At 32.0% G+C, this 141,147-nt stretch overlaps 4 protein-coding genes and 1 long non-coding RNA gene across 8 annotated transcripts in view; 3 read left to right on the forward strand and 2 right to left on the reverse strand.

The window, feature by feature from the left end:
* LOC139493744 (prestin-like) overlaps positions 1-9,147 on the forward strand; it is a 19,922-nt gene extending 10,775 nt beyond the window's left edge. The window contains exons 10-18 of the mRNA XM_071282044.1: positions 891-986; positions 3,233-3,339; positions 3,859-3,928; positions 5,296-5,514; positions 6,158-6,373; positions 7,248-7,302; positions 7,969-8,087; positions 8,324-8,467; positions 8,734-9,147. Coding sequence (XP_071138145.1) covers positions 891-986; positions 3,233-3,339; positions 3,859-3,928; positions 5,296-5,514; positions 6,158-6,373; positions 7,248-7,302; positions 7,969-8,087; positions 8,324-8,467; positions 8,734-8,739 — 1,032 coding nt within the window. The 3' untranslated portion in view covers positions 8,740-9,147. The remainder of the gene's footprint in view (positions 1-890; positions 987-3,232; positions 3,340-3,858; positions 3,929-5,295; positions 5,515-6,157; positions 6,374-7,247; positions 7,303-7,968; positions 8,088-8,323; positions 8,468-8,733) is intronic.
* Positions 9,148-14,847: 5,700 nt separating this feature from the next.
* On the forward strand, positions 14,848-76,866 carry LOC139515451 (stabilin-2-like). Of its 4 annotated transcripts, none has more exons than XM_071305029.1 (40): positions 14,848-15,286; positions 20,046-20,143; positions 22,370-22,439; positions 24,131-24,226; positions 24,625-24,828; positions 29,977-30,182; positions 30,563-30,699; positions 32,300-32,360; positions 33,336-33,503; positions 34,249-34,395; positions 34,903-35,064; positions 36,506-36,568; positions 37,213-37,326; positions 39,116-39,166; positions 41,303-41,383; positions 42,883-43,038; positions 44,638-44,706; positions 46,704-46,787; positions 48,176-48,230; positions 48,279-48,310; positions 50,162-50,273; positions 52,623-52,812; positions 53,078-53,339; positions 54,140-54,235; positions 54,998-55,141; positions 55,506-55,648; positions 57,531-57,648; positions 57,999-58,097; positions 60,516-60,611; positions 61,170-61,340; positions 61,929-62,057; positions 67,854-67,982; positions 70,116-70,268; positions 70,806-70,848; positions 71,986-72,132; positions 72,717-72,895; positions 73,503-73,568; positions 74,033-74,059; positions 74,778-74,909; positions 76,333-76,866. In XM_071305029.1, the coding sequence occupies exons 1-40, from the start codon at positions 14,965-14,967 to the stop codon at positions 76,462-76,464; spliced, it is 4,944 nt and encodes a 1,647-aa protein (XP_071161130.1). In that variant the 5' UTR covers positions 14,848-14,964; the 3' UTR covers positions 76,465-76,866. The 4 variants fall into 4 exon arrangements, with proteins under 4 accessions (XP_071161130.1, XP_071161142.1, XP_071161123.1 ...); XM_071305041.1 differs by having other exon boundaries at positions 61,170-61,268; XM_071305022.1 differs by lacking the exon at positions 48,279-48,310 and having other exon boundaries at positions 48,176-48,262.
* Positions 76,867-79,271: 2,405 nt separating this feature from the next.
* Positions 79,272-103,495, reverse strand: LOC139515507 (complex I assembly factor ACAD9, mitochondrial-like). The gene is made up of 18 exons (XM_071305086.1): positions 103,192-103,495; positions 102,397-102,484; positions 101,012-101,113; positions 99,080-99,186; positions 98,295-98,395; positions 97,428-97,575; positions 97,002-97,104; positions 94,683-94,756; positions 93,766-93,841; positions 90,716-90,786; positions 89,999-90,118; positions 87,961-88,089; positions 87,462-87,541; positions 86,366-86,492; positions 84,072-84,149; positions 82,775-82,903; positions 80,342-80,414; positions 79,272-79,542 (listed from the first exon to the last, which is right to left on the reverse strand). The coding sequence occupies exons 1-18, from the start codon at positions 103,429-103,431 to the stop codon at positions 79,442-79,444; spliced, it is 1,947 nt and encodes a 648-aa protein (XP_071161187.1). The 5' UTR covers positions 103,432-103,495; the 3' UTR covers positions 79,272-79,441.
* Positions 103,496-103,666: 171 nt separating this feature from the next.
* Positions 103,667-115,767, forward strand: LOC139515522 (uncharacterized). Its single transcript, XM_071305101.1, has 4 exons — positions 103,667-103,760; positions 112,407-112,739; positions 114,066-114,400; positions 114,732-115,767. Exons 2-3 carry the CDS (start codon positions 112,430-112,432, stop codon positions 114,398-114,400), a joined length of 645 nt encoding a protein of 214 aa, XP_071161202.1. The 5' UTR covers positions 103,667-103,760; positions 112,407-112,429; the 3' UTR covers positions 114,732-115,767.
* An 18,614-nt stretch (positions 115,768-134,381) lies between these two features.
* Positions 134,382-139,318, reverse strand: LOC139493760 (uncharacterized). Its single transcript, XR_011657087.1, has 4 exons — positions 139,215-139,318; positions 138,743-138,818; positions 136,672-136,756; positions 134,382-134,449 (listed from the first exon to the last, which is right to left on the reverse strand). It is a non-coding gene; the product is annotated as an uncharacterized lncRNA (long non-coding RNA).
* Between the last annotated feature and the right edge of the window lie 1,829 nt (positions 139,319-141,147).

Raw genomic sequence — 141,147 nt, forward strand, 5'->3', positions numbered from 1 at the left:
ATTTTATGTAAACAAAAAGTTATGTTCCTAATCGTGGAAATGAAACAATATTCCTTAGGATATTTTCATTGGGTTTTCTCATGGGGATATCATGCTTGCATTTAGAACATTAAAACAGAACTTCTATATTGCGTCGTCTGGAATTAATTAGGATTAACCAATTGAATATTATCTTGTCAGAAAGATGGAATTTCGATTTTTAAGCCCCGTTAAAATGAATTTAACCTGATATGCTGATAGCTAATGGATGTTAAAATTACCTGCTAATTAATTGCAATACATATTCATCCTATACGATTATTTGACCACAAGGGAAAACGACTCATAGGTAACGGTTGACGCTCACGCTCTGGGACAGCAAACTCCTTCAACTGAAACAGTTACTATTAATATTGATACCGACTTCACGTCAATGTGAACCCTTAAATAAAGCATCTGATACGACACCAGTGGTTTATATTATGACAAACTGTAGCATCATTGATGACATTGTTATATCTTCCAGTCTAATAATTGTTAGTTAAATATTCATACAAGGTATTGAGTTTCAAATAGTCAAGGTTGGCATGTCATATATCATGATAAATAAAGCTGGAATATTAGAAATACCATGTCTATGACAGAGTTTGTTAAGATGCATTGAATAAGTGGTCAAGAAGCGAGGATTTAACGGAACAAGATAGTTCAGTTAGTGATACAACCTGAAACAATAAGTGCTTCGATGCAATTGTACATTTTAATTGACCGATGGATTATTACTTGATTACTGTTCAGTTTCCACTGAATTATTTAAATAACCATTTCATTATTTAAACATTATGATATATCTTGATGGCAGATATTTTACCGTTCAAAATATACCTTACTAAACGTGTTTCCCTTTTTTGCAGTGCATATTGGCTTGTGTGATTATAGTAACGCTAAAAGGGATATTCAAACAGTTTTACGATATGATTATACTATGGAGATTATGTAAAAGAGACTTCGTAAGTTAGCCTAAATACATTGGTGGTGGTGATTTGCCTGCTTGATGGTTATGGGAAATAATATTACATTTCAACCGAATTAACAAACATATTTTTTGCTCGACAACATTCACCTACTCACATTTTCCTGCAGTAATGGGTAATGTTTTGTAAACAGTATACCTAACACTTGCCAAAGTTATGTCTTACTGGTTACACGATGGATGACAATGAGGTAATTATCAATAGAAATGAAGAGGTGTAGGGGGTAATTGTACATGAATCATAAGTGATTGATATATTAATTGGTTTGTAACGCCATTTTCAGCACTATTGCACTATCTCGGTCAATTTTTATTGGTATAGAAAGCGGGAGAGAGCAATTGACTTGTTGTCTGAAAACTTAAGTCCTAAACAATCTGAGCAGTCAATTAAGACGCACCACCTGCCAGCTACCGGATTCGAACTCCGTATTTGTTATTTCTTAATACATCATTGGTGCAAAATTCGATTTGCTGTCCATTAGATTTTGATACCACCACTTAGTGACATAAAAAAATCCTAGTATTTGTGAACTTGCGGCAAACGAGCCAGTTACTTAGGAGTACTACTGGTAGTTTGAAAGGCGATTACTTATGCCACCAACTAAGTGTTGTGCGAGCTGTAATGTTTTAAATAAGTGCAAGATTGAAACGCCGTCTATCGATTAATCATTTTGCCAATGTGGCATTACTAAAACCATGTTCTTAAAACTGAATGAAACTCAACCTTTGTAAATTCTATAATCAGAATATTTAGCTCCTAAATATGTTGATCACGTTTTCCCAAGGAACATATTTCACACAATAGATGAAAGCGAATTACCTGGCTATCTGACTTTTATTGGTTATTTGTATGTACATTTTTACTCTAACTTGTATGTCGTCCCGTTTGTATGTCTTTCAAAACTGACCGATCTTGGTGGAGGAAAATAAAAACACTTGTTCAGACAAAATTAAACATTGATTCAACACTTAATCTGTATTATTTTGAAAATTATGCAGCACTCACATATTTCATTTTAAATAAAGTATTGTCATTGATTATTATGCATGTGGTATTTGAGTTTGTAGATGTATAACAGCACGTATATATTGTACTTTTAAATAAAATATTGTCATTGATTATGATCCAAGTAATATTTAAGTTTGTAGATTAATAGCAGCACGTATATATTGCACTTTTAAATAAAATATTGTCATTGCTTCACGTTTTATGTAAAAACCAATACCGTCACAAGTAAGGAATTACATTTAAGTAATTTACTCAAGAGAATGAGATTTATCAGTTTTTTCCAGTACATTAGTATTGGAAAATTAAAATTTTAATGAGTTAAGCAATAGTTTACTGGTTTCCATTAAAACAATCAATCCAGTTAACTGTCACCTGTCACAGTGGTCATGGAATCAGTGTTTAATGTTGTGTCAAGAGGGTATCTATAGGAAATAATGGGCTTGTTAACCATCCGTTGACTTTTGAAATGTTATTCTTGAGTAATGCAATAATGATGTTTTAAAAAAGTTAAATACCAAATTTCATACACAATAGAATTATCATTTATTAATACCGTTATAAGATATATTAGTATGGGAAATACTATCAAAGTCAGGGTTAATTTTTAACAAAGCCACTCTATGGCTATTCTACATCCCTTCCCGTTAGATAATAATCCAAGCGTACATGATAGAAATGCAAATGACAACGAAACAATCTTTACATCATTATCATGCATCAAATTGTCATTGTTTTGGAATCATCTATTAAACATGGATATGATCATGAATGGGAAAGAAATGTATGACGTAAACAGAATGTAAAAACAAGAAATTAAAACCGATATAAAATTGCAATTGTCGACATGTATTGGTAATCGATAAGACAGACAATTGCGAATTCTGTAATCCGTACTTTCATTTAATAATGTAAAATATGTCGTCGTCCTCGTTTATCATGATATTGTAGTGCATGTTTTGTTTTTAATATCATGGAGCCTTTTCGACACAGCGACACTTATATAAATATGTATGTATACAGCTGCGGGTGAGTGGGGAAAAGAAAGGGATGTCTTCTCAGTCTTTCTTTGTAAAGACTTGTTCAATCCACAATAATTTTTTTTATCACACACACATATTTAAATATCTTTGTCAAGTTCGAAGGCAATTATAACTGTTAAAACTTTACTGATTTGTAAATGATAGACCTAAAATGTAGTTGTTTCTTATTTTCAGACTGTTTGGTTTGTGACATTTCTTGCAACAGTTATCTTGGATGTGGGCCTTGGATTAATGGTTGGCATTGCATTTGCATTCTTTTTCGTTCTTAGAAATTCATTAAGGTTGGTATACTATTTAATAGAAATGTAAATCTAGTGTTTCAAACATATAATTAATAGCATTTAAGTGCAGTAGTATTGTCTAATCTGATTATAATACTTTCATGATAGAGTAATATTAAAAAATCTGCAATATGTACGTTAAACTTACTACCATGTATTTATAGACGATATCCTTATTGATGATACGGTTGGAAAAAGATTTAATAGATATATTTTGAAATTTACTATATACCAAAAAATAGGAAATATAATATCTACTCTATTCGTTTAAAAGTAACATTGGAATTATAAGACCTTTGTCTTTTTATCTGGATGGTTCATTATCATTGTGTTATCATTTGGGTGTGCATCTCTTCATATTAACTATTGACGTTGTTTTTTAAATGCATCAAAAATACCGTCATAATTAGGATGTTATTTTACGTGTACAATGGGTTTTTTTTGCGAAAAAATGCTAATTATCTATTACTTTTGATTAGAGTAAAGAACAATGCTTTAAATAGATGCTTTATTTTACAGACCACACATGTGTGTGTTAGGAAACGTTCCAGGGACATCGGTTTATAGAGATATTGCTACTAATAGAACGGTAATTATACTCCTATAATTTAAACATTGATTGACGTACCAATCATTTTGGGATACTCATTGTTATCAACATATTTCATCTGTGTTAATTTTCTAATGCTTTTCCGATTTTGACTGTGAATTTGAACGTTGAACTTTACAGTAATATATTCGTTTAACACGATATTTATTAATTACATTCTTTATAGAGATTCGGTATTGAACTAGCATACAATAATGACAGTTTTTTTTCACCTGTATCGTATCTGAAGAGAAATGCAAATGAGTTAAAAGAAAAATCATGATACTATTAGTTACATAGTGCGCTAGTGACCTAATGCGATATATATGGGGTCAGTAAATTCCATATGGGGTTTCGCTCTCGCCCCATATGGAATTTACTGACCCATTATATATCGTATTAGGTCACACGCACACTATGTAAAGAATTTATCTTACCGACTATCTAAAAATGTGATATTTAGACTAGTGGCCTATAAAAGTGATCAAGTTTCCCATTTCCATTCTCAATTTTATTCAATACTGTTAGTATTATTAACCAACTTCCATAGGTCTATTCAAAACCAAATGCCAACAATAACAACTTATTAGCTTTAAAAGTGTTGTATGGAATTAATTTCAATCGATCATTATCCATTTAATCGTCCGTTGAAACCTTTAAGATTTTTTTCTCATCGCCGTGGTGTTTGTATAAAGGGACACAACTTCACTTCTAACCTAATATGGAACCTTACTAACCTAATATGAAATATACGCGGTCCCCACGCGGTTACTCTTAACCAATCATATTCTTAGAAATATATAGGAGGTAAGATAAATTCAATGTCATTGTCATTCGACTACGTGTACAACTTGACCAATTAAATATATCGAGATTAACATACGACCTTCAGCTATAGATCGGACCTGTATAATAAGATTCTTGACATGAGATATTCATATTTATGCGACTGGGACATTATGATTATAAGATATCGATACAAGATGGGACAGACAGATGGCATATGCGGTAAGGTTGAGATGATTGTATGATATCAATCATATGAGATTCTTAATTGGAACAGTCATATATGCGATAAAAAATTTAATCAAAATATACTACATTTTTTTTGAATAAATGTTTCGTCATTTATTCAATTCAGTAATTTGACAGTTATTTTCTATTCGTTAGATGTGTTGAGCTTTTGATTTTGCCATTTCATCAAGGACTTTCCGTTTTGAATTTCCCTTTGAGTTCGGTAATATTGTTATTTTTTTTAACACAACAGAGCTTCCCTCGTCACCTCTTTGGGTTTAAAAATGCAGATTTCAATATATGTGTATACGTGATCATACTTGTTACAATGATTAGAACCATTCCTGTTTCAGGTAACAGAGGTTCCAGGTATTAAAATCTTTAGATTCGAATCAAACCTCTATTTTGCAAACGCCGATCAGTTCAGGGATAGATTATACGATAAGACGAAGATAAATCCAAGAAAATTAAAATCAAAGAAACAGAAGACCTTGTACAAAGCATTACTTCAGAGAAAAAGGGAATTGGAACTTGCGGAAATAGAAGCTAAAGCTGAAAAGAAAAGAACCAAGGTATGTTTTAAAGGAAATCGAAAAAGAAAAAGTTAAAAGAATGGGGGGGGGGGGGGGGGGGTATAAGCCTTGATTGCCTTGAACGTCTGTTCAAATTCTGGTGTTCAGTTGCCGAACTCCTAACGTTTGCCTAATTTGATAGATAAAAGGTATATGTTAAGCTTAAAGAAGTATCAATTTGCTTCATATTGCATTTTAAAGACAAAATTGTCCGTATGCAAAACTTAGTTATCAATCATGATAAAAGGTTTCAATGAATGGTTTAAAAAAAAAAATACTTTAAAAGTGAAAAAATAAAATAAAAAAGAGACCATTTATAGATAATTAAGCGAGAATAACTATAACTTTATTTTAACATTACTGTATTTCAACGTTAACATTCTTATTCTGCTCTAGTATCTGCACTGATATTGATTGTGCAAACACATAACGATGAAATGCTCCATATTTCAAAGTAAATGCAAATATTGGAATTTGTATATTTTTTTGTATTCCTCGAATTTAATATCAATTTAACGACAATATTTTCATGTTATTTGCATTTGAGAATATACATAAACTTGAGTAATCAAACATATTTCATCGAACTTAAATTAATATCTTAAAGGGACTTCTAATTAAGAAGACTGTTATTCTATTTCAGAAAGAACTTGAAAAGCAAAAAAGTTCGATTGAGGAAGAGGTGAATAAAGAAATCCCTGTAGAATGGACAGAAGAACATGACCAGTTGCTAGCCAAAGAGAAAAAAGAACTTAAAAGGATTTTCCTTAGAGCTTGGATACCACCAATACACACGCTTATCATAGATTGTTCTGTAGTTAGCTATTTAGATACAGTGGCCGTCAAAGTTTTAACACAGGTATAAATTTTATAGACTTTTATACTGATTATTCGTTTTTAATGATAAGGGTCTATATACGATGCATGTCATTACTAATGTTGATATTGTTTCTTGATTTGAAAAATATTGCATGTCTGTATCAAATAATGTAAACACATACTAGTATAAGTTGCACACACAGAAAACTTTTGTTTTGACATGTATATTTTACACATTGTAAATACTTCCACAAAACAAATACTTTATGCATAAACAAAACTCATCAAATATACCAAGCTTATATTTCGTACGCCAAATGCGCGTTTCGTCTACGAAAGACTCACTAGTGACACTCAAAGAATGAGAACAAAGCCAAATCTAGAACAATGACGAAGAGCATTGGCACCCTCAAATTTCAAAACGTTTTTCAAAATGCAACAAAGGTAATTGGTTTTGCCATGTGATTAGGGACTTTCCGATTGAATTTTCCTCGGAATTCAGTATTTTTGTGATTTTACTTTTTCTTTGGGTAGAACTCAATTAAGATTAAAAGTATTTGATTTTATTAATCTCTATTCAAGCATGAAGTTATGGTTGGAAATTTTGTCAAAGCATAAACATTTTTAAGCACATTTTTTGCCGTGCAGTATTGAATAAATCATCAAACAAAACATAGTCAAAAAGTGAAACCACAGTAGAGATGTAAAGACCAAAAGGTGTATAAAAGATAATAAAAACTCGGACCAACTATAGCTATGGTATCTAAATATAATGACTAATTTAGTAATTGTGTTTTATCTAAACTGTTTTCCTTTTTTTTTTTATCTATATAGTCTCAGAGATTAAACACAAAATTCAATGACGTAAAGTTTTATATTTTATATACATTGAAAACAAATCTTTCCATTTGCAGATATTTGCAGATTTTAAAGAAATTGGAATAAAAGTATTCCTTGCTGGATGTAGAGGTATTTACAAATAAAAAACCAACTAAATTGGGGTACATTAATAAGGCGTATGTATAAAACCAACACAGTTCCAATGTAAAGCAAGTGTTAAGCAAAACTTTAGCTATCTTATAAAGAATACCAGAAGAAGCAGCAATGAAGATCAATATTTGTAGAAATCTTGAAAGTATAAAATACGACTTACTCATTATCCATCAGTTGAAGAAATTAGATGAGTTAGATAGCACACTTCACAGCAAACTCACCAGAGTCCTCTTAAGCGTCGGGAATAAATATCCCTCATCAACCTAGCTATTATTAAGGAAAGAAAAAGAAACGGAAGATACCAAAGAAACATCAAAATTCTTTTTCCAAAGAGACAGAGACAAGTCTATGGCAAAAAAATGAAAAACGGCAAAAACAGAAAACGTACATCAAAAGACTACATAGAAAACTAAAGATTTCAAACAAACAAACCAAGAACATGTTTGATAAAAGAATTGATGACAATGAAAACCCCTTCAAACTGTCTTCTGACAATTATAATTTTGAATTGAATTATTGATTCATTCTTGAAGTTAAAAACTATTGAAAAGTTTTACTTTAAGACATCATAGATACATTTGATAGATCAATATTTAGACTTATTCCACCGGGTTAACTAAATTCGTATTTTTAATTTTGCAGAAGACGTAAGAGACTTGTTAAAGAGAACAGAATTTTACCGCTCAGTAGATTATAACCCTATTTATTACACAGTACATGAAGCCGTGATCATTGCAAACGAACTAAATACTATTAATTTGGTGAGTAGAATGATATCTTAAGTAGTATTTTATTACAGTAGAGAGTAAAAGTTTAAAAACTTTAAGTAACATATATTGAGTTGAAATAAAAAGTGTTTATAAGAAATAGATAATATACATAGCTGATACTTTCTGTTTTTAGTAAAATGGCAAATGTCTAAAGAAAATCAAGATTTTTTTCATACTAAATGACCATATCATATTTGTATTCAAATTTAAACTTGTTTAACCTATAGTTTCAGAGAGAACCAGGTCGTGTTGATATGCATTCTATAGAAACAGAAACAGACATAGATCAATCTTTAGCAACTACATCTGGCAATACATATTCATCTGCAAACGAACCACAAGGAGCAGAATCAAAAATTAAACAAATTCAGGTAAGATGTTTGTTTAATTTTTTTGCTGCTTTTGAAGGATGCTTTATCAAGTCATGAATATGACAGTTGTTGTCCATTCATTTGATGTGTTTTATTATTTGATTTTGCCATTTAGGTTATCATTTAGGTAAAATATATATATTTTAAAAAAAATACAAAACGCATGATCAAATACAAAGAAGTGTAATCAAGAACGCCATATGTGCATTTCGTTTATACAAGACTCCAATTAAACAGAAATTTTCATTTGATATTTCTATTTATAGGTATGAGATTGCTCAGCAACGACCATGATTGCAGCTGATATGTCTATGCAACAAGATAGTCCCTACAACGAAAAGTCTGTCTCATAGCAATATACATACTTTATAAGTTCATGTACTTTTACTTAAATTTGTGTGCAGTATAATCCAGTGTATATGGACAGTATATCAATTTCAGATAAGTGGTTGATTCAGTTATAATTTATATGAAATTGGTGTCTATTTAAAGCATAAACCTTTTATGCAAAAATATGTAGAAGTAGTGGGTACTTACGATGTAAATAAACTTTTAACTTACAAGATGTATTTAACAGATGCAATGTATATAGATTTTTTATCATTGTACACACAAATATATATTTTCCAATTGATATCAAATTATTTTACACGTCTTAAAATTAAATCAAATTATTTATATCTTATGTTTTTGATATAAGGGTGTGCCTAACTGTATTTTATTTGTTGAATTATTTTAGGAGGATGTTTTTGTCTTCTAGTATTTGAGTTTCATATAATGGGCAGAGATCCTTGTCACAAAGTTTTAATTTTCAATCGTAAATTATGTGCCCAGTCTTTGGTTTTCTATGTAGTTTAATGTGTACCATTAATTGTCAGTTTGTCTTTTTCATTTTTAGCCATGGCGTTGTCAGTTTATTTTCGATTTATTAGTTTGAATGTTCCTCTGGTATCTTTCGCCCCTCTTTTAGTAACTATAGTAGTTTATCGATGTTCAAACCTTATCAATTCATTAAAAAGAACGATACAAAGGAAGGTAAAAAAGAGCGAGACCGAGTGAGTAGACGGGGCATGTACCTTTGGCTTGAGAGTCTAGCACATTAAGTTAATAATTCACAATCAGCGCGAAAGATTTTATGTCGCTGTTGAAGGGAGACAAGGCAAATCTCTTTGGTTCAAAAACCGTACCTACTTTTTAGTTTGTATTTCAGTCGTTTTCCACATTACTCGGAACAATTGTGGTGACAGGAACACACCCCTTGTTAATGAAATCATTGTTTAAACATGCACCATTGTAACATATACACACAATGATGGACCAGAGGGAATGTTACTGTTGAAAAATAGTAATAGATAAGAAGTGTTTGTTAGCTAAAGGCAAATAAATGACGCTTTTGTGTGTAGTATTGAACATGAAATGCTGAGAATATGTTATTAGCAAAACTTTTGGGAATTTGTTGTCCTCCATGCTGTTCAACTTCGTACTATATTTGGCCGTTTTATCCATTTTGATTCGAGTGTCACAGACAAGTCTTTCGTAGACGAAACGCGAGTATGGCACAAATACAAAATTTCAATCCAGGTATTTTGATGAGTTTATTTGATAAGACCATAATTCAACAACACAAAAAGAACGAAGACATCTGAACGGCAAACACACGGTATTCGGAAATACTAGACAACATTTGCCGATCTTTAAATCTCAACGAATTTAGAAAAAGAGTTAAAAAATAAAATTAGACATATTCAAAGATCACAAAGACACACTATGATTTGAAAAAAGACAACTAACAGTATTCATAGATGTGAATTTATCTGCTCTGCAAAACGTAATAGAATTATTAGAATAAGTAAAGTTTTCTGTACTTTCCTGTTTTCTTTTGTTGCCTCGATCCCTCGACTGAATTAAGTCTAATAAGAGCATTGTTGGAAATTACTTCCATAATATTCAAGTGCCTCTCGCGTATATTTTTCACTTGTAGACAACGTCCCTACCGTAAATATTTTGTACATTAAATAGTTATCAAAGGAACCACGATCATAATAATTTTTGAAATACGCTAGACGCGCGTTTCGTCTACATAAGACTCATCAGTGACGCTCATATTAAAACAGTTAAAAAGCCAAACAAGTTCAAAGTTGAAGAGCATTGAAAAAATCAAAACTTCCCAAATGTTTTGCCAAATACGGCCAAAGTTATCTACTCCTGGGAAAAAAATCCTTAGTTTTTCTAAATGTTTTGTGAACAGAAAATTTACAAAAATTACCATATAATTGATATCTTGTCAACACCGAAGTGCTGATAATTGGGCTGGTGATACCCTCAAAACGAAACGTCCATCAGCAATGGCATCGACCCAGTGGTGTAAAATAGTTACCAGGCTTATAATTTAACACGCCAAACACGCGTTTCGTCTACATAAGACTCATCAGTGACGCTCATATCAAAACAGTTAAAAACCCAAACAAGTTCAAAGTTGTCACGTAAATCACAATAAAATGAAATTTAAACAAAATTACTTTAAACCGAAATGTGCATAGTTTTCAAGAATAAAAATGTAGGATCGGATCCTTAATTGTTCGATGGCTGTCCCATGATCCAAGTTTACTTCAAATTGGAGAAGCCGAAAAAGTTTTCTTGAATTGGCATTTCCAACAGAATGACTAACAGTACTTGTAATGCATGGGAGGTGCAATGCGAAGGCTTTCACCATTACTTTACTCTACATAACTCACCAAACTTTTTCGGAAGGAATAATTCATTTCTCATATCTTTATCATAAAGAAACGATTTGAAACACTCCACGATGACCAGAATGTCGCAACTTTAAAAATCAAATGCAACTCTGTAAAACAGAAGTCCTTCTAAAAATGATTATACTGTCGCTGCAAAATATATAGTGTCTGATCAATATAGATCAATCTTAGAAAATCAGTCTATATGTAACATGCACTTTTCACGAATACAGTTAGTGTAAGTGGTAGTTGTCTACCTTTGTTCAAGCTTGTGACAAAAAGCAGGACACATCATATTTCGGTAATTATATAAATTTGTACATCATTTTATGTGCAAAATAATAAATAAACTCATCAAAAATACAAAGGCCAAATAAGATACAAAGTTGAAGAGCAATGAGGACCAAAAATTCCTAAAATTTTGCCAAATACAGCCAAGGGAATCTATTCCTGAGATAAAAAGGCCTTAGTTTTTCGAAAATTTTAAGTTTTGTAAACAGTTAACTTATAATTATGACCATATCAATGATGATTCATGTCAAACACAGAAGTGCTGACTTCTGGGCTGGTGATACCCTCGGGAATAAATACTCCATCAGCAGTGGCATCGACCCAGTGGTTGTAAATAATAGTTATCAAATGTACCAGTCTTATGATTTAAAACGCCAGACGCGTGTTTCGTCTACATAAGACTCACCAGTGACGCCCAGATCAAAATAATTATAAATCCAAAGAAGTACAAAGTTTAAGAGCATTGAGGACCCAAAATTCCAAAATGTTATGCCAAATACGGCTATGGTAATATATGCCTGGGATAAGAAAATCCTTAGTTTTTCGAACAATTTAATGATTTTGTAGACAGGAAATTTATAAAAATGACCATACAATTGATATTCATGTCAACACCGAAGTGCTGACTACTGGGCTGGTGATACCCTCATCATAGATACCTGGATTGAAATTTAGTATTTGCACAAGACGCGCGTTTCGTCTACAAAAGACTCATCAGGTACGCTCCAAAAAAGTTTAAAAGGCTACATAAATTACGAAGTTGAAGAGCATTGAAGAGCATTGAAGACCAAACATTCCTGAAAAAAATGATGTAATTTACGAATGAGGAATCTTGTATAATCAAATGTCAGTTCTATCTCTTTGGAATTTTAACAAAAGATGAAGAACTGGATCTTCCTTCGATGTCAAAATAAAGGCAACAGTAGTATATGCTGTGCAATAGTCATAAATCGATTTTACTTTAACAAATTCGGGTCACAAATCAAAACAAAAGAAACAAATCAACTATAAGATGACAATAACGGAATTAGAGAAACACTGAATTGTAACAAACACAAACGCCAACAAACATAGAAACGGACTATTTGATAACAACTGCCATATATCCTTACTTGGTAAAGGACATTCTAAGACAAAATAGTTGGTTGAACCAGGTTTTATGTTTATCCAAACCTCCTGCTTATATTGCAATGTTTAAAATACCGCTAAAATGACATCATTACGGACTTCATAAACAGGGGTGTGTTACATGTTCAAAAGTTTTCTCCGACAGAAGTATGATGAACAAAATGTTTTTGTTGTATATAATCTTTAGATATTATATTAGTATTAGTCATATGATTGAGGCTTTAATAATATCGATGGTGTCCCATTACCAAATATGAGTTATTCACTGAGTGTGGTTTTCGATGTGCGGTGGTTGTTTCATTGCAGGAGGCACTTACTGATATGATGGAATTTTATGCGACAGTAATACATGCGGGAGGTTTAGCTAGTTATAAAACCAAGCTTAATTCACCCTCCTCTACATCAGAAAATGCCTATACAAAGTCAGGAATAAAGCAGTTGTGATACATTCGTTTGATGTTAGAGCTTTTAATTTTGCCATTTGAAAAGGGACTTTTCGTTTTAAATTTACCTTGGAGATCAGTATTTTTGTGATTTTTCTTTTAAATCAAATGTAAATACAATGGATAGATAATAATGTGCTTTAGTCGTATGAAAGGTAAAAGTGAACCGATATATTTTGAGACTTTATTATTCTCAGTGAAAAGTTAAATTTATTATTGTCAGAATATCCTCGAAAAACTGCTCGATACTTAGAACAGTCATTAACAAAACGCAGACAACATTTATATTTAAATAATTAACATGTATATTAAAATCCCGATGACAATTTGAATTAATACTATAGTATCTATTTGAAGTGACTAATAGGTCCATTGGGCCGCGTGTGATTTAATTGAAATATTTCAATATTGTACATATTTTGTTATACACAATGTCACTATACATATACTACACATATTTGTATTGCATTGTATTGTATTGTATTATCCTAACTGGGCATTTTTTTTTAGCTTTGCTTGGAGTATAAGAGATAGGGCAAGAATAGTATACATATGTCCGTGTCTAAATACAGAAAAAAAGCAATTAAGTAACATAAATAGGACATGACATCTGTCTTAGAGTAATGACATACAAGTACAAATATACACAAGGTTAAAACTTGAAATTGGCCAAGAACCACTGACAATTGCATAAGAGACTTAAAGAAAGTGAACAATATAGTGATCTAAATTATAGCACAAGACATTTTTTTCTATCCTGTCTGTTTGTTTTTCTCCCACATTGATGTCAAAATAATGTAATTCAACTGATACGACTGCCATACAAGGTAGAGGTTTAGCTAGCTATAAGACTAGGATTAATAAACCCTTTTGTACATAATGAAATGTATATACAAAGTACGGAATATGACAGTTGTTATCCATTTGTTTGATGTGTTTGAGCTTTTGATTTTGCCATTTGATTAGGCACTTTCCCTTTTGAATTTTCTTCGGAAACAAGGAAATTATCTTTGCTTTGGAGAACCAGATTTCTATGTTCATTTCTTCATTTTTGTCAATAAACTAGCTCGAATGAATCAGCCTTACTACAAAAATGTCAGAAGAGTTTAACATAAATCTCGTACACAAAAAAATTAGTAAAAAATCCAAATTATATGTACTGCATGTACATAAAATCTGACGGATAGCTCCTATATGTTCTGCTTACCACTGAGATTAGTTAATTTAGGGTTTTCTTTGTTTCTTTCGGGAAAACATACAACTCGATCAGACTCCGGATAGAGGAAGGATCTTCTAAGAAACAGTATTTGATCATTTAAAAGCGGTTAAAATGATACATATATTAATAATTATACAAAGTGGAAAATTAATTTTTCAAGTTCTGTCGATGTTCATTGAAATACGTGGGAATTCGACAGATGTGTAATTTTCATATTTCCTTTCTTACTTTAAGATGAGGTTATTCACTTAATAGTCACTTATGATTAAGGAACATATACTCAACAACATCCAAATAATCTTGTATTAGGGTATAGATGAAAATGAAAATACTTATAAATATCATATTATAATCTCTTAAACAAATAATTCGAAAAGAGAAAAAAAAAAAAAGAAAATATTGTAATCTTTAAGATATATCAATCTGTAATCAGTAATTTGATGAATTGTTAGTCATTAATGAATGGTGACGACTGAGAAGGGTGACACTCGATAGTACAAATACGGCTGCGGAAATCGGTCTCCTTAGATCTGCAAGTAAATAATCTCAGGTTCAAGTATGTTTAAATTTTAATGAGCTTAACTCGTCCTTATTCATCATTCGTTATTGTCTATATATGATGTGATAATATATAAGCTAAAACATATCTTTTTATTTTAAAGTTGTGGATCTAACTTAAAGATGGTTTTCTTTAAAAACGTAGCTTTGATTCTGGAATTTACTGTTTTGTGTTTATGTGTTCAAGATTGTTTTGGTAACAATTTTTGCAACGAAAATAAAACAATTATTATTGAAACAAATTGTCGAAAATGTTACAGGAATTACGCTACAAGGTGTCCAGACGGGGCTACTAAATTGACAAGAGGACGAGGAGATGCGACCTGCTATGTACCAGCATCGATCTGGGGTCACAAGCATCGAATCCGAGGGTGCTTGCATAAATGTGAGCAACCTATAGAAATAGAAAAGTGTTGCACTGGTTCCTGGGGTGCTGATTGTGACGGTGAGTAATACTGTAGAAATTATTTCCATGGTGATTATAAACTGTAAAATAGTGTCATGGTTAGTTTATCTATCATGATACTATAAAAACTTAAGTATTAACAATGTTACCAGGGGCGTAGCTAGGTATTCTCTCAACTGTAGGCACCAATCGGCAGGGGGTTCAGGCCGACATAAAACGGTTTTCAGCATTTTAGCTGCAAAATTTTATGTACAAAAATATTAAATTTACTGGTTATTTAAGTATGATAATTATAATATACATGATGAAAAGTTCGAAAAATTATGAATAATTCACTATAACATCTGACTGGTGAATTAGATAAAGCGCAGTACAATCGGAAATATGAAGAAAAAATATTTACAATATGCATTGCCTAGTGTGGATAAGCGTATCCCTTTAATTAAGCAGTACACCCTGTTTGGTATTTTCATACCTATACCGTTCTGATTGATATAGGAAGATGTGGTGTGAGTGCCAATGAGACAACTCTCCATCCAAATAACAATTTATAAAAGTAAACCATTATAGTTCAATGTACGGCCTTTAACACGGAGCTTTGGCTTCCACCGAACAACAAGCTATATTCACGATTGTGACGATCCTTCATTAAAAAAATGCGCACATAAACACTGATATTACTATATAATAAAACTATCCTTTTGGCTAGATAAAACCCAATAATCTCAAGTTTTGATTCTTAAACCTTCACCCTAGCCACACATACACACATAGTCGATGCCTAATGCAAAAGTTCTGTTATGTTCATACCTTCGTAACAAAATTCAAGAAATTCGTATTTCTTTATATCCTCTACTGTTAAATTCCTACCTGTTTAGGAATTTGAATAATTGTGGTCATTGAACGCAGATCTGAGAGTACACAAAAAATTACTGGAAGCTAGTTGATTGATTGATTTTTAAACATCCAGACTTGAGTGTCAAATATTTATGCATGTTATGCAAGTTCAGGACCAAAAAAATATTACAATAAATCCACAGGGAGCTAGGTCCTGTAATAGGTGTCGTCCAGGACGAAGGTCTAGAAATTTGAAAATGCCATGCATTGGAAAATGAGGGATTATTAGATAGGAGCAGAAATTTCGACTTTCAGTAGCCAACTACGAACTCCTCAAAGAGTGGCATTCTCTCTACAATCAGGCATCGGATTTAATGTCCCCATTCTGACCAGACGTGACTGCGTATTTGTACATCCTGCACAGCCAAACGGACGACCAACATTGGCAATACCGGTGAAGACAAAGCGGAAAACTAGTTGAACACTAACAACAACTTATTAAAAAACTCATGTTTCTAAGTTGAGGTTCATTCAAGTTTTTGTTGATAGAAGTGAAATGCTCTGAACCAAAGTTCTAGTTTATAGTTTCTATATAAGGTAAAATCATAAAAAAACATTCAATTCTATCCAATATTTCATCCCCAAGTACACATGACATTCCATTATCAAAGAGTTTTCACTGGCGTTCATCTACAGATAACGTTGTTTATTATTTTTTAATAAAAAAAAACATTGTGAAAAAAATATGTGTAGGCACGTGCCTTAAGCGCCTAACGGCAGCTACGCCCCTGGTTACAGAAACTTTAAAAGGGTATACCTTTATAGTTATTGTACTTTTATGAAGAACGCATATATCCATTTTAACAGACACTTTTATAATAAAGTGGGCCCCTCTCTTTCAAATTCCTTCAGATATAAGGATGAATAGAAATGATAGTTGCACTGTAGACATGTTGATAGTAAAACTGGCCCTATTAAAAAAAAATTGACATTGAAATGATAATGACGATAAGGATTATACTTCTTGGAAAACACGAAACAGTGATTGTTTTAAGAGGGGAAAGTCCTATCAACAAATACAATGTTGTAGATCAGTGAGACCGCTACTTGAAACCCGGCATATAGAAAAGTACTAGTGTCTGAAACTAGTGTACCGCAATAAAGGCAAGAAATTGTTAACAACCGCTTCTGTATAACCCTACGATATCAATGGCAGATCCAGAACTTTTCATAAGGGGAGGCCCACTGACTGACCTAAAAAGTAGGCGCTCCAGTCATGCTTTATTTTTGCTGGAGATATTTAAATCGTATGATAGTTTAATGTCAGAAATGGTGTGTGTCAAGGGGGCATTTTAACACTATGATTACTTATTTTTTATATAAATGACTTGAATAGCAGATAAGCAAAAGGCTTCAGCTTATGTTGGTTGTTATTCAATAGAAACACCCCATAATGAATTAGTTATGCTGATGATATGTGTATCCAAGGCTCCGTGTTGAAGGCCGTACATTGACCTATAATGGTTTTCTTTTATAAATTGTTATTTGGATGGAGAGTTGTCTCATTGGCACTCATACCACCTCTTCCTATATCTATATAAAGCCCATGCACTCAGTTGCTGGATTGAGAAGGATTCTATCTATTTCAATTTTGTGAAGAATTTGCGAGTGATAATGATATTTTATCTAATGAATTTTAAAACAAAGTATATGCAGATATATAATGTGCTCAAATTCAATGTATGTGGTAATTGTTAGACTTGCTGATGAATATATATAATTATATCTTGGACACATGGTAAACGTTTGACATGATTTGAATGATGATCAATGTGACATAAAAAGACTGCTGTAGCATATGCTCTACGGATGTTGAGATTCAACTTTTTAAGTCTTATTATATGAATGTCTATTGTGTATCTGTATGGTCCAAATGTAAGCTTGTCTCTTAAAAAAAAGGGGGGGTGGGTGTAAATTAAAATAATAAAATGCTTGTAATGTATGATCATGTATGATAATGCTTTTAGAATAATTGGATATCCACTTACTGATACATGTATCAATGTTCAGTTTGTTTAATCGATTGAAAATACCTGAAAATCTTTTTGTTATCACGATTCTCAGAAGTGATTTATTGCATTCATCAACACAAAACAGTGCTATTTAAGAGGGGCGAAAGATACCAGAGGGACAGTCAAACTCGGCATAAACACAGGCACTTGTCTCAGAAAAAGAATTCCTATATGCTTACTATATTAAGGTATATATGAAAAAAAATTCTGAGACAAGTGCCTGGGCTCAGAAACCGAAAATAAACTGACAACGCCATGGCTAAAAATAAAAAAGACAACTGACAATAAGCAACACGAACTAAGAGTAATATGGTACAATAAGTTATTCAGAAATTTTCCACGGGTGGGGTCTTCAGTATTTTTTGTTAAGGTGTGCCATTATTGCTTAAAAAAGTACACATTTTAATATAACATTCACTCAAATTCAGTATATTAAGTCATATAAATATACATAAATTTAGATTTTATAGTACGGAATTATAACCGTAATCGGCTTAGTATCTTAGAAAAGAAACATCCGGTCAGTATATGGCCTGATTTCAGTTTTCAGCTAACATCAATTTATAATGGTCTTTTTCTTCAAATATTGGAAAAAGACACACTTAACTATTAATTCTAAAATAACAGCTGCTTTGCTGTTGTTTAAAAAATGAAAATATCAATAAAAAAACGTTAAGTATAAATTGTGAAGTCAGTTCATACACTACAGCATGACAGCAAGAGAGCTCATCATCATGAGGGAGGTGAGTGTGTTTCCATACGAAGGTACTTGGGGGCAGGACAATTACCCCCCCCCCCCCCTTATTTTAAATCACTTATTTTTTTTTATTTTCCATTATTTTCAATACACCTTAGCGCTTTTTGTCTGCCATTACTGGATATCACAGGTTCCCGTAAAATTTTGACGTCATAAAACAAAATATCTGACGCCACAATAGAAAAGTGATTGTTGTTTGCGTTAAAAGTTCAAGCGACCGAGTCAGCCGGGATTAGCAATAAGGTGTATTATTTTTGTGTTTTACAGTACATGAACATGAATATACTAGAATTAACTTGTTATCAATTCAAAGTTTACTATCCACAGTGGTCACTGATTAATTAAACATTGGTTATTAACAGAACTTGAAACATATATTTTCCACTATTCCCCAATCAGTCAACAGGCCCCATTCCTGATCAAATTCCATTAAAAACATCATGCATGGTGCATTGTTTAAACAGTAAGTGTGAGGGTCATAGATATTTTCAACTGGATGAAAAAGTTGTATTTGCACTTACAATGAATGGAATAAATAGTGATAAGGTGTATTAGCACTAAACTTTAGAAAAGGTTGTTTTTCGGAACAATTCTAAAAGCCAGTATTGGTTTCCTCAACGTATTATGTCATGTACATACTCATACATAAGAGAATTTCTTTTAACCTTGTATATATCTCTCCCAAAGAGGAAACTGCCTTTACCAAGTGCAACTTAATTTTCTTATCAAGTGACCATTTATGCCTTCTCATATCTTAGATGTAAGAAGATGTGATATGAATGCCAATGAGACAACTCTCCATCTAAGTCACAATTTATAAAAGTAAACCATTATCTGATTATAGGTCAAAGTAGTGTCTTCAACACAGAGCCTTGGCTCACACCGATCAGCAAGCTATTAAGGGCCCCAAAAAGTATTAGTGTAAAACCATTCAAACAGGAAAACCAACTGTCTAATCTATATAAAAAACAAGAAATAAGAAACACTTAGGAACCACATCAACAAACTACAACTACAGATTTCTAACTTAGGACAGGTGCAAACAATTGCTGACTGCATAACATTTGAATTATGCTTTGATTATCAACTTTATAAAAGGTATATTTTGAATTTTAATCTTTATCATTTTCAGCTTGTCCTTCAATTTATAATGTCAGACTGAATAGACCTTGTAGTGGTCATGGAACATGTAATGATACTATTGATGGAAATGGACAGTGTTCCTGTCAGGTGAGTGTTTTGTGAAGTCAAAGTCATACAGGGAATTACCATAGCTTTAAATGGTGCATAAAAAAAAAAAAAAATAATTAGACCAAAGTAAGTTTTATAATCAAACACATGTGAATGATAGATGTTGAATATAGGATCATAAGACAGCAACTCAAAAGAATAATCAAGGGAGAAAAATCAAAAGCTTCATAATGGTTTAAATTCATTAATTTAGAAATGTTTTGGGGATTTAATTAACTTGCCAGTTTCAAACTACAAGTAAATAATTGTAAGGGATAACAGTTTTGGCTAGTCTGGGAAAATCCACCATTTTATCCTATACATTTTGGATCATATCATGCATATCAAGTAATTGTTATTGCTACAAGAACAATATGGGTTTTTTTTAAAGAAAATTAGTTTAGAAATACCAAATGTACACATCTTACCAGTAAATTTGCATCTCATTTTGAAATGCCATAACTATATAGCAATTTGGTAGTATTATCAATACATCATTTTAAGTTTTCTGATAAGTTTATTTCTGAGAGATCAGTCATATATAGAAGCATCCATACATCTCAGTTATGGTAGGTATATGAGGCTCCTATAGTAGAGTACTACTCCTCAATCATGTTTGTGTTCATGTTTAATTGGTCTGTTATTGTCTTTATGTGTTATTGAGCACACCCGAATAAAGAAAGATAACTCAATCTGATTTTTTTCCTAGCATTGAGTAACCCATTTACATATTCTAAAATGTGTCTCCATACTTCTTGCTTAAGAATATATATGTTTAGGTATTTATTTTGAGTTATGGGAAAAGTTAAAGAGGGTCTTAGTAGCAGTGTTGGGTAGGGTGCCTTGGTCATCTTTTTCTGTATTCTTCATTTTTGATACTATTTTTCACTGTTGCTTTATATCCTAAAATTGTGAATGTACTGAGCACAGCTGTTTTGTGCTGTATTGCCATCAAGCACAGCAGGGGTAGAAAGGTGAAACTGGTAAAATGTGGTAGACCATAGAAACAGTATGAAACAGATCTCCTTTCAAAACATACTGCATATAAAGTTCAGCTGTGCCAAGCAATGATAAAAAAACTTGTGTGACAAGCTGCTTGACAAGTTTTTCAGCCTTAAAAGTAGAAAGATAGAGTTCTATATGGGCTAAAGATGTTGTTCTTGTATAACCTGTGATTCAACGAATAAACACAAATGTTTGATTAACATCTTTTATTAAAATATTCCCTTTTCATATTGTCATATCGCGCGTTAAATGCCCTTTTTCAGGATTGGCACCCTGCCCTTTTGAAAACCTAGCTGGCACACTGTATTCATATAAAAAAGAAGATGTGGTATGATTGCCAATAAGACAACTCTCCACGAGATACCAAAATGATACAGAAGTTAACAACTATAGGACACTGTACGGCCTTCAACAATGAGCAAAGCCCATACTGCATAGTAAGCTATAAAAGGCTCTGAAATGACAATGTAAAACAATTCAAACAAGACTAACGGCTTAATTTATGTATAAAAAATGAAGGAAAAACAAATATGTAACACATAAACAAACGACAACCACTGAATTACAGGCTCCTGACCTGGGACAGGCACATACATAGAGAATGTGGCGGGGTTAAACATGTTAGTGGGATCCCAACCCTCCCCTTACCTGAAACAGTGGTATAACAGTACAACATAAGAACGAACTATAAAAATCAGTTTTTTTAAATAACTTTTGAATATTTAGAATTGTTCTTTTTTATATGATACAGATATGTGTGTTTTATATAATGAAGTATAATATATGGTAGGCCAGATAGGCACCACTGTTGATATATGTATTATGTTGCAACAGCATTCATGCATGTATTTCAGTTTCAAGTTGAAAATAATAGAATAAAAAGGTAGCACTACAGTCTATTTAAAAAAAGCAACTGGTCAAGATTTTGATGTATCTTTGTGATCTGGTGAGATATAAAGAAAAATGATGTACTAAAAGAAATAAGAACCAATGAGCTATTGCCTACACACTTTATTTCAAATAAGGAAACATTAAAAATTTGTGTTCACTGAAAGGCTCAGACATTTTTTTAAAACTTTTTAAAGGGCTTAATTTATCCAGTTCATTATATTGCAGCAAAAATAGCAAAAAATACTACATGGTGAAAATCGATACTTTTACACAGAACATATGATAAATAAATCCTATAATATATTTTTGACATGTTTTTTTTTTCTTCAGGAAAATTTTACAGGGTATGCATGTGAACAGTGCATTGATAAAAAGAAATATGGTATAAATTGTGACAGAGGTATGTATTTTTCCCAATTTTTTGCCTTTTATTATTTTTATTTTTTTTTATATCTGAAGCGATATTTTCAAAATCTTTTATTTTCATTTTCAGCATTTTACTGATAAACAAACTCTCTTTGTACAGTTAACACTGCATTGAATTTTTACACTGACATCAGCAATGGTTTTTTTCACATTTACAGCCAGTTTGGGTTTGAAAATTTTTGACATTATAAATTTATTAACCTTTATGGATTGTAATGAAACTTGAACCAAAGGAGCTTATATTTTTTGTATTCTGTATTTTACTGATAAATGAACTATATAATATTTAATGTTTTATAATTAACATTACACTTAACACTGACAACAGTATTCACAGGCGAGACACATGGTTCAGTGGCACCCATTACAAATTTTATTTAGATTGTGATATATATTTTGTGTGTATTCTATATAACATACCACTTAGAATTCAGGATTTAGAGCTTAATTGTCATATGGTCAAGACACATGCTAAACTATAGATGTCTGTTCTGAAACTGTTATTGCTATGTTGCTCTTTCATTCATATAGCATGTAATATTATTGAATATGATGAGCAAGAAAAAATTATTAATATATATGTTGGGCTCTGAACTGAGATGGTACTCCTAGCCACAATAGTCATGCTGAAGTGCATTGGTTAACAAGCTGAAGTATGATGACAACATTGTGACGGTGCGTTTTGTGGTTACACTGAAGTGAGATGGTGTAACTGTGTTGTTGACATTGATGGTTACGATGAAGTGCGATTGCGTGAAGAAATAATCACATTTAATGTGGCGGTTAGCGTGCTTGCCTCACATTGGGAAGGTCTATAAATATGTATTGATTTCTGGTCAGGTAATAGGAAAGACTTTAAAAACTTAAATTTTCTAATTCTCAGCCTAGCATGTAGCAGTGTAAAGCCAGATATATAGACTTGTTGGCTCAGATTAATTAAAACGGATTAAAGTGGGAGGATATATCTTGAAATGTATTGTTCAATGGGAATAAACAAATTTAACCTTGTCGTTCTATAGTATTTAGCAGAGTCAATCTCAAAAGAGAAAAAAAATACCAAATATATATGCTTGACTAATTATGTCAAGATATGTCAAGTGTTCCACCAAAAACTTTAAAATTAGCTGCTTTTACGCTGAGCAATGAGAAATTGGGAAGTACGCATGAGAACAAATCAGGTTATTTTGGCCTAACTTGTGATAGAAGATTAACACTGTAACCACAATAAAATAAGCTAGGTTAGAGTACTGGTTTTCTTACAAAGCAGTATTTATTTCAGGAATAAAACAAAGTTGTATCAACTTGATATAAAAAACAACATTGCTTATTATTGTTTTAATTATTTAGTTCACATAAAACCAAGTGAAGCCTACTGGAAGAGAAGTCAAAATTAAAAGTTATATATGAACTCTATTTCTTTCCTTTCCTTAGTTAGCATGAAACCTTCATTTACTTAATCGTTTCCTCCTGCCTATGAATTCTTTTTGTATATAAAGGAACAGTGTATTTGAAAACTTCGCAATATTCAAGCATCATGCCAAACCATTGCGCTTCAGAGAGTTGGACCATCGTAGCTCTGCCAAGACCATCCCACTTCAGCGTAATCATTGCACCTCCAAGTCCTAAATATAAACTTGCATAATTATTTATTTTACAAAATTTCAGATTGTCAATGTGTCCATGGGACATGTGAGAATGGTATTCGGGGAGATGGGTCATGTGATTGTGATTCAGGGTATAATGGCACTAGGTGTGATCAAGGTAGGTCAAGAAAATTTTTAAATAGTATGCATCAGAAGTGTCCATTTTTATGCCAAAAAAAACTTATACAATATTTGTTTTGATATGAATATTTTGTTATACAGTTGAGTGGTACATAGGGGTTTATGTAGTGTTTAGCAATATTTTCAAAATATCTTTTACTTGTTTACCTATGTAAGCTCAGTATGACACACTTAGACTGATATTTTTGATGTTTCTAAAATGAGTTTCTTCAGCATTGTACCATAAACATTGTAATATTATCAAATACCTGTTACACTATCACTAACCCAAATCAGATTTTAGAACAGTATCAAAATAAGAAGATTTGAAAAAAGTAATTTTAGTCATTTTAATAGGGCATGAATGTTGAAAATATACATGTCATTCTATTACAGAACTTGAAGCATGTAAAAATAAGATATGTCCAAAGAACTCTAAGTGCAAAGATGTATTTGGATGGGTGATGTGTACTTGTGATCAATGGTATAAAAGAGTGTACATCAGCATAAATGATACAGGAAGTGATCTTGTAAATGGCACAGATGTAACCACTGTTGGAAGTAATGAAACGGAGGTTAAAAATAGTCATGAATGTGTTCGTAAGTCATTGATATTCTTTTATTTTTATCTTGAAATATTTGATTTTATCTGTCCATTTATAAATTATTAGTTAACCTGACCAAAAGGGCCACTTTAAGCTATGGCTATCACTTGGTTTCTGTCGCCAGTTGCTATGTGATATCTTTTGAAGTTTACTAAAATCTTCTCTGAAAATACTACTAACAAGACCAGTTTAAACCAAACTTGGCCACAACCATACTTAAGGCATTCACTTTAAAAATAAATATATTCCAATGGCTTCACTGGCAATCCAGCACAGCCAACAATTTTAATACAAGATTATAGGGATAGAATTTGAAAAATCATATCACAGATAGAGGAAATTTGGCATTTTTGGAGAAATATTATCAGAAATTAATACTTACATGTCAAGATCTACTTATTTGACAAAAGTTGTCAGTTGATGACTTAAGATAATAGGAAATGAATATAGTTATCCTTTAATAAATTTATTTCATCAAACTTTTAGCTAACCTGACCAATTAAGCTTTTCGCATCCATTGGCTCTCGTTGTTTTCTGTTGTCTTTTATAAATATCTTCTCCTCTGAAACTGCTGTGCCAAATTTAATCAAAATTACAATTATGATTAAGATATCTAGTTCAAAAAAAATCTGAAGTAAAATGCAAGTTTTGTCTATTATCTGGAAAGCTGACTGCTATGACTAGAGAAAATCTGACAGGGTCAGGAATGTTAATTGAAGGCATCCATTGTTGAAGATGCGGGTAGAGACAATGGCTTTTTAAAGCCTGTAGTTTATTTGGCTATTTTCTTGAAACCTATGATAGATAAAGGGAAATTTAATCATCAAAAATGATAAGCTAGACAAGTTATTCAAACCATTCAACAAAGCTAATAATTAAGGTCTATCCCAAAATAATTAAGGTCTATCCCAAAAGAATTAAGGATTATCCCAAAAGAATTAAGAATTAAGGTCTATCCCAAAAGAATTAAGGTCTATCCTAAAAGAATTAAGGTCTATCCCAAAAGAATTAAGGTCTAGCCCAAAAGAATTAAGGTCTAGCCCAAAAAATTTAGGTCTATCCCAAAAGAATTAAGGTCTATCCCAAAAGAATTGAGGTCTATCCCAAAAGAATTAAGGTCTATCTCAAAAGAATTGATGTCTATCCCAAAAGAATTGAGGTCTATCCCAAAAGAATTAAGGTCTATCCCAAAAGAATTAAGGTCTATCCCAAAAGAATTGAGGTCTATCCCAAAAGAATTAAGGTCTATCCCAAAAGAATTAAGGTCTATTCCAAAAGAAGAAAGTGCTGTTCAGTGATGTTGTTTTTGTTGAGCCTGCAACTTTTGTTGCAGAAAGCTCGACATAGGGATAGTGATCCGGTGGCGGCGGCGTTAGCTCACTTCTTAAAAGCTTCATATTTTAGAAGGTGGAAGACCTGGATGCTTCATACTTTGTATATAGATGCTTCATGTTACGAAGTTTCCGTCAGTCACATGTCCAATGTCCTTGACCTCATTTTCATGGTTCAGTGACCACTTGAAAAAAAAGTTCAAATTTTTTGTAATGTTGAATTCTCTCTTATTATAAGTAATAGGATAACTATATTTGATATGTGTGTACCTTGCAAGGTCCTCGTGTCTGTCAGACAGTTTTCACTTGACCTTGACCTCATTTCATGGATCTGTGAACAAGGTTAAGTTTTGGTGGTCAAGTCCATATCTTAGATACTATAAGCAATAGGGCTAGTATATTCGGTGTATGGAAGGACTGTAAGGTGTACATGTCCAACTGGCAGGTGTCATCTGACCTTGACCTCATTTTCATGGTTCAGTGGTTATAGTTAAATTTTTGTGTTTTGGTCTGTTTTTCTCATACCATATGCAATAGGTCTACTATATTTGTTGTATGGAATGATTGTTAAGTGTACATGTCTAGCGGGCAGATGTCATGTGACCTTGACCTCATTTTCATTGTTCAGTGGTCAAAGTTAAGTTTTTGAGTTTTGGTCTTTTTATCTAATGCTATATGCCATATGTCAACTATATTTGGTGTATGGAAATATTTTATGATCTTTATGTCAGTCGAGCAGGTTTTATTTAACCGTGACCTCATTTTCACGGTTCATTGCACAGTGTTAAGTTTTTGTGTTTTGGTCTATTTTTCTTAAACTATAAGTAATGTGTCAACTATATATGTTGTATAGAAGCATTGCTAGCTGTACCTGTCTGCCTGGCATGGTTCATCTGACCTGGACCTCTTTTTCAAGGTTCATTGGTCTTTGTTTAGTTATCTTGGTTAATGTTAAGTTTATGTGACAGTTGTAATAAAGCTTAGCTTTATACTTAGGACTATCAACATAATATCAATGATGAGTATAGAAGGCGAGACATTTCAGCGTGTGCACTCTTGTGTGTTTTATGTGAAAACTGTAGTTGATAGAGAGAAACTTAAAACAACATATATTACGGACAAGACAAAGATATAGAAATATGACAAATGGCTGAAATCTTCGTGGAGATAGTATAGAAGTAATTGCCTCTTTTTTTATACCCCCGCTTTAAAAAAGGGGGGTATACTGTTTTACCTCTGTCTGTCAGTCCGTCCGTCAGTCCGTCCGTCCGTCCATCAGTCCGTCCGTCCGTCCATCAGTCCGTCCGTCAGTCAGTCCGTCCCATGAAACTTTCGTCACATTTTTCTCAGGAACTACACATCCACCCTTTCTGTAATTTGGTATCAACATTTATATATGTCAGCCATACCGTGTGATGCGTTTTCAGATTCATCACTTGACAACTTCCTGTTTACCGAACACTTGTCTGATTTTACACATGATAGCCAAGTTGAAAATTTTCGTCACATTTTTCTCAGGAACTACAATACAAGGATTTCTGAAATTTGGTTTCAGGCTTGATATAAGTCAGCTATACCGTGTGATGCGTTTTCAGATTCATCACTCAACAACTTCCTGTTTACCAAACACTTGTCTGATTTTACACATGATAGCCAAGTTGAAAATTTTCGTCACATTTTTCTCAGGAACTACAATACAAGGATTTCTGAAATTTGGTTTCAGGATTTATATAAGTCAGCTATACCGTGTGATGCGTTTTCAGATTCATCACTCGACAACTTCCTGTTTACCGAACACTTGTATGATTTTACACATGATAACCAAGTTGAAAATTTTCGTCACATTTTTCTCAGGAACTACATTACAAGGATTTATGAAATTTGGTTTCAGAATTTATATAAGTCAGCTATATCGTGTGATGCGTTTTCAGATTCATCACTCGACAACTTCCTGTTTACCGAACACTTGCATATTTTTACACTATTAATATTATCCACTTGCGGCGGGGGTATCATCAGTGAGCAGTAGCTCGCAGTTTCACTTGTTTTTATACCCCCGCTTTAAAAAAGAGGGGGTATACTGTTTTACCTCTGTCTGTCTGTCAGTCCGTCCGTCAGTCCGTCCATCAGTCCGTCCGTCCATCAGTCCGTCCGTCCATCAGTCCGTCAGTCAGTCCGTCCCATGAAACTTTCGTCACATTTTTCTCAGGAACTACACATCCACCCTTTCTGTAATTTGGTATCAACATTTATATATGTTAGCCATACCGTGTGATGCGTTTTCAGATTCATCACTTGACAACTTCCTGTTTACCGAACACTTGTATGATTTTACACATGATAGCCAAGTTGAAAATTTTCGTCACATTTTTCTCAGGAACTACACATCCACCCTTTCTGTAATTTGGTATCAACGTTTATATATGTTAGCCATACCGTGTGATGCGTTTTCAGATTCATCACTTGACAACTTCCTGTTTACCGAACACTTGTATGATTTTACACATGATAGCCAAGTTGAAAATTTTCGTCACATTTTTCTCAGGAACTACACATCCACCCTTTCTGTAATTTGGTATCAACATTTATATATGTTAGCCATACCATGTGATGCGTTTTCAGATTCATCACTTGACAATTTCCTGTTTACCGAACACTTGTATGATTTTACACATGATAGCCAAGTTGAAAATTTTCGTCACATTTATCTCAGCAACTACAATACAAGGATTTCTGAAATTTGGTTTCAGGATTTATATAAGTCAGCTATACGGTGTGATGCGTTTTCAGATTCATCACTTGACAACTTCCTGTTTACCGAACACTTGTATGATTTTACACATGATAGCCAAGTTGAAAATTTTCGTCACATTTTTCTCAGGAACTACAATACAAGGATTTCTGAAATTTGGTTTCAGGATTTATATAAGTCAGCTATACCGTGTAATGCGTTTTCAGATTCATCACTTGACAACTTCCTGTTTACCGAACACTAGCATATTTTTACACTATTAATATTATCCACTTGCGGCGGGGGTATCATCAGTGAGCAGTAGCTCGCAGTTTCACTTGTTTAAATCTTTCCTAATATCTTAATATCTTAAATAGTTTTATTCTGCAGTAATTTCCAGTCCACAGAAATATTTGCTTGTGTCAATTTTATGCTAAATGTCAGGTGTCTATTCTAGTTCTTTTTAGATCCTATTACAATTTGTTTGAAGGTTTTCATTTATTAACTTCAGGAGGAGTTTAATAATGAGAAAAATTAGCAGGGGAGTTCATAATTTTTGCAGTTTTTACATTTTAAGTGATTCTGATTACAGATTTAGGTAAATTTAGAATAATTCACATTTGACATTCAGGAGGTTTTTTTTGCTAGATTGACTGTGAATTTATGCTTATAATTTCATTTCTGTGAAATAATTGAGAACCATTCAACAAATCCTATTCAAATTAAATATGTTGTTTCTGAGGGGAAAATTGAGGTCAAGTTTTATTTTGATCTTGACAATTTCCACTTATGCTGTTAAGAAGCTGTGACACTTGATAACTTTCACAATGACACAAATTTATGTAGGTAAAACCCATATGGTTTCAATTTGTATATTTCGTATCCATTTTTTTGTGGGAGCTGATACTACCATAATTTTACAGTAGCTATTTCTAAAATCTGAAACTGTTTTTATATTCATTAATATGCTAAATGGGTTATTTCAGATCCAAGTTCATCATTTTATCTTTTGTTGTCTTTTACTCTTGTGTTTTAAGTACATGTATTAAATGAATGAATTTCTTGAATTTTTCTTTGGCAGCCATTGATGTTTGTACAGAGAGTAGCTATAAACGCTGCCATGACAATGCTTCATGTACCACAGTTGGCCCTGGTAAAGTTAACTGTTCTTGTTTAACTGGTTACCATGGTGATGGCTATGTATGTGACCCTATTGACCCTTGCCAAGTTGACAATGGAGGCTGTGATTCAAATAGATCAAGATGTCGATATGCAGGACCTGGGGAGGTATGTTATTTTTATGAGACACAAAAATAATAAAAGTTAATTGATTTCTTGTTAAATTTAAGATTGAATTTGGTAGTTTTTGTTTTTTCCTGTTACAAATGTCCAATTACATGAGGATGCATATCCAGGAAGGAACGTGGAGCTAAAGCTATATACTGTAAACCAACTTATTTTCGTGGATACTTTATTTCGCGTTTTACCAATTCTAGTCCATTTCGCACCTTTTAAAATTCGTGATTTTCTTATTTACTTGATGTATTGCCACTATTGGGTATATCAACAAATCTTTGACACAGGTGATGAACCCATCCTCTAACAGTAGTTATCGCCATGCTGGTTCAGTACATTAAAGCACTACATATACTTATTTATCTTTTTAGCATACTTGTGAATGTTTAAGAGGGTATGAAATGGATCTTCAATTACAGACTTGTGTGATGATAGATGTTTGTTCCATTAATGCCTCTTACTGTAGTGAATATGCAACATGTTCTGTGATTGGTCCATTACAATTTGAGTAAGTTTCTTATTTATATATGTCCTGTGGTACTTATTAGCTTAATATAATATTACAATACTTCTTGTATGAAAGAAGACTGCTTAATGGCAACCCTTGACCAAATATGGTTTGATAGGGTTCCACAAGGGGTTTTTACTTCATTTTAATACGCCCATCAAAATTAACGCCCATCAAAATTTCGACAGGACGTATTATGGTATACAAATGTCAGGCATCCGTCCGTCCGTCTGTCCGTCCGTCCATCTGTCTAGCAAAAAGATGTTGCACTGTAACATGAGAACGACTTATCCAAATTTCATGAAACTTAATATAGTTGTTTCTTATGATGGTCAAAAGATCTGTATACTTTTTGGTGAAAATAAAATTAAAACTTTTTGAGATACAGGACTTTGCAACTAAAACAAGGGTGTGTTTTTTTCACATATCGCGCCATATCTCAAAAAACAATGTATGATATTTGCTTAAAACTTTACACACTTCTTAGTTATACTAATCTTAAGATCTGTATACTTTTTGGTAATGAATAAAAAAAATATTTTTGAGTTATTGAATATTTTGTAAAAAGGGGGAATGTTTTTTTTTAAATGTTGTGCCGTATCTCAAAAACGATTTATGATTATTGCTAAAAAAAATTACACACTTTTTTGTTATATTAATCTAAAGATCTTTATACTCTTTGGTTTTGATTCAAAACTTTATTTTAGAGATATTGAGTTTTAAGTAAAACAAAAGGGGGTGGGTTCACATGTCGCGCCGTATCTCAAAAGCAATTCATGATTATTGCTTAAAACTTTACACACTTCTTTATTATATTAATCCTAGGATCTGTATACTTTTTGGTCTCGATTCAAAATTTTATTTGATGTAATTGAGTTTTTTGTTATAAAAGGTTTTTTTTCACATGTCGCACTGTATCTCAAACTATTGATGATCATTGCATAATTCTTACACACAAGATTACGGGCGTATCATGCGCTCATGGCGCAGGTGTTTATTTAAATTATTATATTGCTATAATGCCTGCAGACAAGGTTACGTTTATAAAACATTCTGCCAATCTGTCTGTCAATCGCTTATGTCTGTTTGTGGTTTTAAGTCATGTACTGTTCAGAAAATATTTTTGTTCCTTGCTAGTATCTCTGCTGAACAGCAGAGGTTGTACAGTGAATAAGGTTGATAAATCTGGCTGCATGGCATACATTTAAATCATAACCTAGCTTCATTTCAAGGTCACAAAATTAGTTCAAATTAAACTCCCAATATTTAAACATGTTAAATTTACTAAATTGTGTCTGACTTAGAATTTTTAAATGCCTAGATGGATATTTATAATATCCAATATTATTTTTGCCAACTGAAAAAGGAGTGTTGCAAATAAGTTTGGGAAGTCTGTCTGCAAAATAAAGCCAAGGGCACAAACTTTTTTAAACTTTACATCTTATATCAATAATACAAATTTTCCTTACTCAGAACTTTTGACGTATTTAAAAGATGCATAACTTTATTAATGCCCACTACCAAATTTAAAAAGAGAAACTCTAGTGTAAATATTCCATCAGATTCTTCATGTACAAACTTAATTTTGAATATTTTTTAGCTGTACATGTAATGAAGGATATGGAGGAGATGGGATTTCATGTTACAATAATATAGCTGATGTATGTATATATTCATAATTAAATGTTACAATAATAAAGCTGATATAGTTATATTATATGTTTCAATACCATAGCAGCAGACATATATATATATATTATACAGTCCCAAATGTGTACTATTGATTTCTTTGAAAAATCTTTATTACAACTAGAAGATATCCACCTTTTGTAGACGAAACGCGCGTCTGGCGTATATACTAAATTTAGTCCTGGTATCTATGATGAGTTTAATTACCCACAAAGAGATGGACTTATATAATGGATTGTCATATGTTTTAATAAAATGTTAAATTTCACGAGCCGTAAGGCGAGGGAAATTCATTCTCAAGACTGGTATTTGTCGCAAATACCCCTCAAGAACATGATATATCTGTTTAATTACACCGAATGTTAATGTTCTAAAACGCATTGATGATCGTGACGTTACAAACGTCCAGTCGGATAGAGTATTTTTTGGCAAATACCACGGCAGAGAGGGTAAGGTAAAAAAGGCAAATCCTTTTTGGTAAATACCCCGGCGGAGTTAAAAAATGAACGATATTCGTTTGATAACAATGAATTGGTGAAAAATACACTGGCTATCAACCAATCAAAACCCAGGATTCTTACATAAGGTGTAATTACATGTTTAAATATCTATGAAGTACTGTTCTATGTATTACTGTCAGTTTTGGAGAAAAAAAAACTAAAATTGAGCATTACTGATGTTTTGTTTTTAGTTGAATTTTTACACACTTAATTTTCTTGTTAACATTCAGTATGCTTAAATCATCATGATTATAAGAACTTGATAAAACAATGGTGTAGCAAAAATGTGTAAAAATTATGGAAATTGACCCCAAAAAATCAAGATCATGGTTGAAAATCACATTGTAATGTAATATTGTATATGAAGTAACATACATGTGTACAATATTCTGATGATTATTGACCATATAACTCATGTTTCTAATTTATTTTCCTGTTTATATTTAGCTTATTGAAGACTTGAACAATTTTGGAGATAACAAGGTTAAAGGAAAGATGAACTATGCAAGTCGACTGGTGTCAGAGCATTATTACAAGGAACTACGAAACAATGGACCGTTTACACTGTTTATCCCAACAGATGGTGGATTTAGGACAGTTCTTGGTAGACAGAGTGTATGTATTACAAATAATATTTACGTAACATTTACTTAAAGAAATTTCCTTTACAGCAAAATTCATTGAGTGTGTAGGTGAAGGTAAAATCTTGGACTAGCTTGCTTGCTCGCTGAACTGTTAAATCATTATTAGGTAAGGTATACTAACCTCCTTTTTGGGGTAGTCTAGTCCTTATGGACAGATATATCAGTTATCTGTCTGACTAGTCTACTCTTAAAGGAGGTTAATGTAACTAACCTTATGTTATGCCTGTCCCAAGTCAGGAGTCTGTAATTCAGTGCTTGTCGTTTGTTGATGTGTTTCATATTTGTTTTTCGTTCATTTCTTGTACATAAATAAGGAATTGTTTTACATTGTTATTTCAGGGCCTTTTATAGCTGACTATGCGGTATGGGCTTTGCTCATTGTTGAAGGCCATACAGTGACCTATAGTTGTTAATTTCTGTGTCATTTTGGTCTCTTGTGGACAGTTGTCTCATTGGCAATCATACCAAATCTTCTTTTTTATATTTATAATGACTTTGCAGATCAACTAGCAAGCAAGCTAGCCAAAGATATTACCTTTACCTACACACTCAATGCATTTTGCTGTAATTAAGAAGCTAACATTGGTTTTGTAAGAGTTTCTTTTAGAGAATATTGGTTTGGGCTGTAAAATCTAATAAAGCCATGTCTAAGAACTTACAGACATTCATTACATCATACATTTCCAGTCATTATATATATCCAATTTTGTTTACAGTTTGAAGAATTTGTGGCAGATGCAGATACAGCTAAGCAGGTTTTGCGACAACATATATTAGTAGGAGAATGGACACTTGACAAGTTAGCTGAGGCCAATGATGTGTATACATTACAAGGGATCCCTGCAAACATTCAAGCAAAAACGGTATTATAAAATATAGACAAGGCTTATAAATGTGTTATTGTTTTTCAGAGATTATTTTTTCTTTGCTGAAATACACCTTGTTGTAGCTTTGAAATTGTATTTGAAATATATATCATTGAACATCAACAACTTAATAAGGTAATACCCTGAATTTTCATAGATAATTTTATGTGAATTACAAGTGAAAAAAAATCATGTTAATCATACACATACAAAGATTGATTCATTTTTGTTCATGAAATAGATTGAGTGAAAATTATACTACCGGTACTTTAATCACAAAGAAATAATTTTTTTGATACTTAAATAGTGTTATAATGATATTTTGTTAAGAATAAGCATATACTCAAGAAAAACAACCTTTTCATTCAGATTGAGATATATAATTCATTTGATCTTCTAATTGTATTTGTGTTTTATTGTTGTCACAATGAAAATTACATTTGATTGAACGCAAAATGCTAGTGCAAAGAGCAAAAATAGTCATATGAAATCATATATTTTTAGAAACATGGTGATCTATTTTATCGATACAAGCTACCAGGGTCAGTAGGTCAAAGAGCATCTAAAACAACAGTATTAAAAGAGAACATAATTGCAGCAAATGGAGTTGTACATGTTATTGGCAAAATGTTAACAAAGACTCCTGAGGTCAAAGGTGACCCTAAGGTATATGAATACTGTAAATACAGAAATTATTGTGTGCATTTATTATCACGATTTTGTCAATTAAGACTAAAATTGGATTTTAATTTTTGCGATATTCAGAAAAATTCTGTTTGATTCATATGCAAAAATTTCAAAGAGCGAGTTTTAATTATTTCGATTTTAACCCAGTTGCATTTTTTGCAATGATAAAAACATCACAATAATTTCTATCTGAGACTTTAAAGAAATGAAATTTCAAAATTATTGAATTTTCTTGTTAGTTATGTTTTTATCTCATTCTCTTAGGTGGTATGGACCTGTTTTTCATTGTATTCCAAAAGCTGCCTACTTTGAACTAATTTATTTGTAATAAACATACTAGTAGCTACCTTTTTTTGGCAGACTAAAACTGCTCTTTCAGATTTATTGATAGTCCTGCCTACATGCTATTTAAATGAATTGTTTACATCCATTTCATTTGAACTTTGGTAAATTGTAGTTTTGTTGGCAATCATACCACATCTCCTTATTTTTATACATAACACTGAATTATTTATATAATATGGACTACACAAAAAAATATCATAAAGATAATGATTAATCATAAATCTTTTTCTGTGTTTCTATGAGGGAATGGAACCCTGCCCGGGTCATTGATACAAACATTAAGTCCATATTGTGTTTGAAAATTTAAAAGTTGTAAAATCACTTAATTAGATAGATACTTTTCCTTAGATCTCCATAAGCTAGAAATAAGCTCCAACATGGTCAAATGTTAAGATGATTCCTTATAGGTACAACCAATTGAACATCACTTACATATCAATAAAATTCATTTTGTATTATTTTAATGGTCTTGAAATTTTGCTGTGATTTTGTTCTGATAGATTCTTTAAATCTGCTTTTAATTAAAAGAGGGACAAAAGATACCAGGGGGACATTCAAACTCATCAATCGAAATTAACTGACAACACCATGGCTAAAAAAGAAAAAAACAAAAAGACAAACAGACAAACAATAGTACACAAAACACAATGTAGTAATATCCAGTCATATTTGGTAGCACAGGCGATGACTTTTTTTACGTCTGCTTTTTTATGCCCCACCTATGGTAGTAGAGGGGCATTATGTTTTCTGGTGTTTTGGTCCGTTCATTCGTTCGTTCGTTCGTCCATCTGTCCTGCTTCAGGTTAAAGTTTTTGGTCAAGGTAGTTTTTGAAGAAGTTGAAGTTCAATCAATTTGAAACTTAGTACACATGTTCCCTATGATATGATTTTTCTTATTTCAATGCCAAATTACAGTTTTGATCCCAATTTCGCAGTCCACTGAACATAAAAAATGATAGTGTGAGTAGAGCATCTGTGTACTGTGGACACATTCTTGTTATCAAATTATTTTGATTTTTTTTGGTGCTGATTGTATACCCTATTTATTTTATATATCTTTACACTTTTCTTATAGAGATCTATGCTGGATTTAATTAAAGCAGAAGAAAAATACAGCAGATTAGAGTCTTTGATTGAAGTATGTTTATGTAGAAGTTAATATCTGTATAAAAAGCTTTAAAATGCACAATTTTGAACTATTTTGTTTGTCATTTTTAAAGACTTGTATATAAATTGTTTTGAGCATTACCAACTTCTCAAGTTTTGACAAAGATTTAAAAGTAGATTTATTATTATTGTTTGATTTTAGAGGGTTGCATGTACTTATCATAAAAATAGAAAATCATTACATACTGTAAACCAAGTTATTTTTGTGGATATTTTATTTCGTGTTTGGTTCCTTCTTGTCCACTTTGCAGCTATTTTCATTTACAATTTTATAGTTTACTTGGTATGGTTGAATAAGGGAAGATTTGATTCTTACATATTCACAACAATCTATTTTCAAGCTATTTTTCTACTTGCAAGAACCACATATGGTATATGGTTCTATATTTGAACCATATTTATATACTTCATTGTAGTATCATAAATATCTTCTTGATTTCTTGACCTGATTGTATAACTTCAGTGAGGCCTTATAAGTAAACTTTTGTAGAATTCGATATATTAATTCAGGAAAGTTTTATGTGTATATTTCATAAATATTATTTTGTTTTTGTTAAGGTATGGAGTCAGTGTTAACATGTAACTTAAAATTACATATGATTATATCTATTTTAGAAAGCTGGTATGACTAACCATGTTAAAGCAACAAATATAACAATGTTTACACCAGAAAACTCTGCCTGGGACAGTCTACCTGAAAATGCTCTTGATCATTTTACATCACCTGAGGTAATCTTACAAAAATATGAAGATCTTTGAAACAACCAAAAATATTTTAAAGATATAAGTCCTTTTCTCATTTAAGGTGGTATGGGAGTCTAAAGTAAAAATGATAGAATTTGTTCATACTTTGCCAAAACATAGTATACATTGATATATGTTCAAAAATATAATAAAAATGATAGGTCACCGTGCATTTTCTCAAGCTAAAGGTTGTGACAAAATGACACATTGTGTATGGATTATACAGGAAAAAACATCATTATGTGATTAGAGGCTAAAGTAAATGAAAGAATTGTTAAATAAAATACCAAAAGATAGCTTTTGGACAATGCTTTAAGAATTAATCGAAAGAAAAGATAGCTTTTAGACAATGCTTTTAAGGATATCAAAAGAAAAGATAGGGTCACCTTACGTTTTTTCCAGCTAAAATACAAAATAGGAAAATTCCACATAGACTTCTTCAGAAAATGCACTGCTCTAGAGTTCCCTCCCCTTTAAAATGCTACTTGAAAACCATTAAAAATCAACCAAAAATAGTCTACACTTGTAAAAATATTATTTTCAAAAATATAATAAAATGTATGGTTCACTATGCTATTTTTCAAGCTACAAGTGGTACAAAGTTGTTCAAATTCGCACAGATAGGTCATGAAAAAATCTCTTTGTTGTGAATAAAAAGAAATCTATGAGATAGAATGTTGAAATAAAAGATAGGTCTTATAATATGCCTTAAGAAAAGGAAAATGAAAAAAATGGTAACCAAACTTGTTCTCTTGCTACAAGTAAGAAATTAAGATTTCCCTATAACTTCTGGCAGACTTTTAACAGCAAAAGATGTAAATTTTGGACTAGACTCATCAAATAAGTCTACACAGAACCACAAACACAGAGACTTGTGCTATATGATTGATTAATTGAATTGATTAGTGGCAATTTCATAAACACTCTGTTTTCTAAATCAAGCGAGAGTATTTCAAGTTGTCTCCTAGGCAATCAGGAAGATCTCTGGGACATTTTAACACCAGAGCACTGTTTTGCTGTCCTTCATGAATGATTTTTATGCTTCATTTATGGGCATTATGTTTTTCATCCGTCTGTCTGTCCTTCTTCAGGTAAAAGTTTTTGGTCAAAGTAGTTTTTGATGAAGTTGATGTCCATTAAAATTGAAACTGAATACACATGTTCCTTATGGTAATTTTTCTAATTTTATTGTCAAATTAGAGATTTTACCACAATTTCATGGTCCACTGAACATAGAAAATGATAGTGAGAGTTGGGCATCCTTGCACTATGGAGACATTCTTGTTCTTTCTAAAATACTGCAGACTGTAGATAGTTAACATCCAAAATATTAAGTAACATTTTATGCCCCATTTATGGGCATTATGTTTTCTGGTCTGTGCGTCCGTCCGTCCGTTTGTCCGTTTATCTGTCTGTCCAGCTTAAGGCTAAAGTTTTTGGTCGAGGTAGTTTTTGATGAAGTTGAAGTCCAATCAACTTAAAACTTTGTAAACTTGTACCCTATGATATGATCTTTATAATTTTAACGCCAAATTAGAGATTTTATCCCATTTTCATGGTCCACTGAACATAGAAAATGATAGTGCCGATTGGACATCCATGTACTAGGGACACATTCTTGTTCATTTATGATTTCTTAATTTTGTAATTGTGCGTTATATACACATGTTGTCTATTGTTAATCTCCTTTAGGAGGAAATAAAGTATAATGATCATTATTGATGATGACTTTCCATTTGTGAAATGATGTAATAATAGTATTTTCAATTTGTAGGGTGTTAATTCACTAAGACAGATACTTTTAAACCATATATTTGATGGAGTGGTATGTTTATTTTGATAGTAATCAGTGAGCAAAAGTTATTAGTATAACTTATTGAATATAACAGTATATGTTTTGAGTAAAAAGTTGTAACACATTTTAATGTGTTTGAAATTAATTTGATGAAAGATGATAATGTGTAATAATAGTTATTGTTTATTTTTTTCTCAAATTTTCAATTGATGTTTCTTGGTGATAACTTTCAATCTTAACTTACTGATCATAAGTTATCAGTGTTGGATAATAAAATAACAATAAACAGAATATTTATAGTCTTTCAAACTCAGTTTCTTGGCTATTGCTCTTCGATGAGATTGTAGCAAAGAAACTCCTTCTCATTTTTAGCTCACCTGGCCCAAAAACCAAAGCATTTTGAGGAAATCTGACATGGGGTAAAAATGTTTATCAGGTCAAGATCTATCTGCCCTGAAATTTTCAGATGAATCGGTCAATCGGTTGTTGGGTTGCTGCCCCTGAATTGGTAATTTTGAGGAAATTTTGCTGTTTTTGGTTATTATCTTGAATATTATTATAGATAGAGATAAATTGTAAACAGCAATAATGTTCAGCAAAATAAGATCTACAAATAAGTCAACATGACCAAAATGGTCAGTTGACCCCTTTAGGAGTTATTGCCCTTTATAGTCAATCTTTAACCATTTTTCATAAATCTAAGTAATCTTTTACAAAATCTCCACTGAAACTACTAGGCCACAATCATCTTTGGGGTATCTAGTTTGAAAAATGTGTCCGATGACCTGGCCATTCAACCAAGATGGCCGCCACGTCTAAAAATAGAACATAGGGGTAAAATGCAGTTTTTGGCTTATAACTATGAAACCAAAGCATCTAGAGCAAATCTGACAAGAAGTTAAATTGTTAATCAAGTCAATATCTATCTGCCCTGAATTTTTCAGATGAATTGGACAACTGGTTGTTGGGTTGCTGCCCTCCAATTGGTAATTTTTAAAAAAAATTTGCCGTTTTTGGTTATCTTGAATACTATTATAGATAGCGATAAACTGTAAACAGCAATAATGTTCAGCAAAGTAAGATCTACAAATAAGTCAACATGACCTAAATGGTCAATTGACCCCTTAAGGAGTTATTGCCCTTTATAGTCAATTTTTAACAATTTTCATTAATTTGGTAAATTTATGTAAATTTTTACCAAATATAGTTCTCTGTTACTAATGGGCAAAGTTCATTATAGATATAATTGTAAGAAGCAAAATCGTTCAGTAAAGTAAGAACTTCAAACACATCACCATCACCAAAATACAATTTTGTCATGAATCCATTTGTGTCCTTTGTTTAATATGCACATAGACCAAGGTGAGCGACACAGGCTCTTTAGAGCCTCTAGTTCATAAATCTAAGTAATCTTTTACAAAATCTCCACTGAAACTACTAGGCCACAATCATCTTTGGGGTATCTAGTTTGAAAAATGTGTCCGATGACCTGGCCATTCAACCAAGATGGCCGCCACGGCTAAAAATAGAACATAGGGGTAAAATGCAGTTTTTGGCTTATAACTATGGAACCAAAGCATCTAGAGCAAATCTGACAAGAAGTTAAATTGTTAATCAAGTCAATATCTATCTGCCCTGAATTTTTCAGATGAATTGGACAACTGGTTGTTGGGTTGCTGCCCTCCAATTGGTAATTTTTAAAGAAATTTTGCCGTTTTTGGTTATCTTGAATACTATTATAGATAGCTATAAACTGTAAACAGCAATAATGTTCAGCAAAGTAAGATCTACAAATAAGTCAACATGACCTAAATGGTCAATTGACCCCTTAAGGAGTTATTGCCCTTTATAGTCAATTTTTAACAATTTTCATTAATTTGGTAAATTTATGTAAATTTTTACCAAATAGAGTTCTCTGTTACTAATGGGCAAAGTTCATTATAGATATAATTGTAAGAAGCAAAATCGTTCAGTAAAGTAAGAACTTCAAACACATCACCATCACCAAAATACAATTTTGTCATGAATCAATTTGTGTCCTTTGTTTAATATGCACATAGACCAAGGTGAGCGACACAGGCTCTTTAGAGCCTCTAGTTAAAGTTATAGATATTCTATAAAAAGAAAGAAAAGACTTTACAAACTGCCTTTTTTGTTTTGTTTTAGATTGAAGCAGCTGAATTGATAGATTTAGACAGAATTAAGTCTCAGGCTGATGTAGAAATAGCTGTTAATGTAACTGAAAAGGTAAACATATTTATATTTCATAATGTTTAAAGATGTTTTTCAAATTTTTTTTCAGGGCCCATCAGTGATAAGTTATTTTGAATTATTTTGGTTAGGTTTTCAGAATCCACAATTATTTTTTCTATTGTGAAGTTGGTGCTTTGCTTTTGCGCCAATTGGAATTTCAATTGCACCACAAACCATATTTCATTTGTGTCAAAAATAAAACATTTCATTTGCGCCATTTACAGGTAAACATACAGGTATATATTTAAAGTCATTTGTAGATAGATGATTTTATTCCATTCCTGAAAAAAAACCTTGTTCAAAATAATTTTTGATACATTGTAAGGGATACATATATAGGACAATTGAAGAAATTGTACGTGTTTGCTCTAATAAAAACAAAAAAAAACTCAACTAAATTCATTTAGATAAATTTAAAAAACGTTTGGTATGATTGCCAAAAAATTAAACTACTCTCCACAAGAGACAAAATAACATAGAAATTAACAACTATTATAGGTCATCATCAACAATGAGGAAAGCCCATACCCCATAGTCAGATATTAAAGGTTCCGAAATGACAAATATAACACAATTTGAATGAGAAAACTAATATACTATTATGGTAATCTATACATATTTAAATTATTCTATGTTTGATTTGAAAATTGGATTTTGACTAGCATGTTCATTAAAAGTTTTAATAATTGCTTTATTATCTTCTGGCTTTCAAGTTTTTTTTCGTACACCCAAACAACTTGTCGCAATTTTGCAGAACATATGATAACCTATATGTATGGCTATCCTGAATTAAATACTTATTTTCTCTGTTTGTCTCTGAACTGACAATGTCTATCTATTCTTGACACCTCAAACTATATAATTTTAAACCTAAATTAGTTTTGTATTTGAAATGAGTATGAACTCCTTCAATTATCCAGGGGAAATGTTGTAGAAACAAATTTTATTCACGATAGAACAATGGATATTTAACTTTTTCTTTATACATTACCTGTAAAATGGTGCAAAAGAAGTTTTTATTTTTTGGCGACAACGAAATATAAACTTGTGGCGCAAATGAAAGATTGGATTTTTTAAAAATTGGCTCAAATGCAATGCGCCCTGTGAAGGCATAATTGAAATGAAACACTGGAGGTGAATTACATTTATTATCAAAGAACAAAGGACTTCATTCTTTGAAACAAAATCTAGCTGATGCATAATGGAGGTGAACATAAGGTACTCTCTCAATTTCTTCACCTTAAGATCACAGTCAAGGTTTAAATCTATTGAACTCAAAAAAGATTGGAAAGTTCATAATCTTGCAGAAGTGTGCTGTCTTAGTGACTGTGAAGAACAGAAGAAGTCAGTCAGCTCTGAGACCAAAAAGTATTAAAAAATTCCTTCTGAAATAGTTTAAATGTAGCCTAAGGTGAGTGTGACATTTAAAGATTTATTAGCTAACAAATGACTTAAACACATTTCTTTTAAAAACCAATTGATTTATATTGTAGGGACAGATAGTGTTAAACAAAAATATCAGTATAACACAAACAGATATACCAGCTATCAATGGTCTTTACCATCATATAACATCTGTACTTCTACCTGGACATATCAACTCACTTCTCCCAAGTCAATGTGATGAAGAAACATCAGAAATAGTAGTGGTTTGTTTATTTAGTATTATGTTTTTTCTGTAAAAACAATAATGTCACATTTTTAGATATAATTTATTCTGATACTGGTGGTTCATCCAAATAAAAGTAAGCTGTAGTATTTTATTGCATAATAGATCAATTCCATTGTGAACAACTTTTAGTTTGCCCTTCCCTTAGGGGAGGGTGCATAAGTTGTATTGTCCTTGTCCATTCATCATGTACGTCCCTTAAAGGGAAATGTTCACCACTTATGATTGCATTAATTTGTTACATCAAAACTACATGCAAGAATATTGAGGGTGGCAAATTTGAATTAAGGTAACCGTTTAATCAATTTTCAAACCATTTTTTAGCTCACCTGGCCCGAAGGGCAAAGTGAGCTTTTCTCATCACTTGGCGTCCGTCGTCGTCGTCCGTCGTCGTCATCGTTAACTTTTTACATTTTTAACTTCTTCTAGAGAACTACTGAATGGAATGAAACCAAACATAGCATAAATGTTCCTTATGAGGTGCTAACCATGTGTTGTTACTTTGTAGCCAATCCATCATCCAAGATGGCCACCAGCGGGGGACTTAGTTTAACATAGGACCCTACTGGAAAATTCATACAAATGACTTCTTTTAGAGAACCACCGAATAGAATGAAACCAAACATAGTATGAATGTTCCCTATGAGGTGATGACCAAGTGTTCTTACTTTGTAGCCGATAAATAATCTAAGATGGCTGCCAGTGGGGGACTTAGTTTATAGGACCCAATGGGAAATACATACAAATGTCTTCTTTTAGAGAACCTCTGAATGGAATGAAACCAACCATAGCATGAATGTTACTTATGAGGTGCTGACCAAGTGTTGTTACTTTGTAGCCGATCCATCATCCAAGATGGCCGCCAGGGGGGAGACTTAGTTTAACATAAGACCCTTTGGAAAATGCATACAAATGACTTCTTTTAGAGAACCATTGAATGGCATGAAACCAAACATAGTATAAATATTCCTTATGAGATGATGACCAAGTGTTGTTACTTTGTAGCTGATCCATCATCCAATATGGCCGCCAGCAGGGGACTTAGTTTAACATAGGACCCTATGGGAAATGCATACAAATGACTTCTTTTAGAGAACCACTGAATGGAATGAAACCAAACATAGTATGAATGTTCCTTATGAAGTGCTGACCAAGTGTTTTTACTTTGTAGCCGATCCAACATCCAAGATGGCCGCCAGTGGGGTGACTTTGTTTACCATAGGACCTTATGGGAAATGCATACAAAAGTCTTCTTCTAGAGAACCACTGAATTGAATGAAACCAAACATAGCATAAATGTTCCTTTCCTAATGAGGTGGTGGCCAAGTGTTGTTACTTTGTAGCCAAATTTTTTTTTTTTTTATATGATTTCAAAAACCCGATTAGAGTCAGGTGAGTGATACAGGCTCTTGAGAGCGTCTAGTTTTTCTCTCTAAGAAATTTCAGTAAAATTAGTAAAATCAAACATCAAAAAGGCAAAGCTTAAAATGCAATATGGATATCTTCATGTTAAGAAAGAAATTTATAACTTTTATTTTTCTAGTATTGAATTAGCTTATAAGCAGTTTACATATTACAGGGACGATGTGGACCATGTATAACTACAGAAGATTTGAAATGTCCAAGCTCTACAGATGTCCCTATCAAGGTAAGATAAAATAAGATAAATACTTTTCTTGTAATAAGCAAAATTATTCTATAGCATATTAAGATTTTTTCATTATTTTGTGTAAGCAACACATTTTTAGGGAATAACACATTCAATCTATCGAAAAACAAGGTTTTTTTTCATCTGAGTTCATAATACTAAGGTTTTTGTTATCCCAGGCATAGATTACCTTAACCCTAATTGGCACAACTTTTTGAAATTTTGGGTCCTCAATGATCTTCAACTGTACACTTGTTTCGCTTTTTAACTATTTGATCTAAGCGTCACTGATGAGTCTTATGTAGACGAAATGCACGTCTAGCTGTTAAAATGACTGAAAAAGCCTTGAAAACTAAAATGTAGATGACCGTTTCATGCTTTGCCCAGCCAGACTTTTTACTGGATATTATACAATTGTTCGGAATATATGACCGTTTTGAAAGCCCTAGACTCTGGCCTATCAAATTATAAGCCTGGTACTTTTGATAACTATTTAATACTAATGTCATTTTTTTTTTTATAAATTTACCAAAAAAAATTAATTTGTAATAAAGAAATTTGTCTTAGTGCATACATGGAGCCCATTTGGAATACCATGTTCATTAATGCAAATAAAACTAAATGTTTGGTTACTGGAACAAATCAGAATCTATCAATTCAGACTTATCAACCAAACTTGATGATATATTCAAAAGTATTACAAAATTCTTCATGTGAAAAATTATTAGGTGTTAAAATTGACAGCAAACTTAACTGGAGAAATCAAATTGACCGAATTTGTGCTAATATATTATCCAGAATATACCTTCTTTCTAAGATAAAAAAATCTTTAGATATAAATGCAAGGAAAACATAATACATTGGGTATATTCTGCCCCTAATTGACTACTGCTGTATCATTTGGGGTAAATGTAAAAATAAACGGATAACAAAAATTTTAAAACTCCAAAAAATGGCAGCAAGATTAATTATAGATGCAGATCCTTTATCTCCCTCAGCCCTCTTATTTAAAGAACTTGGTTGGATGGCAGTTGACAATAGAATCAAATACCATAAATATTTACTTCTATATAAATGTATGCAAGCATAATGTTCCTAGTTTAAAAGTTTAAACTGAAATCAGATAATAATCCTTACTCCCTGAGAAGTGTCACTCAAGGTAATCTGATAGTTCCTAAGCCAAAAACTGAGCTATTTAAGAAATCTTTTGTTTATTCAGGATCAGTGTTATGGAATGGACTACCACCCAAAATGCGTAAAACTCAAAACACATATACTTTTAAACAAAGTATCAAGAAGTATCTAAAAGAGTCCTAATAAGATTATGTTTTCTACAATGTATTTGTATATTTTTTTATTTAGATTTGATCGTTTGACTACATATACATCTTGAATAGCTTTATATCTTATCATGTTAATAATATGAAATTGAATCACTTGACTGTAAATTAACTACACTACAGCTCAGACAGGTGGATTTTGCTTTGTCCACCCATCCACAGTGGGAGTGGGCACCTGGTGGGCAAAATTTCTATCTTGTCCACTCTGACCACCCATAGGAGTGGGCATGCAATTTCTTCTGTTTAATCAAAAGACTTGCAAGTACAATAAATTGAAAAAAAGCAGATAAGCAATTATAATCAATACTTTTACAAAAAAAGAGATTATAGCTGGAGTGGGCATGGGTGGGCTGTCCACGGTAGGCTGGTGGAAAAAAGCAAAATCCACTGGGCCTGTTGTGTATGTGTAAATATCTGTTTTTGATTGTAATGTTATTTGTATGTGAGGGCCTCAGGGAATATTAGTTTATTGTAACTAACTGAATTTACCCTCTTTAAATAAAGAATTTATTTTTATTATTATTATTAACATTTATTTCCCTTTTTGTAACAACGTTTTCAATTATTATTTAATATCAATTAGATACATTTCAAGCTTCAGTTACATTCTTCTGTTGCTGAAATCCATAGTCATATATTTTTGGTTAATTATAACAGGATGAGGTTAGAACAGGATGTACCTACAATATATACCGCATGAGTCTACGTGGTTGTGCTCAAGTTTGTAACAGAACTCATATTGTAAGTAATTAAAATATATAATTTACTTATGAGTTTGTCATGTTTAAATATAATACTTATAACCAATGCATTAAATAAAATTTCATGAAAGCAAGATTTGACAAATGTCAACAAGACAGCAACCAAGCAATACAAAAGAATTAAAATTAAGAGTTATGACTGATGTTTCAAGTATGAGTTAAGGCTCTCGTTATTTGGTGCCCTATGCTCTAACTCACTCTCATTTTTAGCAAGTTATAAAACAGACGACTTATGATCTGTAACCAAATCAAATGTAAGTCATTAGTCAAACAGCAAAAGGAGTCAACTGACAAGGCTTTGTACATAGTGCAGATTCAAATACCAGTACATGTTATTGATAAAAAGAGTTTTTTTTATGTATTTTAGTAATGCATTTCGTTTGCTGACTTGTGACATACAGATTTGATGAACACATTGGTAGAAGTATAGCTACCTTTTTACAAGTTTTATTTTAAAAGAAAAATCAAAAAATACATTGATAAAACAACAAAACAAATTAAATTCAGTTCAGAACAAACCATTTTTAGCTCACCTGGCCCAAAGGGCCCAGTGAGCTTTTCCCATCACGTGGCATCCGTCGTCGTCGTCGTTGCCCGTCGTTAGCTTTTACAAAAATTTTCTCCTCTAAAACTACTGGGCTAAATTAAACCAAACTTGGCCACAATCATCATTGGGGTATCTAGTTTAAAAATGTGTCCGGCGACCCGGCCAACCAACCAAGATGGCTGCCATGGCTGAAAATAGAACATAGGGGTAAAATACACCAAATGCAATAAAAGTTAACAACTATTGATCATTGTACAGCCTTCAACAATGAGCAAAACCCATACCATACAGTCAGCTATAAAAGGCCTTGAAATGACATATAGAACAATTCAAACAAAAAAAATAACGACCTGATATATGAACGAAATAATAAAAGAAAAACAAATATGATTTACAGCATCAAACAACAACGACTAAATTAACGGCTCCTGACTGGGTACAGGCACATTCAGAATATGGCGGGTTGAACTAGTTTGAAGGCACCAACTGTCCCCTTAACCTGGGATGGTGGTGTAACAGTACAACTCAAAAACAAACTATAAAAATCAGATGAATTGAGCTTTATAACTCATCAGATCGATACAAAGCAGAAATTTATCTAACAAAAACAAAGAACGGACATGACAGAGTACTTATACATCCCCACTACTAAAAAGACACTAAATACAGATCTGAGTGTACTTTCAGTTACTGACAGCTAGTTCAAAGCCCCCCAATAAAAACAATAAAAAAGATCATGCAGCTTAGTCTACTGTTCTTTTTCTAAAACATCCATAATTGTTAAACATAGCTGATCTTAACTTACAATTTGTCTTTTGAAGAAGAAACAATGTTGTACAAACTTCTACAGTATTGACTGTCATCCATGTCCTGGTGGTTTCAAAAATCCATGCTCAGATAATGGGCAGGTGAGTTGTCTTGCAGGCTTACATAATCCATGTTCAGATAATGGGCAGGTGAGTTGTCTTGCAAGCTTCCATAATCTATGACCAGGTAAAGGGCAGGTGAGTTGTCTTGCAGGCTTCCATAATCTATGACCAGGTAAAGGGGAGGTGAGTTGTCTTGCAGGCTTCCATAATCTATGACCAGGTAAAGGGGAGGTGAGTTGTCTTGCAGGCTTCCATAATCTATGACCAGGTGAAGGGGAGGTGAGTTGTCTTGCAGGCTTCCATAATCTATGACCAGGTAAAGGGGAGGTGAGTTGTCTTGCAGGCTTCCATAATCTATGACCAGGTGAAGGGGAGGTTAGTTGTCTTGCAGGCTTCCATAATTTATGACCAGGTAAAGGGGAGGTGAGTTGTCTTGCAGGCTTCCATAATCTACTAGGTAAAGGGGAGGTGAGTTGTCTTGCAAGCTTCCATAATCTATGACCAGGTAAAGGGGAGGTGAGTTGTCTTGCAGGCTTCCATAATCTATGACCAGGTAAAGGGGAGGTGAGTTGTCTTGCAGGCTTTTATAATCTATGACAAGGTAAAGGGGAGGTGAGTTGTCTTGCAGGCTTCCATAATCTATGACCAGGTGAAGGAGAGGTTAGTTGTCTTGCAGGCTTCCATAATCTATGACCAGGTAAAGGGGAGGTGAGTTGTCTTGCAGGCTTCCATAATCTATGACCAGGTGAAGGGGAGGTTAGTTGTCTTGCAGGCTTCCATAATCTATGACCAGGTAAAGGGAAGGTGAGTTCTCTTGCAGGCTTCCATAATCTATGACCAGGTAAAGGGGAGGTGAGTTGTCTTGCAGGCTTCCATAATCTATGACCAGGTAAAGGGGAGGTGAGTTGTCTTGCAGGCTTCCATAATCTATGACCAGGTGAAGGGGAGGTGAGTTGTCTTGCAGGCTTCCATAATCTACTAGGTAAAGGGGAGGTGAGTTGTCTTGCAAGCTTCCATAATCTATGACCAGGTAAAGGGGAGGTGAGTTGTCTTGCAGGCCTCCATAATCTATGACCAGGTGAAGGGGAGGTAAGTTTTCTTGCAGGCTTCTATAATCCATGCTCATAAAATAAGGGGGCGGTAAGTTGTCTAGCAGGCTTTTGTAATCCATGCTCAAGTCAGGTAAGTCGTATTTGGGGGCTTCTGTAATCCATGCTCTGGTAAAGGACAGGTAAGTTGTCTATCAGACTTCAGTAATTCATGCTCAGGAATAAGCAGGTAAGTTAAGTTGTTTTGCAAACTACCTTGATCCATACACAGGTAACTGACAGGTTTAGAAGCCCATAAGGGTTCGAGAATATGTTCTCAGGTAATCAACAAACCATGTTTAACAATTCATTCTAGTGGGACCTATAGATGTACTGAAGGAATAAATTGAGTTAAGGAGACGGTTTCTAAGTTATATATAAAAAGTAAGGATTAAAACTAACACAGACATTGATAATTGATTTAAACAGAGATATTTTTAATCTATCACTGGGAAAAGTTCAAGATTGGGATATGTCAGGCAACTGATAGTAAGATTGGCTGTCTCAAACCAAGCTTTTACTAACGAGTTTTCTTGTTACTAATTAGCTAATTTGTATATAATCTAGAGATATTTTAAAAATAATTTGGTATTGAAATATATGTTATGTAGGTAGTGCATCATGTTTCCTGCTACTTTACATTAATTTAAAACTTGTGTTCTTTCTATGCAATTTAGGAGTCAGTGCTTGAAGCTTTTTTAAAACAGCTCTTTATAGAATTACAACAACAAGAAATACATTAAAAGAAATTAGTTAATACTTGTATGATTTTGTCTATGATTGTTTGAGGAAATAGTGTTGGATAATTGGGAAAATAAGTATTTGATTTATGTCCTTGTATTTTTAACAGTGTATGGACGGAGTCAATGGTAATGGAACATGTATGTGTGATACAGGCTTTACTGGTACCCTATGTAACCAGTGTGAAGATCCTAATAAATTTGGTCCGTACTGTAATCAGAGTAAGTTAATATTGTTACCTAAGCTACCCTTGTAACATTTCGTAAACAGTTTGAATTAGCCTATATTGTAGAATAGTAGGTAAACAATGTAAACCAGGGTTAAATCTGGTACAATTAGGCCAACTAAAATTAATTAGTAGATTTTCATCCAAATTTTTGAAAAAAATGGGGCGGATGGGAGGATTTTATTTTTTAAATTTTATTTTATATGAAACCCTCGTCATGAGTTTTTCATACCGCGGGGTATATGCTAGTGGGAAACAAGCTTGTATAATGTATATACATGCTGTATAAGGAATCCTACACTATTTTTCAAACTCTTAAATAAAAATCCCTGATTTGCAACCACTGTTATATTATATGCAATTGTCACTTTAGAAACCTATTTATAGTAGACATCAAAAAGAAGAGAAATGCTCTCTTCAGTCTTCAGTTAGACTACTAGTATACCTACACCACATTTATTTTGCTTTCTAAGCAATGGTTTGTAGACGTCATAAAATCAATTAAATGTTTGGTACAATTGTATGCAACACAAGTATTACGAGTACAGAATAAAATGTAAACTCAGTGTTGAAAGAAATTATGATGTAAAACATGAACTTAACCAAAAAATTAGTTGTGGCTTAATGACTAAATTGATGGTAGGGACAGTATCAGAGGGTGTTTGCTGTTTGTCAACAAAAACAAAAGCCATGGGTGAAAAGAAGGGCTTGTTAAAATTAAAATGCGTGTTTGTCGACTTTTTTTTCCCAATATACGGTCATAATTCAAACAAGTTCGTGCTTGTGTCAATTTCTTTAATCCAGTCATGTTTTTTGTACCAATTTGTTCTAAGATTCTTGCGCTTTGGATATCATTCACAGTCCAAATTTCCTGACATAAAGTCATTGTATAAATAAAGAAAAAAACATGATTTTCTATTCACTTGTGACTACTGGTGACTACCGCAATTTGCGTTCAAGGACAAGGCGTTTTACTCGTAACTCGAATATTTCATGCCCTTCTCGTTATCAATCTCTATTCTCGGTAGATGATGTTGTCATCAAAGAGCAGCAAAATATTTCGACTTAATAATTTTCGATGGGATTACTCCGGCGAAGAAATACAAAAAAGAAATTTTAAACAGGAAGTTTCGAATGAAACGAAATTATCGATGGTTCCTTGTAACGGACATGACCAAAATCCGGAGATCGTATTTTTGTTAAATAAAAAAAATCGGGGCGGGCGGGGATGAAAATCTAGCAATTAATTTTAATTGGCCTTAGATTCAATGTATTAGTCCTAGGTTTAATGTACTGATTCACCATTTTGGATTACCTTTTATACTATGCTCCTCATTATTTTGTAATGGTTTTCTAAACTTCATTTCGAAGTAGGAGTTCAGTTATCAAATTTAAAATTTTTTAATTTACTCCGAAATTGCTGAGTTATCTATGCAATATGTATTTCTGATGAAAATGTTTCAATTTGAAATGAGGCAATAACTGTGCTGACTGGGTTGGGAAGATATTGAATTAGCTTGGGGCTCTGAAATAAATTTTATAGAATTAAATCATACTTTGCAAAAATGGTAATTTTGTCATGTGTTTGAAATATCTAGTGGTTGTTTTTAAACTAGAGATGAGTCTTAATAAAAAAAAATCCCAACTATGTGATAGAGAAAATGTGGACAAGAGAATTCTCAAAAAAGAAATTTGGGAGAGGTAGCATTTTTAACTTTTTTGATCTGAAAATGTTGAAAAAATGCTGGAACTGATTTTTATTGTTTAGTTCAAATCGCCAACTGGGTCAGTGTAAGCTGTTGCCATCAATATGCTTGTCTTCTGTTTGCTTATTTAACATTTTGACCATCTCCTTTGAAACTTGTGTGGACCAATCTTCAGAAATAATGTATAAAAGGTCTTACAGAAAATTTTCATGAAATTTCAATTGCATAAAAAGCAGGTAGGCAAGAGGTAACTATTGATTTGAAAGATATGAAAATGCTTTCCCTACTGACACTTTAAGGTAATACTTTTTGAAGTTTAATAAATGTAGTTGGGGATAAATTTCTGCAGTGTTTACTATTTAGATTACTGCACTCATGGAATCAAAGCAACAACAAAACATAAAATTTTGTAAAGAAGTTGTCTAGTTTCTGTCATCCGAAGATTAAATAGGTTATATATAGTTGGTGAAAATTCATTATTGACATTTGATACAGATCCAAGTGATTGATACATATACAAATGAAATGACATTCAAATGAATTTCTTTTATACTTAACCTTGCTGGCTTTGTGAAGATTTCTGCAACAATATTATGCATAAAAGTGAACTAAACTATCTTTTCTTTTATTTTGTTTAGCTTGCACCTGTCAGAAGGGGACATGTAAGAACACAATAGATGGAGATGGAACATGCAAATACTGTAAAAACCATTTGTTCAAGGGAGATAATTGTGACATGAAACAAATGTTCTGCCGCCCTAGACTTTGGACCACATTATATTCTTCTGGATTTTGTCATCTAAATGCCTACTGTGATAGTTCTTACAGGTTGATTCAGTTTTACTAATACACAGAATTGTGTTGAAATACATAAAATGTTATATTACAAAAAAATAATGAAGTTGTGTAATAGAAAGTCATAAAATTCTGTAAATCTGTTTCATTTGAGTATTCTTTGATAGATGCCAATATAAAAGGCAAAATACTTAAATTTCTGTTTGTCATTTTGTTGTATTAGAATCACATATTGGTGCAGAAGTATAATAGCTTATACTACAATACATTAAATCGACCCACGTCATTGTGTTTTTAGATGCAAGTGTCAACAAGGTTATGAAGGAAAGTATATCAACAGTGATCTGATCTGCAGTGAAATAGACAACTGTCAGCTTCCAGACCGTGGAGGATGCCATCTACAAGCTACGTGTATAAAGACAGGACCTGGTGATAACATCTGTAAATGTGAGGCTGGATGGGTTGGTGATGGGAACTTTTGTTATCGTAGTTCACAGTGTAACTCACATAGAGATTGTCATGTAAATGGACGATGCAAACCACATTGGACAAATACACAGGTACTTCGGTAAACTATAACATTCACATTCTAGTTTGCTCACTTTGCCAAAATTTGCAAGTGAACTATTGTCATTACTTGTCTTATGTAGTCTGATATCCTTTAATTTTTAACTACAAAAATGAACTTAGTGGACAATATGATAAATGCCTTCTAGGTGCCAACATTAGGACAGTAACATTGCAATTGCCTGATAAATTCTTTTGAGCCTAAAGGTATATTTTTACCAAAGTTGACTAATTAATAATGCCTCCATTTGAAAAATACAGGTGACTAATAATATTATTTAATTCCTAAAATGGAATATCATATTGCAAGAGCATGTATGTGGATAAAGTAATCTTCTATGGAAAATAAGTATATTTGTGCAATAACTTAAAATTTTATAATGTGTATAACCGAGTCAAACAAATACTTATGAATTGTTTTCAAATGATCCCATACTACATGCATTACCCAGGTATACTGGATATTGGATACAGTGTATTGATTCATGACACTTTATCCAATACATTAAAAAGAGAAAAAAAAAACAGTTGTTGTAAATTTTGTTTACACCTTCTTGAAATACCAGAATATATGAAGAAAATTTGGCTTGACAAAAACTTTTATGTTTCTCGCTTAGATTTATCCAAGAAATATAGATAAGTGCTGTTTCAGAAGAAAAAAACGGTGGTCGTGGACAAATTTAAAAAGTTAAAATGACCCTCTGGCATCTTATTTGTAATGATGAAACAGAAAAATGTATAAGTTACATGGATCCTTTGGCAAATAATTTTAATGATGAATTTATTTACACAGACTCTATGTGAATGTATAAAAGATTTTCATGGGAATGGTACTTATTGTGTTCCCAATGATCCCTGTACTGTAAACAAAGGCAACTGTCACAGAAAGGTTAGTATTTTATAATGACATTATGTATCACCTCTTCTTGAAACAAATAAAATTGGTAATGGAAATAAGTGTGACTGGGTACAAAAATTTCATGTAAAAAGTACTAATAAAAATGAAAAGAATGATTTAAAGCATTTATAAGCTATGAAAGATACAAAAGGAGTGATCTAAGAAATGCACATATTTGACTGTTTTTGCTCATTGTTCAGTAGCAAATATCTTGATTTATTTATAGGAAGTTAAATCAATTTAACATTGAATAAGTTATTGAGAAAATCATACTTCCACTTTGAAATTAGGGCTTTTTGAAAAATCTTATTTTTAGCACTTGTATATTTGAATTCATGTCAAAGAACAGCGAAAAGGTTACTTCAGATAGTTTGCAAGAACATGTACATGTATCAGATATTCATAAAATTTCATCATGAATCTGTTTTATTACTTATAAACAATTAGATAAAATGCCTTTCAAAAGGTGAATGTACATTTGTATAGAATGCAATTAAATATGTTCCAAACAATATCCTCATATCATAATTCCTTATTATAAAAATCACTCTACCACTTTTGGTTATGATAATCTTTTATATATGTACATCATACGGACAGTCTGTATTCCACTGTTGGGTAATGTAACTATAAGTGGATGATATATTAAGTCAGAATATACCATTGTTTGTTCAGGAAACCTTAGTTTTGTTTTATTCAAACCTACTATGCCACTATAATTATAAGAAATAATATTTTTTTTATTTTATACAGGCAGACTGTACCACTGTTGGTTTAGGTAACCATACATGTACATGTATGATGGGATACGTAGGGAATGGATATGTATGTATCCCTACAATATACAAAGTGATTGAGGAGGACACCAGACTTTCAAAGCTTTTAGGATTTCTTCAGGTAATTTCTAATGTATTTCCAAAAAATGCACGAAAATATTTATGGCTATTTCTATTGTATTGCAAATGGTATGCCTGGATACTGATGAAACTTAACACATTTTTAGAACACTACCTAAGGTCATGCATAAATTAATATAATCCTGATCCAGCATGTACAAGGGGAAATAATCAGTTTACTAACTTCAGTATGATGAAATCTGTATCCTTTTGTGACTTCATTCACTGGTCTAGTTTTATTTGGTCAGCAATGTTATCTGTCATTTTTTAACCCTTTAAAAAAGTTGGGGTATACACTATATAGATCATCTTTGTCTTGAGCATATTTTTTTTTATGAATCTATATTGTACAATATTTTTTACAGAAACTAGGAAATGAAGACCTCCTATTGTCAACAACAGATAATTATACATTTTTTGCTCCGAATGATAATGCTATGGATTTTGTTATTTCAAGAATGGAATCCAGTTATTGGGATAAACCTGATAATATCTTAAATTTTATAAGGTCAGTATTAGAAATTAGAAACATAATCTTGTCAATGAAAAACCTTTTACACCAGGCAAGCTAAGTTATGAATTTGGGAAAGAATTTTTCTGTATATGTGTTTTTAATTTGTTAGTATAATTATTTTTGAATGGTTCCTTGAACACTTATGGGTTGATTCAGTGAACACTTCTGGGTTGGTTCAGTGTAAACCTCTGGATTGATTCAGTAACACTTCTGGGTTGATTCAGTTAACACTTCTAGGTTGGTTCAGTGTATATGTATGGATTGATTCAGTGAACTTTTCTGGATTGATTCAGTGAACACTTCTGGGTTGGTTCAGTGTATACGTCGGGGTTGGTTAAGTGAACACATCTGAGTTGATCTAGTGTATACGTCTGGATTGATTCAGTAACACTTCTGGGTTGATTCAGTGAACACTTCTAGGTTGGTTCAGTGTATATGTATGGACTGATTCAGTGAACACTTCTGGATTGATTCAGTGAACACTTCTTGATTGATTCAGTGAACACTTTTGGGTTGGTTCAGTGAACACTTCTGGGTTGGTTCAGTGAACACTTCTGGGTTGGTTCAGTGAACACTTCTGGGTTGATTCAGTGAACACTTCTGGGTTGGTTCAATGAACACTTCTGAGTTGGTTCAGTGAACACTTCTGGGTTGGTTCAGTAAACACTTCTGGACTGATTCAGTGAACACTTCTGGGTTGGTTCAGTGAACACTTCTGGGTTGGTTCAGTGAACACCTCTGGCTTAGTTCAGTAAACACTTCTGAGTTGGTTTAGTAAACACTTCTGGATTGATTCATTGAACACTTCTGAGTTGGTTCAGTAAACACTTCTGGACTGACTCAGTGAACACTTTTGGGTTGGTTCAGTGGACACTTCTGGGTTTTTTCGGTGAACGCTTCTAGGTTGGTCCAATGAATACTTCAGGGTTGGTTCAGCAAACACTTCGGGATTGGTTCAGTGAACACTCCTGGGTTAGTTCAGTTAACAATTATGGGTTGGTTCAGTGAATGCTTTATGGTTGGTTCATTGACGCTTCTGGGTTTGTTCTGTGAATACTTCTTGACCTCTGATATTTTTCAGTAAAACTTAAAAACAGAATGATATAACAATTAAACTCTGTTGTTATTTGACCAAGAGTAATGAGTTCTAATTTTTAGCTAAACCACTAATTGATTATTTTTTTATGCCCCACCTTCAATAGTGGAGGGGCACTATGTTTTCTGTTTTGTGCATTTGTTGGTTTGTTTGTTCGTCCGTTTGTCCCGCTTTAGGTTAAAGTTTATGGTCAAGGTAGTTTTTGATGAAGTTTAAGTCAAATCAACTTGAAACTTAGTATACATGTTCCCTATGATATGATCTTTCTAATTTTAATGCCAAATATGAGTTTTGACCCCAATTTCACATTCCACTAAACATGGAAAATGATAATGCAAGTGGGGCATCAGCGTACAATGGACACATTCTTGATGGGTTTTTTTTTTATTAAATTACAAGTTACATTTTTTTGGAGGTCAATCTAAGATGCAACATATAAGATTACTATTCAATTATTATTGTAATTCTTTGAGTATTGATTTCTTTTGAGAGTACATCTCTACCGCAAAAAAGGTACAGTACAGAAAACTCTTTTAAGTAAGACAATACAGTACACATGTATCCATGAATAATTTGATATACATAATGCATTTATAATTAATAAGTCATACATCCTGAAATTCTTTTTGTCCTATTGCCTGAAAATATGTGATCCAAAAAAATCTTTCCCGATGGAATCTTAACTTTCCTTTGCTTAATTAAGATGAAACTTGCTTTATAAAAGTAGGACTATGATGATATTTTAAATAGGAAATATAATGTACTTTATGACTTTTGTAGATTCCACACTTTGCCTGGGTTGTACAGTATAAATATGTTGTTATCATATCAGAAAACACATATAAGAATGGAGACGTTATATGATGGATTCTCACTTAGTGTATTCAACTTTAATAATGTAAGTCAAAAATTAGCAAAAAGTAACCATATATTAGAGACTTCTTTTTAATGCATTTAACTTTAAGAATGTAAGAAACAAAAGGGAGCAGAAGAATATAAAATATACATACAAGTGATCTTGTTAATTGTTAATGACATTATATTTTTGGATAGTAGATTTATTTTATAAAGTTCTCTAATAAGGAAAAAGGAATTGTTCACACATAGTACAGTATGTATTATCATGGTTGTGAAAATATGCATTTTTGTCATTTTGTCAAAAAGTAATAGAAATGTTATTTTATAGAAAACCAACAGTAGTATTCTGTGGTGATATTAAACTTTTACACAATTTATATTATACTATAGGAATCTTTTGTTGGAGCATATGAAGACACAAAAATATTATCTGGTTTTTTGGATCAAGATATACCAGCTGTCAATGGATATGTTCATATCATAACTAAGGTAAAATGTTCAGTACAGTGGATATGTTCATATCATAACTAAGGTAAAATGTTCAGTACAGTGGATATGTTCATATCATAACTAAGGTAAAATGTTCAGTACAGTGGATATGTTCATATCATAACTAAGGTAAAATGTTCAGTACAGTGGATATGTTCATATCATAACTAAGGTAAAATGTTCAGTACAGTGGATATGTTCATATCATAACTAAGGTAAAATGTTCAGTACAGTGGATATGTTCATATCATAACTAAGGTAAAATGTTCAGTACAGTGGATATGTTCATATCATAACTAAGGTAAAATGTTCAGTACAATGGATATGTTCATATCATAACTAAGGTAAAATGTTCAGTGCAGTGGATATGTTCATATCATAATTAAGGTAAAATGTTCAGTACAGTGGATATGTTCATATCATAACTAAGGTAAAATGTTCAGTACAATGGATATGTTCATATCATTACTAAGGTAAAATGTTCAGTACAGTGGATATGTTCATATCATAACTAAGGTAAAATGTTCAGTACAGTGGATATGTTCATATCATTACTAAGGTAAAATGTTCAGTACAGTGGATATGTTCATATTATAACTAAGGTAAAATGTTCAGTACAATGGATATGTTCATATCATAACTAAGGTAAAATGTTCAGTACAATGGATATGTTCATATCATAACTAAGGTAAAATGTTCAGTGCAGTGGAATATGTTCATATTATATCTAAGGTAAAATGTTCAGTACAGTGGATATGTTCATATCATAACTACGGTAAAATATTCAGTACAGTGGATATGTTCATATTATAACTAAGGTAAAATGTTCAGTACAGTGGTTATGTTCATATCATAACTAAGGTAAGATGTTCAGTACAGTGGATATGTTCATATCAAAACTAAGGTAAAATGTTCAGTACAGTGGAATATGTTCATATCATAACTAAGGTAAAATGTTCAGTACAGTGGATATGTTCATATCATAACTAAGGTAAAATGTTCAGTACAGTGGAATATGTTCATATCATAACTAAGGTAAAATGTTCAGTACAGTGGATATGTTCATATCATAACTAGGGTAAAATGTTCAGTACAGTGGATATGTTCATATCATAACTAAGGTAAAATGTTCAGTACAATGGATATGTTCATATCATAACTAAGGTAAAATGTCCAGTACAGTGGAATATGTTCATATTATATCTAAGGTAAATGTTCAGTACAGTGGATATGTTCATATCATAACTAAGGTAAAATGTTCAATACAGTGGAATATGTTCATATCATAACTAAGGTAAGATGTTCAGTACAGTGGATATGTTCATATCATAACTAAGGTAAAATGTTCAGTACAGTGGAATATGTTCATATCATAACTAAGGTAAAATGTTCAGTACAGTGGATATGTTCATATCATAACTAAGGTAAAATGTTCAGTACAGTGGAATATGTTCATATCATAACTAAGGTAAAATGTTCAGTACAGTGGATATGTTCATATCATAACTAAGGTAAAATGTTCAGTACAGTGGATATGTTCATATCATGACTAAGGTAAAATGTTCAGTACAGTGGATATGTTCATATCATAACTAAGGTAAAATGTTCAGTACAATGGATATGTTCATATCATAACTAAGGTAAAATGTTCAGTACAATGAATATGTTCATATTATATCTAAGATAAATGTTTAGCACAGTTCCGGTAAGGAACCAGATAGAGGCAAAAATAATTTTAAAAAATGAATAAGAGTCATGATTACACTTGATGGTTAAGTATTTAATTACACATCAATAGAAACTGGAGAAGGTACAGAACATTCTTAGTATCAATTCCCTTTAAATTACGAAAAGTATTACATGTATAATACTAGCTTTTATTGATTGCAATGTTTCTATCCCTGCTGTGTAGCTGGGGAGGGACATTAAGTGTTACCCTTGTCCGTTCAGACATATATCCAGTAAGTACTTCCAAAAAATAGTTTCTGTTCTCTAACTTTAGTGTGCCTCAACAAAATGTTATGAAACTTGAACAAAATGCTTATTTCTATATCACACAGACCAAGTTCGTTATGTGGATGGCGTCACTTCTGTAGTTCTCTAGTTATGTCCCTTTATAATGTTAAATGCAGCAAGTGGGCATCATCTCCTTTTTTTATCTTTTGATAACAGGCTGTAAAAATAGATATAGCTTTTTGACACATTTTTACATTTACTATCATGTTAATGCTAAAGGTTAATATTTTCACAATAATGACAATGTTTTATTGCAGTAAATAGATTCATCACTGAGTATAAAAAGAATCTTGTCCAATTTGAATAAGCTTTCCCTGGACATATTCTTCTATTTTTTCTGCTAATAAATCTATGTGAACAAATGGTGAATGAATTAAGTTTTTTATTTTGAATTTTTTACAGGCACTAGAACCTTTTTTCCCTTCCTCTGATACACCAATGTTAGATGAGTTTTTCAACAGTCATTCAGAATACAGTCAATTTGGAGATTGGTTAGAGGTAATTATAGAATGCAAATTTATACAGTTATTAACTTTATATCTTGTCATTTTTAACAATTTTGTTCGTTAAAATTCAGAAAGATAATTATTTTTTGTAGGATTTATGTAAAAAAGTGGCTCTTGGTTCTCAGAGTTCACATAAGAAATAGAGGTTGACTGAATTGAAATATGTATGTGTTCCTAAAGAAACAAAGGATGACTCAGTGTAACCGAGCATGTCTTTTTTATAAGATTAAGAGAATGACTTGTCTGTCCTGCATTATTGTTTTGATTATTTGGGCTATGTGAACTGTTGCCATCAATTGGCGTTTGTCGTTGTTTATCGTCTCTAGGTCATCAAAAACCTTTTAAAAATCTTTTCCTGAAGCCACTGGACTAATTTAAACCAAACTTGAACTGAATGATCCTTAGGGTATCTTATATAAAGTGTATTTTACCTAATTCATTATACTTAATTCTTAAATTTTAAGGGTTTTCAAATAAACCAGGTGTGCTTTATTAAATAATATGTATAATACAAAGAAAAACTTTATAAAGTTTGGGTGGTTTTTTTCAGATGAGAGGCATACTAGATAACATTATGCTAAATATGAACCAGTATACCCTATTGGTACCTACGAACTCAGCAATGGTTGGACATAACATTTCTTTTGTAGTAAGTATGAACCAGTATACCCTATTGGTACCTACTAACTCAGCAATGGTTGGACATAACATTTCTTTTGTAGTAAGTATGACCTACTACTGGTGAATACTGCTGTTGCCTATTCTCAGAACTCAGCAATGGTGGAACATAACATATATTTTGTAGTAATCACAAACCAGCCGGCACTGTTGTTTTCTCAGAACTCAGAAAGGAAAATAATACTGATGCCTCAGAACTGACAACAATGGAAGAAAAAAATAAATCACAAAAATACTAAACTCCGAGAAAAATTCAGAACGGGAAAAATGGCAAAATCAAAAGCTCAAACACACCAAACAAATGGACAACAACAAATGGACATTGAACCTTGTGTTTTTATAATAAATAGTATTTGAGCCTGAAGTCTCAGCATTTTGTTTGGATATTGAATTTCAGTTATAAGTATATTGCGTGTACCTCTAAACATGCAGTTAAAAAACAGATTTTGCACTGCCTGTGACGTTTTTTTTAAAGGAATACTGAAATCTAATCTATTTTGGAAAATGGCTGTTAATTGTATATACATGCAGTGCATACTAACATACATTTACAGACACTGGGTACAGTACACATGAACTTTATTTTTTTCATTGGAATTATTTTTGGCATTCAAATTAAAGTATTTTTTAGCAATCAAGGTACCTGAAGTTTTATATGTTACCAAGAATACGATTGTTGAGCTCATTTGAAGACGGAGAAACAATACCTACTGTACTAGGCACCACTCAGCAATTAAAGTTTACCAGAATAGGTAGCAAGGTATAGTAATCATAGTACCCACTTGCAGTAGGCATAACACCTTTATTTACTTCATAAACAACCAACCAAATATGCATTTCTTTTCAGCAATAATTTATTGCATAGTAATAATTCTCAAGGCTTTCCATTCAATCATATCAACATCTAAGATCTAGCAAATTTACAAAATCTTAAGTGGAAGTGAATTACTCTCAGAGCCACAAATTTGTATCAAAATGTAAAAAATTTACTAAATTTTTAGCTCACCTGGCCCGAAGGGCCAAGTGAGCTTTTCTCATCACTTGGCGTCCGTCGTCCGTCGTCTGTCGTCCGACGTCCTGCGTCGTTAACTTTTACAAAAATCTTCTCCTCTGAAACTACTGGGCCAAATTTAACCAAACTTGGCCACAATCATCATTGGGGTATCTAGTTTAAAAAATTTGTCCGATGACCCGGTCAACCAACCAAGATGGCCGCCACAGCTAAAAATAGAACATAGGGGTAAAATGCAGTTTTTGGCTTATAACTCAAAAACCAAAGCATTAAAAGCAAAACTGACATGGGGTAAAATTGTTCATCAGGTCAAGTTCTATCTGCCCTGAAATTTTCAGATGAATCGGACATTTTGTTGTTGGGTTGCTGCCCCTGAAATGGTAATTTTAAGGAAATTTTGCTGTTTTTGGTTATTATCTTGAATATTATTATAGATAGAGATAAACTGTAAACAGCAATAATGTTCAACAAAGTAAGATCTACAAATAAGTCAACATGACTAAAATGGTCAGTTGACCACTTTAGGAGTTATTGCCCTTTATAGTCAATTTTTAACCATTTTTCGTAAATCTTAGTAATCTTTTAGAAAAATCTTCTCCTCTGAAACTACTTAGCCAAATTTAACCAAACTTGGCCATAATCATCATTGGGGTATCTAGTTTAAAAAATGTGTCTGGTGACCCTCCCAACCAACCAAGATGGCCGCCATGGCTAAAAATAGAACATAGGGGTAAAATGCAGTTTTTGGCTTATAACTCAAAAACCAAAGCATTTAGAGCAAATCTGACATCGTAGTAAAATTGTTCATTAGGTCAAGATCTATCTGCCCTGAAATTTTCAGATGAATCAGACATTCCGTTGTTGGGTTGCTGCCCCTGAAATGGTAATTTTAGGGAAATTTTGCTGTTTTTATACGACCGCAAATTTTGAAAAAATTTTCGTCGTATATTGCTATCACGTTGGCGTCTGCGTCGTCGTCGTCGTCGTCGTCGTCGTCGTCGTCCGGCGTCCGAATACTTTTAGTTTTCGCACTCTAACTTTAGTAAAAGTGAATAGAAATCTATGAAATTTTAACACAAGGTTTATGACCATAAAAGGAAGGTTGGTATTGATTTTGGGAGTTTTGGTCCCAACATTTTAAGAATAAGGGGCCAAAAAGGGCCCAAATAAGCATTTTCTTGGTTTTCGCACCATAACTTTAGTTTAAGTTAATAGAAATCTATGAAATTTTGACACAAGGTTTATGACCACAAAAGAAAGATTGGGATTGATTTTGGGAGTTTTGGTTTCAATAGTTTAGGAATAAGGGGCCAATAAAGGGCCCAAATAAGCATTTTTCTTGGTTTTTGCACAATAACCTTAGGTTAAGTAAATGGAAATCTATGAAATTTAAACACAATGTTTATGACCACAAAAGGAAGGTTGGTATTTATTTTGGGAGTTTAGGACCCAACAGATTAGGAATTAGGGGCCAAAAAGGGACCCAAATAAGCATTTTTCTTGGTTTTCGCACTATAATGTTAGTATAAGCAAATACAAATCTATGAAATTTAAACACAAGGCTTATGACCATAAAAGGAAGGTTGGTATTGATTTTGGGAGTTTTGGTCCCAATAGTTTAGGAAAAAGGGGCCCAAAGGGTCCAAAATTAAACTTTGTTTGATTTCATCAAAATTGAATTGAATCGGTTGGGTTCTTTGATATGTTGAATCTAAAAATGTACTTAGATTCTTGATTATTGAAGTTTTTTTGGTCCAGTTTTCAAATTGGTCTACATTAAGGTCCAAAGGGTCCAAAATTAAACTTTGTTTGATTTCATCAAAAATTGAATCCTTGGGGTTCTTTGATATGCCAAATCTAACTGTGTATGTAGATTCTTCATTTTTGGTCCTGTTTTCAAATTTCAAATTCTACATTAAAGTCCAAAGGGTCCAAAATTAAACTAAGTTTGATTTTAACAAAAATTGAATTCTTGGGCCTCTTTGATATGCTGAATCTAAACATGTACTTAGATTTTTGATTATGGGCCCAGTTTTCAAGTTGGTCCAAATCAGGATCTAAAATTATTATATTAAGTATTGTGCAATAGCAAGTCTTTTCAATTGCACAGTATTGTGCAATGGCAAGAAATATCTAATTGCACAATATTGTGAAATAGCAATTTTTTTTTTAATTAGAGTTATCTTTCTTTGTCCAGAATAGTAAGCAAGAAATATCCTATTTGTGCAATAGCAAGAATTTTTTTTTAATTGAAGTTATCTTTCTTTGTCCAGAATCAACTTAAATCTTTGTTATATACAATATACAATGTATATACACTTTTTACTACCAACTGATAAATTTAAATAATCTTTACCATTCAGTGATAACAAGCAGTTTTTTTACATCTTAATATTTTATGATGTATTTAAATGAGTAGTTATTGTTGCAAACTCCATTAGAAATTTGAATTGATATCAGTTTTGAAAAAGGGAAACGGGGATGTGAAAAAAAGGGGGGGGGGGGGGGGTTAAATTTTTCTCATTTCAGATTTCATAAATAAAAAGAAAATTTCTTCAAACATTTTTTTGAGAGGATTAATATTCAACAGCATAGTGATTTGCTCAAAGGCAAAAAAAACCTTTTAAGTTCATTAGACCACATTCATTCTGTGTCAGAAACCTATGCTGTGTCAACTATTTAATTTTAGATTTAAAAAGTTTGAAGAAGAAATCTTTAATTGATTTGTAAAATCTTGGCATTTGTTTTGTGTAAAAAAAAACCATGTAATGTCAAAAATTTGATCACAATCCAAATTCAGAGCTGTATCATGCTTGAATGTTTTGTCCATACTTGCCCCAACTGTTCAGGGTTCGACCTCTGCGGTCGTATAAAGCTGCGCCCTGCGGAGCACCTGGTTGGTTATTATCTTGAATATTATTATAGATAGAGATAAACTGTAAACAGCAATAATGTTCAGCAAAGTAAGATCTACAAATAAGTCATCATGACCAAAATGGTCAGTTGACCACTTTAGGAGTTATTGCCCTTTATAGTCAATTTTTAACCATTTTTTCGTAAATCTTAGTAATCTTTTAGAAAAATCTTCTCCTCTGAAACTACTTGGCCAAATTTAACCAAACTTAGCCATAATCATCATTGGGGTATCTAGTTTAAAAAATGTGTCTGGTGACCCTCCCAACCAACCAAGATGGCCGCCATGGCTAAAAATAGAACATAGGGGTAAAATGCAGTTTTTGGCTTATAACTCAAAAACCAAAGCATTTAGAGCAAATCTGACATCGTAGTAAAATTGTTCATCAGGTCAAGATCTATCTGCCCTGAAATTTTCAGATGAATCGGACATTTCGTTGTTGGGTTGCTGCCCCTGAAATGGTAATTTTAAGGAAATTTTGCTGTTTTTGGTTATTATCTTGAATATTATTATAGATAGAGATAAACTGTAAACAGCAATAATGTTCAACAAAGTAAGATCTACAAATAAGTCAACATGACTAAAATGGTCAGTTGACCACTTTAGGAGTTATTGCCCTTTATAGTCAATTTTTAACCATTTTTCGTAAATCTTAGTAATCTTTTACAAAAATCTTCTCCTCTGAAACTACTGGGCCAAATTTAACCAAACTTAGCCATAATCATCATTGGGGTATCTAGTTAAAAACATGCGTCCGGTAACTCGGCCAACAAACCAAGATGGCCGCCATGGCTAAAAATAGAACATGGGGGTAAAATGCAGTTTTTGGCTTATAACTCAAACACCAAAGCATTAAGAGCAAATCTGACAGGAAGTAAAATTGTTGATCAGGTCACGATCTATCTGCCCTGGAATTTTCAGATGAATCGGATAATCGGTTGTTAGGTTGCTGCCCCTGAATTAGTAATTTTGAGGAAATTTTGCTGTTTTTGGTTATTATCTTGAATATTATTATAGATAGAGATAAACTGTAAACAGCAATAATGTTCAGCAAAGTAAGATCTACAAATAAGTCTCATGACCAAAATGGTCAGTTGACCACTTTAGGAGTAATTGCCCTTTATAGTCAATTTTTAACCATTTTTCGTAAATCTTAGTAATCTTTTACAAAAATCTTCTCCTCTGAAACTACTGGGCCAAATTTAACCAAACTTAGCCATAATCATCATTGGGGTATCTAGTTAAAAACATGTGTCCGGTAACTTGGCCAACAAACCAAGATGGCTGCCATGGCTAAAAATAGAACATGGGGGTAAAATGCAGTTTTTGGCTTATAACTCAAAAACCAAAGCATTAAGAGCAAATCTGACAGGGAGTAAAATTGTGGATCAGGTCACGATCTATCTGCCCTGGAATTTTCAGATGAATCGGATAATCGGTTGTTAGGTTGCTGCCCCTGAATTAGTAATTTTGAGGAAATTTTGCTGTTTTTTTGTTATTATCTTGAATATTATTATAGATAGAGATAAACTGTAAACAGCAATAATGTACAGCAAAGCAAGAACTAAAAATAAGTCAGTATGACCAAAATGGTCAATTGACCCCCTAAGGAGTTATTGCCCTTCATAGTCAATTTTTAACAATTTTCTTAAAATTTGAAGATTTTCAATAACATTTTCCACAGAAAGTACTGTTATAGATAGAGATAATTGTAAGCAGCAAGAATGTTTAGTAAAGGAAGATCTACAAACACATCACCATCACCAAAACACAATTTTGTCATGAATCCATCTGTGTCCATTGTTTAATATTCACATAGACCAAGGTGAGCGACACAGGCTCTTTAGAGCCTCTAGTTTTTTTTCATAGGTGATAGATTTAGCCTTAAAGACAATCGCAACCTTAATAAAAGATTTAACTTATTTATTTTAAGTTTTATGTTATTGACAATGTTAATTGAATGTTTCTGCTTCTCTGAAACGGTAACAAGAATATGTATTATAAATGCCTCTCAAATGACCATATAGAAAAGGACAATTTTAATGATTAGGATAGGATGCATCTAATTTGTATATTTGTGGCATGATTTTGTAAATAATGGAAAAAGGATTTCTTTAAATTTTTTCTGGTCAAAGTTTTTAAGTTGACCAAAATTTCTTAAATTTATAACATTTCATATAAACAGGCAAAATTTGCTTACCTGAATTTCATATGAAATTTGTGTAAAATTTGTATAAGGTTGTATAAGCTCGTTTGAGGTGAAATTCAAATGAATTTAAATGCACTTGAAATTGATATGAGTGAAATTTCTCTGTGTAAGCTATCATAGTTTTGTCAAACAAGCAAGTGTTGCAATTGTGATGATGGAAGTGTTTAACGACCTTGACTGGATATAAATCCCTTGCATGGTTGTGAAACCAAACTCTAATCAGAATGAATCTTATTAACTTAATTATTGCTAAGAATTATTCAGTCAGAGAATACTGATACATTACTAATGAATACTAACAGCTAAAGAGAATCTGAAATTGAGTCAGAACTTTTACAACATATTTTTGAGAGAAAGAAAAAGAGAACAATGAATCCTCCTTTAAAATCGTTATGAAATTATCATTTTTCATATATTGCAGGTCTACGTGAATAATATTTTGATATCAGCACCGAACATGTTAACAGCAGGAGGTGTGGTCCATGGTATTGATGGTCTTCTGTCACCTATACTGCATCAGTGTAATATAACTCAAGTAAACACTGTCTTTGTAAGTTTGTAAGGTGTACAGTTATGATGAACTTTTAATTTCTAATAATTACATAAGATGTATGTTTCATTGTAATACGTTATTCTGATTGGCTAACTGCACACCAGGTGTTATTCCTTAAGCAGTTGCATTACACAATAAAACTTATCATTCATGATGACTTGAAGTCCCATAATAAATTGCACAGGTAAATTAAATAAAAACTTGATGTAAATTGTGTATTCATGATCCTAGCTAAAAAATGTAATTACATGTATAAGTATCGAATGCTTCTTTTTGTAACTTCATAGGGTTGTGAAAGCGTTGACCGTGCGCACATTTTTAGAATGAAGCGCTTCCGCGCTTTATACAAAATGTACTTCGGTCAACGCTTTTACACCCCAATAAAGTTTCAAAAAGAAGCATTCAATTCTTAAATATTACTACACATTTATTTACACTTAGGCATAAACTTGTTTTTTGTCATAGGAATGATCTGATATATGTAAGTCATGAACAAACATATGATGGTAATGACTAAATATTATATATATGATAAATTTTGAAATTAAATGTATTATAATTTTAAAATGCGACAGAAACCATATTGGAAATCTAGAGATTCTTTTTCATATAGATTAGACCGTTGGTTTTCCCATTTGAATGGTTTTACACTAGTAAATTTTGAAGCCTTTTATAGCTTGCTGTTCGGTTTGAGCCAAGGCTCCGTGTTGAAGGCTGTACCTTGACTCATAATGGTTTACTTTTCTAAATTGTTGCTTTGAAGGAGAGCCCTTACCAAAAAGTGCTAACATGTTGCACATAAGTTGCACATAAGATGCTCACGTTAGAAACTAACATGATTGCACACGAGTTTTTTAACATGCAAATTAGGTGAGCATTTTGTGAGCCAAAAAAATTGCACATATGAAACTAACCTAATTTGCATGTTAAAAACCTCACGTGCAACTGCTCATATGAGCTTTTGTTTCACATGTGCATTTTATTAGATTGCTCATATGAGCAGTTGCTCAAATGTTGCACACGTGAATATTATAGTTGACCAAAACAAAATGGCTGCTTTAAAAAAGGAATATTTTTCAAATTTAAATTAAAATCTTAAATAATTCAGTTGAAAATAAAATAACTGATACATCATGTTAAAAGAGTTATTCTTTAATTATTGTCAGTTAATTATGATTTTCATATCATTTTTTTTTTTTTTATTTAAACAATAATGATGATCATGACTAAAAACATAACATTACATTATAAAACTAATAGAGGGACTTGCAAGTTTAGTACACAATGAATGTCTTTGATTAATAAGTACTGTATTTTAAAAAGTTTAAAAAGGAAAAATCTTTATACATGTAGTACTTATTTTGAAGCAACCTGTATATATATTCCCATAAAGGACTTAAAATTGTAATATATTTCAAAATCTGACACAAAAATGAAAATAATGAAATAGAAATGATAACTTACAAATAATTAACCACAGCCACACTGGTTTTATCAGATTTCAACAATGCCTTTCTTCAAATAGCACAATATAGGACTTAACATTTTCCATATCCATCTACCTCCATTTATTGCATGCTTTTCATGAATTTGAATTTACAGGAAGTACATGACTGGGCATGTCATTTTGAAAAAGCTCATATGAGCAATGATGTAGGTTAGTTTTGAATGGTTAGAAGAATGGAAAAACTTTTCAAAGTACAAAACTAACATAAAACTAACATGGATGATAAAAGCTCACCTGAGGTTTGAATTGCACATGTGAGCATTATGTTAGATTTTTGTGGGCACATATGAACTACCAAACTGCACATATGAGCAACCTGATTTGCATACAATTCTTACTTGTATCTCATGTGCTTCACATGTGAAACTTATGTGCTTTTGTTAGCAATTTCTGTATGGGAGTTGTCTCATTGGCTCTCACACCGTATCTTCCTCTATCTATATAAGGTATTAATATCCTTTATTTGAACCATGATATTGCAAGAATAGTTCGGTTTTCATTTTATTGTTTTAAAATTAGGATGATATAATGTTTAACCTAATATGTGAAGATTCAAGAAACATCACTTTTGTTGAATTTTTTTATCAGATAATTCTTCAATTTATTTATAACTTATGTTTTAGGGTCCATGTAAAGCATGTTCTATAGGGTACTATTCATGTCCAGAAGGTTATCAGCAGGTAGATAAGAATGACCTTATTAAAGATTGTTACTATCCTTACCATGATGGATACTCACGTAAAGGTTGTCGTGGATTATGTGAACAAAGAACATTGGTAAGTTAACTGTACAATATATCACTGCTGCTGGTTAATGTGAATTGACACTACTGTGGATTCATTTATTTTCGTGGGTATTAATTTTCGTGGATTGAGGAAAATTTGCAATTTCCTGCCGTGGATATTTGATTTCTTTGTCATTTTGCCAATCTTTGCATACAAACCCTATGGAAAATTTGTGATTCGTTGTACATTTAAATTAGTGGTTCACTTGTACCTACAAAACTCACCAAAATTGGTCAACAGTAAGTATTGTAGTGTATAAAAATCTTACTTCATTGTAATTTCTTCCATTAAACCAAATTAAAAATAAAGAGAGAGCTACATTTAAGCAAGTTAAAAATGCATTGAAAAAATAAAGCATAATTTAGATTGATAATCACTATATTCATACAATAAAAACATCATCTTTACTTTTATTTTCTTATGTGAGCCATTTTTTTTCAAATATTGAACTCTCAAAAATAAAAAGAAGCTTGTAATGTAACTACTATAAACTTATTTTTAAAATATATTTATTTACAATTTTAACAGGTTCCAGAGTGTTGTCATGGATACTTTGGTCCAAATTGTCAAGGTCAGTGTATAAAAAACTTCCTTAACTTTAATTGCAAATAAAACATTTACATCTGTATTCCTAAATTATTGAATGTAATATAATGAAATGAATGGATTCTGAGACCTCATATGCTCAAAAAAAGTAGAAGTTAGAACTCAGTTAAACTTACAAAGCTATGTTATTTTATATAATAAGTAAATCATATGATATAGTCTAACCAGCTTATTGCAGAAAAGTTTTTGCTATTTCCCTGCAATGTTTAAAACATGTCGTCGGAATCTTAATATTTGCCCAAAAAATTGTCATATTATGTATAATTTAATAAAACCTGAATATGAGCAACAGCCTTGACCAAAAGGATATTTCAATTACATTACATCAAAATTCCTTTCTCACAATTTTTATGCCCCACCTATAATAGTAGAGGGGCATTATGTTTTCTGGTCTGTGGGTCTGTTCTTTCATCCATCCGTTCGTTGTCTGTCCTGCTTCAGGTTAAAGTTTTTGGTCAAGGTAGTTTTTAATGAAGTTGAAGTCACATTGACTTGAAATTTAGTACACATGTTCCCTATGGTATGATTTTTCTAATTTTAATTCCAAATTAAAGTTATGACCCCAATTTCAGGATCCACTGAACATGGAAATGATAGTCCGAGTGGGGCATTAGTGTACTATGGACACATTCTTGTTTTACCCTAATTTCACAGTCCACTGAACATAGAAAATGATAGTGCAAGCTTCAGGTTAAAGTTTTTGGTCAAGGTATTTTTTGATGAAATTGAAGTCGAATCAACTTTAAACTCAATACAAATATTCTCTATGATATGATCTTTCCAATTGTTATGCCAAATTAGATTTTTGACCTCAATTTCATGGTCCACTGAACATTAAAAATGATAGTTCGAGTGGGGCATTGGTGTACTTTGGACACATTCTTGTTTTTGCCTAAAAAAATTAAGTAGCTTGAACTCACGTCTGACTAACAAGATTGGATATATATAAGTCTGGATACATTATTTTTTAAACTGATCTATAAAAAAAATTATCATGTCTGATTATAGACACAATCAGTGTTACTTTAAATCTAGGTACATACCATGTAGCTCTGTCTGATGGGACTGTCCATACTCAATTGTTATCTAAATTCTGTTATAGAGTGTCCTGGTGGAGCAGAGTTCCCATGTAATAATAATGGAGTTTGTCACAATGGTATCAATGGTACAGGAGTTTGTTTATGCAAATCAGGATTTAATGGAACATCATGTGAATATAGGAATGTTAATGGAACCCTTCAAGCTTGGAGTAAGTATGTTTACTATGGGAATATAGGAATGTTAATGGCACCCTTCAAGCTTGGAGTAAGTATGTTTACTATGGAAATATAGGAATGTTAATGGAACCCTTCAAGCTTGGAGTAAGTATGTTTACTATGGAAATATAGGAATGTTAATGGAACCCTTCAAGCTTGGAGTAAGTATGTTTACTATGGAAATATAGGAATGTTAATGGAACCCTTCAAGCTTGGAGTAAGTATGTTTACTATGAAAATATAGGAATGTTAATGGAACCCTTCAAGCTTGGAGTAAGTATGTTTACTATGGATTCATTATTATTCGTTGGATACAAATTTTCATGGGTATAGGTAAACCAAGGACTCAAATTTATAACAAAGTACAAATTTTCTATACATTTGTATGCAAAATCAGGAATTTAAATTTTCTTTTAGATACAATTTTTTTCTCAATTCCCAGATAGCCTTTGAATAAACTTGACCTTATAACATGCAAATGATTAACTAATATTCCATATAATTTTTGGTATTTTTTTTTTTTTATGTTTTATCCACCTTATACATGGATATAACATGGATTGTTTTGTCTCTAAAGGTTTATCATGTCTTTACAACAATGGAGGCTGTAGTCCAAACGCTACATGTGAGGTAGCCCAGAGTGGAAGAGTTATCTGCACTTGTTTTACTGGATTGGTGGGAGATGGGTCACAATGTCAGAACCCATGTGACCAGGACAATGGTGGCTGTCATAATAATGCTCAATGTATATTTATAGTAAGTATAAAGTTCAAACTGTTTCAAGATTGATTACAAGGACAGAAACCATGTGATGAAGACATTGTTGGCTGTCATATTTATTACTAGTTGGACTATATTGTGTTTGGTGGTGTCAAGTGCTTGTAGGGACTTTGTTACATGAAGTAACATAACATAGTTTAACGATCCACAGCAGATATGATTGCTGACAGATATTATCATTTCTGATCAACATCACAAATTTTATATGATTTCCTGAACATTCTATGTATGGTTACATCTTGTGACATTGAAAGTTTAATAGAGCTGTTCTTATAATGAGGGTGGTAAAGGGTTATTTTTGTGCAACATGTTTTGCAATTTTTATTTCACGTGCAGCCGTGATAAAGGTTCGTTATTCACCGTGTTTCATGAAATCAGTACAAAGATCATCGTGCAAGACATTTTTAATTGTTTGTTCTTGTGAAATGGCAATTTTATTTCGCGTTCTTCCGTGCAGATACCTCCCTTTACGGGTTTACGCCCTCTATAATACATTCCATGGTAACATCAGACTTGCTTGTTACATCAAAGAATCATAAACAAGTTTAATTCAAAGAATCATCCAAACATAATTTAATTATAGGAAGGATATGGCAGAAACTGTAGCTGTAATGAGGGATTTCAAGGCAATGGACAAGTTTGTACACAGGTAAGGATAATATTTTCTTGGAAAAATAACAGGTCATGTAAACCTATTACCTGTAGTCCATTGCATTTTTTATTTTAATTGATTTGGATCAGTAATTTTCACACCACATGTCAGTGGTTCTCCCTGGGTACCCCTGCTTTCTTCACTATTTAAACTGGCTGCCATGATATTATTTAGTGTTCTGAGAAGAGTTTTAATCTCGAATCAATCTACCTAGTCTAAATAGTTGTAATAAAATTATCATCCTCATATATATTGTCTAAACATTTCAGTAGTTAGAGAGCACATTAGAGAAGCTGTGTTTACTAAGGGAACTGAGATACAAATGCAAAAAAATACTCTTTTCCACTTTTATAATTGGAATTTGAACAAAACAAATAAAGGTGAAGAAATGAAAAAGAATTGGTACATATACAAACAAATACTTTTTAACTTGCATCTTCAACTAGAATTTTTTTTTTTAGATGTTAAAGATGTCTCGTTCACCTGCAGTAAGTATAACTATAGTAAAGAAATATATCTAGTTTTAAATTTATGAAAAAAATATGCTTGAAACTAATTAGTTAATTAGCAAAAATTGATATTTTATCCCAAGACAAACAGATCTTTTTAGTTTGCAAAATGTTGTTTGTTCATTATTATTTTTTTAATTTTTGATGTGAAATTCTCATACAGCTACATTTTTATATCTATTTTTCTCACTGTCTACTACATGCAAATAATGAATGTTAATAAGAGGATTGTAGCCAAAACATCAATTGTTGATGAGCCTGATTAGAAAAAAAACAAATACTAAAAGTAATATTTGCATCATGTTATAGGGTTATTGCATGAATATTGGGGAATATTGTCCCGAGTAGAATTTTATATTGGACGAGCTTGCGAGTGCAATATATGTTCTACGAGGAACAATATTCCCCAATATTCATGCAATAAGCCTTTTATTGTATAGCAATATAATATTGAAAGTAAAAATTGGTTTAAACTAAGATTTTGTCGTTGATGACGTCATGAATTTTGAAGATGTATTGCACTAGTGCAATATTGGAATTTATTGCACACTAACTTTTGGTTACTTTCTGTGGGAAATATTATATTGCTATGCATAATAAAATTTATTCTCATTATTCAATAATATAATGACTTGCCTTGATATCATTGTTACGTCACAGAAAGTTCATATTTAATGTCTTTCTTAACTTACTACAGGTTTGGATATATGTGGTGTCAATATTAGTTGCAGTGATAGTTTTGACAATTTTAGCCTTCACTGGTGTATTTATATATATGAAACATATGAACACTTCTGGCGTATTTCAAGTGATGAAGTTTTCAAGAAAGGTGAGATTTAAACGCTATTAAAACCACATACAGGCATCTCATGTTAAACCTCCACCTTTTGATCTCCTTTGGTGGAACAATTTTTTTTTTAAATATGAAAGCCTATACAGAAAGAGACATAACTACTACAAAATTGGTATATAACAAGAATGTGTCCATAGTACACGGATACCCAACTTGCACTCTCATTTTCTATGTGCAGTGGACCTTGAAATTGGGGTAAAAACTCTAATTTGGCATTAAAATTAAAAATATCATATCAAAGGTAACATGTGTACTAAGTTTCAAGTTGACTTCAGCTTCATCAAAAACTACCTTGACCAAAAACTTCAACCTGAAGCGGGACAGATGGACTGACTCACAAATTGACGCAACAACCAAAAAACACAATGTCCATAAATTGGGCATAAAAACAACAAAAGCACAAGTCAAAGCATAACAATAATTAACAATATCATGTCAAAGGATCAACTGTAAATGAAAGGGAAGCTCAATATAATGTCCAATAATGATTCATAAATGGATAGCTCAATATTATGAAGTTATTCTTTTGTTCCTGTAATCTCACAATGAATTTCTAATGGTTTCTGATAGAGACATGAGTTTGACACTGAAATATCAAAATCAAGGGAGATAATAAATATTTATAATTGGTGGTCAAAAAGTTTCACATTTAAATTTGGTGCTTCAGTTATAAGATATGATGTAATTTTCTGCTCTTTACTATTCAATATACATAACGTAACGGTACCCAAATTGCACCGAGTACCCAAATTGCACCTATTTAGCAAAACTAGCAGCGAAAATCTTACAAAGATTTCCTAGAGACTAAAAATTTGTATTTTTATGATTTGACACTAAGCACGTCTTTCAACATAGGTAAAACTATTTAGATATGCACAAAACGTTCACAGTATTTATCAACAGATGAAGTATTTACTGAAAAAGCAAAATGTACTGAAACGTCGCCATGCGACGTCATCAAAACGTCATCTTTTTAAAATGAGAAAATACAATATGTTACAAGTATCCATTTAAAAAATAACGAAGAGTAAGCATGGACTAATATCCAATTGTTAAAAATATTTGAAGAAATTAAACAAAAGTTCTGTTATTAGACTTTTGACAATGTGAATTTAAGCATGGATGCAATTTGGGTACTCCTCATTTCAGAATCATTGATGGTTTGGAGGTCAGTTTAGACCAATTTTTCTATGATTCCATATGGAATAAAAATCAAATTGGTGTACCTTTATAATAAAGAAGGATACGGCTACAAAATAAACACAGAATGGACATTTTTGTCTTTATCATAAAAAAACGTAGATGAAGAAACTGTCAAAATAGGTGCAATTTGGGTACCGTCACGTTATATCTACATGAGGGTGTCTGTAATTTCTCCTTTATTTTATTTTTATCATAGGATTCTGTCAACGAACCACTTCAACCAGATGACAAAGAGAATGAATTCATGGTATCACAGCCTTCCCCACCACCAGACATTAACTTCTGTAATCCATTATATAATGTTAATGAAGCATTTAATGATATGTGATGTTCAAGTGTATGCTTTTAGAAATCAAAGATGCACTTGAAGTTGGGGAACAATTTTCAATATTAACAAAAGACCTATAGATGCAAAGGAAATTTTTGTTATAAATCAGACACTTTTATGATATTGTGAAGACAAACCTAACTGAAAAAAGGGTTATGTAGAAAACTATCACCTTATTTCTGTACAAATTATGGCACTTTTCATTTTATCTTTCACCAAACATTGGGAATGTCACTAAGTGTGCATTATATCTTGAAAGAGTTAAATATTAATTCCAAATAAGATATTGATGGACCATTGATGAAGATGTACAGTTGTAATAAAAGATGAGATCTGCAACACAGGTTGTTCTGATGTCTGTATATGTGAATAAATGTGATAAACTAAAATGAATTTTTACAATGCATGTTTTTGCTTTATTTTTCATCTTCAATCTATTACAACCATACCCTTTAACTAATGAATCTTGATAATGAGGTCAAAGTCATATGAACCCTACTACACTAATATGTATATGCACACTCATGGCTCTAAAATCTGTAGATACCTGTATCTTGGCATTGCACAAGATCATGTTTTTATCTGACTGTTATGACATCTTTACACTAAATCCATTGAATGTATACTGATTGATAATATAGTTTTCATAGATGCACAATTTTTTTCATTAGTTGTAATTGGCTTTGAACTTTCTGTCAGTAACTGTGATTACTCTCAAATCTGTACTAGTAGGTATACCTGGCCACTTTGAGTTTTTGTTAGATGTATTTCTATTTGTATCCATCTGATAAGTTAAGCCTTTTCAACTGATTTCTATTGTCCGTTCTTACATTGTTCTGTTACACCACTGTCCCAGAAATGGGGAGGGTTGGCTTCATCAAACTAGTTTAACCCCATTACATTCTGTATATGCCTGTTCCAAGTCAAGAACCTGTAATTCAGTGGTTGCTGTTTGTTGCTGTGTTACATATTTTTTTTTTTTCATTATTCTGTACATAATTTATGCCATAAGTTTCCTTGTTTGAATTGTTTTACATTTTTCATTTGGGGGCCCTTTATAGCCGACTATATGGTTTTGGGCTTTGCTCATTTTGGAGGCTGTAAGGTGACATATAGTTGTTAATTTCTGTGTCATTTGGTCTAATGTGGAGAGTTGTTTAAATTACAATCCTACCACATCTTCTTTTTATATGTACATGTTATAATCATGCAATACAAAAACTATAGTGGCTATTGCCACAGTATCCAGAGTATCTAGAGAAGGAGACCAAACCTTAAACATAACATTGTCTAACGAACCTTTAAAAGAAATTCAAGCTCAGATGAAACCAGCAAGATGAACATGTACACCCACCTTTCAATCATTCCATACACCATATAAAGCTGACATATTACTTATAGTATCTGAGAGATAGACCAAACCATGAAAACTTAACATTTACCAATGAACTATGAAAATGAGGTTAAGGTCAGATGAAACCTGGAAGTTGGATATGTACATTTTACAATCATTCTACACACCAAATATAGTTGACCTATTGACATTGCTAAAAGTGTTTGACCAAGAAAACTTAATCTGATCACTGATTCATGAAATAAAAGTCACAGTCATGTGGACTGTAGACCTTGTAAGGATTTCATGTACCATTTTATGTTAATGGCTTTGGTGGTCACATGGTAGGGTGGTCTCCATGAGAGTTTGGAGGTAGTGTGTTCCATCCCTGGATGTGTCGAACCAAAATTGGGTATTCTCTGCTTCTCATCACTCAACATTTAGGAGTAAGAGCAGAGACTGTCTAATACAAAGGAGGGTTCATATTCATATTACATTAACAGATTTTTATCCTGAATGTGCATATAATTGCTTCTTGATGTTCAACTTTCATCAATGATCAACATCATTTCCATGGCCATCATAATAATCATGGGCACTAAATTAAAACTTCACATTAAACTACAACAAACCAAAACATAATAGACAGATACATGAAGGATTATTAACTTACAACTGGACACCAGAAACTTAATTATCATAGAACGGTGTGGAATAAATTCCAGAGTAACTTGATTAAGACTGAGAAAGCTGGTCCTTATATGTATTGTATAGATACAATGTGTTCACCTGTATAAGGTGTTGATAATGCTGTAAACAATGACTATAATACTAGACATTGTAACATCTATGTCAAGAGTCAAGGGAAAGGAGTAGGTCCGGTAAGACCCCTTTTTGGCCCCAAAATATAACAGCTTTACAAAATTGTTAAAATGTAAACTTTTAGTTATTTATTGGACAGTTGAATGCTTCTGCTACATAAATATGGGCTGTTTTTGACAATACAATGCACATATATCGGGTTGTAGCACCATTAAGTCATGCTAAATTACTGAAATCTTCAAAATTCTATCATTTTAGTTAAATTTTAGACGGTTTCCTTGTAAAACGAAAGTGGCCGCATTCGTGTTCATCCTTAATATTGAAATGTAAGTTGTATTTTATGATAATACATAACATATATAAAGGTTGTGGATGAACACGGATGCAGCCACTTTCATTTTTGACAAAAACCATCTCAAAAGTGACGTTTTTTGGCATATTTGAGAGATTTTTCATATTTGAGCTTGAATCGGATCGTTTTTAATGACTAAATCAGTTAAAATCTTTCACTTATACTAATTAAATCAAGTGAAATAGACACTTAAGTCTTTAAAAAGTGGGCAAAATCTTTCGTCAGATGAATCTGAAATTTGAGGCCAAAATGAGTCCTTACCGGACCTACTCCTTTGTTGCAGGCAAAGACAAAAACAACTTGATCATAATAATTATAATTTCACAAATACATGAAATAAAAAATAATATTATCACAGTTCCTGAGTTAAATAATATGAACTTATGTCTCTGGCATGATATAATAATTCATATTTATCTCCTTCGTAATCAGCTAAAGAAAGAATATAATCTTCTTTACAGTCTCTGATTCTACCAATTTCTGTCCAATGGATGTGAGGCTGCATATCCTTTGTTTTTGAAAACTAAATCTGCTATTTTATGTATAGTTTCATCTGTATTTTCTGTTTTACCTAAAATACAAGAAAAGTATGGTATTGTAAATAGTTGGCCTGGTAAATATGTGAGCAATAAAGGCAATAAATAGTAGTATACCGCTCAATAGTAGTAATAACTAAAAGGTTCCTGGTTCAATCCCCAATCCTGGGAGAAAATTTCAGGACTAAATTTTCGTCTCTCTCTTCACACCATTTGCGAGTATGGTCTTAAAAACGATGATAGTCCGTCAGAAGGGGGATGATAAATGGCTGACCCATGTTTAGAGAGAGCCATATCTCTTGCACATAAAAGACACCCTTGTAGATTTCGAAAAAAGAGTATGCTAATGCCGCTATAAGGCAGCACTCACACCGCAAAGTGGAAAGGGATTATTCCTAATCCACTGTAAATAAATATGTTTAAATTAAACTATTATACCGCTGTTCAATACCTTTTATTCTTGAATAAAAAAAATGTTTTGCTGTTGGAAATGATATCAAATCATAGCCATTAAGTACGGTACTGACGATTTTCTGACAATTTCGATGAAAAAATAGCTGAGTTCTAACTCATCACTTGATTAAATTTGGAGTTATAAAAAAGTATTGTATGCAGTCATTGAACAATAAAAAAGACTAATTATGCAACTACTATATGCAAGATAAAATCTTCATACTTCAAAAGGCATATGTATCCTTGATATGAATTATCCAGTTCTATCTTATGAAATATGCTTTAAGAAATAAGTTCATCCTAACATTCCAAAGCATAGGTACATACATTGTCTGACATTTGTCACAGGTGCGACAAAAACTAAATAGAAATAATAGCTACCTTTCAATAACTGCTGCATTTCATGTTTTATTCTTAAATCTGCCTCATAACAAAATGTATTTGTTATCAACAACTACAAAGAGACAGAAATATTGGCATTTTATACTGTGTGAACCTTAGATTGAGAAAAGTAGTACTGAAACTAATAGATTAATCAAAATCTAAAACTAAACAAGAATGTGTCCACAGTACACGGATGCCCCACTCGCACTATCATTTTCTATGTTTAAAGGACTGTGAAATTGGAATAAATTCTCTAATTTGGCATTAAAATTAGAATGATCTTATCAAAGGGAACATGTATACTAAGTTTCAAGTTGATTGGACTTCTACTTTATCAAAAACTACCTTGACCAAAAACTTTAACCTGAAATTTGCACTATCATTTTCTATGTTCAGTGAACCGTAAAATTGGGGTCAAAACTCTAATTTGGCATTTAAATTAGAAAGATCATATCATAGGGCACATGTATACTAAGTTTCAAGTTGATTGGACTTCAACTTCATCAAAAACTACCTTGACCAAAAACTTTAACCTGAAGCCAAAAACTTTAACCTGAAATTTGCACTATAATTTTCTATGTTCAGTGAACCGTAAAATTGGGGTCAAAACTCTAATTTGGCATTTAAATTAGAAAGATCATATCATAGGGCACATGTATACTAAGTTTCAAGTTGATTGGACTTCAACTTCATCAAAAACTACCTTGACCAAAAACTTTAACCTGAAGCCAAAAACTTTAACCTGAAATTTGCACTATCATTTTCTATGTTCAGTGAACCGTAAAATTGGGGTCAAAACTCTAATTTGGCATTTAAATTAGAAAGATCATATCATAGGGCACATGTATACTAAGTTTCAAGTTGATTGGACTTCAACTTCATCAAAAACTACCTTGACCAAAAACTTTAACCTGAAGCCAAAAACTTTAACCTGAAATTTGCACTATCATTTTCTATGTTCAGTGAACCGTAAAATTGGGGTCAAAACTCTAATTTCGCATTTAAATTAGAAAGATCATATCATAGGGCACATGTATACTAAGTTTCAAGTTGATTGGACTTCAACTTCATCATAAACTACCTCGACCAAAAACTTTAACCTGACATGGGACAGACGGACGAACGGACGAACGAACAGACGAACGAACAGACGGACGAACGGACGCACAGACCAGAAAACATAATGCCCCTACTACTATCGTAGACGGGGCATAAAAAAGTTCAATGATACATCACAAAAAAGATAATTTAAATTTTTTGTTTACTAGGTATTCAAATATGAATAACATCAAAACTTTACAATTTATCTTCAAAACAAGGTAGAGTGGGGTGCTCATTTTCGCCACATCTTTCCATGTTTTCTAAAGTTTATGTTCAGGTCTAAATGTTTTTAAAGTATATTGATATTTCTATATGAAGATAACTTCAAATGCAAAATATTTTTAAGCTTGAAAACGTGTTTGTTTGAAAATAATCATCTGAAAAGTTAGATTAAAGGGTGTTTGAAATTTCCTGATGTTTTGTCAATGGGGGACACATATTCGCCGTTTTTACACATCTATTTAAAACCAAATAATTGCAGCTTTAAACACTATTTATCAAATCAATTTCATTATAGATGAATACAAGACAATTCAAAGGTGTAAAGAACTGAACTTTATGGGCATTCAGTCAAAGAATCACTTAGAAAGACTTCTTTGAAATCGTTTTTTATTCAGGAAATATGCTGAAAATCGTTGTCCGTTTTTCGGTCCTTTTCGGTAGGTGTCGCAATTTTGTCTCAAGTTAAATAATAATCATATTTGTTATAAAAATATGATTTACCGGCATATTTCTTCCATTTCAGCCATCCTTTGAAGTTTTTACACCTCAAAATCATAAAACGGCAAAAATTGTGTCCCAGGCAAATATGTGTGCCCCACTCTATACTTTTTTTCAAATAGCTTTGAATACATTGATGCTTATATACTTAAAGTGTCCTCTTACTGTTTAAACAGACTTATCTGTCAGAAGCTTACACTTCTCATCTAGCCTTACTTTCTAAGATTCTGTGAAAGTTTGTGAAAAATATTTTTTGTGATAAAATAAAATACCCTTAACACTTTCTCTGATATTCACCCTGACAGAAGCAACTTGAAACGATGGCTTCCATAGCTATTGTGCCACAAGTTGGAGATCTTCATATTAAATATTAATAAGAACTTGCCTGTAGTTTATTCACTTACAGCATAGATATAGTCTTGTAAATGTTTAAATAAAAAAAAAAATTATCCTGGATTTTTTTCGACAAAAGGGTTAATAGTGTTCAGAATTTGAACTTCAAAGTCAAGAAAATACACTCATACTAGGTTTATATAGACTTTGTAGCAATTTGCTACACACAAAACAAAGTTGTTTTAGTCTGGGTTGTCTCCCCATTAAAATATTTACCTCATGATCAGAGTTACGTAATCCTATAGAAAGAGATCGACTAGTTCTGGCTATACATGATGTCATGGCATATAAATCTATCACAATGTTGGCTAATCTTTTAAGGTCTAGTTGTTCATGTACTACTTTCTGTAAAGATAAATACATTATAACTATTATTATATTAGCCCTTTGCAAATATATGATGAGTTCATTAAGCAGGTTATTGTGTATTCATTTATTTTCATGAATACCGATTTTCAAGGATTAGGGAAAACTTGAAATTTTCTGGGATATTCCATTTCGTGGTTTTGCCAAGTCTGCAAAGGAGCCTATATAAAAATTTGCATTTGTTAAACATTTAAATGTTGTTCACCTGTACCAATGAAACCTACAAAAACTGGTATCCTACAAATAATAATGAATCCACAGTACATAGATAGATCTTAAAATTTAGGAGAAGGTATGAAAAGGGTCATATTGGCTCCATGGATTCAAAAGTCTCTAAGAGTGATAAACTTATATCAAACAAGCTTAAGTTACTCACTACTGAGGATTATTGATTAGCTGCATAGAATGGGTTTATTAAATCATTGCTTTGTAGCTTTGTTTTTCTGATTTATACAAAATAAGATGTGACATAGTTTTTTAATTATAATTTGTAAAGGTGAGATTAGATAAACAAAACCTCATATGAATTCCAGAAATGGAATAGTCAGTTTTAGGTTACTTTTTCGGTACAACAATCAAATAGCAGAGGAATAAGATTTGATTCACAAGACAGATTTATGAAAGTGTTTCAAAACTTGTATCTGAACCCTATATTTGACTGCTATGTGTAATTTTACTATTCTATCATTTGCAATACATTTGCAAAAATTTGATTCCTACGATTTCTTTAAGGAGGTTCGCTACTCAGTTACAAAATATTAAGCTTTTCATAACACTAGTATATATTGATAGGGAATAACTAAAGGAACTAAAAGAGCCAAAAAAATTATAGGTCAATGTGCTCGTTTTTGAGATATTAGCCACTGAAATTTTGGCGGGAAAATGTTATCTCTTGATTTTTCATAGCTTTATCATTGACAACTTTAAGTGCTCAAAAACTATTAAAAATAACACGGATTTTATAAGAATTTATCAGATGGCTTATAATTATAAATGTAAAAGATTTATTAAGAGAAAAATGGGCGTCAATGAGCAAAATATTTAAGGCATCAAAATGGATAAAACCAATGGATTCCGAATATCTGACAAAAATTACAAGACATGACAAGCGAACATCCTTAACAAAGGTATTCCACATTTTACTTACATTCCCATATCTCTCTAATACTCTTTCTACTGCTGTCTGGAATATAAAGGTGCCTGTCTCTAACGACTGTGCAGCTGTCTACAACATCACAATAAAACATTACACAAAGCTTAATATCTATATGTAATATAAACATTACATTCTTAATATAAGAAAAAACATATATCAGTCAATATTATTTATAATTTTGTTTTTATGTGCATGCTTTTGTCTGGTTTGTGATTTTTTATTTTATTATACCAATAGGGCTGCTGCAGTCATGCTTCAGTGATTCCCTAAATAATCAACAATATTTTCAACTTGCCCCTAAAAATGTACCAACTAAGTATATCTAGTACAATCGCATAGCAGCTGAAAACATAATTAACCAGATGTTATGACTACAAGGCCGACAACGACATGATACCAATATACTACAAAATGTTTTTTAATTTTTGTGGTCATATAAAAAGGAAAACAAATTATCATTTATCAACTAGCAAAATAAAGAAAAATATTTTCTTAATGATTTTCATTGTTTTTAATTACATAATGTACAAATTTGAGTCAACTAAATCAATAAATTGAAAACATTCATCTATTCCGTTATAGCATAAATTGTTGTTACTTTAAAATGTCATATGACCAGACTACAAATTCAATGGGCTTACTTCTTAATTTGATTTCACACAAATAGCACTTAAAAAAATAGTAAAAAGTAAGGAAAATGGCACTTTTTCACTCAGATTTCTAATTTAATCATCTAAGTCAATTGGAAAACATGAGAATAATGCTAAATACATCTAAAAATTGATGTTTTGAACCTCAACAAGTCCACCACTATCTTTCACTAAACAAATTGACTAATCATTAAAACACAGAAAATTTATCTGAGCAGAAAAAGAATCCAAATTTTTGTACTTAGACTAGTTTGGCATCCCGCCACATTTATCCACACCACAAAAATGCAAGATAAAGCATAAAAATCAAACATATCCTTAATCTTTGATGTCATTATAATTAGATGTCACATAAAACTAGAGGCTCTAAAGAGCCTATGTCGTTCACCTTGGTCTATGTGCATATTAAACAAAGGACACAGATGGATTCATGACAAAATTGTGTTTTGGTTGGTGATGTGTTTGTAGATCTTACTTTATTTAACAATCTTGCTGCTTACAATTATCTCTAGCTATACTGAAATTGGCCCAGAAGTGACAGTGGAAAATATTTTGTAAAAATTTACAAAAGTTTACAAAATTTATGAAAATTGTTAAAAATTGACTCTAAAGGACAATAACTCCTTAAGGGGTCAATTGACCACTTTGGTCAAGTTGACTTATTTGTAGCTCTTACTTTGCTGCACATTATTGCTATTTACAGTTTATCTCTATCTATAATAATATTATATCAGATTATAACCAAAAGCTGCAAAATTTTCTTAAAATTACCAATTCAGGGGCAACAGCTCAACAACAAGTTGCCTGATTGGTCTGAAGATTTCAGGACAGATAGATCTTGACCTAATGAACAATTTTATCCACAGCAGATTTTCTCAAAATACTTTGGTTTCAGAGATATGAGCCAAAAACTGCATTTCACCCTATGTACCATTTTTAGCCATGTTGGCCATCTTGGTTCACAGGCAGGGCATTTTTTAAAATAGATACCCTAATGATAATTGAAGACAAGTTTGGTTAAATTTGTCTGAGTAGCTTCAGAGGAGAAAATTACAAAAAAAATCCCAAAAATTGTTAAAAATTGACTTTAAAGGGCAATTACTCCTTAAGGGGTCAACTGACCATTTTGGTCTTGTTGACTTATTTGTAGATCTTACTTTGATGAACATTATTGCTGTCTACAGTTTATCACTATCTATAATAATATTCAAGATAATTACCAAAAACGGCAAAATTTCCTAAAAATTACCAATTTAGGGGCAGCAACCCAACAACGGGTTCTCTGATTCATCTGAAAATTTCAGGGCAGATAGAAATTGACCTGATAAACAATTTTACCCCTGTCAGATTTGCTCTAAATGCTTTGGTTTCAGAGATATAAGCCAAAATCTACATTTTGCCCCTATGTTCTATTTTTAGCTATGACGGCCATCTTGGTTGGTTGGCCAGGTCATTGGACACATTTTTTAAACTAGATACCCCAATGATGATTGTAGCCAAGTTTGGTTGAATTTGTCCCAGTAGTTTCATAGGAGAAGATTTTTGTAAAAGTTAACAATGACAGACGACGGACGCCAAGAGGTGAGAAAAGATCACTTGGCCCTTCGGGCCAGGTGAGCTAAAAATGAAACACACCTTAAGACTAGGGTGCACTTCTTCATCCAAATGTAATTTTAATGCTGGCTTCAGTGGATCTGACATCATTCTCTTTTTCAGGGTCCCAAAAAATAATCCAGGGTTGGCTAATGGATTTCTTAATTTCCTGCAACAAATATACACAAAAACTAGTCTAATGATGAAAGATAAAAACATGTAATTACATTGATGTGTACAAAATATGAAAAGTTCACTCAATAGAATCAAGAATATGTGGTATGAGTGCCAATAAGACAACACTTCATCAAAGTCCCAATGTGTAAAAGTAAAGTTGATCATAGAAATATTTATTTTGTGTGTTGTTCATTGCATCTCATGATAGTTTCAATGAGGAAATACATTTTTTTTATTTAATGATATTTCCTAAAACTAGACCTGAAAAATAAGAAAAAATATTTGCATTTTACCCATATGTTCTATTTTTAGCCTTGGAGCCAGTTTGGTTGGCCAACAGATTATCAGATATATTTTTTAATTTAAACATCCTGAGCATGATTGGTACATTGTATTTACGTTTGTTCAATTTGATTGCAGTTTCAGAGGAGAAACTTTTAGTAAAAGCTCAAGGATGACCACAGACAATGGATGCTTATAAGTGATGGTAAATGTTAACACTGGCCCTTTTGCAGCCAGTTGACACAAACTTGTGTTAAACTCTCTTGAATAAAAAATCTGAATTTGTTATCATTTAAAAGAACTATATTTGGCAATTCAGAAAAGTTTTAAAAAAGTTTGAATCAAATTGATCCAAGCATACTGAAGTTAGTGTGCAACAATTTTTTTCTCCATCAATTGAAATATTCCATACAAGTTTGATCAAATTTGATTAAAATATTATCTAGATATTGTGCAACATATGGTCAAATGGTTAGACATACATACATATTGAAGGAAAGATAGACAATGGTACACAAACATAAAATCCTTAAATTAAGTGTACATATAATTATATTGAATTTACTATGTAGATCTTACATGTTCAAATTTTTTTATTTGCATATTACAAGAAAGAGTAAAATTATCAGACAAAAAGGGCAACATTCTAACAAATAAATCATATAATAAAAACAAATACTTGACTAGATCTTTCAGCTGTTTTCCTGCATGCTGACAGCCTTGTAGTGCAACAAACATTCGTAGAATTTCATTTGTTCCCTGAAAAAAGGAATACAATGTTGAATTATTTTATTATTGCAAAATTAAAATAAGTAAATAACTATGATTATATCCATTTGAACATGGAAGAAGAGGATAATATTCCTTTAAGCAAGTCATAAATCTCGGATACAATTTTTATAACTGTGAAAGTTTCATTCAATGAACAATTTTTTTTTTTCAAATCATGACACAAAAAAACTATTCTTATTGTGTACAAAAAAATCATCTTGCCATATAAGGCCCAGTTCATAAAACAAAGTTTTAGAATTGTACATTTTTTATGTAATTTATGTTATCTAACTAAAATAACTATTAACATGATTTGAATATTTTTAGCCCTTAAATGTTTTTATCTTAAAATCTTCACAATATATACTCTATATTTAAAGCAATGGATTAGATAATTTGTATCTTACCTCAAATATCATAAGGATTCGTCCATCCCTTAATAAGCGTTCATATGGATAATCCTTCATATATCCTAAACCTCCTAATATTTGTAAACATTCATTGGCACATACCCAACAACCCTCTGAACTGAAAATCTAAATGAGATAAAAGTTTATATTAGAGTTAAAAATAAAATAAAATTTACTGATAAACTTAAAGCTCTTCTTTGGAGTAATGTGATATGTCCACATTTTGAACAGAGGTAAACAAAGTTTACAAAAGCAATGGGTGCAAAAGTCTACTTGCAATCGTCAAGAAACAGACTTTTAAGGTGAATACTTTAAAAAGTTATAGAGGTTATCTGCATACAATCTTCATATATATGCATGAAAGATTTCTTGTGAATTTTAGTTTTAGTGAAAGACTATAACCCTACAATGTCTTTAATAGAGAAATGTATAAATATAAATTATAATTATCAAAAGATTTAAAATGAACAGGTCTTTTAAATGCAATGTGGTTTGACTGCCATTTCTGAATTCTTGGTATCATAAATCCTCTCAAAATATCATTATAAAAAATAAAATAGCATGTTTGTGGATTTCTGTAAAGCCATTTTCATGTAGTTGCATATAAAAGATTAGTATACAGTATGCAGAGGTGGTCAATGTCCTGGATTGTTTTTGATAGTTGTCATTTATTTTTAGTTATCTCCCTTTTGTGTCAAACAATTTTTTGTAAAGTCAAACTGGAAGCTGGTTGTAATCTCCCTTTGAGTCAAACTGGTTATTATCTCCCTTTGTGTCAAACTATTTTTTTTGTAATTCAAACTGGTTATTATCTCCCTTTGAGTCAAACTGGTTATTATCTCCCTTTGTGTCAAACTATTTTTTTTGTAATTCAAACTGGTTCTCCCTTTGAGTCAAACTGGTTATTATCTCCCTTTGAGTCAAACTGGTTAATATGAGGCAGGAATTACCTGTGAATGGGGACGAAGTCTATGATTTTTTTTTTAAATCAACAATGTTAAAAAGAAAAAAACGGAAATACCGTAATGTTTCCGATTTTGGTTCTGTTGTTAGGGATTTTAGTTGTGACGTTATTTAAGTTATGACGTCATATTCAATGTAAACAAAGAAACGCTGTCATCAGGTAACGTTTTTTTAATAACAAACATTTTTTTTTAAATGAATTAGTATTAGTTCCTTTCTCAGACTGATAAATATACATTTTACTCAAAGTCTCATGTAAACAAGACCGGAAACGGAAGTAGATTTCTGCGTCGATCTGGAAATTCAAAAACGCAACAAAAAAAAATTGAATGATTTTGAGTTCATTAGTTCTACTGTAATAGGGGACTTCATCCCCATATTATCTCCCTTTGAGTCAAACTATTTTTTTGTAATTCGAACTGGTTATTATCTCCCTTTGTGTCACCCTATTTTTTTGTAATCTAAACTGGTTATTATCTCCCTTTGAGCCAAACTGGTTATTATCTCCCTTTGAGTCAAACTATTTTTTTGTAATTCGAACTGGTTATTATCTTCCTTTGTGTCACACTATTTTTTTGTAATTTAAACTGGTTATTATCTCCCTTTGAGTCAAACTGGTTTTATCTCCCTTTGTGTCAAACTATTTTTTGTAAGTCAAACTGATTGAACTTCATATTTGCCCAGCCAATTACACAAATAAATATTGTTCACAGACAAACTTTTCTATATATAGCAGACAGTTTAACAAGTTGACGTTTTTGGGAATTACAACTTTGTCTTGCAATCAGAAATAATTTTCACTCTAAAAAAAAATCTAAAATCACTCAGATCAGTAATTAAAATAGCAGGTGCACAACTTACATTCCCGTTAAAGAATGTGTGCATGATTGGCTGTTAGGTAGTATTCAAAGAGATATGACATAATTAAAGGATAACATGGATCTGTACATGGACGCAGATGATAAACAATGCTAACAATGTGTTACATCCTACAATTAAGGGACACAGTTATTCAACTTATTGCATTTTTAAAATGTCTTTTCAGATTCAACTCTATATTGCCTAAACTAACCTTAACAATAGCAGCCTCTAATGATAAATCTGGTTGTTCATATGCATCTAAAGTTCCTGCCGTTAAATATGCCATACTCTCCATTACATATGTTGTTATAGCTAACCGTGCAAATTTTTCCTAAAAAAGTAACGAAACACAATAAAATCATCTTTGTTGATATGTTTTAAGTCTTTAGTCCTGTCCAGTTTTAAATCCCATTCGGTATGTCAATGTATATATGTACAAATCCAAAGAATTGAACAACAGAGGCTGCCCTTACTAGTAAATTTGTTTTTATCATCTAATTAATGTTCTTTCAAATAATCTGCACTATCGTTTTATATATTCAGTGGACCGTGAAAATGGGGTAAAATCTCTAATTTGGCATTAAAATTAGAAAGATCATATCAAAACTCATAAGGAACAAGTGTACTAAGTTTCAAGTTGAATGGACTTCAATTTCATTAAAAACTACTCACCAAATACTTTAACCTGAAGTGGGACAGACGCACAGACCAGAACACATAATGCCTAAAATGGGGCATAAAAATCAATAAAAATGAAATTCAACTGTTTTTTGTTGAATTAAACAAAATTTAGGAGTACTGGGTTCATCATCTGGAAAAACCCCAAAATAATTCTGAGAGATATTGCAGATTTTTTTCAATAGATACTTACTCTTCTTTAATGGAATTATAAGAGAGATTGTTGCAAATGTGTTCTAAAGAGACTAACCTTTATAAGTGGAAATTCTGACAGATATTGTCCAAACTGTGCTCTTGTTGTAGCATGCTCAGCTACCAGTCCTAAAATCATAATAAGATGAGGATTAAAATTAAGTACAATTTAAAACAGCTGGAACAAGAACGCATTATATATACCTATTGAAATATTGCTATAAGAACTAAATTGATTATTTGAGAAGGTTTTAAATCAAAATTCAGTAATAATGGCCATGCAGAAAACCTGTCATAAAATTTGAGGTTAACAAAACTTGGTTACAAAAATCAAATAAAATGCTCCCCAGGGCGCAGCTTGATAGGACTGCAGAGGTCGAACCCTTAACAGTTTGGGCAAGTATGGACACAACATTCAAGCTTGATACAGCTCTGAATTTGGATTGTGATTAAATAGTTGACACAGCAAAGGTTTCTGACACAGAATGAATGTGGTCTAAGAACTTAAATTTTTTTAAATTGGACATTTACCTTTTATGGTCCAACATCTAAAATAAAAATACTTGGTTAGATTCAGCATATGAAGGAACCCCAAGAATTCAATTTATGATGAAATCAAATAAAGTTCAATTTTGGACCATTTAGATCTCATGTGGACCAATTTGATAACAGGGCCCAAATATCAAAAATCTAAATACATGGTTAGATTCAGCATATCAGAGAACCCCATATATTCTATTATTGTTGAAATCAAACAAAGTTTAATTTTGGACCCTTTAGACCTTAATGTAGACCAATTTCAAAACAGTACCAAAAATTAAGAATCTAAATACACAGTTACCCCAATAATTCAATTTTTGATGAAATTTTGGACCCTTTTAACCCCAAATTTCCTAAACTATTGGGACCAAAACTCCCAAAATCAATCCCAACCTTCCTTTTGTCATGTTTGTGGTCATGAATCTTGTGTTTAAATTTCATGGTTTCTATTTACTTATACAAAAGTTATAGTGCGAAAACTAAATGTCTTTTGAAGACATCAACAACAACGTGTTACCAATATACAATCTCAAAAATATTTTTTGCGGTCATGTAAAAATCCAAACCAAATTTACTTACTCTAACAACAGTGTTATGTCTCAAGTCAATTGATCCAAGCATGAGCTAGTGTAAAAAATTGCTTTATTTCTGATAGTAAAAGTCCTGAATGAAAATTTTAAAACTTAAAAATTAAAAAGAACCTTACTTTTTTCCAATTTGAAAAAGCCAAAAAGTAAACTGATTGAAGCATTCTTAAATAATGTGCCAAATGTGAAAAATTTCTTTTCACTTTTTTACATAACAATGCAAAATGGCATAATTCTAGAGAATGTTTTTGTGTCAATAACAACATTTATACAAGAGTGCACACACTGAAATGTCTCGCCTTCTATACTAATCATCTAATTATGTTGATAGTCCTAAGTATAAAGCTAAGCTTTATAACAAATGTACCATAAACTTAACATTAACCTAGATAACTAAACAAAGACCAATGAACCTTGAAAATGATGTTTAGGTCAGATGAACCATACCAGGCAGACATGTACAGCTAACAATGCTTCTATACAACATATATAGTTGACCTATTACTTATAGTTTAAGAAAAAATAGACCAAAACACAAAAACTTAACACTGTGCAATGAACTGTGAAAATGTTGTCACGGTCAAATAAAACCTGCGCGACTGACATAAAGATCATAAAATATTTTCATACACCAAATATAGTTGACCTATGGCATATAGTATTAGATAAAAAGACCAAAACTCAAAAACTTAACTTTGACCACTGAACCATGAAAATGTGGTCAAGGTCACATGACATCTGCCCGCTAGACATGTACACCTTACAATCATTCCATACAACAAATATAGTAGACCTATTGCATATAGTATGAGAACAACAGACCAAAACACAAAAATTTAACTATAACCACTGAACCATGAAAATGAGGTCAAGGTCAGATGACACCTGCCAGTTGGACATGTACACCTTACAGTCCTTCCATACACCGAATATACTAGCCCTATTGCTTATAGTATCTGAGATATGGACTTGACCACCAAAACTTAACCTTGTTGACTGATCCTTGAAATGAGGTCGAGGTCAGGTGAAAACTGTCCGACAGACATGAGGACCTTGCAAGGTACACACTTATCAAATATAGTTATCCTATTACTTATAATAGGAGAGAATTCAACATTACAAAAAATTTGAATTTTTTTTTTCAAGTGGTCACTGAACCATGAAAATGAGGTCAAGGACATTGGACATGTGACTGACGGAAACTTCGTAACATGAGGCATCTATATACAAAGTATGAAGCATCCAGGTCTTCCACCTTTTAAAATATAAAGCTTTTAAGAAGTTAGCTAACGCCGCTGCAGTAGCCGCCGCCACCGGATCACTATCCCTATGTCGAGCTTTGAGCAACAAAAGTTGCAGGCTCGACAAAAAGGGGGAAGATAAGGTTAATGATTTAAGTCTTGGAAGAAGGCACCTTCAGGCTTTTCTCCTGACTGATATTAGTCAATCTTATTATTTTTTCAACATTGTTATCAAAATTAATACTCCATCCAAGTTATAATAATCAATTGCATAGCAATTGAGGTTACATTTGATACAAAATACAAATTTTTATAAGGAATGTCCAAGGAATCATTCAGTCCAAGTTTGTGTTAAATTGACCTTAATGGTTTCAAAGCTGTTTCAATTAGTTTATTGATTATGAAAGTTATATAACAAAGCTCATGTACAAATAACAGCATTTATTATTCTTGTTTAGGTTGTCATTTAATTTCTTATTTTTTATCCTCCTCATATGTATGCATAAAATATTTGCCACTGGACAAAAAATTACAAACAACCAATCCGTTTTGTATTACTTACATTTCTTTAATATAAAAAATTTAACAAAGTTCTAGAGTCAGAAAAGTAAATATTTGAAAATGACATTTTTCTATAAATGGTTTTGGCTTTTTATTTAAATAGGAAGAACAAGCACTTTATCTGCATTTTTTTATAAAACACTTCACCATGTTTTTATCCTTTATTTTGTTTAACATACCCATCATTTTCTTGAGAACACCTGCACCAGAACTTCCCATACTAAATCTTCCACTGTTTAATATGTTCATGGCAACCTTCAAAATAGAAATGAAAATAAAGGTAATTATATTGAAATGTGTTTAGAACAACAATTTTCATAGGAAATTGATAAAAGATTCCACCAGTCTGTAACTAAGGAAAGCCACCATTTTGATTTTGAATATTTTTGGTATGTTATTTCTCAATAATTAACAAAGTTATATTTTGTGCCACAAAATCTTCTAAATGTCAATATATAAACCATTTAGAAGTATACAAAAAGTATAAATATGTCTAGTGATTATGCTACAACATCACATTGTTAAGATGCCAAAGACAATGTAACAGTTTCACAGACATTTTTTTTTATAACATTTTTAAGCCTAAATATTTTCCAAAATGGAGTTTATCTTAATATGTGGCATTAGCATGCAGATAACTGTATTGTTTTTTAAGCTTAACCTTTATAAAATTTGATTTTACTGTGACAGATGCAAATACCCATTTACATAGCTAGATGATCTCAATTTGCGATAGTAAAATCTACGTTTTACTCAAGCCAAGAATAAAATGCGATACAGTTGTCTCCTAAATGCAATTCTAATGTGACGTGCTTCTTTTGCTTTGTGAATAAACCCATGCTCTAAATCCAATAATTTTTTTTGCACATGCGTATATTGACTACTGTACAATAATGAATTTTATCAAATTGGTATGCATTTAATATATTTCATAAACTCAAAACACTTCCAGCAAACTCTTAAATGATGCACATGTAGTTCCTTATTCATTTATTATGACAGTATTGTGTTGCATTTGGAAATTGACATATTTGACCTAGATAGGACAACCTTTCATGCCGACTGTTCAAAACTCCACCCCCTGAAAAATTCTTACCTTAAATCCTCCTCCAACTTCACCTATGACATTTTCTATAGGTACAGGAGTGTTGTCAAAATGAACTTCACAAGCTTAAATATAAAAATAATTGTTTTTTTCTAATTTTGAAGTTATCTTTGTATCAACACCAAGAATATATATAAGGATACAAATTTTTACAAGAGAGTATCCTATAATCTTATTGAGGTAAACATTTTTTTAGGAAAATAGTTATTTGAAATTCATCTTTGTTCATAAAAAAGTTTTGCTGAAGACTTATGGTGACGTGAATAACACCGGTATCACTCAGATTACAATTCTACCTTGACAAGTAAGTTTGTATTTAGCCTATAAAATACTTATTTAGCCTTGAGAATTGAAAGGTCAGTTTCCCATTCATACAATAGAGGTTGATAAATTTGGCTTCATGCCATTTACCTTGTCCAAAATCAAGGTCACTTTATTGTTATTGTGATATTGTTAAAGTACTAAAGAACCCTATATTCTGACCAATACTTAAAACTTTGTGCATCTTGATTTAATTGTTAAAAATCTGTTAATGTTGAATTTTAGGGGTTATTTTAGGCCTTTTAATTGAATATTTCTTTACATGGTATTTTTTTTTTCAGATATAAAAAAAAACTATCTGCTTGACTGTTATAGAAATAGATTATGCTTGCAGGGTGGTCTTGTTTTTTGTTTACTCCAAATCTGACAGATTATTATTAAGTTGCAAAATATTTTAAATGAGAGCTGAAATTTTGTCTATCTTTAAATTTGCATTGAACAATGTTGAAGGTTAAAATAATCATAATGTGAACAAGAATGAAGAAAACATCTTGGTCCCAAAAAAAAACATCATCAACCAGGATATAATATTCCAAATTTAAATTTATTATACTAATATCAGTTGAAATCTCAAGCCACTATTTTGCATGTTTACAATGTAGGTCATGTCCCAACAGTAAATCAATGAATTTGACAGTACAATGTACTCTTAGCACAAACACATAAGGTCACTGTGAAATAGATATCTAGGGCAAGAAACAGTCAGTTATACCAAACCAGTTTGACTAAATGTCTAGTTTAAAACCAGTTTGACTAGATGTGTCCTATATTTTGACAATGTGAATGACATGAGGACCTGCATGGGTTTTTTAATATCTGTATTCTTTAAACTGTTAGGGCATTTTTCTTTTAATATTAGCCTTAAAAATAACTCTCATTCTGTAAAGCAAATTCTCATGAACATGATTTTACTATATAGTCTTTCTGTTACAAGATTATTTATCAATTATGCACATTGATCATTATATTATCGGTATTGCATTACAGTTACCTAAGTTTCCTTTTTATTTTGCACATTTATTCTTTATACTTTTGCACCGCATTATTCTCTATTCTTTATTTTGTTGTTCATTTTCTCTATCTGTATTCTTTAAACTGTTAGGGCATTTTTCTTTTAATATTAGCCTTAAAAATAACTCTCATTCTGTAAAGCAAATTCTCATGAACATGATTTTACTATATAGTCTTTCTGTTACAAGATTATTTATCAATTATGCACATTGATCATTATATTATCGGTATTGCATTACAGTTACCTAAGTTTCCTTTTTATTTTGCACATTTATTCTTTATACTTTTGCACCGCATTATTCTCTATTCTTTATTTTGTTGTTCATTTTCTCTATTCTCTATTTTTTGTTGCTATTACATTTATTCTCTATTCTGTAAACCCCATTCAGACCCTTATAGGTAAACTTCTATTGTATGAATGGGATAAACTGACCTTTCAATTCTCAAGGCTAAATAAGTATTTTATAGGCTAAATACAAACTTACCTGTCAAGGTAGAATTGTAATCTGAGTGATACCGGTGTTTTTCAAGTCACCATAACTGTGCTGTATATCTTGTTATTAGCCACAACCCAGGAATCTGTATCCAAAAGTTCTTGTAAGGTCAAAAATAAAATTAAAGGAGGCAGGAGGCTCTGTTTGACAGGACTTTCACTACAAGTATACATCATAGTGCCTCATATAGACCCTGGTCTAAATAAGAGCAGTATCATTCTTTTTTGTAATGTCATCATTTTCATCCTCCTTTGTTACAAAGCTTAAAATAATGATCTTAAGACTAGAAACATCACATGGCATCAGGTGATAGAGACATTTTTATCATCATTACGCTACACCACAAGTCCTACTACCCAGGCTTGTAAAATTGCTTTCAGGCTTGTAAAATTCTTCTCTAAACAGAATCTAACTAAATTTTTCAAAAAATTAAGCTTCAGGCTTGTAGACTCAGTTAATCGTGAAGGAGTCTTCACATACTTACTGTTAGAACCTCTGATTCCAAGCTTGTCTTCTGGTTTACCATTGGTCACACCACCAAATTCTCTCTCAACAATAAAGGCTGTCACTTTATCAACTTTCTCTCCCTGTGTGGAATAAATAATACATTAATTTACAATAAAACACATAATGTTAAAATAACAAAAAGTTTTATTTGGATTTATATTCTAATGAAAAGTCAATGGATTCTTATCTCATCATTAAGCAAGAAAGGAAAAAAAAACAGCACAGTACACTAATGGGCAAAGTGCAATACTCAAATGCATGTTCAGGTAAATAAGACAAGAAAAAGATCTATCAAGTTATACACAAAACTAATTTCAACGTTTTTCAATATCAGGACAAATAAAGTTGTAAAATCAGATTAACTGTAGTCATTACTATTTCTACAACTACTTTCCAAGCTTACATCTTTCTCTATTTCTGTTTTTGCAAACACAGTAAACACATCAGCTATTCCTCCATTAGATATCCAAATTTTACCACCATTCAAATGAAATGTTTTACCATCCTCTGATAATGTTGCTCGTGTCTGTATTGAGGCAGCATCACTTCCACTATAAATAGATTTAAGGGGGATAACTATATGTCATGTTCTTTTATCTATAACATATTACAATATGAAAGGAAACTGTATGGAATTCCCCTTAGCTCCTGGTACTAAATATATCTAAAACTCTGAATAAAATTTAAAAGTAACAGCCAAGGCCATGTAAAAATATCTAACAAATCTTATTTTAACAAGAATCATCAACTTAGGTAGATATTCCTTTTCAGGATTCTTCTGATAATATATTGGCTTAAATAATCACAAAGCATAAGCACATCTGAGTGTACATTCAGAGCCTTTTACGAACTGTCACATTTTCTCTGTCTTTAATAGTGGTGGACTAGACCTTTATTGTTGACCAGCAATTTCTCCCTTTTTTTTTTAGTAACAACAGTCATTATAATCGACAGAAACACAGGAGAGTAACAAATCTAAAAATAGATACTCTATAAATTATTGTGACCAACTTTGGTATTAGTCAGTTGGCATTGAAGTTTCAGAGGAGAAGTTTTCTTTTTTAAATTTACATACAGTTAAAGACAAGACATATAATTGATGCCACTGATGAAAATGGATCAGCCATATGCGCTAAAATGCAGCTTATCTAAAGTTTAAAACCATTATATTTCTAATTACCATTTTAAAATTTCCCAATGATTACTAATAAGGAAGTGTATCCTACCTGGAAGGTTCAATTAAGCAGAAAGTAGCCACATGTTCGCCTACCTGGAAGGTTCAGTTAAACAGAAAGCAGCCACATGTTCACCTGTTGCCAATTTTGGTAGATATTTTTGTTTTTGAGATTCAGTCCCAGCAATCAGTATTCCCTGAATAAATATAATTGAAATTTACAAAATTATAGAAAATGGTTCTTTCTTAGATTTTCAATTCACATCAATAAAATACCCAAAAAGTAAACAAATTCATACTTTTGACCACTAAAGATTAATACTAAAACTAGATCAATATCAGCTAAATAATTTTGTTGGTGATGCTGGTCACTAGATATGTCATAAATGTAAATTCACCTATGGACTTGAAAATAACAATGACTTTTGACTAATTCATACAATGAATGTCTGTATAAGTAGACTGGTTAGCTGTTATAAACGATAAGCACTTCCTTCCAGTCTCACAGTCTCCGTATGTACCTTTGCTTGTTCTTAAATTTTGAAAATACTTCTTAATTTTATTATGCATAAAAAGGATGCTTTAGATAAAAAAACATAAGGAAAAAGTAATGGTACATGTACTGTGTTTCCAATTACCATTAATAAAAAAAAACATCAAAAAAGTCAATCTAAAAAACTTATCAAAAACCTTTATATTTTGAAGCTTGAAACAATACATTTCAATATCAAATTATTTTAAATCTATCTGCCTCTTACAAAATAGGGTTGCATACCAAATGATGGAAATGAAGAAATGAAGCAATAGCTCAATACTATACCCCTATCATCATGACCACTTCTGGACTGTGAATATAACTTTCTTCTATAATATTGTCTTACTTTCAGGCCAATCGACTGGTGAGCTGCTAATGTGACTGATATAGAACCATCAAGTGCTGTTATTTCTGCTAGTCTGGCAAATTCTGTAGCATTTAGTCCTAGGCCACCTAAAATGTTTCAAAACTATATGTTTTCTGCAAAATATATGTACAAACATTGAGTTGTTCAATATTACCCACATAGCTCTTAGTCTTTATACTAGAAAACCTTTCATGTGTTTAACAATTTTTCTTGCAAGTGAAGTAACTGATCCTTTTGTTTTCAACATCCTTTGAAACTTTTATCACGTCTTAAAAACCAATATAGCAAAGCATAATAAGATAAATTTTAATCCAATTCACTTGACTATACAGTATACACAGAGAGGACATATTATCATACTCCCAACACTGATTTTGGTGTAACACAGTGTCACACTGTGAAATTCAGATTTCTCTCCCAAAAAAATCCCAGTTATAACTCCCATCTGGGAGGATTTTATGTCTTGTTGATTGCAGGTAAAAGTAATAAAAATCAACAAAGCATGACTATGGTCTGACATTGACAGGTAACTACAGGTCAACTATTCTAATGGCTTATTCTCATTTCGCCTTAGCTGTCAAAATAGTTATATAAAATTAATCCCAGTTTGCCTTGCACAAATTTTCAGGTACACAATAATTAACTAAGGCGAAATGGGAGCATGTGTGGGCGCACTACGTTTGCGCGCATTTGGGGATTAAAATGTTTTACGTTTGCGCAGCTTTTGATTACATTTGCGTGCATTAATTTTACAGGTAATCTCAGGAAAAGATATCAATAAAAATTATACTAAATCATAAATGACTATATTTTTTTTGTATTTTCATAACAGATATGTCTATCAATTATTAATTTTGAAAAAAGTTTGTTAATTCAAATTATATATTGCTCATATTGATTTCTAAAACCAAGTATAAACTCCGTTATAGCTTAAGGTCAAGTTACAATAAATGGGCTATGTCACAGATTTTCTTAAAATTTTGCATACACCTTTGACTTGTTGAATTGTATCGCAAAAAATATGCGGCTTTATCTCTTTTCTTCCCTACTTTATGAGACTTATACTAATGGAAGGGGTACTGATACTTGTAAATAATTGAACAAATTAATAAATATATGAGTATTATTACATTTTGTACCTGTATTTTCTCTAAAAATTTACTGATTGATTTTTTTCAAAATAGGTGCTTTAGGAGACTCAGACTAACGGAAGGGTAACTGATACTTGTAAATAATTGAACAAATTAATAAATAAACAAGTATTATGACCTGTAGTTTACCTGTCAAAAAAATGTGTGCAAATGTAATCAAAAGCTGCGTGCAAAAATGATTTTTGTGCGCGAATGTATTGGCAATGCCCGCAAATGTAATGGTAATGCGTGCAAACGTACTGCACCGGCATGTGTAAGCAATTTAATTAATTGTTTTGTTTGTATTGCAATTAGTTGATATTTGTTATTTTGATGTCAATTCTACCATCAAATATTTTTTTCTATTTTTGGTGTCCCATTTTTTAAATAATTCTTTTTTATAGTTGCTCTTCTTTTTCTGAAATTGTATTTTTTTTTTTACTTATGTGTTATATTTTGTAAATAAAGTCTTATTAGAGATGAAAAATTGGATATGGATATTTCATATTTTAATGAATAAATAAAGACAAATATCATACTACATGTATCATAACAAATATTTTATTTCTGAATCAGCACTAAATTCAAAGCACAATTTTACATTTGCGTACCAATAGAGATCAATAGAGAAAATGTACATGTTATTAATAATACATGTAGCATACGCTTTGTGTTGAAGACTGTAATTTAACCTATGATGGTTCATATTAATACTTTTACAAATCGTTGTCTCATTGGCACTCATAACACATGTTCTTATATCTAAATAAAGGTTACTTACCATATTCTTCAGGAATTTGTTGACCAAATAACCCTAAATCTTTTAACTGCTGTAAAACATCATCAGGAATTTTAGCTTTTTCATCTATTGTCTTTGAATCAACTACAACAAAGTTGAAAACTTTTCTATCAGTCAGCCAGGGAAATTATACAAGTCATCTTCATTTGCTTGAAAGTGTTAGTAATATTTACTTGTATAGAAAATTTTGGAAGACTTGGATTTAATTTTCAAAGTTTGATCTTTTCCCAAAATTTACTTCCACAAGTACTATTTTTACAACCCCCTTAACATTGTTAAATTTTTAAGTTTTGGGAGGTCAAAACATGCATAGAAAGAGCAGTATGTTGACAGGAAAAATAAACTAACTTTCTTTCTTTTTTATTAGATAGAGACATTTAATTTTTTTAAATATCATGACTACAATTTATTATTATTATCTATCTTATGAACCTCAAAGACTAAAATAAGATAGAACCAGGTGCTCATCAGGGCACAGCTTTATACGAATGCAGAAGTCGATCCCTGAACAGTTGGGGCAAGTATGGACACAACATTCAAGCTTGATACAGCTCTGAATTTGGATTGCGATCAAATTTTTGACATAATATGAGTTTCTGACACAAAACAAATGTCAAGATCTTACAAATCTATTGCGCAATATTGTGCAATTAAAGATTTCTTCTTTTAACTTTTCAAAAATTTGGAATTTTAGAAATTTGAAAAAAAAATTAAAAACAACTACCAGCCCCCTTTTTTTGCAATTAGTCCAAGACCTGACATTTCTTAATACATAATATACAAGTAGTGTAAGGGAGGTAAACCAGAACATACATGTACCCAATATTGTATGTTAAATGTTTTAGAATTACCTCCCTTACACTGCTTTTAAATTGTCTTAATTGTCCATTGAACAGAAATACCTATTTTTTCCCCTTTTTTTGCCCCTAAATCCGAAACATTTTGAGCCATAACCCCTCAAAGTCAATACTAACCATCTCTTCATGGTATGGTAACTTGTGGTTTAATTTCAGAGAGATTCATACACTTAAACATAAGTTATTGTTTGAAAACTACAAAAAATATTATTTTGGGCCCTCTTTTTGGCCCCTAATTCCTAAACTATTGGGACCATAACCCCCAAGATCAATCACAACCTTCCTTTAGTGGTATTTAATTTTCTTGTAAAAATTTAAAGAGATCCATACACTTAAACACAAGTTATTGTCTGTAAACTAGAAAAATGCTTCTTTTTGTCCCTTTTTTGGCCCCTTATTCCTACATATTCGGGAAAACTAACCTCAAACTAAATCTCAGTTTTTTTTGTATTTTTGCGGTTGTATAATTATGGACCAAGGATATTAAACTTGTACAGAATGAATAACTACCTTCATCAAAAAATCTTTCTATAGGCTGCACCAATTGGTTTATATCATCTAACTGTTCTTTCGTAAGTTCAGGGTATATCAGAGCATCCTGAAAATGTCAAAGCATCTACATTGTACATACGAATACTTTGTTTTTGTCTGTGTCACTTAAAATTTATAATTTTACAGGAAATGGTGTTTGAATTTCTGTACAAAATATTTACACTTTATCTGTTAATGTTGACCATGTTGACAACCTTCCCAATAGTTGCTGATTGAACACAGTTATTTTGTAGCACATTTCTTTTAGGCAATAACACGCAATAAATTAAAATCAACAAAATCGCTAGTCCATGGTAAAAATCTCATCAGAATTGTGATTACCCCACAGGTCTAGTGAACATCTGAAATCATCATATTTTCATATTAAAATGTTTAGGATTTTATGTCTTTACATACACATTACACATTATTGCTATTCCAGGCTGACCCAAGAATCTGTCTCGCTTGAACTACTGACGTCATACAACAATCACTTTACCATTGAGGCGTCAGATAAATTCTATTTCTGATGTCAAAATTTCACGGAAACCTGTGTGATATCCAGTAACAGCTCAGAGTAATGGCCGACAATAGCGATTAGGTTCATTGTATGTAGATGTATTATTATTATTGTGGGCAAAAAGCTGTATAGTGCTTATGTAACCTCCACTTATATTTTATAATAACATTTTCTCTTCTATTTGATTGGAAATAGCAGTATTTGGAAGATCATGTAAAGTTGTTGCATCGGCTAATACTTTTTTTCATAATTACCTTATCAAAATTTCCAAGAAATAAATTTTTAACAAATGGATCATTCGTTTTAGGTTTTAATGCTTTCTGGATATACTCTCCACTTTGACTAGTTTGAGTTATTTCTTTATCGTCTAGATCTGCTTTCTGAATAGAACCGCTACTAGCTTTTCTACGTTGTAACCTTACAATGTGCTTGTTAGAAGAAAACAGTTTATCCTTTGAAAAATACCGTAGAGTATAACTTGTTCTCGACCACATATTTCTTAGTTTCAATTTCTATTTTTATACTGGTTCCTCTGTGTATTCAAACCAACCCGGGAACCAGACGAAAGGGTTTGAATAACGGATAGAAATAAACTATATTTATACCAGGATATTAACTTTTATCCTTGATTACGATACTTATTTTTAGTATTAATCACATAATTTATTGATCTAAAATTTAGAATTTTTTTTTGTAGTATCATATTCATAAATAGAATTTTAATAGACAATCTGATAGAGCTTCTATCTTTTACTCAAGCTTTGTGAAAGATATTTTACTTCCTTGTTCAAAATCTGTAGGACAGATAAGGTGTTACTTCAATGTATGTAATATAAACCTTTCATTTTAGATAATGTCTGTATGATATAGATCTTCCTTTATTTCGGAATGCTGTTTTCAGTGATCTTATAATTATAAAACTACAACCCAATAGGCATAAAAGGCAATATATAAATTATTTCTATTTAAAATCCCAAATTATACATAATTTTGTTCATATACAATGTATTAAATATACAAGCTCACATTTACAAAAAATAAAAATAAACTAAAAAAATCTGGAGCAACACATTTTCTCAATGATAATGCTGGATCACAGCCTTTTATCTACAAGGACTCCCTTATAACAAGCAGTTCATAACTTCATTAACATGATCAAGACTCAATATTGTCTTTGTAACGGATCACATCAAAGACATCAAATAAGGCGATAAGTCGAGTATGCGGTCTATATAAGTATCTTTATTCTTCAAAACTACATTGTGTACATATAATTTTGGCTTCATATACTATATCATAACAACCGATTCTCTACAATAAAATACAAATACACGTAAGTTAAAATATAACTTAAAACACTAAAGGCATAATACTAATCAAACAATATGATTCACTTTCTTTCACGCTTCATAAGTAACTTGTTGAATTAAAAAGTTAATTAGAATAAATATTAATTTATAAATACTTTTACAATTCTTAATATTTCTTCTTCAAATAAATATTGTTCTTAAAAATGTACATAAATTATCTCTTACTGATTATGATCTCTCTATAAAATAATGATGTGTCTCCGAATATCAAATAACTTGCAATGAATAAAAAACTAGACAACGTAACGTACGTCAAAAGCGAAACGTCATAAAACTTAAAAACGGGAAATATTATAATGTTCATGAGCAAAACGTTACATATGCGCAAATACCCAAAAATAGTATCTACAAGTATTATAAATAAAATAAATAAATTCAGTAATAATAAATGAAGTAACCCAACAATTTGGAATTACATTTCAAATCTAACAGTCTTGTGAGACTATCAGTTATCTTGTTTGACCCCTAATTTTGCATTTCTTAAGTATATTATACTAAGTTTACTTAGCTTTATGCTAAGTTACAGTAAATGGGCTATGCCACAGATTTTGGTTTGGATCATTGAAAAAAAATTGTGTTTGTAAATTAATTTAGTACATGTAGTAGTTGAACGTAAAATAACAGTTATCACCAAACATTTACCTAAAAGACCAAAAGTATTTAACAAATCAGGACGACATAAAATTATTAAAATATCCTTAGGAAACCATATTTTAGAATGTGTACAGAACTAGTATTAGTACATATACTTGAGAATATTTTTTTTTAGCATCTGGGAACTTTCAAAAGGCAAAGAATAGAACATAATAATAAAAGAATGACAGCTTATTGCAAATTAAGGAAGACCTTTTCAGTGGAAAGCCCAAAATCTATTACTTCATTACATATTTATAACCATTATAATCAGACCTATCTTGTTGTATGGATATGAAATTTGGGGTTATATACCACATAAGAAACAAAAATATATGGATAACTTCATATCAAAAGAAACTGATTATCTTGTTCTAGAGAAAATTCATACTAAGTTTTGTAAGTTTTCTTGGAAGTAATTTAAAAACATCAAATATGGCATGTAGAGTTGAACTAGATTAAGGTAGCACAATACAAAGATTTTTCATCCCCAATCAGACATCTTTAAACTGATGTAATTCCACTCATCTTTCTTTAAATTTTATAAATAAGGTACCAAAAAAAAGAAGAAAGATTAATCTTTCAAATTGTGATAATTTCATTATGACATAATTATTACATAATTAATTGTTATGTAATTAGTTGCCATTCTGTGATGTCCATACTTGAATGAATTTAGCTTCTTTGTTCTTCATAGCATCCTAAATTTTTTTTATAGATTCTTGCACAACACAGTTTGACCTCCAAAACTGTGTCTCAGATTTTTCCTATTGTATTTCATTCTCTCATAAATCTTCAATGAAGTTTGCAACATCAATTCATTAGAGACCACTAAGTTCAATTGGGTATAAAATTTGTTCTATTGATGTTTTTGGAAATCTGAGACACAGTTTTGGAGGTCAAGCTGTGTTGTACAAGAATCTATAAAATATTTTGGGATGCTATGAAAAACAAAGACGCTAAATTCATTCAAGTGTGGACATCACAATATAGCGACTAATTACATAATAATTAATTATGTAATGATTATGTCATAATGAAATTATCACAATTTGAAAGATTAATCTTTCTTCTTTCTTTTGGTACCTCATTTATAAAATATAAAGAAGGATGAAATGAATTACATCAGTTTAAAGTTGTCTGATTGGGAGTGAAAAAATCTTTATATTGTGCTACCTTAACTCCCTACACTTTATTATGTAATTATCAGTATGATAAAATATTGGAATCATCGTATGAAAGAATTGAACCTTCAAATATTATCCTATATGGGAGGCCATAAATTTATCCCATTCTGTGAACAAACCTAACCAGGAATCTTGGATAGGAAACATCAAACATATATTAAATTCTAAGATCATGTAGATTTAGACTTTTCTTTTGTTAACAAGTTTGAAGTACCGTTAAACTTTACAAAAAAACAATATTTAAAAAAGAGTTTAAAAATTCTCTTAAACAATAAAATTTTAAAGAAATTTGGATGCCAATATACAGTAGGGCAATAGATTAAGAACTTAAAGACATTTTTATGTCCCATTTATGGGCATTATGTTTTCTGGTCAGTGCGTCCGTCCGTCTGTTTGTCCGTCCGTTAGTCCCGCTTCAGGTAAAAGTTTTTGGTCGCGGTAGTTTTTGATGAAGTTGAAGTCCAATCAACTTGAAACTTAGTACACATGTTCCCTATGATATGATCTTTCTAATTTTAATGCCAAATCAGAGATTTCCCCCCATTTTCACGGTCCACGTAACATAGAAAATGATAGTGAGGATGGGGCATCCGTGTACTGGGGACACATTCTTGTTTAAATATATTTTATTTTTGAATTTTTATGAGGTAATCATGTGACCTTATGATATAACCATATTGGAGGTTTAGCATTGGGTAAAGGGTGTTTTAATAATCTAAGAAGTATAATAAGCCAAATATCAAGACTACATGACAACCATGAAATACTATTTTAAGACTTGATATTTAGGTATATCATAAGCCAAACATCAAGACTAAATGACTACAATGTACTTCTTAGATTATTAAAACATTGAAATCGGCTGTAATTCAATGAAATAGTTTTGGTTGCTGTTTTCGATTAGTCATTCAGTAACCTCCGTTTCATGTACAAGTTTATATTGACGGAAAGGCCCAACTTCGCTAGTACAGGAATTAGTTCCATTATGACAGCTATAACATGAGTAGCAGGACAAGTCGCCAACTAAACTGTGAAATTTGTCGCCTCTATCAGCAATAAATCGCTAAAAGCTAAAAAGATTTATAAAATAGCCAAATTTAATCTGTGTGGATTCTATGTTCCGAGTCAGTCAACATGCACCATTTTTTTTTTCGACAGCCTTCAATATCTTGCTCCAAATTTCACCACCCGATTTGTTTAATTATCAGGAGCATTTCATTGAAACTAATTAAGCACATGTAACGGTGGTAATAAGCGTTTTTTCAGATTATTTGACGTTTTGATACGTTTGGAAAAAATGACTACCGTTTTGCAATGTTTCGTAGCATTTTATTCCTTTAAGACCCACACATGTAGTTAATAAAGAAAAGAATCTAGGCATTTTGTACTTTCTGTGTATCTAACTTTTGTTTTGATAATTATAAATTACTTATTGAAATATAAAGTAAACCAGGTGCTCCGCAGGGCGCAGCTTTATACGACCGCAGAGGTCGATCCCTGAACAGTTGGGGCAGGTATGGACAAAACATTTATGCGTGATACAGCTCTGAATTTGGATTTTGATCAAATTTTTGACGACGCAGGACGACGACGCCAACGTGATAGCAATATACGACCAAAAAATTAAAATTTTTGCGGTCGTATAAAAACCAACATTAATTGCTTTGACAAATGAAATATTAACTTGGACAAAATGACTACCGCTTGAAAAACAACTCTAAAGAGAAGCCTTTATAGAATCTACTTTTTTAGCTCACCTGGCCGAAAGGCCAAGTGAGCTTTTCTCATCACTTGGCGTCCGGCGTCCGGCGTCGTCGTCCGTCGTCGTCCTGCGTTAACTTTTACAAAAATCTTCTCCTCTGAAACTACTGGGCCAAATTTAACCAAACTTGGCCATAATCCTCATTGGGGTATCTAGTTTAAAAAATGTGTCCGGTGACCCGGCCAATCAACCAAGATGGCCGCCATGGCTAAAAATAGAACATAGGGGTAAAATGCAGTTTTTGGCTTATATCTCAAAAACCAAAGCATTTAGAGCAAATCTGACATGGGGGTAAAATTGTTCATCAGGTCAAGATCTATCTGCCCTGAAATTTTCAGATGAATCTGACATTCCGTTGTTGGGTTGCTGCCCCTGAAATGGTAATTTTAAGGAAATTTTGCTGTTTTTGGTTATTATCTTGAATATTATTATAGATAGAGATATACTTTAGGAGTTATTGCCCTTTATAGTCAATTTTTAACCATTTTTCGTAAATCTTAGTAATCTTTTAGAAAAATCTTCTCTGAAACTACTGGGCCAAATTTAACCAAACTTGGCCATAATCATCATTGGGGTATGTAGTTTAAAAAATGTGTCCGGTGACCCGGCCAACCAACCAAGATGGCCGCCATGGCTAAAAATAGAACATAGGGGTAAAATGCAGTTTTTGGCTTATAACTCAAAAACCAAAGCATTTAGAGCAAATCTGTCGGGGTAAAATTGTTCATCAGGTCAAGATCTATCTGCCCTGAAATTTTCAGATGAATCGGACATTCCGTTGTTGGGTTGCTGCCCCTGAAATGGTAATTTTAAGGAAATTTTGCTGTTTTTGGTTATTACCTTGAATATTATTATAGATAGAGATAAACTGTAAACAGCAATAATGTTCAGCAAAGTAAGATCTACAAATAAGTCAACATGACCAAAATGGTCAGTTGACCACTTTAGGAGTTATTGCCCTTTATAGTCAATTTTTAACCATTTTTCGTAAATCTTAGTAATCTTTTAGAAAAATCTTCTCCTCTGAAACTACTTGGCCAAATTTAACCAAACTTAGCCATAATCATCATTGGGGTATCTAGTTTAAAAAAATGTGTCCGGTAACTCGGCCAACAAACCAAGATGGCCGCCATGGCTAAAAATAGAACATGAGGGTAAAATGCAGTTTTTGGCTTATAACTCAAAAACCAAAGCATTAAGAGCAAATCTGACAGGAAGTAAAATTGTTGATCAGGTCACGATCTATCTGCCCTGGAATTTTCAGATGAATTGGATAATTGGTTGTTAGGTTGCTGCCCCTGAATTGGTAATTTTGAGGAAATTTTACTGTTTTTTTTGTTATTATCTTGAATATTATTATAGATAGAGATAAACTGTAAACAACAATAATGTACAGCAAAGTAAGAACTAAGAGTAAGTCAGTATGACCAAAATAGTCAATTGACCCCCTAAGGAGTTATTGCCCTTCATAGTCAATTTTTAACAATTTTCTTAAAATTTGAAGATTTTCAATAACATTTTCCACAGAAAGTACTGTTATAGATAGAGATAATTGTAAGCAGCAAGAAAAGTTTAGTAAAGTAAGATCTACAAACACATCACCATCACCAAAACACAATTTTGTCATGAATCCATCTGTGTCCATTGTTTAATATTCACATAGACCAAGGTGAGCGACACAGGCTCTTTAGAGCCTCTAGTTTTAACTCATGAACAATGAGGCAAATATTTGTTCTTTTGATAGTTGTTTATAATACCTTACTTTTTTTCAGACACTCTATGCTATATCTTCTTATAAAATTAATTATTGGTCGTTGAGTCAATGAAAAACGTCGGACATTTTTCTTATTCTAGCTTAATATTCAGCCCCCGAGTCAAAAATAAATTTGACAACATAACAGCTTTAATGTCACAAAGAACCAACATATGTCGTTGTTCACACAAAGTTTCTGGAAGATATGTAAATGAGAAACAGTATCACTATACGTAAGAGTTAAAACAGTAGTTAAAAAAATGTAACTTTGGACATCCGTTTTATCGCATATCTTTGTTGTTTTAATCCTCAGGTATTCTAGATATTACTTAAGCATATGAACAAGAGCTATAAAAACGTAATTGAAAACATATACTGAACTTTTTTTTATAGTGGTTAGTGTTTGCTAACATTTTATTTTGTCTTGCGAAGGAAAATTTAGAATATTCTTCTTAGATCTAAGAATAAATTCAGATCGTGGTGAGGTCACGGTATGAGCAGCATGAAAATGTAAATTTTCGTTGCTTTCATGATTCTACTACGTCCTCATTACGCTTCTACAACAATCCCGCTATGATTATGCCACATTCTCACTACGCTTATCAAGATCTTTCTGAGCTCATCACGTTCTCACTACGACCATACCACGAGTTATCCGATTGCAACACAATCTCACCACGCTTCTACTGCGATTAAAGCACGTTCTTTCCACGATTATATCGTACGTTCATATGGCGATCTTACTACGTTCTCAGAAAAAATACAGTCATGTCACCAAGATCTACTAGAACACGTGGTCGTGGTGGTAGGGGTTGATGTAGCGGCAGAGGGAGCTCTGATAATAAAGAATACTGATCAAGCAGAGATGTCGGACCGAATAATCCAACCTAAATTACAACCTATTGCTGGTCCATAAAGGTCAAATGACGATATTTTAGTGAATGATAGCAGAGATGACACAGATGTGTCAATAGATATAGGAAGATGTGGTATGAGTGCCAATGAGACAACTCTCCATCCAAGCAGAGACTTTCTACGGCCTTCAACACGGAGCCTTGGCTCACACCGAACAGCAAGCTATAAAGGGCCCCAAAAATTACTAGTGTAAAACCATTCAAACGGGAAGACCATTTTTTTCACAGATCGAAGTGCGATCGTGGCCTAGTGGGACTGCGGTATAACCAAATACACTGTGCTTATTTTGGTATTTTCGGTATAAAAGAAATTTAAAGTCACCTAAAGGAAATTTAGAAATTAAATCAAATAAATATTTAAAAGGATTTGAACATTTTTATACCAGTTACATATTTGGTATCAAAACACATACTTAATTGATAATAAATATTTCAAGTATAATCAAAATCATCAATGGCAAAGTGAAAAATCATAGTTTTCTAAAAATTTAAGCAAAGCAGGTATTGGGTACAGGGTTGAAGCATTTATTTTATACCTCACAGTAACGCAAACCTGATAGAACACATGGCAACGTGTAATTACAATGTAACTAAGGATTCATAATATATGTACAAATCTAGACACTGCTGGTATCTGTAAATCAAATGCATGCAAATGTAATGAACCACTACCACTATATGTTGATAAAGTAAATATTTCCTTAATTTTTGCACTGGTTATTTACCAGTCCAAAAACCACTAATCGCAATGTGTATAAAGTAAATCAAATTAAAAAACAGCGTTCCTGGTAGTGTTTTTTTTTTTTTATACATATAGCTTTCAATGAGGTGGACACAACTTTAAAACTTGACATGTATATATATGTTATAAGTTTTTGACTTCACAATGCCCCAAGTGAGTGTTTACTGTGTATGACAAATGATTGTAGTTAAGTGGAGTATTTTCTTTTTTTAGGGAGTGAAAAATTACACCTAGATCAAATTTTCATGAGCTTCAAAATACCATATGTGACAAATATGAAGGTTAACAATTTATAAAAAATAAAATTATCTGAAATTTCAAAATATTAATTTAATAATACCCATTGTGAATCAATCGCAATGCCGTTTTTAACCAATGGCTAAAACCTTAACCAGCCAAAAAGTACTGGAAAAATTTATCCGGCGGATAGCATGTTTTATCCACTGGATAAATATTGAGCAATAGAAATAATCCATTGGTTTAAAAGTTAACTAATGGATAAGCAGTTTAACCACTGGCTAACACTATCCAACGTTTTGAGCAACCCAGTCCAGGCGCTGTTAATTTTGTGTATTGGCATATATACTATATTTTTATGTGGTAATAGTTATTAACTTTATCTTTATAAATAAGTTGCAATGTGTGCTGTGCTAAATAACTTGCAGTGTCTGCAAAAAAAAAATCAATAGCAGGTACTGATAAACTGTCAAAATTAGATGCTCAATTCTTCTTAAAACCTTTTTAATCAATTTATTCATTCTAAATATAACTCATACATGACATATGTAAAGTAAACCAAAATGATCTTCTAGTTGACACATAAGAGTTTGGGATATTTTTTACATTAATATCAAAGATTAAATATGGATAAGATTAGATGCCAATGAACAAGGTACATGTAATTATTTTGTAACTATGAAAGATCATTCCCCATAACAAACAACTGAGAAACTTAATGTAGGTATGGCCTTGTTTGAAATTTATCCTTTAAATCATATAATGAAGCATTGCATGAAACCTGTAACTAAAAGAATTTCTAACAATTATTGTGACACAACAACATGTAGAAATATAATATTTATAATGTTCTAAGTATTTTTTTCTTTAGAACAACTACCATCGTTGGTGACCATGCCTCTGAAGAAAGAAGATGCCGCTAGAATTAAGAAAAATTATAAAACTATTATTGAGAGCCTGAAGATAGAAAATATATTAGATCAAATGATTCAAGAAGATGTATTTGAATTAGATGATATTGAAAAAATAAACTCGAGAGCAACACAAAAAGATAGAAACAGGGAATTTGTTTCACTCCTTATTAGAAGTCATCAAAAAGGATACCAAGTATTCATAGAGTGTCTAAAAGAAGACGATGTATATGCAGATATAGCACAACAAATAGAGAATACAAAAGTAGAGATAATTAAAGATGAAAGAATTGGTAGGTATATAATTTATGAAAAAAACAAATTTATCAATTTTCAAAAACGTGAGTTTAGTACGTTGTGTTAAATATATTAAGGTATATAGGGAAACTTTTTCTGAGACAAGTGCCTGTGCTTTCATCTGGCCAAACTAAAGACAATTTGGTAGTTACTGCTTCTCTTCTAAGCACCATGCATTCAGGAACAAGATCAAAGGCTGGTAGGCCTGTATTAAGAATATTATATCCTGGTAGGGTGACATGTTCTGTGAGTACGGTTTGCTTGTGAAGTAGCACATTAAAAACCCGTTTTAAGGTGTAGCTCTTACATAAAGAATTTGACAAATGTTCAAATTTTTTTATGTGTTGAAACTCAAAACATACAAATTAAAACCTGAAACAGCAAAAAAGATAAGTAGTACAATTTTGAGAAAAAAACCAATAATACAAAAACCATTGGAGGAGTTATTGCTTTTAAATAATGATTTTTGACTACCAGTAATTGTTTCACTCTCAAACAGTAGAAGACATGGGTATAAACTGCAAACGGCAAATATTTTCAGTAAAACAAGATGTACAAAATAGAGATTTGCCCTGAATTTACTGTTTTTGACTTATTTCCTAGTTTTTGCAACATACATTTAGGTATATTTTATAGACACTGTAAACAGCAAAAATCATTGCCAAAAATTTTTTTTTTGACAGTTGAGGGATTAAGGCTCTTATGGTGTTATGAACCTCTTGTTTTGGACATTGTCATGTTCAGAGCATAACTTTTTTATCATTTGACATAGGCTTTTGATATATGACCTAAGAGGGGAGGGGGTGCCTGCTCCACATGCAAATCCCTATATTCGCAACCACAAAAGGAGGACCTGGCCCCCAGGTCCCTCTCCCTGGATTCGCCTATGAAATGTCTTTAAACATCCGTTCTCTCTAAAATTTTGAAGTGTGGTAACAACTGGCCATGGTATATTCTTAGTTGTCATGACAAGACCTTACAGTAAGCCATAGGTTTTGTGCCTAAGGCACATCCCCTAATTGTATCATAAATTGATATCAAACATCAATCAACTGTTCAGGTAACCACTCCCTTAACCACATATACAATCCAAATAACATGAGGCATGTCCTGTGAACTGTAGACCTGTATCTGGGGTTCATTCTTCACCCCTGTCATATCATTTGGTTTTTTTTTTAAATATGTACGAATGTCTGATTTTGTGTCCCTAAAACTTTTTTTATTTTAAATTGCCATGATTAAATGTTTCTACAGTACCTGACTATGAGATGACAAAAATATTGAATATCATGTTAAAAATAACAGTAATGATCTTCTTGCAGAGGATTGGATTGGAGACAGAATGCCATCCGATAAAGCAGGGCAATATTTAAAAGACATTGACCTCTTGTGTTTTAGTAAAGCTATAACACCAGCACATTTACAGATAGTTGGTACATGTCTAGAATTTTCGAAAGTAGATGTAGAACACATCGAGTATAAACATTTGCGTGCTCCGGAGGCTGCATGCCATGACCTTCTTGTTAAATGGAGAAACAAACATGGACATAGCGCAACTTTAGCAAAGCTTATGGATATATTTTTCCTTGCACATCAGAACACACCTGAATCTATTCATGATGAAAAAATATGGGATGCTCTGGACAAATTCAAATAGGTAAATATGTAAGACTCAGATTGGAATAAGCATTGAGGTCCAAAGTCTATGATTTTTTGGGCTTACAATGCCATGATTTGAATTGAAATATCCAAAGCAAAGAAATCACTTAGTCTGTTTGTCCAAATGTATGACCCTTAACTTTATTTTTTTGCAAATGCAAAAACTCTGAAAGTTTAGATAGGGAAGGGGAAATTGCAGCACACATTTTTAGAAATTTCATTCTGTTTTAGAATTGCTATAAACATTAAGGTACAGATGTACTATTTGTTGTATGAAATCTGAAATACACATCATTTTGCTTGAGTCAAAATATTTTTGTTGGTTTCAGAAACTAGAGTTGGAGACAAAATGATAAAAAACGAGAAAAGAAAGTTGACAACAATTGAATTAAATCTGTTATATTTCATTTTTTCATGTAGAAAAAAATGAAAATAAATTCATTGAAGATACCTGTTATGAAAAGAAATTGGCAGGTCATTAAATTGTTGTTTGTCTGACATTAGTTCAAGAAATATGAAGTAAAGCAGGACAATCATGCATATATCCATAAGTAAAATAATAAGATGTTCTGGTTATAATCTTAAGCTCCTTTTTTAATCTTAGTTTTAAAAGAATATGAATTTGATACTGAGATCATGAAGATTATGAATTATAATTGTCTTTCAGCTCACTTGAAAATTGTTTAATAATAAGTAGTATCAAATATTTGAAATGAAAATTAATGATTTTAAAACTAATCCTCATAAAAATCAGACCTTTTACTTTGCTTTTTTCAAATTTTTGTATTTGAAAGTCCCTCACTTAAGGTCTGAATAAACTCATCATAGATACCAGGATTAAATTTGTATTTATGCCAGACGCATGTTTCATCAACAAAAGAAATACACCCCATAAGAGGTAGTTCTGAAGACCTTTTATGCAAATTTTAAACAACCAATCATGAGTTTTTATCTAATTTTCATGGGATTGTCTGAATATTTTACTAATAATATAACAAATAACCATGATAAAGTTCAATGTAAGTGCTGTATTCAGGGATTAACAGATACATGTATTTCAAAAAGGCAGCATATATTTTGGAAAATATTGCTTTTTTTTACTATTAAAGGCCTTTACTATTAATCAGTTCCAATGTTCCCACAACCAATGCTGTTTTTTTGTTTATTTTTTCCAATTAAATTGTTGTAGGTTTTTGATTTATCTTACTTTACATAAGCTCAACAATTTCTTATTTATTGTCATTCTTTCTTAAAGGGCTAAATTGTTTTGATATTGTTTAGAAATTATTGAATGCAAGTAAATATCTATTTACATTTGCTTATATTCCAGTTATGTTATATATGTATTATTTTTTTTTTATTTTTATACGACCGCAAAATTTGAAAAATTTTTCGTCGTATATTGCTATCACGTTGGCGTCGGCGTCGGCGTCGGCGTCGTCGTCGTCGTCCGGCGTCCGAATACTTTTAGTTTTCGCACTCTAACTTTAGTAAAAGTGAATGGAAATCTATGAAATTTTAACACAAGGTTTATGACCACAAAAGGAAGGTTGGTATTGATTTTGGGAGTTTTGGTCCATACATTTTAGGAATTAGGGGCCAAAAAGGGCCTAAATAAGCATTTTCTTGGTTTTCGCACTATAACTTTAGTTTAAGTTAATAGAAATCTATGAAATTTTGACACAAGGTTTATGACCACAAAAGAACGGTTGGGATTGATTTTGGGAGTTTAGGTTTCAACAGTTTAGGAATTAGGGGCCAAAAAAGGGCCCAAATAAGCATTATTCTTGGTTTTCGCACAATAACTTTAGTTTAAGTAAATAGAAATCAATGAAATTTAAACACAATGTTAATGACTACAAAAGGAAGGTTGGTATTGATTTTGGGAGTTTAGGTCCCAACAGTTTAGGAATTAGGGGCCAAAAAGGGACCCAAATAAGCATTTTTCTTGGTTTTCGCACCATAACGTTAGTATAAGTAAATAGAAATCTATGAAATTTAAACACAAGGTTTATGACCATAAAAGGAAGGTTGGTATTGATTTTGGGAGTTTTGGTCCCAACAGAATAAGGGGCCCAAAGGGTCCAAAATTAAACTTTGTTTGATTTCATCCAAATTGAATAATTGGGGTTCTTTGATATGCCGAATCTAACTGTCATGACTGTGTATGTAGATTCTTAACTTTTGGTCCCGTTTTCAAATTGGTCTACATTAAGGTCCAAAGGGTCCAAAATTAAACTTAGTTTGATTTTGACAAAAAATGAATCAGTTAGGTTCTTTGATATGCTGAATCTAAAAATGTACTTAGATTCTTGATTATTGGCCCAGTTTTCAAGTTGGTCCAAATCGGGGTCCAAAATTAAACTTTGTTTTATTTCATCAAAAATTGAATAAATGGGGTTCTTTGATATACCAAATCTAACTGTGTATGTAGATTCTTCATTTTTGGTCCTGTTTTCAAATTGGTCTACACTAAAGTCCAAAGGGTCCAAAATTAAACTTAGTCTGATTTCAACAAAAATTAAAATCTTGGGGTTCTTTGATATGCTGAATCCAAAAATGTACTTAGATTTTTTATTATGGGCCCAGTTTTCAAGTTGGTCCAAATCAGGATCTAAAATTATTATATTAAGTATTGTGCAATAGCAAGTCTTTTCAATTGCACAGTATTGCGCAATGGCAAGAAATATCTAATTGCACAATATTGTGAAATAGCAAATTTTTTTTTAATTAGAGTTATCTTTCTTTGTCCAGAATAGTAAGCAAGAAATATCTAATTGCAAAATATTGTGCAATAGCAAGATTTTTTTTTAATTGGAGTTATCTTTCTTTGTCCAGAATCAACTTAAATCTTTGTTATATACAATATACAATGTATATTCACTTTTTACTACCAACTGATAAATTATAATAAATAACATTCAGTGATAACAAGCAGTTTTTTTTACATCTTAATATTTTATGATGTATTTAAATGAGTAGTTATTGTTGCAAACTCCATTAGAAATTTTAATTGAGATTAGTTTTGGAATAAGGGAAAGGGGGATGTGATTAAAAAAATTGGGTTCAATTTTTCTCATTTGAAATTTCATAAATAAAAAAGAAAATTTCTTCAAACATTTTTATGCCCCACCTACGATATTAGAGGGGCATTATGTTTTCTGGTCTGTGCGTCCGTCCGTCCGTCTGTCCGTTCGTTCGTCCGTCCGTTCGTCTGTCCGTCCGTCTGTCCCGCTTCAGGTTAAAGTTTTTGGTCAAGGTAGTTTTTGATGAAGTTTAAGTCCAATCGACTTCAAATTTAGTACACATGTCCCCTATGATATGATCTTTCTAATTTTAATGCCAAATTAGAGTTTTTACCCCAATTTCACGGTCCACTGAACATGGAAAATGATAGTGCGAGTGGGGCATTCGTGTACTGAGGACACATTCTTGTTTTGAGAGGATTAATATTCAACAGCATAGTGAATTGCTCTAAGAGAAAACAAAAATTTTAAGTTCATTAGAACACATTCATTCTGTGTCAGAAACCTATGCTGTGTCAACTATTTAATCACAATCCAAATTTAGAGCTGAATCCAGCTTGAATGTTGTGTCCATACTTGCCCCAACCGTTCAGGGTTCAACCTCTGCGGTCGTATAAAGCTACGCCCTGCGGAGCATCTGGTTTGCGATTAAGACTATGTTTTTATTTCTCATGTGCCATCAAGTTTATATCCATATACTTAAAAGGAGTTGCAAGCATGTTGTTTTGCTGTTTGTGATATGTGTGTACCTCTGAACATCTGTATGTCCAGAATAATCTGACCTACAAAAAAATGCAGAATTTGAACCTTGGCAAAATGTTAACATTATCATTGTTCACTGGTTCATCCGGTTTTGAAAGGTGTCCTAGGGACAGAATTATAGATGGAAACAAATTTCATGTACAGTGGCATTGGAATTTTCATGTAACACATGTGATATCTTCAGGGGGGGTAGCAAATAAAAAACTATTGTCCCAAACCACTCGTACACCATTTGAGATAAGATTCTGAAAAGTGGTGTGTATTAACAAGATATTGTTTTGTTTTGGAACTTAGTTTTTTACCTTGAGGTTGAAGAATTATGGATGAAAAGTTTTCCAGTCTTGAGTGAAATCTTTTAACTACATGTACTATGCTTTGTGTTTTAAATCAAATTTACAGAAGAGCTAAAGTATGGGTTGTTTATGTGATTCTCAGAGGTCTGAAAAACAGAAAGACTGATTTATATAGCTTTGATTTATATTATGCATGCAACTGTCATTTATCCATTCTCAAACCCAAAACAATAAAAATGTTTTCTAAATTGAATTAATGAATTCATCTTTTCAAACTAATCAACTTGTAAAAGTTTTCCAACACATTGCTAATGAAAAATTGTTTGTATGGAGCAAGTGCACTTAATAATATGATTGATTCTTGTTCATAATAAACACATCATACCAGGATTGAAATTTTGTATTTGCGCTAGACACATGTTAAAATAATTTTCTAAATGCATATCTCAAAATTGGAAAATATCTATTTGAACTATGTTTTTTTGTATATCTGTTTGTTATGTTATGTTTTGTAAAGAATGCGTACCTTATGAGGCTTGCTTTCATATTAAACCTTGACTTATCTTCAATTGCACAATTGAATGTTTAATTTTTAATTCCAATCTTTACTGATCTTTACCCTCAGTGCTGAAACACATTGTTTATTTCCTTTTTTGGCTAAAATCTCATTGAAGGGTGAAAGTCCTGAGATTAGATGTTACAGAGAAAATTCCTGTAGTTTTAAACAACCATAGATAATTTGTATTTATTGCTATTTTCCCTGGGCAAGGTCAATATAATTTGGCTATTGATGTCATTCAAACCTTGCTTTCATCAACCAAAGAAAAGCCCTTCTTATTTGTCAGTAACTTGAGATCAAAAAAAATTATCACAAAGAAAAGTTCTTACGGGAAAATTTTAGAAAGTAATGATAATTTGATAAAATGAACAATATGATTCTGCATATCTCCCTCCCCGTTGTTATTTTGCTAACATCAATGTTTAAATAAATTATAATTTATTCTTATAAACCCTAACTCTTGCATTAAATTGCAGTCTTTATTTTGTTGGTGATAGCTAAAATTGTGTATCAGTCAATGAACTACCAAAGGATTTCTTTCTAAATGTTTACTCTTAGATTCTTGTATAACTTGTTAATATATTACATACAAAATAAAATTGTAAATAATATCATATTGTCAATTGTGTAATTCATTTTATGCAATACATTAATTGGTTTAGGGAGCTACCATTTGATTTTTATGGGGGGCTAGGATGAAATTTGAAAAAAATAGGCAGGACAGGAGTTTTGAGTAAAAAAAAAAGGCAGGATGAGACAATTGCCAAAAAAAAAGTCAGGACGACAATTTAGATAAAAAAAAGTCAGGATAAACTAAAAAAAAAAAAGAAGCAGGACCAAACAGAGTGAAAAATAAAAAGGCAGGACAGAGATTACAGCTAAAAAAAAATGCAGGACAATTTTTTTTATCCTAGCCCCCCCCCCATAAGAATCCAATGGTAGCTCCCTTATAATCTTGTACATTTGTTCATACACAATTATGCTACTGTGCTAATCCAAGAACTTATTTTTGAACTTGGAGTTTGAAGCCATTTTTACACTAAACTTATTAATTTTTACATTAAAAAAATATAAATTTCCTAAAAAGTTGTAAGAATAGAGCAGGTGTAAAGTAATTTAATTAAATTCTTCTTTACATTCCATTCCAAAGATTGACATTATGTTTCACAATAAAGAAGAAAGGCTCTTCTGTATGCATATAGGCATTTGGTATTATGGTATATATATAAATTTTGATACAATGCCTATGGATATACTGAATAAAAATGGCAAAAAGATATAAGTTCAGTCAAACCTGCTTTATATATACCTGTACTGTTTTTTTTTGTGTCTGATTTCTGTCAAACAATAAGATACTATTGTCACTTTATAAATATTAGCACTGTGCGCTAGCCAAATGATTCCCAAGTTTACGGTGAATAGCTTTGTTGTTATTTCTACAAAACAATTGCTTTGAATCACTCAACATTTTATTCTAAAATTAAATGATGAGCTGGTTGTATTTTTTTGTCTTGAAGATCTTGTAACTATTTTTCTAATAATTGACAGACCATGTCAAGATCTACAGCAAAACCAATTGAATATCTGCATTGTTATTTAATATGGTATATGTACATAAAGATTATTCTCATACCTTCACTTGATCCCAACCTGTATGTGATTTATTTGTTATTTTTAATGAAGTATGCATAAAGTCACTGAAAGCTGATATTTGTGTTCAGCACATAGTATGATTTAGAATTGATATTCGTATATATATATTGATTTACTGAATACAATTTTTTTAATTTTATTTTAAGACAATTCTTTTATTGAAGGTGATTGCTCTTAATGTTAGGCATACTAATTATTTTCACAGTCTAGCATCAGTAAATCCCCCAGCAATAAAGGAAGAGAAAATCAAGCTGTAATGAATTATTACAGCATTTCTAAATTGGATCATAGGGGGGCATTTAGATATGTCATGTCTTGCTGTGTGTTTTTTTTTTTCTCAACTTGCATAAAACAAAGAATTTCCCTGATGCATAAGATAGAATTCTTGTAGTCTAGTAGTAGGGTAATTACACTAACAAAACTTACTCATCTTTGCCAATCATTCAAGTGTACATTTTTGTTTATTTAGAATATAAATGCTTTTGAAACTTTTGAGGTAGATTCATCTAGCTTAAGCCAAACTAGACTAAAATCATCTTTATCCATTCAAATTTAATCACATGTAGACCACTGTTTCTGTTCTCAGGATATGGTTTTAAAAGATCAATATTCAATGATTTCTCTGCTTTTACCATAGCTTGTTGATACCAAATAAAGATGAATTTGTCCAATTTCTGATCTTTTTATTTGGAAATATATGCTGTTTGATAAATTTATGTATGACTATTTGAGTAGTCAACCTGTTCCTTTTAATCATGTTGAACATAATTTTAGAAAAGTGTTTTCATAATAAATCATAGTTTAAGATATGTAAGTATTGAACAGATTTTTATAACGAGTGCTTTATAATAAAACATATTGGTATCATGTTGTTTATTTTATTATTTTTAAATCAACTCTGAAACCAAAGCATTTAAAGCAAATCTTACAAGGTGTTAACTTGTTTTTCTAGTAAATATCTATCTGCCCTGAAATTTTCAGATGAATTGGACAACTGGTTGTTGGGTTGCTGCCCCCCAATTTGTAATTTTTAAAGAAATTTAGCCGGTTTTGGTAAAATTGACAAATCTGACATGGGGGTAAAATTGTTTATTAGGTCAAGATCTATCTGCCCTGAAATTTTCAGATGAATCATACAATGGGTTGTTGGGTTGCTGCCCCTGAATTGGTAATTTTAAGGAAATATTGTCTGTTTTCGGTTATTATCTTGAAAATTATTATAGATAGAGATAAACTTTAAACAGCAATTATGTTCAGCAAAGTAAGATCTACAAATAAGTCAAATGATCAAAATGAACAGTTGACCCCTTAAGGAGTTATTGCCCTTAATAGTAATTTTTTACCAATTTTTCATAAATTTTTGTTATCTTCTCCTCTGAAACTACTGGACCAAATTTAACGAAACTTAGCCAAAATCATAATTAGGGTATATAGTTTAAAAACTGTGTGAGGTGACATGGCCAACCAACAAAGATGGCCACCATGGCTAAAAATAGAACATAGGGGTAAAATGTAGATTTTGGCTTATAACTCTGAAACCAAAGCATTTAAAGCAAATCTTACAAGGTGTTAACTTGTTTTTCTAGTTAATATCTATCTGCCCTGAAATTTTCAGATGAATTGGACAACTGATTGTTGGGTTGCTGCCCCCCAATTGGTAATTTTTAAAGAAATTTAGCCGGTTTTGGTTATTATCTTGAATACTATTATAGATAGAGATAAATTGTAAACAGCAATAATGTTCAGCAAATTAAGATCTACAAATAAGTCAACATTACCAAAATGGTCAGTTGACCCCTTAAGGAGTTATTGCCCTTTATGGTCATTTTTTAACATTTTTCATTAATTTAGTAAAAATTGGTAAGTTTTTACAAAGTTTTTTCCTCTGTAACTAAAGGGCCAAGTTCATTACAGATGGAGAAAATTGTAAGTAACAAAAATGATCAGTAAAGTATGATCTACAAACACATCACCATCACCAAAACACAATTTTGTGATGAATCCATCTGTTTCCTTTGTTTAATATGTACATAAACCAAGGTGAGCGACACAGGCTCTTAAGAGCCTCTAGTTATTTTGTATTTGAGGCAGTTATAGGTATAGGTTATGTTTTTGATCAGGTCTATCAGAATCAGCAACCAGAGCAGTGGCATACTGAAAAAGAAATTGTAAGCAGGGGGTATTGGTATGGCAGCCCACTTGAAGCTGAACTTAAATTCTTATTGAAAAAAAAAGTTTTATGAAAAAATTTTAAAAACATGCTCAAAATGCTATGTAAGTAATACATACACCTCTGAATAAATGACATGTTTTGGCATTGGCAGCCATTCATTTTAGTTATAAGCAGCAACCTCAGTTGTCATATCACGCTTGAGATGAGAATGTCCTAAAATGAGTCATGTGGTAGCATTCTCATCTCAAGCGTAGTAGGTCGTTTTAATGTGTATCCAGGCTGTGTCAAACCACATAATTTTAAATATAATTTGATGCCTCTCTGACGGTCACACAGCATTTGAGAGGAGAGCAAAGACCTTTGGATTGTAGTCAAATAATGTGTTTGAGTTACGTGATGTGTCTTCCTGTTGAGTATTAACTTCATCTGATTTAGGAGATTATAATATATGATTATGCATGTCGGTCTAGTTCTAAGCAAGGTATATCCATATCTCATTTATAATAACAAGTTATATTCCTGATATACTAGATATAAAACTTTCCATGGGATGTGAGGCTGTCCTCAATCAATCAATCACTAATTCCTTTATAGTTTTAACATAATGTGTTTCCTATTATTCAGTTATGTTTCACTGCCGATTTGTTTGAATTATATAAAAGTTGCAAATCTATGTACCTTTCGAGAGTCTTGACCAGAAATTAATGTGTAAATTTTTAATTTCATGATACCTAGGAAATTTCATTGTTGAGTCGAGTGAAATCTTTATTAGATTGCAGCATTGATATGATTAGTTATGATCATAAGATAACATCTTACCTGAGATCACCCGTGGTTTTTGGTTGGGTTCGTGTTGCTCAGTTTTTTTATTTTGTTTACTGTTGTGTGTCTGTTTCTTTTAATTTTATGACATTATCAGTTTGAATGTCCCTTCGATATCTTTTGACTCTCTTTTACAGTGACATTGTTAAAGGTTAACATGATTGTCTTTCTATTTCCCATCGTGTATAAATGAATATGTTCTAAAAATCTTTTACTAAATATTTGATAGACTGTTTCATATAGATTTATGCAATTTTCTCCTATTTGTCCCTCTGTCCACTATGACGGAATTGCTGTTATAAACTGGCAAGACGTTCCACTGTAATTTAATGTTTAGTATTTTATAACAACAAATTGAGGTAATCAATTTAATTAAATCAGCGGTTGGTTTTCTCGTTTGATTTTTTTTTTTATCTTTTGTCATCTGAAAATGCATGTCAAGATGATATGTGTATGCTAGTACAAGTAAAATTAAGATGTCATAGTTTTCTCGCCTCCGACGAATGTGAACTTTGGGCTGCATTAGTTTACCGTATTCAGATATCATTAATTGAGCTAGAAGACAAATGAAGATAACAGAAAAAAGTATTAACAGGCAACTTTAAAACGATGAAAGTTATTAAAAGTGACAAAATCCGACGTTAGATTATATTAACCAACGACCGAATTGAATACAGCTGTCATATTCCTGACTCGGTCCGAAGAAAACAGAGGGTTTAATCTGGTCATTTAAACGTTCTATCTGAATGTATCGAAGGATATGAATATAAAAAAAATCTATTTAAACCTTTCTTAAGAATTTGTTATCAAAATTTTACACACTAAAAGAGAAAATTGACTTGGTGTCTTTCTAGTTCATGTCGCTTTGTATAAAAAAGGGAAGAAGACCTGGGAATAACTTGACTCATCATAGATACCAGGACTAAATTTTGTATATACGCCAGACGCGCGTTTCGTCTATAAAAGACTCATCAGTGACGCTCGAATCCAAAAAAGTTTAAAAGGGCCAAATAAAGTACGAAGTTGAAGAGCATTGAGAACCAAAATTCCTAAAAGTTACAGACTGATGCCTTATGGTCGAACGTTTCCAAAGGACATTTAATTGTCCGTTGCTATTGTCTTCGTGTTCACTTTCACCAGAGACATATAGTTTGTACGCGGTCATCTTATGACTAAAGTAGAATAAAAGTAGACTTTTCCTATAAGACACTAAAGTTTCCTACCCTAGACATGGATTGCTACTCGTTACTAAGGAATTATCTTATAAACTTTATGAGATATACGATGTATAATAATAAGAAAAAAAGGTTATAAGATGTTTAAAATAGTTTATAATGTATATTATAATTTTATCAGATATCTTATAAATAAAGGCAACAGTAGTATACCGATGTTCAAAAAAACAAATCCGGGTTACAAACCAAAACCCAGCTGAAACACATCAACTATTTGAGAAAACAAAGAAACAACAGGAACACTGAAGCGCAACAAAAACAAACGACAACACGCATAGAAACGGAACTATTTGATAACTGCCATGTTGACTGCTGTACCCCTATTTTTGATAGGTTAACCTATTATGTCTTTGTTTTGTTCACGCATTGTTGTCAATATAATGGAATTTAAATCGACTATCATACAAGTGAGAGGTTTAGCTAGCTATAAAACCAGGTTCAATTCCCAATTTTCAACAATAGAAAATACCTGTACCAAGTCGGGAATATTACAGTTGTTATCCAGTCTGAGATTTTGATGTTGCCATTTGATAAGGGACTTTCCGTTTTGAATTTTCCTCGGAGTTCAGTATTTTTGTGATTTTACTTTTCCTGACTTGGTACATGACATTTCAAGAAAAAAAGGTGTGTTGAACCTGATTAAACGGCATATGCCTAACCTCCCACTTTATGACAATATTTAAAAATATCGCTAAAATTAAACGTGACAAAAATACAGCAGAAACTCACACAAGAACATTCATAACTGTTACAAAGAAACACACAAACAAACAATATAATAGTCGACACAACATGCAAACCGCAGAACAACAACGAACTGTATTCCATCAACGATAAACACCACAGTGTATCAAAAACAGTGACGCGCTAACGTAACTAACATACAATCTCGAACTTTATACAAATATTAGGCCAAACAATGTTCACGAAAATGATGGTATGGAAAGGCAATTTTATAATTATTTGGACTACAAACGATAAGACATAACATATTATCCAACTGAAACCATAACAGAAACATCAAGAATGTATCCATGTATGAATGTTGGATATACAAAACACCGAGACACGCCACACAACAATGTAAATTCACATTCAGTATAACAGTCATATGCCGAAATATGAAAGTGATGGTATTGAAAAACAATTTCTATAATTATTTGGACAACAAACGATAGGACATAACACATTTTTCAACCGAAACCATAACAAAAACATCAAAAATAAATACATGAATATTGGATGTACAAAATACCGAGACACTTCGTATATTAATTTTAATTCGGTCTCGGTAGAACAGTTCAATCCGGAAGTAGACTTAACAGAAAGACGACATAGATGTTAAACCACAATCAAATACGTTATAAAAATGTCATTAGTTAGCTAAAACACAGGTACATCGTACAGATCAACCAATTCGTGATGGTTACCATTTTTTACGGAGTCTTTTATAATATGGCCTCCTCATAACTCTGTAAGGACCACACTCCTGTTTATAAAGGCAGTATAGGGTGAACATGCACGCGCATAACGTATCAATTGAGATATGATCATGCACATCATACGACGGAGGGTATGTTACTGCAGATAAATGGGAAAATGATAATTGGGAAGTTATAACAATTTAAGATATCTTATATAGACTAAAAACATATATTATAAAGTATACAAGTGTGGACACAGATGAGTGTGGATAGTATGTTTTGATGTTTGATAGTTACTTATGACAAAAGGGAGTTCTATGTTTTCCTATATGGTGTTATTAACGGCGTTGCACGATGACAACCAACCTGAGCATTAGGAGTATTGTTTATTCAATATTTAGTTTTTATGTTCAAGATGGGCATGGAAGAGACAGTAATTACATTAGTTACCAAATGATTATGATCGAATATGTTCCACATCTTTGATTTTTGATTCACTTTGTAGCTAGGAGAGCAACACATAATAGGTTCATTTTTTCATGTGTTTTTTTCTAATTGGGAGATGATATAGAGATTTGATAACATGAGGAGCCTGTAATTCAGTGGTTGTCGTTTGTTTGTGTGTAACATAGTCGCTTTTTGTATAATTTTTGGTACATAACTAAGGCCGTTGGTTTTCTCGTATGAATTGTTTTATATTGTCATTTCGGGGCTTTTTATAGCTGATGATGGGGTATTGGTTTTGCTCATTGTTGATGGCCATAAGGTGACTTGTAGTTGTTAATTTCTGTGTCATTTTGGTCTCTTGTGGAGAATTGTCTCATTGGCAATCATACCACATCTTTTTTTATATGTATTTGCTTACTATTTGTAGGGTTGTATTTATATTATTTTGTGGTGGATCATCAGTATCATTAGTAAAAAATTGTTAAAATGTTCCTCATATTAGAATACATTTATTGGTTTTTAGTAATGACAATGCCTGACATGATGTTTGGGGCTATATGATCTAGGAAGAGAACCTTTGTGCTGATTTTTTATCAATTCTTTGATAATATCCCCTCCAAATCTGGTCGAAGCAAAGAAAAATATTGACCAATATGACAATGATTTCACATAAAGAACCTTTGAGCATGCTTCAAAGACTCACAACTGCTCCAAAAGTAATATGATAGAATTTCAAGTATGTCAAGTGGATATTATCAACAGCTTAATTAGTCTTAATATGTTTAAATATTTAAAAGTAATAGTATTCAAAAGGTTGTGCAAAATTATTCTCTTTTCATTTTTTTCTGTTATATGGATACTAATATAAGTGATACATGTACCAATACAGTATGTGTTGTGGTATGAAAGTGCAGTAATTAACATTTACTGTATCAATGTTAATTCACACAAATTAAGAAATTATCCAATAAACAAATGAATGAAAAATGTTCAACATGTACAATAAAATATAGGTTTAGAAATCAGGTTAAATTGAAGTTCACATGAATACGGATTTAATGAGGTCGACTTAATCACTTGCAAGTGAATACTTCATTATCAATATTATTTAACACAATTTGACAAAATTGAACCATTTTGGCTGCTAAAAGCGAATTATTATTTCACTCTTTCAGTTTTATAATTGATTAAACAAAAACGAATCATACTTTAGATTTTTATACATCTCTTAGCTAGTGCCCCTTTAAACATACCCTTACTGAAAAAATCAGCCTCCTGCAAACATTTGCTGCAAGTCTGCTGCGAACTTGCAGCGAACACCGAGTCCGTGAACCACGCTGCTAATACGCTGCAGGTCTGCTGCAAACAATTTACCATGCAAATGAGTGTTTGCTGCAGACCTGCTGCAAACATTTATATGCAAATGAGTGTTTGCTGCAGACCTGCTGCAAACACAGTGTTCCAGCTAGGATTTGAAAATAGAGGGGCGCGTTTTTAAAAAGGGCACTTTAGCGCGTTCGCACTGAAAAAAATCAAATACTTAATATTACCACATAAAGACATATTTCTTGATGCATGGTGGGTCTAAGATGAATTTGCAACGCGATGCGCTGCGTTGTTTTGTAGAATTATTTTTATTACACTTGTGAAATGAATTGTGCATGTCAGTTTAAAAACTTCACACAAATCTGCAATACAGTCAGGAACAATACTTAACATTTTCTCTGAAGGCCAGCCTGGATCCAAAAGTTTTTCAAGGGCCCTGAAGAATTTTTTTAGGCCTTACCAGGTTTGTTTTTACTGCAGGCACATACATATTAATAGTCTTGAATGTTCTTATATAAAAGCCAAAAATATATGTTTGAAATACCTTATACATGTAGCTTGTTACTTATTATGATGAAAATAATAAAGGAATTAAATAAACATGAGTTTTTCAGAATTAAAATTCATTTAACCATGTATTTTCAGACTGGTGAACTTTATATATATTTGTAATATTATTGAAAAAAAACAAAAAAAACAGCCCCCCTTTCCATACCCCTAGATGTAAATTATTTTAATAAAAAAAGTATTATCAGTTTCACCCCAAGAAATTATTATATTTTTTCATGAATGAATCTTAGCAGTTGTAATCAAAATGATTTCCAAAATGAAATTCCTACTGTCTATAAATAACAATGAAATGTAACTGTTTCCTGTTAATAAGGGGTTTCCCGAATTTTCCCGCCAAAAAGCACATGGCTTTCAACAATTGTAAACAAAGCATTCAATTTGTGATCATGGATTACAGTTTTAATTAATTTAATTTGGATATAGATATTCAACTTAAGGTACAGTCAAGCAATGTTTTTACTTTCTTCTGGATTAAAACTAGTTTGAAAGATCAGTTTAAAAAATAAAAACATCAAAACAAAAACGATCTGAATTGTGAATATTCAGTGACCCATAAATTTTTTGAACTCTGCTAGGGAGCTGCCATTTGATTTTTATGGGGGGGCTAGGATGAAAAATTTTGTCCTGCTTTTTTTTTTAGTTGTAATCTCTGTCCTGCCTTTTTATTTTTTACTGTATTCGGTCCTGCCTTTTTTTTTACTAGTTATCCTGACTTTTTTTACACAAATTGTCATCCTGCCTTTTTTTTTTACCAAGTTGCTCATCCTACCTTTTTTTTTTACTCAAAACTCCTGTCCTGCCTATTTTTTTCAAATTTCATCCTAGCCCCCCCATAAAAATCAAATGGTAGCTCCCCTACGGAGGTCAAAGTTACATCATGTTTCATGCATTTTGCGTGTTGACCTATTGGTATGATTCTTTTTAAATGACATAATAAATAACAAGTACACTAGAAATGAACACCGTTCACATTTATTTTATAAATTATATTTTGCATCGTCAGGAGGCTCAGGTGTTAAAATACTCAATTCATTTAACTTCGATGTTTGGTGCTTCAGGGTAAAGGGATTAGACAGGGTCGTAAATTTCACCTGATTAAGTAATTGACTCTAATCAAAAAGGTGATTATAATCAGGTAACAAGTGTCAACAATTTTAATCTGTTGTCTTAATGAAGTGTGTGTATAAAGAACTCAACAAAATGGCGACGATATGAGGAAAAAAGATTGTTTTTTAAACTTTTTTTCAAAAGGGCACAGAGGGGCGCAGGGGCGCTTAAACTAGAGGCTCTAAAGAGCCTGTGTCGCTCACCTTGGTCTATGTGCATATTAAACAAAGGACACAAATGGATTCATGACAAAATTGTATTTTGGTGATGGTGATGTGTTTGAAGTTCTTACTTTACTGAATGATTTTGCTTCTTACAATTATATCTATAATGAACTTTGCCCATTAGTAACAGAGAACTATATTTGGTAAAAATTTACATAAATTTACCAAATTAATGAAAATTGATAAAATTGACTATAAAGGGCAATAACTCCTTAAGGGGTCAATTGACCATTTAGGTCATGTTGACTTATTTGTAGATCTTACTTTGCTGAACATTATTGCTGTTTACAGTTTATCGCTATCTATAATAGTATTCAAGATAACCAAAAACGGCAAAATTTCTTTAAAAATTACCAATTGGAGGGCAGCAACCCAACAACCAGTTGTCCAATTCATCTGAAAAATTCAGGGCAGATAGATTTTGACTTGATTAACAATTTAACTTCTTGTCAGATTTGCTCTAGATGCTTTGGTTTCATAGTTATAAGCCAGAAACTGCATTTTACCCCTATGTTCTATTTTTAGCCGTGGCGGCCATCTTGGTTGAATGGCCAGGTCATCGGACACATTTTTCAAACTAGATACCCCAAAAATGATTGTGGCCTAGTTGTTTCAGTGGAGATTTTGTAAAAGATTACTTAGATTTATGAAAAATGGTTAAAAATTTGACTATAAAGGGCAATAACTCCTAAAGGGGTCAACTGACCATTTTGGTCATGTTGACTTATTTGTAGATCTTACTTTGCTGAACATTATTGCTGTTTACAATTTATCTCTATCTATAATAATATTCAAGATAATAACAAAAAACAGCAAAATTTCCTCAAAATTACCAATTCAGGGGCAGCAACCCAACAACCGATTGACCGATTCATCTGAAAATTTCAGGGCAGATGGATCTTGACCTGATAAACATTTATATCCCCATGTCAGATTTCCTCAAAATGCTTTGATTTTTGAGTTATAAGCCAAAAACTGCATTTTACCCCTATGTTCTATTTTTAGCGGTGGCGGCCATCTTGGTTGGTTGACCAGGTCACGCCACACATTTTTTAAACAAGATACCCCAAAGATGATTGTGGCCAAGTTTGAATTAATTTGGCCCAGTAGTTTCAGAGGAGAAGCTTTTTGTAAAAGATTACTTTAATTTACGAAAAATGGTTAAAAATTGACTATAAAGGGCAATAACTCCTAAACGGGTCAACTGACCATTTTGGTCATGTTGACTTATTTGTAGATCTTACTTTGCTGAACATTATTGCTGTTTACAGTTTATCTCTATCTATAATAATATTCAAGATAATAACCAAAAACAGCAAAATTTCCTCAAAATTACCAATTCAGGGGCAGCAACCCAACAACCCATTGACCGATTCATCTGAAAATTTCAGGGAAGATAGATCTTGACCTGATAAACATTTTTATACCATGTCAGATTTCTCAAAATGCTTTGGTTTTTGAGTTATAAGCCAAAAACTGCATTTTACCCCTATGTTCTATTTTTAGCGGTGGCGGCCATCTTGGTTGGTTGACCAGGTCACGCCACACATTTTTTAAACTAGATACCCCAAAGATGATTGTGGCCAAGTTTGAATTAATTTGGCCCAGTAGTTTCAGAGGAGAAGATTTTTGTAAAAGATTACTTTAATTTACGAAAAATGGTTAAAAATTGACTATAAAGGGCAATAACTCCTAAACGGGTCAACTGACCATTTTGGTCATGTTGACTTATTTGTAGATCTTACTTTGCTGAACATTATTGCTGTTTACAGTTTATCTCTATCTATAATAATATTCAAGATAATAACCAAAAACAGCAAAATTTCCTCAAAATTACCAATTCAGGGGCAGCAACCCAACAACCGATTGACCGATTCATCTGAAAATTTCAGGGCAGATAGATCTTGACCTGATAAACATTTTTACCCCATGTCAGATTTGCTCTAAATGCTTTGGTTTTTGAGTTATAAGCCAAAAACTGCATTTTACCCCTATGTTCTATTTTTAGCCGTGGCGGCCATCTTGGTTGGTTGACCGGGTCACGCCACACATTTTTTAAACTAGATACCCCAATGATGATTGTGGCCAAGTTTGGTTTGATTTGGCCCAGTAGTTTCAGAGGAGAAGATTTTTGTAAAAGTTAACGACGACGACGACGACGGACGACGGACGACGGACGACGGACGCCGGACGCCAAGTGATGAGAAAAGCTCACTTGGCCCTTCGGGCCAGGTGAGCTAAAAAGGCAGAGGGGCGCAAAATTTCGGGGGCGGGGCGCGGCGCCCCTCCATTTCATGCTAGCTGGAACACTGAAACATGTATATGCAAATGAGTGTTTGCTGCAGACCTGCAGACCATCAGTAGGCAGTACAGATGTATTAAAACAACCTAGCACCATATTGCTAGTAGTGGGAGTAGTATTGTCAGGTAAATTTGGTCTTTTTTTAAATTTGGTCAATGAACAATCGAAATAGAATGCTTTTATCTCCCTATTACTTACATTGTACATAGAGGTGATACTTCTTTGACAAATCCTTGTACATGAGAGTTGTCTGTCAAATCTTTATTTCACAAAGAATGAATTGCATAACAATGAACTGAGCTCAAAGCAAAGTACTTTAATAATACACTTAGACAAAGAGCTAAATCCAGTGATATACTTTGTACTACAGGTCCTTCACAAACATCCATCGACCAAAACCATATCCCAATAACATGCCATACTACATGGTTGGATCAGAAGTCCTGAAAAAGACATGATTTTCTTTTATCATATTTTAAGTATATATGCACAGGTTAAAACTTTTTTGTGGTATAATCATTCAGTATCTAGCAACCATCAATTTGCTTCATGCACAAATTGATATAGGTTGAGTGCCCCTCTGTTGGAAATAAGAACACACCTCTACCTAATTTTAGTCAACTGATGAAAAACATTCAAAACTATAAAATGTTATCTAAGACTTGTCAGTGTCTATTTACCATTGCCACTGAATCAGTGATATATCGTACACATAATTATAAACATGCAATACTAAAATTTTAAAGTACATATACAAATGTTCAAATGACAAAGCAATAATAGGCAACCATACAGCCTTCAAAAATGAGGGAAACTGTCCCAACATGAAAAGTATGCATTAATAAAATTGAGAAGAGTAATGGCCTGATTCATAATTCCACTAATAAACAGGTAGGGAACATCTACCCTTCAAATAAACCAGATGCTCCACAGGGCGCAGCTTGATACTACAGCAGAGGTCGTACCCTGAACAGTTGGGGCAAGTATGGACACAACATTAAAGCCTGATACAGCTCTGAATTTGGATTGTGATCATATAGTCAAAACAGAATAGGTTTCCGACACAGAATGAATGTGGTCTAAGAACTTAAAACATTTCATTTTAAATTGGACTTTTACCTATTGTGGTCCTTTATCCAAAATCTTAATACATGGTTTGAGGCACTTGTCGCAGAAAAAAATTCCTATATAGACTGTGGGGTCGCCCATTTGATATTCTGCGGGAGGGGGGGGGGGGGGATTTGTTTTTGACAGGTTATTTATTTTTGTAATCTAAGAGGACAAATTATTCATTTTCTGCACTATTGAAGCAAGATTTTTCATTTTCATTAAAGCAAGGGACTGATTATTCATTTTCACAACTGTATATATATGATACTATGATATTCAAAAACATACAATTTTTAAATGATTTGTTTATTATAAACAACATATTTGTGTTTCCTTTAAATTTTTATTTTGACATTTTTTTTTTGAATGCCGAATGCTATAAATTTTATTTTGACATTTTTTTTTGTATGCTGAATTGATGTGCACGCAACTGCGTGTTGGTGTATAGGGAGCTACGGGCCTGAATACAATTTAATTAAATATATTAAATAACTGGGAATCCTCCCCCTTTATAAGTAGAGACAATCCATAACCTACATCTCAGAAATATTAATCTTAAATTTATATAAATGAAAAGTAAGCTTCCATAAATAAAATTCAACAATGTTTTTTAAAATTAGTAAAAGTGGTTTATAGTCATACCCCAACATGTTGACCATAGATAGACAAACAATTCACTTGTAAAATTATATAAAGTAAATAGCTGCATAACAGGAAGAATGCTGTTTGAAGCCTGAAATGATTTGGTTAACTGGAAGTACAATATACTTCATAATTAATACCACTTCTGAGGGGGAAAATACATAGCTAATTTACTACTATAGTACACATGCAAAATTTTCTGAGGGAGGCATATTATGCATGTTTCATCTTTTCATAATTTTCAACAATTCTAAACTACTCAACAATTCTAAACTACTGATAAAAATTGTAAACTGTTTCTTACCTTCGGAAAGTGGATTGCGTTCACTTTACTACATATACATATAAATATGGTCAACAATACTGCAACACCTAGGATAAATAGGATATTGTTTTTAAAATAGATTCAGAAATAAGCAGTCAATATTCAAAGCAGAATTTAAATATATGAAGAATTAAACGTTCCCATTGACTCAAATGATGTCGACCCCTTTAAACACAACATTCAATGGGACATAACTCAAGTATGATTAAATTGACACTTCTCAATTTCATACTTATTATGTAGTAATCAGTATGTATTGTGTAAAGGTCTCGTAACATTTAACATTTGCAGGTTTTGGATTTATAGTGGGAAATAACTCAATAATGATTATAAAGTGACACCAAAAAAATATCAACTTGATTTGTGTTTTATGATAAAATACATTGCGTATAAGTTTCAGGACATTTGGTTGTAGCAAAATTAGTTATGTGGAAGTCTTATGCAATAATCATAAATAGTTTCTGAGAAAGTTTTAAGCGAAAACCATATATTGATTTTGAGACACAGCTGGACATGTGAACCCCCCCACCCTCACCTGGGTTTTTTTCTTCCAAAAAACTAAATATTACTTAAATAAAATTTTGAATTAAAACCAAATAGTTTACAGATCTTAAGATTAATATAAGCAAAGAAGTGTGTAAAGTTTTAAGCAACAATCATAAATTATTTTTGAGATACAGTGCGACATGTAAAAAACTCTCCCCTCTTTTACAAAATACTCAATAACTCAAAAATAAAATTTTGAATCAATCAGCAAAAAGTACACAGATCTTTAGATGAATAAAACAAAGAAGTGTGTAAAGTTTATAGCAGTAATCATAAATCATTTTTAAAATACTAATAACTCAAAATTTGAATCATCACCAAAAAGTATACAGATCTTTAGGATAATATAACAAAGACATGTGTAAAGTTTGAAGCAAAAATCATAATTTGTTTTTGAGATATGGCCGACATGGAAAAAAACCTCCCCCTTTTTTACAAAATACCCAACAATTCAAAAATGAAATTTTGAATCATCACCAAAAAGTACACAGATATTGAGATTAATATAACTAAGAAGTGTTTAAAGTTTTAAGTCATAATCAAGAATGGTTTTTGAGATACAGTGTGATAAAGACACCCCCCCCCCCCCCCCCCCCCCCCCCCCCCCCCCCCCCCCCCCCCCCCCCCCCCCCCCGTTTAGTTATTAAGTGCAGTAACTCAACAATTTTATTTTCACCAAAAACAGATCATTTGACCATCATAAGAAACAACTATATTAAATTTCATGGCATTTGGATAAGTCGTTCTCAAGTTATGGTGAGACATGTTTACGCCAGACAGCCGGACACCAGACATTTCTGATTCATAATATGTCCTGTCAAAATTTTGACGAGCGTATAAAAACAATCCATTGATGTACCTTTCCATTATGTTCATTATTATCTTGTGTTTAAATTTCACAGATTTCTATTTACTTATACTAAAGTAAATATGCGGAAACCAAGGAAAATGCTCATTTCGGCTTTTTTTTGTAGCCCCCAATTCCAAAACTATTGAGACTATAACCCCCAAGTTCTATCCCCACCTTCCTATGGTGGTATTCAACCTCCAAGTATAAAATTTTCAGAGATCCATTCACCAGAACTAAAGTTACTGCAGCAAACTAAATAAGTCTCAGTACGAAGACGCAGACAACATGATAGCATTATATACAACGCAAAGAAATTGTTCTGGTCATATAAAAAAATGTTAAGCGTCTTAATTTTCTTCCAGTCTTAGTACCGCCTACTTAACGTTTTTTTTTGGTACAATTTTCAATAAGCACTGTTAAAGTGTGTGAATAACGTATAAATGTTAAGTTTAATAAAAGACACAAAAACTGTATTGCTATCAATTCTAAAATGAGTTTTGAGGGTGGTGTGAAGAAGCAAGCTAATTATAATTATATATGCCAATCTCTTATTATATTATTTATTGGCAACCCTTATTACCCTCGTGACACAAGTTCTATTTATTTTTCACTTTTAAGAGGAAAATAAATGACTTAGGGTTAGCGCTAAAATTAGGGTAGGTCATCAGGTAACGGTAAACAAACATATACTATTTTTTTGCCTAAGACTAGTCATTTTGCCACTGAGTTTTGAGGGCAGTGTGAAGAAGAAAGCTTATGCCAATCTCTTATTATATTATGCAAGTGTATTTCAAAAATTTTGAGGAAAATACAGCAAGATTAGAGTTAGTTTAGCATGGGCTTAGTTTATTTATAAACATAATGTAAACTTACCTAAATTTTCACTATTAACTACTGAACAGGATCCGGAACACTAACAATACTATGGTACGAAAATACTTCTAATCTGCAACACCTACTAAGAGACCAAGAAATAAAGAGAAATCAAAAAGTGAAATAAATAAGTTTGATTGCACCTCGAGTGAATAATTCTACATATTCCCAAGAATTCATTTTTTATTGAATCTTGGATTTCTTAGGAATACACCCCCTTTATAAGTAACGTACCACTCAGAAATATTAATCTTAAATTTATGTAAATGAAAAGTAAGCTCCATAAATAAAATTCAACAATGTGGCTAAAAATTGACCATAGATAGACAAACAATTCACTTACATTCGCATTTGAACTATGTTTTTGTTAATACAAATTAAAAGTAAACGTCATTCAGACAGCTAAGCTAATTTGAGGCGCATTGCAATTCAAATTACAATTGATGGTAGGATGTAAACCTTTTCAAATGTGAATTAAACTAATTCAAATTAGTTAATGTCAATCCAATTCAAATTAGGTGTGAACTCTGTATTATTATCAGGTAGTTTTAAAACTGAAAGATACTTTAAAGGGAAGGGAAAGAAACGGTTGAAACCATGTGTGTTACAAACACTGTTTATTCAAGTCAGAATCCTGGATCTCAAAAGCACTTTCGTAATGTCAAATGAAAACATGAATATGATAGTAATATACAAAACTATTTATTACTAAGTAAACGACATTTATTTTAGTGAAAAATCTGCATTCCAGGTGTAAATTGAGGCAAATAATATCATTGAGTGCATTTTCTTGTCAAGTGACCAGCAGACATTGAAATCTACCTTTTGAATGAAAGGAGAACTCATAAGTTGAAAATGAATGATGTAAATCTAGATTCTAATAATAGCAAAAGGGAGCTCACATTCACAACAGTTAAAGCATTGCTGAGTTAGTGAACAGAGCATTTTTCTCATTAACTTAAATCCACCTATTGGAATGGATAAAACCCGAATTTTAAGACATAAGTTATAAAATATCTGATAAAAAGCAGTACTAAGCGTGCATGTTACGCTAGAAACATATTCAATGAATACAGTTTTATAACTTCTTAATGTCATATCCAATATTTATCAAAACCTAAAGGGGAGATACATGTGTACATGCACCTTACTTCCTATTTTTTTCCGTGGATGTCAATACACCTAATCGCTATTTATTCCATACCGGATAAGTTCTAACATTACACAACTTTTTCATCCAGTTGAAGCTATCTGGGGGCCGTTGAAACAATTCACCATGCACAATACCTTTTAATGAAAACCCTTTTAACTTACCGTAAATACTTAAAACAAAATAATTTTTACTTCAATTTAATTTCGAAAAAAGTGGATCATACTATATTAAAGTTTCTTGATAATCGCTTTCTAAAGTTTTTCCTCCCTCTGCTCTCTACTGAAAAACCTCTATTTTCAGCCGCATGACCCAAACAGGAAGTTTTACATGTGACTGGTTTTGCCAGATTGGACTAAATAGCAATAAGGTGTATTTTCTGGGATTGTTGAAAACTTGCATATTCATCACTATCTGATTTTATGGGTATAACAATCCAGACAGACAAATAGCAATAAGGTGTTTAGGAAAACATGACCTAAAGCCTCCTTCATATAAGTCAAAAACTTGGGAACTCATACTGAATGGTCAAATGTGTTCAATATGAAAATTGCAGTTAAGATGGTAAAATCACAAATCAGCCGTTAACGAAATGGACTGAAAGTATGACTTTTGCGCAAATTTAAAAGGGAAACAGAGGCGGATTTAGAGGGGGGCCCGGCCCCCCCTTTTTGGGAAAAAATTTGGTTGCTTATATAAGGAATCACTGAAGCGTGACTGGAGCGGGCCCCCTCTTAGGTCAGTCAGTGGGCCCCCACATATGAAAATTCCTGGATCCGTCACTGGGAAATGACGGGGAAGGGGCAAATTAACATTCAAGCAGACCAAATGCTGTTTAAATTAGTATGCGGGTTTTAAATATAGAGTGAAAGTGGAGTCATCTTTTTAAACTTAAGTTAAATATAACTTATGTAGACTTACCTTCTAATTCAATAAAAAAAAAACCACACACGACTCAGAACTATGTCTAATTCACTTGGACTACTAATATGCAAACCTAAAAACAAAAAGAAATATATAATAAAATAGTGATTGAAAAATTCACAACACTTTGAAAGGATAATCCAGACACGTGTTACACGGGGAGCATGTTTGTTTACAAATAATAATGTCACGTGATCGCGCACTGACCTCGCATGTTGCATCGCCCTTACAATTCACCAATACATAACCATTTTCATGCAAACATGCAACGTGAATGTGATTGGTTATCAAATAATACAAAAATAATGCATGAACCGTTGAAGAAAAAATTATTTCATCAAATAGATATAGGTCGAGTTGACATTTCTGTCATCGGAGATAGTATTGAGATAAATGGGATAAAACGGACCGTCAAAAAGGTCTAGAGAAGCACATCAGTAGAACCTTAACATGAATAAGTAATACTTACAAAAAATTCTCTAATTGATAAACTATATGACTAAAATTTCACGAAAATAACAATAAATAATTTTGTTCTTCGTGATGAAACTGCTTAAATTGGCGCGAAAAAATATTCTTACTCCTACTGCTTCACGTAAAAAAAAATGTATAGAATTGAATTCGACTACAGTTCAGCATAAAAAAACGTGAATATGCAAAAGTCTGGTAATATGTTAATGAAAAAGTGTGTATAAATTTTCGTAAACGAAGTTACCTGTATACTTCACCAAGAACTACATTTGAGCGCAAAGATCGTATGTGTGATTCGGCTTATGTAACAATCGTCAATCGGAACTACTCGGCTATTCACTTCGTGCAACCAGAAAGGCCGAGTAGTTCCGATTGGTAACAAAGTACAACATGATTAATGGAATTTTTTGCGTTGCTATTAAATCATTGAAACCACGTGATTGAGGCCATCTATTTTTATTGCGGGTTCCACATATCTAAATCGGAATTATAGAAAAAATGGAATTTTGTGAGCAGAATCAAAACAGAAATGATGAACACTGCAACATTTCCATCAAAATAAAAATAGGATGGAGGATCTGTGTATTCACATTATTTGTAAAACTCTCCTTCTTCCTGTGAAGCGTGTGCTTTACATCGAGGCTTATTATGCTAAGCATCGACGCCACAGTACTTCAACCAATCAGACAATGTTTATTTGGGGCATTCTATCTAATTTTACTCAGATTTTGGAATATTTTAATCGAAATTATAGAAAAATGGAACATTGTTAGTACATATAAAATAGAAAAAGATGAATACTTTTAGCTGGAGATAATTTGGATGGGGGTTCTGTGTATTCACATTATTTGCACAACTCTCCTTACTGATGCCATATTTTGGAATTTCCGTGACCTAAATGGTTCGCGAAAATTAATATTTTTATATATAGTATAGTAATGAATATTAGTAAATTAGTATTTTTCTAAAACATTATAAACATAAAATTATAGTTTGTTCTTTTTCTTTACTAATATAATTTCATTATGCTAAATATGTTATAAAGTATGTCATGTTGAGATTTTCTGGTATCGGTTGAGATATTCTGGAACAATGTTGAGATCTTCTGGTGAATGAAATTTTCAACTATAAAAAGGAAGATGTGGTATGACTGCCAATGGGACAACTGTCCACAAGAGACCAACATGACACAGACATTAACAACCATAGATCACCGTACAGCCTTCAACAATGAGCAAAGCCCATACCGCATAGTCAGCTATAAAAGGCCCCAATATGACAATGCAAAACAATTTAAACGAGAAAACTAAAGGCCTTATTTATAAAAAAAAAATAACGAAAAACAAATATGATTCAATATGTAACACATAAACAAACGACAACCACTGAATTACAGGCTCCTGACTTGGGACAGGCACATACATAAATAATATGGAGGGGTTACAGATGTTAGCGGGATCCCCGCTTACCTGGGACAGTGGTATATATAACAGTACAACATAAGAACATAAGAACGAACTATAAAAATCAGTTGCAAAAATCAGACAAAAATACAATTGGACGTGGCCGGGTTCTTGAACATCCCGACAACAAAAAGACAATAGGAACAGATCTGAGAGTACTCGCAGTTATCTGACAGCTAGTTCAAAGCCACTAACAACTAATAAAAAAATCATGCATCTAAGACTAAACTATCAATCCGTACACATCCAACATCCAATGAATTTAGTGTAAAGACGTCATAAACAGTCAGAGAAAAACATGACCTTGTGTAGCTTAGTATCAATTACATATACAACTGTCAAAATTCATAAACTTGCCGTATATTGTTTCATTTCAACAGTCCGGCATTTTAATCTTGTATGTAGTTATCACAGCAGCTTCTAAAGAGGCCTTTGGTTGTAATAGTCTAAATAGTAAATAGCTGTCTT

Source organism: Mytilus edulis, chromosome 1, assembly GCF_963676685.1.
Source record: "Mytilus edulis chromosome 1, xbMytEdul2.2, whole genome shotgun sequence".
Lineage (NCBI taxonomy): Eukaryota > Metazoa > Mollusca > Bivalvia > Mytilida > Mytilidae > Mytilus > Mytilus edulis.

Bases quoted from the DNA above. Each gene is read 5' to 3' on its own strand.
- LOC139515522 (XM_071305101.1), top strand. From the start codon at position 112,430: ATGCCTCTGAAGAAAGAAGATGCCGCTAGAATTAAGAAAAATTATAAA. The intron at 112,740-114,065 runs GTAGGTATATAA...ATCTTCTTGCAG, and splicing joins AATTAAAGATGAAAGAATTG to AGGATTGGATTGGAGACAGA.
- LOC139515507 (XM_071305086.1), bottom strand. From the start codon at position 103,431: ATGTGGTCGAGAACAAGTTATACTCTACGGTATTTTTCAAAGGATAAA. The intron at 90,787-93,765 runs GTATGTTAAACA...TTATGATTTTAG, and splicing joins TGTTCTCAAGAAAATGATGG to GACTGGTAGCTGAGCATGCT. The intron at 90,119-90,715 runs GTTAGTCTCTTT...TTACTTTTTTAG, and splicing joins CAGAATTTCCACTTATAAAG to GAAAAATTTGCACGGTTAGC.
- LOC139515451 (XM_071305022.1), top strand. From the start codon at position 14,965: ATGGTTTTCTTTAAAAACGTAGCTTTGATTCTGGAATTTACTGTTTTG. The intron at 57,649-57,998 runs GTAAGTCAAAAA...ATTATACTATAG, and splicing joins GTGTATTCAACTTTAATAAT to GAATCTTTTGTTGGAGCATA. The intron at 58,098-60,515 runs GTAAAATGTTCA...AATTTTTTACAG, and splicing joins ATGTTCATATCATAACTAAG to GCACTAGAACCTTTTTTCCC.